Consider the following 132,500-nt stretch of genomic DNA (forward strand, 5'->3'; position numbering starts at 1 on the left):
AGATAGATAGATAGATAGATAGATAGATAGATAGATAGATAGATAGATAGATAGATAAGACATGTTGGTTGGATAGAGAGAGAGAGAGATAGATTAATGCATTAGACAGGCTGGTTGGTTGGATAGATAGATAGATAGATAGATAGATAGATAGATAGATAGATAGATAGATAGATAGAGAGATTAATACATTAGACAGGCTGGTTGGTTGGTTGGTTGGTTGGTTGGTTGGTTGGTTGGTTGGTTGGTTGGATAGATAGATAGATAGATAGATAGATAGATAGATAGATAGATAGATAGATAAGGATATATAGGTAGGGTAGGTAGTTAGGTGGATGGATTGATTGATGGATAGGTAGGTAGGATGGACAGGCAAATAGATTAGATAGGTTGGAGGGGTAGATAGATGTGGGAAGTGGGTAGGTAGGTAGATATTAGGCAGGGCCTACAAGCATCAGCCCTACTACCAGTTGCCTACTGGTGTTTATTTAGAGCACTATTTGGTATTTAGAACCCTTCTCTAATGGTCTGTGTCTCCTTTTCTGTGTCTCCTTTTCAGTGCATCCACCGAGACTTAGCCGCCAGGAATGTGCTGGTGACGGAAGACAGTGTGATGAAGATTGCTGATTTTGGCTTGGCGCGAGATATCCATCACATAGATTACTACAAGAAGACGACAAATGTGAGTGGCGAGCCCAGGAGGGAGAATTGAATTAGGAGGAACTTTGATCATCACAGGCCAGGTTGCATAAGGTTGTATCTACACTGTAGAATTAATGCACTTTGGCACCACTTGAACTGTCATGACTCAATGGTATGGAATCATGGGAGGCTTTTTAAACCTCTTTTGCCTTCTCTACCAAACTACAACTCCCAGACATCCTTAGCATGGAGAACACATGCTCTTCGAATGTGCACATGTGTTTCTTTTTGCTATAATACATGGCTTCGATCCATATCTTTGAAGGTGGCCTCTTGAGGCAGGTTTTAAAAATCACAAAATTGAACAAAGAGACTTTGGTGCCAAAGAATTAAATGTATTAATTTAATCTTAGAGGTTTCTTTCATGCATACCTGACTGGCTTCCAGCCAGCTGCAATGAAAGCACAGCATTAAAATGGATGGAAAGAGGTCTTCCTGTAATCTGATGTAATGCCTGCTCTGGAATATCAAACGTTTAAATTGATTAAAGGTTAGGGAGGGGTTCTTTAGGGGAAAAAATATATAACAAATTCTCTTAAGGATCCGATTAGTCTAGCACTAAGTGCTACTGATGTTTTGACAAATGCCCTTTACAATCAGGGCCAGCTAACAAATCCCAACAAAGGATTCCCTCAGGCAAGAAGCAGCCAGGCTTTGAAGCTGCAAGGCTTTTCATGCTAATAATTGCAACATTCACATTTGCCTCAAACAGACAAGAGTTCTTTCTCCCACCCTGGATATATGACAGATATGGCCATCTGTCGGGGGTGCTTTGAATGTGATTTCCTGCTTCTTGGCAGGGGGTTAGACTAGATGGCCCATGAGGTCTCTTCCAACTCTACTATTCTATGATTCTAAGTCCCACTTGCCTAGTTTCCAACAGACCTCACAACCTCTGAGGATGCCTGCCATAAATGTGGGCGAAACATCAGGAGAGAATGCTTCTGGAACATAGCCATGGAAAAGGCAGCTTGTAGCGCACTAAGTGCTGCTGATATTTCGACAAATGCCCTTTCCATTATGGGTTAGACAGGAAACAATCAGGGCCAGCTAACAAATCCCAACAAAGGATTCCCCCAGGCAGGAAGCAGCCAGGCTTTGAAGCTGTAAGGCTTTTCAATGCTAATGAAGGTGACCAATTGCAACATTCACACTTGCCTTAAACAGACAAGACTTCTTTCTCCCACCCTGGACATTATTCCATAAGTCCCACTTGCCTAGTTTCCAATAGACCTCACAACCTCTGAGGATGCCTGCCATAGATGTGGGCGAAACATCAGGAGAGAATGCTTCTGGAACATAGCCATGGAAAACTCACAGCAACCCAGTGATTCCGGCCATGAAAGCCTTTGACAACAGATTTCTTTTTGCTTCGCAACGGAACTAAAAAATGTGTTCAAGATTAATTCCGATGCATTCAAAACTTTTTCTTCTGATTTAATCATATAGAAAAGTATATAAGGCAGCTTTTAGCTCCAAGTGACACACTGTATATTTTAGGGGAAGCTACAAGTCCCCAAAGTCTGTAACTAGTTTGGTTTGCAAGAATCTTTGTTCCTATACATAATCTCTGTGTTGTAATGGATAAACAGAGGATAAATCAGAACATCTCTGCTAAATTCAGATATTCAAGTACCTATTTTTGCAAATTCTATTCCTTTATTGCTTGTTTGATGTATATTTCCCTTGTGTTCTTCTCTTCCTTATGACTTTGGATTGACGCTCTGGTTTTTCCCGTATTTCAGGGTCGCTTGCCGGTCAAATGGATGGCCCCTGAGGCTTTGTTTGACAGGATATATACCCATCAGAGTGACGTGTAAGTACTCCGTGTTATGATAGGGTTGTGACAAGTGCATGAAACAAGTCAATCCGTAACCACTTGAAACTCTCTCATTGGAGCCCCAATGAGACTCTGAAACTCTGAAATTGGCTGAGATAGGGACACTTTTGCTTTTGGGGTGGTTCAACATACACAAACTTTCATGCACAACATTATCAAAAATACAAAATTGCCTTCCATATGTATATAAATTTCCACGATAATTCATGATGTACGTCTATGCAAGTAGAGGTCTTCCAAAATCCAGCATCCAAAGTGCTTTTGGTCCCAAACATTTTGGATTAAAGATTTTCCACCTATGTTTTTAAATATAAGTTGGGTCAAGAAATGCCTGAAACGAATCAGTTGCAGCTCTGGGAGATATACGAGGGTTGAATGAAAAGTAATGCCTCCACCTTCATAACTCCTTAACAGATGGCAGTACTGGTATGCAGCAGGTCCTGGCTTATTCAGTAGACTCTCCTCTACAGTTCCATTTGGCAGGAAGCCTTAGCATTGAACGGTTGTGTTGTTAAAGTGCGAAGTATGGAACCCTGCACAGACGGGGAAGCCTTAGCATTGAACTGTTGTGTTGTTAAAGTGCGAAGTATGGAACCCTGCACAGACGGGGAAGCCTTAGCATTGAACTGTTGTGTTGTTAAAGTGCGAAGTATGGAACCCTGCACAGACGGGGAAGCCTTAGCATTGAACGGTTGTGTTGTTAAAGTGCGAAGTATGGAACCCTGCGCAGACGGGGAAGCCTTAGCATTGAACGGTTGTGTTGTTAAAGTGCGAAGTATGGAACCCTGCGCAGACGGGGAAGCCTTAGCATTGAACGGTTGTGTTGTTAAAGTGCGAAGTATGGAACCCTGCGCAGACGGGGAAGCCTTAGCATTGAACGGTTGTGTTGTTAAAGTGCGAAGTATGGAACCCTGCACAGACGGGGAAGCCTTAGCATTGAACGGTTGTGTTGTTAAAGTGCGAAGTATGAAACCCTGCGCAGACGGGGAAGCCTTAGCATTGAATGTTTGTGTTGTTAAAGTGCGAAGTATGGAACCCTGCGCAGACGGGGAAGCCTTAGTACTGAATAGTTGTGTTGTTAAAGTGCGAAGTATGGAACCCTGCACAGACGGGGAAGCCGTAGCATTGAACGGTTGTGTTGTTAAAGTGCGAAGTATGGAACCCTGCAGAGACAGGGAAGCCTTAGCATTGATCGGTTGTGTTGTTAAAGTGTGAAGTATGGAACCCTGTGTAGACGGTCGGTCAATGCAACTTAAGCAACGTGCAGTCATTGAATTCTTGACGGCAGAAGGTGTCACCCCAAAGGAGATTCCTCAGAGAATGCAAGCTGTTTATGGCGATTGTGTTGATGTGAGTCCTGTGCGTCGTTGGGCGAGTAAGTTTAAAGATGTTGAGGTGGGAACACCTGACTTGGGTGGCAAACCAAGAGTTGTATGTCCTGTGACAGCAACCACCGAGTTTCACAACCAAAAGGTTGACAGATTGATTCAGGACAATTGTTGTAGCACTCTGAGAGAAATTTCAAGCATAATCGGCATTTCACAAGAACGTGTGGGTCACATTATTGTTTAGCTATTGGAAGATCTGTGCACGATGAGTCCTGTGAAACGCCGGTCGCGGAAACAGAGTGTCAACAATGGCTCCAAACTACAGGAAAGGAGATTCCACCTGAACATCAGGAAGAACTTCCTCACTGTGAGAGCTGTTCGACAGTGGAACTCTCTCCCCCGGGCCGTGGTGGAGGCTCCTTCTTTGGAGGCTTTTAAGCAGAGGCTGGATGGCCATCTGTCGGGGGTGCTTTGAATGTGATTTCCTGCTTCTTGGCGGGGGGTTGGACTAGATGGCCCATATGGTCTCTTCCAGTTCTATGATTCTATGTGGAAAAGTGACTAGTGCTAGTTAAAGAGCACATTCTAACGATTATTTCTGCATTTGATTTATTAAAATATTCCCATCCAAACCGAAAGAACGAAAGGCTCTGGGCTGTGGCACAGGCTGGAGAGCAAGCCAGCTGCAACCAGCTGCAATGAATAACTCTGACTAGGAGGTCATGAGTTCGAGGCCCACTCGGAGCCTATGTTTGTCTTGTTTTTGTTCTATGTTAAAAGGCATTGAATGTTTGCCTATATGTGTAATGTGATCCGCCCTGACTCCCCTTCGGGGTGAGAAGGGCGGAATATAAATGCTGCAAATAAATAAATAAATAATGAATAAATAAATAACGAAGGTGGAGGCATTACTTTTCATTCAACCCTCATAATTGATCCAAAATAATATTCCAAGCTTAATGGTCTTCTCTGTTCAGAGCATACCCTCTACCATTGAATTATGGGCCATTTACTTCCATTGGCCACAAAGGATTAGAATGAAAGATACTTCTGTTTCTCATATGGAATATCTATAGTTTAAATCCTTTATGGTATTGGAGGGGGCAGATTTGGGGATTGGAGGAAGGTTCTTGCCCTGGTTTCGTCTTCCCGGCATCCTCTCCTCAAAGTGCCCAGCTGGGATTTCGCTGCTGTTAAGCAGCAACCTGTTAACTATTCCCACTGACTGCTCTGCTTCCGGCTCCTGCTCGGAGTGTTTCTTCCTTTATGGGCCTCTTTATCTGATTTTCCATGACGTCCTTTGTTTCTCCTCCACTTCTCTGCCTCTCCGTGCAGGTACTGACCCCCTCTTGCCCCCTGGCATCTCCAATTAAGCTTGGCAGGCCGGGTATTATTCCCACCGGTGAAATAGACCATATGCGATCCGTCTTAGCGTAATGAAATGCTAATTACCTTAAGCAGGAACCGTATTTCAAGCCCGTGTTCAGCTTGCTGGCAAGCACCGCTTCAGTGCTGCTGCAGGCTCCAACTTTATTGCCAGTCCAATTTTCTCCTTTGTGAGTTATGAGCTCGTGGTTGGAAGCATCTTTCCCTTTCGTCCTCTATAAGAACCTTTATAGAGGTGGTTATTAAAGATGGAGAAAAAGAGCTTTTCTGCAGCTATACGTGCATCTACACTGTAGAATAGAGGTTCCCAGCCTGGGGTCCTCAGATGTTTTTGGCCTTAAACTCACATAAATCCTAACAGCTGGGAGTTGTAGGCCAAAAACATCTGGGGATCCCAGGTTGAGAACCACTGCTGTAGAACTGCTGAACATGCTTCTCAGTCGTTTAGTCGTCTCCGACTCTTCGTGACCGCATGGACCAGTCCAGGCCAGAGCTCCCTGTCGGCCGTCACCGCCCCCAGTTCCTTCAAGGTCAACCCAGTCACTTCAAGGATACCGTCCATCCATCTTGCCCTTGGTCGGCCTCTCTTCCTTTTTCCTTCCATTTTCCCCAGCATCATGATCTTTTCCAAGCTTTCCTGTCTCCTCATGATGTGGTCAACTTTGCCTCTAATATCCTTCCCTCCAGTGAGCAGCCATTGGGCATTATTTCCTGGAGGATGGACTGGTTGGATCTTCTTGCCAAGGTCCAAGGCACTCTCAGGATTTTCCTCCAGCACCAGAGTTCAAAAGCGTCTCTCTTCCTTCACTCGGCCTTCCTTATGGTCCAGCTTTCGCATCCATAGGTGACTATGGCGAATACCATGGCTTTGACTATGCGGACCTTCGTTGCCAGTGTGATGTCTCTGCTCTTCACTATTTTGTCCAGGTTGGCCATTGCTCTCCTCCCAAGAAGCAAACGTCTTCTGATTTCCTGGCTGCAGTGATCTTCGCGCCTAGAAATATAAAGTCTGTCACTGCCTCCACGTTTTCTCCCTCTATTTGCCAGTTATCAATAGGTGTAGTTGCCGTGATCTTGGTTTTCTTGACATTTAAGTGCAACCCAGCTTTTGCACTTTTTTTTTCACCTTGGTGATAAGGCTCCTCAGCTCCTCCTCGCTTTCGGCCATCAGAGTGGTATCATCTGCATACCTAAGGTTGTTAATTTTCTTCCAGCAACTTTAACTCCGGTCTTGGATTCCTCAAGCCCCGCATGTCGCATGATGTGTTCTGCATACAAGTTGAATAGGGAAGATGAAAGTATGCAGCCCTGATGTCTGCACTCCTTTCCCAATCTTGAACCAGTCTGTTGTTCCATGATCTGTTCTTACTGTGGCTACTTGGTCTTTATACAGATTTCTCAGGAGATAGACAAGGTGACTTAGTACCCCTATACCACCAAGCACATGCCATAGTTTATTATGATCCACACAGTCGAAGGCTTTAGAGTAGTCAATAAAGCAGATGTTTTTTCTGAAACTCCCTGGCTCCCTCCATTATCCAACGGATATTGGCAATTTGGTCTCTTGCTCCTCTACCTTTTCTGAACCCAGCTTGGACATCTGGCAACTCTCGCTCCATGTCTTGCTGGAGTCTGCCTTGCAGGATCTTGAGCATTACCTTACTGGCAAGGGAAATAAGTGCCACTGTATGGAAGTTTGAGCATTCTTTAGCGTTTCCCTTTTTCGGTATGGGGATATAGACTAATGAATTTTAATTGCCCTGGCTCAATGCTGTGGAATCCTGGGAGTTGTAGTTTGTCAGAGAAGACTAAAGAGCTTGTAAAATACAGATCTCATAATCCCATACCATTGAGCCATGGCATGCATGAACTGGGTCAGGGTATATAGGCCACATGCCTATAGGTCCCTTGCACAAGTCCCGTGGAATCCAAAATCTGGCACAACTAGTGTTGTGAGAAGGCCCATAGAATAGAATAGAATAGAACAGAATAGAATAGAATAGAATAGAATAGAATAGAATGGCTTTATTGTCATTGTGATATTGCACAGCGAGATTAAATGCCTTCCCCAACACACACCATTAAGCCACACACCCATCCCTCCACACTCCCACCACCACCACACAGCCCCCAATGCCACATCAATGCAAAACCATGGAGTTCAAAATAGCCACAGCGCTGTCTATTTGTCCTTGTCTTTATCACCCTGTAACATCTGCCAGATAGCAATAATTCAAATAAAGAATGTCCCGATTTGAGATAGTTGTCCCTGCTATATATTTTAACATTGGGCGTGTTTGCATAGGTGGTCCTTTGGAGTTCTGCTGTGGGAGATCTTCACGTTGGGTGGATCGCCGTATCCAGGGGTTCCCGTGGAAGAACTCTTCAAGCTGTTGAAAGAGGGCCATCGAATGGACAAGCCCAGCAACTGCACCAATGAGCTGTGAGTCCATGTTCCCTTACTCCCTTGATTTGTATTCCCTGAGAAATGTGTTACCGTATATACTCGAGTATAAGCCGACCCGAATATAAGCCGAGGCACCTAATTTTACCACAAAAACTGGGAAAACATTGACTCCAGTATAAGTCGAGAGTGGTAAATTTCAGAAATAAAAATAGATACCAATAAAATTACATTAATAGAGGCATCAGTAGGTTAAATGTTTTTGAATATTTACATAAAGCTCAAATTTAAGATAAGACTGTACAACTCTGATTAAATCATTATTATCATCTTCTTCAATGTCAATGTGCTTATGTATCCTTTTAATAACAATAGAATAAAATAATGCATGTAATAATAATAATAATAACAATAAATACAGGAAAATAATACATGTAATAATAAATAGAGTAAAATAATAAATGTAATAATAATAATAATAATAATAATAATAAATAATATTATTAAATAATAATATTAAATAATAATATTAAACAGTAAAGAACTGGTGGGATCACAAACCTGCAAAAGTATTGGAAAATGAGCACGCAAAGATACTGTTGGACTTCCGAATCCAGACTGACAAAGTTCTGGAACACAACACACCAGACATCACAGTTGTGGAAAAGAAAAAGGTTTGGATCATTGATGTCGCCATCCCAGGTGACAGTCGCATTGACGAAAAACAACAAGAAAACCTCAGCCGCTATCAGGACCTCAAGATTGAACTTCAAAGACTCTGGCAGAAACCAGTGCAGGTGGTCCCGGTGGTGATGGGCACACTGGGTGCCGTCCCAAAAGATCTCAGCTGGCATTTGGAAACAATAGACATTGACAAAATTACGATCTGCCAACTGCAAAAGGCCACCCTACTGGGATCTGCGCGCATCATCTGAAAATACATCACACAGTCCTAGACACTTGGGAAGTGTTCGACTTGTGATACTGTGATATGAAATCCAGCATGTCTATCTTGTTTGCTGTGTCATAGTAAAATAATAATAAGATCAGAATGAAATAATAAATGTATTAATAATAATAAAAAATAGAGTAAAATAAATGTAATAGTAGCAACAATAATAGAGAAAAATAATAAATGTAATAATATCAATAATAATAGAGGAAAATAATAAATGTACCATATATTCTCGAGTATAAGCTGACCCAAATATAGCCAACCAGGACCCTCACCCGAGTATAAGCCGAGGGGGGCTTTTTCAGTCTTTAAAAAAGGACTGAAATAAGCTTTTACTTGAGTATATACAGTATTTCTTCACAAATTTGCATCCTGTTTGTCTGGTGCCAAAGGCAGCTTGCGTAAATTAACATATTTTAAAAACTTTAAAACCCTGCAGCTAATACTCATTTCACTTGGGAATATATCTGAATCAGAACATATATCTCAATATAACAGCCTCTCCAGCTGAAATGCCAAGCAAAGACTTTTATGTTTTCTGCTGTGTTCAGGAGAATGCAGAACTCATGAAACATCCTCTTAAGAGTTTGTCCCATAGCCTCGGGGATATAACTGTAAAGTCCCTGATCCTAAAGATGTTCCGATTTCCCACCGAGAAGCAAATTTTGCCCAGGTGTTTCCCTGAATCCTGTTTTCACCATGGTCTCCCCGCAAGATGTTTTCCCGGCCACTTTGGAGAGAGTCGGCATTGAAAACCCCGTCAAGCCCAGCCATCCGCACGGCATAACAGAACCCCTGCTGACCAGCCGATGCGGAGGATGGCAACTGGCAAGAGTTCAGCGTTACTTTCCCAGCCCTTCTGAAAGCCGTGCGTGATAATAAACCAAGACTCCTTTCCTCTGTATTTGTGTTTTTCCCAGCAGGAAAGTATCCCAAATTGACCCTGGGTAAGGCTGCTTTGCCGCTCGGTCTTTTGTCTCTGACATCTCTTCTCATGTTGTTGGAGCCAATCCTGCCAGGGGCTCTTTCTCACCCGTCACTCCATGAATGAGAAGGAGAGAAGCTGGTTCCTAAGAAACGGCTCTCACAAAGCACAGCCATAAAACCTCAACGAATTTTGTGCTTAGACTTGGGTCCCATCTCCACAATATCTCACGAGAGATATGCAAGGATTCCAACATCTGAAATCTATTTATTTTATATTCCGCCCTTCTCACCCCAAAGGGGACTCACATTGTACACATATAAGGCAAACATTCAATTCCATATTACATAGAGACAGAGACACACACAGAGGCAATTTAAACCTTCTCCAGCTTCCAGCTTCCTGAGGGTATGCTTGATTCCAGCCACAGGGGGAGCATCTGCTTCATCCACTGCGATGGCAACTTCCTCATTCCAACGGCGGCTGGATTATTTTTATGGTGTCGTAAATTAACCTCCCCACATATAAGTGGTACCTAAATTTCCTACTTGATAGATGCAACTATCTTTCGGGTTGCTTAGGTCAGCAACGAGCAGGGGCTATACAGTGTTCCCTCACTTATTGCTGGGGTTATTTATTTATTTATTTACAGTATTTATATTCCGCCCTTCTTTCTCACCCCGAAGGGGACTCAGGGCGGATCACATTGTACACATATAAGGCAAACATTCAATGCCATATAACATAGAACAGAGACAGAGACAGACGCAGAGGCAATTTAAACCTTCTCCAGCTTCCTGAGAGTATGCTTGATTCCAGCCACAAGGGGAGCATCTGCTTTATCATCCACTGCGATGGCAACATCCTCATTCCAACAGCGGCTGGATGGTTTTTATGGTGTCGTAAATTAGCCTCCCCACATAAAAGTGGTACCTAAATTTCCTACTTGATAGATGCAACTATCTTTCGGGTTGCTTAGGTCAGCAACGAGCAGGGGCTATACAGTGTTCCCTCACTTATTGCTGGGATAGGTTCCAGGACCACCCGCAATAAGTGAAAATCCGCGAAGTAGGGACACTATATTTATTTTAATATTTATACATCATTTTAGTAGTTATACACTATATTAAGTCTTTATCAACCAATCGTGTGTTGATAAATCACTTCCTTCTCTTCCTGTTGCCGCTTGGGCTCCTTTTCTCTCCCTTCGGTTTCTCCTTCCTCCCTTCCTTAGGCTGTAAATTGTATTTTTTTATGATTTATAATAGTCTTTTAGAGTTTATTGAAAAATCCGCAAAACAGCAAATCCATGAAAAGTGAACTGCGAAGTAGTGAGGGAACACTGTATTTTATTTTTAATTGTCGGGTGCTCACCCCAACCCCGGCTGGCCTCGAACTCATGACCTCTTGGTCAGAGTGATTTATTGCAGCTGGCTGCTAACCAGCCTGCGCCACAGCCCGCCCAAGTCCCAAGTTTTTCAGATAAGGGAGACAAATAATAATAATAATAATAATAATAATAATAATAATAATAATAATAATAACAACAACAACAATAATAATAATAATAAATAAACAAATAAATAAATAAATAAAAACAACAACTTTATTTTTGTATGCTGCCTCCATCTCCCCACTGGATTCAGAGCGGCTCACATGGGGACAAATCCAATCAATCACATTAACATCATAAAATCAACAGTTAACCAACAAACATTAAACAGGCCATAGCTTTAAAACATTATTAAATACACAAAATATTACCAGTCATCACAAGCCATTTAAAAAGTCCAATATAGGACATGAGTGGGCAACAATCAAAACTGATAACCTGAAATAATAACAATAATAACAATAACAATAATAATACACTTGTGGAATAATATAACGCTTGTGGAAAAGAAACTTCTAGACATTGCAGGACAAAGAGCTGGAAAAAATCACAAAATACAAGGACTTACAAATTGAGATTGGACGACTATGGCAAGAGGGAACAATGGTACCAATAGTAGTTGGTGCTCTTGGAGATATTCCCAGAAACCTCAAAAAGCACTTGAAAAGCCTTAATTTGGACAAAACACCAATCTACCTGCTGCAGAAGGCAGCACTTCTTGGAACTGGGCACATTCTAACCTCTAATATCCTAGGCCCTTGGGAAAAGCACAAAATTAGAAATAAATCCCAAACACTTGGACCTAATATGCATGTGTGCTGTGATGTTATGTACATGTTGTTATTATTATTGTTGTTATTATTATTATTTTTCTCCCATGTTGGTGTTCTGATTGCATTGGGATCAGCTTCTCATCCTGAATTTTCTCTTCCAAGATACATGATGATGCGAGACTGCTGGCATGCCGTTCCCTCCCAGAGACCCACATTTAAGCAGCTGGTAGAAGACTTAGATAGGATTGTGGCCATGACCTCAAACCAGGTAAAAGACATTAAACAAGCACATTTCAAAGAACAACATTTTCCAAATCTGTCTTTATGGTGAGCCGGTGGGCTGTAGTGAGTGCTTTCGTAGTTTTTGACTACACCAAGAGCCCAAAGTTAAAGTTCTCCATTGAATATGCAAGCCTTGAAACCCTTCATTTTGGTGCTAGCTAGATCATCTTTCTGGCTTGGTGACCAAAGATTGGCAACTGATATTGAGATCCAAGTGGTAAAGCAAGATACACATTGGAACTGAATTGTCTTTTGGTGCCTCTGTTCCATTAGGCTCCATGTGCTTTGTGCTTGAAGAGCTATTTCCCTATTATTTTTATTCTAGTTCTCTGGCACTCTTGATCTAATATATATTTTTAAGAGCATGAGTTTATTTAGTGCTCTGACTTGGTCTTGTCTACATTGAGAAGGTTATCTTGGGAATAGACACAGGGTCTATTCCCATCCCAATTTGCACTTCCAAGAATTTGCAGCACTTTATCAGTCACCTCGTGTTTACAATATTTATATGGTGCACCTTACCCAGTCTACTTTTACAATCTCTCAGTTTTAATCCATGTTTTTATTAGTTCTTGTTTTTTATTGGCTAATGTTTAATTTTTTTTATTGTGCATGTTTTTGTCTATTGCTGTGTTTTATACTGCTACTGTTTTTATTTCGGGCTTGGCCCCATGTAAGCCGCCCTGAGTCCCCTTCGGGGAGATAGAGGCGGGGTATAAAAATAAATTTTTTTTTATTATTATTATTATTATTATTATTATTATTATTATTATTATTATCTTAATATAAATCTGTCCTGGATCTGGCAGGTTCATACCAAATCTAGGGTTGATGTCTAGAGAGCCCTGAACCATATCTCCTCTGCCATGTGAGCCCACATCTCACCTCCTCCAACTCACTTCTGCTCCAAGCTCCTGGCCATTGCAGAAGCCTCCACTGGTGTCAGAATGGGATGTTTATGCAACTAGCAAGGAGAGTGTCAATCTTTCTTTCTGGCTGGTTACACAAATACTTCTGACAATGTATTGCTGAAGGCTTTCATGGCCGGGATCACAGGGTTGTTGTATGTCTTTCGGGCTGTGTGGCCATGTTTCAGAAGGTCAACGAAGGTCCTAGTGATGGCCAAGAGCTTGGATGGAGCACTTTGGTCAACAAGAAGCAGCAGCAGTGCTGATGCAAGCCAATTTGGACCAAATCTATCTGTGCAGGCTACTTAAAATAGTCTGTAATAGTCTGAAGTTACTCCAGAGAGTCATACTAGGAAATGAGTGGGTCATAACAAAGGAAATAGTGGTATTAGGGAAAAGAGAGGAAATGGGAAATAAAAGGGAAATACAAGAAGCAATAATTGAATGTGCACAAGCATAAATAGTATTAGGGCGGAAAGATAAATCAAAATGAGCAGTAAATAAATACAGTGTTCCCTCACTACTTCTCAGTTCACTTTTCGCGGATTCACTGTTTTGCGGTTTTTCAATAAACTCTAACAGACTATTATAAAAAATTACAATTTACAGCCTAAGGAAGGGAGGAAGGAGAAGCCAAAGGGAGAGAAAAGGCGTCCAAGCGGCAATGGGAGGAGGAGGCAATTTATCAACACACGATTGGTTGATAAAGACTTAAAATAGTGTATAACTACTAAAATATTGTATAAATATTAAGATAAATATAGCGTCCCTACTTCGTGGATTTTCACTTATTGCGGGTGGCCCTGGAACCTAACCCCAGAGATAAGTGAGGGAACACTGTAGTACCAATGTATGGTGGAGCAAATGGAATTTGAAATTATGAATGTGAAATTAAATGTTTTAAAAACTAATGAAAATAGAACGAGGGAAATGGAAGAAAGATGGACAAGGGTAAAGAACTATATCATGAATCAATCCACAAGAAATAAGATACAAATGTTATATAGTATATAGAATGGAAATGTATAAAGATAAAGATAGAAAGATTGTCTCAAAAAGAAATGAATATGTAAATGAAAACAATCCTCGTGTTGGTGGTGGGAATTGTAAATGTTTTGTATGGGTACGGTATGTATTTTTTGTGTTTTAAAAAATTAAAATTCATTTTTAAAAAAACCAAAAGAAAAACCCCTGACACTAACCGGAAGCCACAAAGATAGCCAGTGCTCTATGTGGATTATTCCAGGCTTTTGAGTTCATGTAGATAAGTCCTTAAGGAGCCTCGGTGACGAAGTGCGTTAAAGCACTGAGCTGGAGACCGAAAGGTCCCAGGTTCAAACCCCGGGAGCGGAATGAGCGCCCACTGTTAGCCCCAGCTTCTGCCAACCTAGCAGTTCAAAAACATGCCAATGTGAGTAGATCAATAGGTACCGCTCCGGCGGGAAGGTAATGGTGCTCCATGCAGCCATGCCAGTGGCCACATGACCTTGAAGGTGTCTACGGACAACGCCGGCTCTTCGGCTTAGAAATGGAGGTGAGCACCAGCTCCCAGAGTCGGACACGACTGGACTTAACATCAGGAGAAACCTTTACCTTTACCTTAGATAAGTCCTTAAGATCCAGCACTGTGCAAGCTCTCCCACCATATCAGAGCCTGATCATTATTTTTCCTCCCTCTAGGAATACCTGGACCTCTCCATGCCACTGGACCAGTATTCTCCCAGTTTCCCAGACACCCGCAGCTCCACCTGCTCTTCTGGAGAGGACTCTGTGTTTTCCCACGACCCCCTTCCTGATGAACCTTGCCTTCCCAAGCACCCCCCTCAGCTTGCCAATGGAGGACTCAAAAGACGCTGACGTCGCCGCTCTCGTGGGACCCTTTGCGAGCCCGCTGTGCATACACGTGTGGTGCTCATGTGTGTTAACGAGTGAACGCGGGTGCGCACGTCTGTGCACTTTCTTCCCAGCTGGACTGGTGACGGAGCCCCTCTCGAGGCAGCCGTCAGGGTCACATTAAGCTCACGTATCCAAATGCCGAGACTCCATTCCAAATAACTGAATTCGTAATGCCATCTTCTCCTTGACACTGCCATTATTGTGAGCCCCTGGAAGAAGAGTTGGTAGGGGATTTGTGCTTTCCACATTATTCATCGACCGCAGTTGAGCTGTTGTTGTATTTTGCCCTTTTTCGATAGTGTCTGGCAAGAACAACAAAAAGGAGACTTGGATACCGGCTCCTAGATAGCAATGTGCTGTTACTTCTTTGGAAAAGGATCCTGGACAAATAACATTCCTTCAAAGAGGAGTCTTTTCTTGCTCCCTGTTCTTACTTGCAAATTGAAGCAACCCAACCTCTTAACAGCTCGATAAGCTAAATAGCAGAGCTGCGGTGCCAACCCTGTGGCACCCACTTGTTACAGATCCAGCTGCAAACGGGGATGTTTTCCGGCCTCCAGCTGCATCCCTTCCCTTTGGAGTGCCTACTCATACTCTGGTACCAATCTGGAGTCCATCCCTGTGACCGTTTCCTCATTCCGGCGCTCCCACGGCGCAATCCTGTGCCTCTCTACTTGGAAGTAGAAAACACGTGTACGATCGCAGCCTCACTTTGTGCTTTGCTGACCAATCCCAGAAGCATCCCGGTCCAAAAAGCATCTCCAAAGCAGCGGGATAAAAGGAGGCAGCCAAATGGGACCAGGACTCAGAAGTTCCAAACAGACAGACAAACAAATGTCTTGTGTATATAGCTGCAAAATGTATAAATATGAATTATATATTTACATGTCTTTTAAAAGTGGTTGTTACCAGAGATAATAATATCACTTTGGCTAGTAAGTTACTAGTGGCTGGTAGGTATCATCAGTTGCTATAAAAAAAACAAATCATATATTTTGCTACTTTTTGCTGTTTTGGTTTTGTTTATTTTTTAAATTATGTTCTAAAACTTACTTCGGTTTAGGTATGTCAATAAACATTGCTGCTGCTTCAGTTGTTATACATGGTTACATTGAACCGTGTTTTTTTGTTAGCAACATGGGTGCCTTGGGGAAAGATGTCAGGAAATCATTCTCCCTCCTCAGATACCTTCTCCATTTGTCCGTGCTTTGGTCTCCTCCCTAGCCATGGAGGCATTTGTATAGCCTTTGCCTTTGAGCCCCTCAAGCTCAAAGACCTTCGACTCATCATCTTGAGGAAAGAAAGAAGTGCATTTTGTAGCTCAGATATTGAATGAAAAGTAATGCCTCCACCTTCATAACTCCTCAACCGATGGCAGTCCTGGTCTGCGGCAGGTACTGGCTTGTTCAGTAGACTCTTCTACAGTTCCATTTGGCGGAAAGCCTTAGCATTGAACGGTTGTGTTGTTAAAGTGCGAAGTATGGAACCCTGTACAGACGGTCAGTCAATGCAACTTAACGTGCAGTCACTGAATTCTTGACGGCAGAAGGTGTCACCCCAAAGGAGATTCCTCAGAGAATGCAAGCTGTTTATGGTGATTGTGTTGATGTGAGTCCTGTGCATCGTTGGGCGAGTAAGTTTAAAGATGTTGAGGTGGGAACATCTGACTTGCGTGGCAAACAAAAGAGTTGGACATCCTGTGACGGCAAGGACTCTTGCCACACCCTGGACTCTCCACAGATCTATATTCTTTCCTTTCCTTACTTAGTTTATCCATACCTCACAACCTCTGAGGATGCCTGCCATAGATGTGGGCGAAACGTCAGGAGAGAATACTTCTGGAAAATGGCCACACAGCCCGAAAGACATACAATAACCCAAAAAATTAAAGTTCAATCTTATGTTTATTATTATCTATTGTATTACTTTTAATTATGCTATGATATGCTGTTTTTATATTTTATTATATTGTATTCCTCTGGGCATGGCCCCATGTTAGCCGCCCCGAGTCCCCGCTGGGGAGATGGTGGTGGGGTATAAATAAATTATTATTATTATTATTATTATTATTATTATTATTATTATTATTATGTTGGATAAAAACATTTTTTTTTTTTACAAAAATCAGCATTTTTTAAACATATCCCCACGTCTCTCACCCAAAGCCAGCTGGAGCTGTCTTTACTTGATGCTGTTATAGAGACAAAGTGTTTGCATTTTCCACCCAATGTTTCTGGAAGTTTTTCCTTGGACCTAAACCTCCATGTTCCATCTGTTCGCCTAAGAGCAGAGGTTGGCTGTTCCACAAGAGCAGATCACAAAACTGTTAACAACTTCGGTGGCCTTGCTGTTGTGTTCTCACAAATGCTTCCTGTTGCTTCTCTTCCAAACGTACTCCACATTCATCCGGAGCCTCTTCCAAGACGAATATCACTTTGTAGAAGAGCCTGCGCTCCTCAACGTGGTGTGAATGTCCACAACGGCCAGCACCGCTCCTGGATTATTATCCATATGGGAAGCAATTAATGTCGTACATGGGGCCCCGGCTAAAGTTCTGCAGAGAGAGAATGGAGTTTCTCATGCTGCTTCGATCAGTTGGAGCCTGACCCTTGGGTTATTTCAGCAAATGTTTCAGGAAATTAGCCATGGGCTAGGGAGGCCAGATGTTTTGGCAACGCTTTGCGTGTTGCTTTTCTCTCATGAAGTGGTTGCATTCTGAGGACAGCTGGGCTCTTGTTCCATCCTGAAATGTGACCGAATGAGCACAAAACATTAACTGCATCTCTGCTAGACCCAAGGGCAGACGTTGCCCAAGGTCCCCATTTTTTGCAACCTTTTGGTTATCCAACTCATAAGGTGTGTCTACACTATAGACCAGGGGTCCCCAAACTTTTTAAACAGGGGGCCATTTCACGGTCCCTCAGACCGTTGGAGGGCCGAACTATAGTGTTTTTTTTTTAACTATGAACAAATTCCTATGCACACTGCACATATCTTATTATGAAGTAAAAAACAAAAACAAAAAAACAAACAAAAAGGGAACAAATACAGCCTCAATGTTAATAATAATAATCATCATCATCATCATAAAAAATTATAAAGAGGGTTGGAAGAGACCCCTTGGGCCATCTAGTCCAAACCCCTTTTGCTTTTGTGCACCAAAACATAATCAAAGCACCCCTGACAGATAATCACTCAATAATAATAATAATAATAATAATAATAATAATTGAAGAAAAACAACAGGAAAAACTCAGCCGCTATCAGGACCTCAAGATTGAACTTCAAAGACTCTGGCAGAAACCAGTGCAGGTGGTCCCGGTGGTGATGGGCACACTGGGTGCCGTGCCAAAAGATCTCAGCCGGCATTTGGAAACAATAGACATTGACAAAATTACGATCTGCCAACTGCAAAAGGCCACCTTACTGGGATCTGCACGCATCATCCGAAAATACATCACACAGTCCTAGACACTTGGGAAGTGTTCGACTTGTGATTTTGTGAAACGAAATCCAGCATATCTATCTTGTTTGCTGTGTCATACAACGTCGTTGTGTCAATAATAATAATAATAATAATGGGATCTGCGCACATCATCCGAAAATACATCAAACAGTCCTAGACACTTGGGAAGTGTTCGACTTGTGATTTTGTGATATGAAATCCAGCATATCTATCTTGTTTGCTGTGTCAGACTATGCCGTTGTGTCAACAACAACAACAATAATAATAAATGTTTTATTACCCACCTCTTCTGACAGCAAGAGGTAGGGTACAAAACATAAAATACATACCAAAAATACCTAGATAAAAACACACCATTATAAAAAAAGAACATAAACCAAACACAGAGTACAAATTTAACATGTAGCAGCAGTGTAAATCAAACCCCATGATTGTAAGTCAGGTTTTAACTGGTTGGAGTAAACATCCCCCGGAGGACTTCAGTGTCCTAATGGGCATGGATTGTGCAGGAGGATGATTCCTCAGCAGCAGAAGCGGGAAAGGAGCGCGTGGGGCGAGCGAGGGAGAAAGGCACTCGCCTTCCCTGCCTCCTCGCTCGCCCTGCATGCTCCTTCCTCGGTGGCAGTGGCAGCAGAAAAGGTGCACGCGGGGCGAGGGAGAAGGGAAAGGCCTTTTCCTCTTTCTCCTTGCCACACGCACCTTTCTTGGCGGAGGAGGAGGGAGCTATTTATTTATTTATTTATTTATTTATTTATTTACAACATTTATATCCCGCCCTTCTCACCCGAAGGGACTCAGGGCGGCGTACAAATTGGCAACAATCCAATGCCTGCACATAAGTAAAACAGCAATGAAAATCCAATAAAACAATTAAAACCATAGAAAAATATAAAACATATGATTAAAATCCATTCCTCCAAAATCCTCGTGCTGTAGCCGTAAATCAGTCCAGGGTCGTCTTTTATCATTTAATCTTTGAAAGCCTGGGCACATAGCCATGTTTTCAGGGCTTTTCTAAAACTCAGAAGGGTTGGGGCGTGCCGTATTTCTCTGGGGAGGGTGTTCCACAGCCGGGGAGCCACCACTGAGAAGGCCCTGTCCCTCGTCCCCACCAGCCGTGCCTGTGAGGCAGGCGGGACCGAGAGCAGGGCCTCTCCAGATGACCTTAGGGATCTTCCTGGCTCATAGGAGGAGATACGTTCTGACAAGTAGATTGGGCCAGAACCGTTTAGGGCTTTATAGGTCAAGACCAGCACTTTGAATTGGGCTCGGTAGCATATCGGCAGCCAGTGGAGCTGGCTTAACAAGGGGGTGGTATGCTCCCTGTAAGCTGCCCCAGTTATTAATCTGGCTGCCGCCCGTTGTACTAGTTGGAGCTTCCGGGCCGTCTTCAAAGGCAACCCCACGTAGAGAGCGTTGCAGTAGTCCAAACGAGCTGTAACCAGAGCGTGGACCACCGTGGCCAAGTCAGACCTCCCAAGGAACGGGCGCAGCTGACGCACAAGTCTTAGTTGTGCGAAGGCTCCCCTGGCCACCGCCAAGACCTGGGGCTCCAGGCTCAGCAATGAGTCCAGGAGGACCCCCAGACTGCGAACCTGCGTCTTCAGGGGGAGTGCGACCCCGTCCAGCACAGGCTGTAACCCTATTCCCTGTTCGGCCCTACGACTGACCAGGAGGACCTCTGTCTTGTCTACTGCAGAGACAAGAGGCTCTACTGCAGAGGCTACTGCCCTGCGGGCCAGATAAATAGCTCTGGCGGGCCGCATGTGGCCCGCGGGCCGTAGTTTGGGGACCCCTGCTATAGACTACATGCATTTTGACACCCTGTGAACTGCCATGGCACAATGCTATGGAATAATAGGAGTTATCGTTTGGTGAGGCACCAGCACTCTGACAGAGAAGACGGAAGACCTTCTAAGACTACACCTCCCAGGATCTCATAGCATTGAACCATGACCATTAAGAGTGTGTCAAACTACTGTATATACTCGAGTATAAGCCTCAGCTGCTGTAAGAAAATCGCACATCAGGACAAATGCCATTAAGGCCAAGATCGAAAAATCAGCTGATGACCCAAAATGCAGACTGTGCAAGGAAATCGACGAAACCATTGATCATATCCTCAGCTGTTATAAGAAAATCACACAGACAGACTACAAACAGAGGCACAACTATGTGGCCCAAATGATTCATTGGAATTTATGCCTCAAGTAAATAACTGGTGGGATCACAAACCTGCAAAGGTATTGGAAAATGAGCACGCAAAGATACTGTGGGACTTCCGAATCCAGACTGACAAAGTTCTGGAACACAACACACCAGACATCACAGTTGTGGAAAAGAAAAAGGTTTGGATCACTAATGTCGCCATCCCAGGTGACAGTCGCATTGACGAAAAACAACAGGAAAAACTCAGCCGCTATCAGGACCTCAAGATTGAACTTCAAAGACTCTGGCAGAAACCAGTACAGGTGGTCCCGGTGGTGATGGGCACACTGGGTGCTGTGCCAAAAGATCTCAGCCGGCATCTCGAAACAATAGACATTGACAAAATTACGATCTGCCAACTGCAAAAGGCCACCCGACTGGGATCTGCGCGCATTATCCGAAAATACATCACACAGTCCTAGACACTTGGGAAGTGTTTGACTTGTGATTTTGTGATATGAAATCCAGCATATCTATCTTGTTTGCTGTGTCATACAATATTGTTGTGTCAATAACAATAATAACTTTATTTATACCCCGCCACCATCTCCCCACGGGAACCCAGGTGGCTCACATGGGGCAAGGCCCGACCAGCATAATTTACAAAAACAACAGCATAAATACATTGCACAATATACAAAAAATAAAACACAGTAAGACACTAAAACAGGAGTTAATACAGCGGTAATAATATCAATCAACCACCAAGTACAATTCAGTCAATTTCATTGGTGGGGGGGACTGCAGTAGCAATATAAAAATAACATCATTAGTTAAAATTCCCAAATAAAAGAGACCTAATAAAATAATAAAATAAAACAAAATAAAAGGGCCCCTGGTGCCACAGTGTGTTAAAACGGTGAGCTGCTGAACTTGCAGACCAAAAGGTCACAGGTTCAAATATCAGGAGTGGAATGAGCACCCGCTGTTAGCCCCAGCTCCTGCCAACCTAGTAGGTCGAAAACATGCAAATGTGAATAGATCAATAGGTACTGCTCCGGCGGGAAGGTAACAGTGCTCCATGCAGTCATGCCAATCACATGACCTTGGAGATGTCTATGGACAACGCTGGCTCTTCGGCCTAGAAATGGAGATGAGCACCAACTGGACTTAACATCAGGGGAAAACTTTTACCTTTACTTAATAAAATTCAGAATAGAGTTATAATACATTTGCTTGTACTGGTTTGAGCATTGGACTATGACTCTACAGACCAGTTTCACTTAGGAAATCTTAGTAAAAGTAGAATGTTATTATCTTTCAACCCACAACTCTAAACTTCTCCAGGGATCCCCTAAAGATGTGAGATTTGCTCACAATCCCTAAATTGAACTGAGCTCCGGGAATGAACTGTATAAAACTCTTTAGTTTTCTCTGGGAGCCGCTTGTCAAAGCCAAGATCTCTGTTGACGTTGCCGTATCCTGCTCATGTCTGTTGTCCCGTTAGACACCAGGCGTCTGGAGGGCTGTTAAATATGCTAATTTTCAACGGCCATTATAGTCCCACTCTCTAATGCAAAATATATTCTTAAGGGATAGATAAATCCTTCAATGGAAGGTGCCAAATTGCTTTCCTATCAGCATAGCCCATCTGTCTGAATGTGTCGGTTGAACCTCCAGGGACCGAAAACAACCCAGGACTGATATCAAGTAGAGAATGCTACCTTATACATTATTCATTCCTAGAACCTGGAGTTCAGGACATTTTGAGTTCCAGGAAATGGAAATAGATGAGGCATCAATGAATTTTGTGTTTTGACTTGGGTCCTATCTCCAAGATATCTCGTTATGTATTGTTAAGGCTTTCATAACCAGAATCACTGAGTTGCTGTGAGTTTTTCAGTTCCAGTAGCATTCTCTCCTGACGTTTCGCCTGCATCTGTGGCTGTGGCATCTTTACAAATTCTGTTGGCAGTCAGGCAAGTGAAGTGTATCCAAGGAATAATGACCAGGGTGGAAGGAAAAACCCTTGTCTGTTTAAAGCAAGTGTGGATGTTGCAATTGGCAAGCTTGAATTAGCATTTCAGGAAGTTTGCAAAATCAATCAGTGAAGGTATCTGCATGGTGGTAGCCTGGCCTTTGTTGCCTGGAGGCACCCTCTGTTTGGGAGGTGTCAACTGGCCCTTGATTGTTAGCTGTCTGGAGTTCTCATGTTTCTGAATGATGTTCATTACATACCATCTTGATTCTGGGGCTTTATCTCATTATATATATGCAAACACAGGTACAGTAGAATAATAATAATAATAATAATAATAATAATAATAATAATAAGAAGAAGAAGAAGAAGAAGAAGAAGAAGAAGAAGAAGAAGAAGAAGAAGTTGATTTATATCCTGCCTCCATCTCCCCCGAAGGGGACTCGGGGCGTCTTACAGCGAAATCAAAATACAAGCAATGATAAAATATAAAACATCAAAAGACAGGAAAAAAACCAATAATAAAATATACACAATAGGTGAAAAAACACAACACAGAATTAAAAAATCAAATTAAAAACAATGAGGTTGCAATAGTGGATAAGCAAGGTGCACATTATGAGTAACCAATTCGTAATTGGTAATTTTGAAATACAGTAGAGTCTCACTTATCCAAAATAAACGGGCCGGCAGAACGTTGGATAAGCGAATATGTTGGATAAGGAGAGATTAAGGAAAAGCCTATTAAACATTAAATTAAGTTATGATTTTACAAATTAAGCACCAAAACATCATGTTTAACAACAAGTTTGACAGAAAAGGTAGTTCAATACGCAGTAATGCTATGTAGTAATTACTGTATTTATGAATTTAGCACCAAAATATCACGATGTATTGAAAACATTGATTACAAAAATGATTGGATAATCCAGAACGTTGGATAAGCAAGTGTTGGATAAGTGAGACTCTACTGTAGTTCAATACGCAGTAATGCTATGTAGTAATTCCTGTATTTACGAATTTAGCACCAAAATATCACGATGTATTGAAAACATTGACTACAAAAATGCGTTGGATAATGCAGAACGTTGGATAAGTGAGACTCTACTGTATATGCAAACATAGGTATTCCAAAATCTTAAAAAATATATCCAAAATCCAAAACATTTTTTGGTCCCAAGCATTTTAAATAGGAGAGATTCAACCTGTGCTTTGTGGATTATCCGAAAAAGGCTGTGCTTTTTGACCAGGCTGTGGCGCAGGCTGTTGAGCAACCAGCTGCAGCCAGCTGCAATGAATCACTCTGACCAGGAGGTCATGAGTTCGAGGCCAGCTCGGAGCCCCGTGTTTGTCTTGTCTTTGTTCTATGTTAAAGCGTTGAGTGTTTGCCTTATATGTGTAATGTGATCCTCCCTGAGTCCCCTTCGGGGTAAGAAGGGCAGAATATAAATACTGTAAATAAATATAAATACTGTAAATAAATGCTAGGAGATAGAGACCATTTTTTCCCCCAATCTCTGGAAACAATTGTTTTTCAAAGTGCAAATAGTTGTTTTGCAGATTGTAATCCATTTTAGGATCGTCATCTGGAAGAGCTTTTCTCTGGGCAAAGATCCATGCTTTCTTTGGGTACTTGGAAACCATGTGACAAGGACTGACTAATCCAGAGACGCATGGTGCCATGGAAGTGGCTTTTAGTACACAATGTGTCCTCTTGAGCAATCACGGCAAACAACAACACGTTTGGGCGGATGATAAATTATTCACAGGTCTCGGAGAGCTATTTAGAGCGATCTTGCGGTCCACGGGCAGCAGAGCTCCAGACAAGAGTGCAAAAAACATCTTCGAAAGACACCCCATCTCACTTACCTTCAACAAAGATTACTGTATATACTCGAGTATAAGCCTAGTTTTCCAGCCCTTTTTTTAAGACTGAAAAAGACCCCCTCGGTGAGGGTCCTGGTTGGCTTATATTTGGGTCAGTTTATACTCGAGAATATATGGTACATTTATTATTTTTCTCTATTATTATTGGTATTATTACATTTATTATTTTTCTCTATTATTGTTGCTACTATTACATTTATTTTACTGTATTTTTATTATTATTATTAATACATTTATCATTTCACTCTGATCTTATTATTATTATTACATTTATTATTTTACTCTATTATTACATGTATTATTTTCCTGTATTTATTATTATTATTATTATTATTATTACATGTATTATTTTACTCTTTTATTATTAAAAGGATACATAAGCACATTTACATTGAAGAAGATGAGAATAATGATTTGATCAGAGTTGGACAGTCTTATCTTAAATTTGAGCTTTGTGTAAATACAGTAGAGTCTCACTTATCCAAGCTAAAGGGGCTGGCAGAAGCTTGGATAAGCGAATATCTTGGATAATATTCATTTCTTTTTGAGACAATCTTTATATCTTTATCTTTATACATTTCCATTCTATATACTATATAACATTTGTATCTTATTTCTTATGGATTGATTCATGGACCCTTGTCCATCCTTCTTCCATTTCTCTCGTTCTATTTTCATTAGTGTTTAAAACATTTAATTTCACATTCATAATTTCAAATTCCATTTGCTCCACCATATATTGGTACTATAGTAAAGTCTCACTTATCCAAGCTAAACGGGCTGGCAGAAGCTTGGATAAGCGAATATCTTGGATAATAAGGAGGGATTAAGGAAAAGCCTATTAAACATCAAATGAGGTTATGGTTTTACAAATTAAGCACCAAAACATGTTATACAATAATTTTGACAGAAAAAGTAGTTCAAAACGCAGTAATGTTATGTTGTAATTACTGTATTTACGAATTTAGCACCAAAATATCACGATATATTGAAAACATTGACGATAAAAATGCCTTGGATAATCCGGAAGCCTGGATATGCGAAGCTTGGATAAGTGAGACTCTACTGTATTCAAAAACATTTAACCTACTGATGCCTCAATTAATGTAATTTTATTGGTATGTATTTTTATTTCTGAAATTTACTGTTTTTGTTTTATTATTATGTTCTTGGCATTAAATGTTGCCAACTGTTGTAAGCCACCCTGTGTCCCCCCGGGTGAGAAGGACGGGGTATAAATACTGGAAATAAATAATAAATAAATAAATTTCACTGCCATGGCTCAACGTTATATAGGATTGTGGGAGTAGTAGTTTGACAAGATCCTTAGCCTTCTCTCGCCAAGCAATAACAAGGATTCTATAGCATTGAGCCATGGCACTGCAGTAAAAGTGGTATCAAACTGCTTCATTTTCACAGTGTAGATGGATCCAAGCTCTCCTGAGCCTTGTTCCAGTCTGAATTGACCACTCTGAGCTCATTGGGGTAAACATGAGTTAGCAGGCAGAGGCAAAACTCTGCTTTTCCAGCTTCGATAAACATCCATTAAAGACTGTGCCTGTGGGCTGGGAATGCGAACCTGGAGTGCAATAGAAACCAAACAGCGAGTGGCAAAGGAAATGAAGAGGGAGATGCCTGCGCAGTTTCTGCCCACACACTGGAAATTGTGATCTTTTCAAGAATTATGAGCGGAGAAATGAGCTAAATCTCTGCAGACGCCTGTCTGGTGGCTCTGTTCTGGGAAGACGTTGCTGTATAGAAAACAAAGAACAAGGCTGGGAGGAAGCAGTCGGAAAATAAGTGCACACGTTTTGTGAAAATGCAGAAAAACACATGCAGTAAAGTACATAGCATTGAACCTTTCCTTCAGACAAGAGCCCACAGCCATTTGAGCAGCCAGTTTGCAGTGATGATGTGAATCCAATGGCTGTTTCCAACTGAAGGAAACCGAATCACTCCACTGATTCAACAGGCTTATTTTAATTGAGATCAGAAACTGAATTTAGACCAACATGGCATCTTGCAAGGATCTGAGGTTCCATCCAGCTTACTTGTTTGGCTCTCAAGTGAAATCAAACTTATTCAGACAGGAGATGAAGAGTGCACCCACAATGTAGAATTAAGGCAGTTTAGCATTATTTAAACTGCCATGGTGCAATGCTAGAGAATCATGGGAGTTGCAGTTTTGCAAGGCGTAAAGTGTTAGTATTGCACCAAACCACAAATCCCATAAATGTATAGCACGGAGCCCTGCCACGTAAAGTGGAATCAAACTGTATTGTACTTGACCTACATCCAGAGAGCACTGTTAAACTAACCAACGATGAATCTGGACCAAACTTGCCATGGATAATGCGACTTGCAGTACCTTATTTATTTGTTTACTTACAGTATTTATATTCCGCTCTTCTCACCCCGAAGGGGACTCAGGGAGGTTCACATTGTACACATACACAGCAAACATTCAATGCCATATAACATAGAACAGAGACAGAGACAGACGCAGAGGCAATTTAAATCTTCTCCAGCTTCCAGCTTCCTGAAGGAATTCTTGATTCCGGTCACAGGGGGAGCAGCTGCTTCATCATCCACTGTGTCGGCAACTTCCTCATTCCAACGGCGGCTGGATGATTTTTATGGTGTCGTAAATTAGCCTCCCCACATATAAGTGGTACCTAAATTTCTTACTTGATAGCTGCAACTATCTTTCGGGTTGCTTAGGTCAACAACGAGCAGGGGCTATTTTTTATTTTAATTGTCGGGTGCTCACCCCGACATGGGCTGGCCTCGAACTCATGACCTCTTGGTCAGAGTGATTTATTGCAGCTGGCTACTAACCAGTTGCGCCACAGCCCGGCCCTTCACTGATACTGTGACCCCACCGACAATGGACTGAGACCAAATTTGGCACAGAGAAGCCCCATGGCCAACTGAACATAATGCAGGGGTTTGGGGGAATGGACCTTGATTCTGGGAGTTGTATTTCACCTCCATGCAGAGAAACAGTGATGCCCACCAACAATGAACTGGGACCACACTTTGCGCAAAGAAGCCCCATTACCAACAGTCTGGAATTCCCCTGTTTTTGAGTGTTGTTATTTATTTACTGTCCAGATTTTAGAGGTTTTTTTTAATATGGGAAGCCAGATTTTGTTCATTTTCATGGTTTCCTCTTTTCTGTTGGAACTGTCCACATAGTGGGCTTCGCAGATTCTTTTTCTGTATGTTTGTTCTTAAGTTGATTTTTTATATGTCAGAACAGGGACATTTTTGAAGTCTAACTCCAGGCAAATATATGTATTTTGTTTGTCAGTTGCTTGAGAGTTCTGGTTAACTGAGAGTTCATTGTATTTGTAATTTCCTCACCATTGTGGAGGTCCTATGCCACCCTTAAGGTAGGTAAAGGTTTCCCCTGACATTAAGTCCAGTCATGACTGACTCTGGGGGTTTGGTGCTCATCCCCATTTCTAAGCTGAAGAGCCGGCGTTGTCCATAGACACCTCCAAGGTCATGTGGCCGGCATGACTGCATGGAGCGCCGTTACCTTCCCACCGGAGCAGTACCTATTGATCTACTCACATTTGCATGTTTTTGAACTGCTAGGTTGGCAGGAGCTGGGGCTAACAGCGGGCGTTCATTCCGCTCCCGGGATTTGAACCTGGCACCTTTTGGGCCGGGCTGTGGCACAGCTGGCTAGTAACCAGCTGCAATAAATCACTACTGACTGAGAGGTCATGAGTTCAAAGCCTGGGTCGGGTTAAGCCCCCAACCATTAAATAGCCTGGCTTGCTGTTGACCTATGCAGCCCCGAAAGACAGTTGCATCTGTCAAATAGGAAAATTTAGGTACACTTTATGCGGGAGGCTAATTTAACCAATTTACAACTCCATAAAACTGCCAGCAAAACATGAGGAAAGGAATGAGGAAGTACAGCCACTAGTGGACGGTGAAGCAACAGTTCCCCCTGTGGCCGGAATCGTGAAGCTGGAAAAATGTTAAATGCCTCTGTGTCTGTCTATACTGTATGTTATTTGTCTGTTGGCATTGAATGCTTGCCATATATGTGTTCACTGTAATCCGCCCTGAGTCCCCTTCGGGGTGTGCCACCCTTAACCCTTGCAAAAGATTGGGGCTATTTGTGGCTGGCTTGGAGAGTTCAGAGATGGACTCCCTTTCCTTTATGCATCCCATTGTTCTTATGCATCCCCACGGCCTCGTGAGGAACCAGCCGAGAGTTCGGAAGTTCAGGCCCCGCTGTTCATTTCTACTTGGCTGGAACCGTCTGGGAGGAGGAGGAGGAGGAGGAGGAGGATGCGGCCTCATGGTCCAGGCTTTGATGCTTTGGGCTGGAGCCACCGACACGGAGCAGGCAGGACCTTTTGAAGTTGCTCCGGGACAGAAAAACGTTTCATTATGCCGCCCACTAATGATCGGCTTATTCAGCAGATTGAGACCCCTTAGCATGATTCCAGCCCCCCTTCTCTATTTCGCTTTCCCTCTTTGCAAGAAAAAGTTCATTAAAGTTTTTTGAAAGCCAGTTCATAATGACGCCTATGAACTGAAATGATCCTCAACAAAATGTTTCCCTCTCAATCACATATACAGTAGTTGTTATACTCTAAAACTTTGTTTTTATGGCTGCCACAAATTATTATGAATTGGCTGGGACACAATGAGATATTCATTGAAAAACCATAGCAAAATGTGCTGCAGGACGTCCCTCTCACAAAAGCAAGGTTTTTGTAATGTGTTGTCAAGGCTTTCATGGCTAGAATCACTGGGTTGCTGTGGTGGCACAGTGTTAAAGCGTTGAGCTGCTGAACTTGCGGACAAAAAGGTCCCAGGTTCAAATTCCGGGAGCAGAATGTGCATCCGCTGTTAGCCCCAGCTCCTGCCAACCTAGCAGTTCGAAAACATGCAAATGTGAGTAGAGCAATAGGTACTGCTCCAGCGGGAAGGTAACAGCGCTCCATGCAGTCATGCCAGCCACATGACCTGGAGATGTCTATGGACAACACCGGCTCTTCAGCTTAGAAATGAAGATGAGCACCAACCCCGAGTCGGTCACGACTGGACTTAACGTCAGGTGAAACCTCTGAGGATGCCTGCCATAGATGTGGGCGAAACGTCAGGAGAGAATACTTCTGGAACATGGCCACACAGCCCAAAAGACATACAACAATCCTGTGATCCCGGCCATGAAAGCCTTCGACAACACAACCTTTACCTTTACCTTACTTGTCAAAGGCTTTCATGGCTAGAATCACTGGGTTGCTGCGAGTTTTCTGGGCTGTATGCCCATGTTCCAGAAGCATTCTCTCCTGACGTTTCACGGACATCTATGGCAGACTTCTTCGTAACCTCTGAGGATGCCTGCCATAGATGTGGGTGAAATATCAGGAGAGAATGCTTCTGGAACATGGCCATACAGCTCAGAAAACTCACAGCAACCCAAAATGTTTGCAGATTAATACATTTTTCCATGTTTCTATGATGGAACCAATTAGGAAATTTTATTTTATATATTGACCTTTTATGACTGTTTTTATCCATGTTGATGTTTTATTGTTGGTTGATTTGCTTGTTGTTTTGATTTTGTGCTGTTGTGTCAGGGCATGGCCCCATGTAATCCGCCCCGAGTCCCTCTGGGGAGATGGGGCGGGGTATAAGAATAAAGTTGTTGTTGTTGTTATTATTATTATTGGAAATGACACTTATAACCCTGGAACAAACATTGTGTTACATAGTATTATTAGTGCGGATGAAAAAAAAACATGCCAATTATGCTCTTAAAGCACAAATATTTCCAATAGAATAATGCGGCATAAAGGAGTGATGCAGAACGGGCTGATTAACTAACATAAATATTTTTATTTGCCATTTAGGTAGAACACAACCGGTTATTAATTTTGACGTATTTTTGAAAAACCAGCAACATAATCTGCCAATTCTTTAAGGAACAAGGTTTCTGAATTTCGAATATGGGCAACCTGGCTTTCAGGTAAAGGAGGCTGAGAATATTCCATTGGGATGTCTATTGCTTCTCTCTTTCATCTAGTCCTTTAAAATGAATGGTGTTTCCCACCCTGACTTCAGTGACACGTTGCAATTATCACAGAAAGGCATCTTTCTCTGTCAATCTGCCAATGACTGGCAAGCGCTGCTTCTGCAGAGAAATGCAATGCTATGCTGCCTCCTGGCGAATGGGGACAAGAATGGCCAGCAAAATTAAATATTAACAGGGTTGCTGTGCATTTCCCAGGCTGCATGGCCATGTTACAGAAGCATTCTCTCCTGACATTTTGCCTACATCTATGGCAGGCATCCTCAGAGGATGTGAGATCTGTTGGAAACTAGGCAAGTGAGGTTTGTATATCTCTAGAATGGTTAGGTTTGTATGTCTGTGGAATGTTTCCATAGTTCCCAAGCTTATCCCATTTTTGTCCCTTACCTATTTAATATTCTCGGGTGCCTTTCTTGTCCTCATTCTTCATATATGCACTTTATGGCCTAGTTATTTTTATGCGTTTTTAACATTTTTATCCAATCCATGTTTTATTCATTGGTTACTAATATGTTTTATTGATTTGTTTTACTTAATGTCTTTTATTATGTCTGTTATGCTTGGCCCCGTGTAAGCCGCCCCGAGTCCCTTCGGGGAGATGGTGGCGGGGTATAAAAATAAAATTATTATATTTTATGACACAGCAAACAAGATAGATATGCTGGATTTCGTATCACAAAATCACAAGTCGAACACTTCCCAAGTGTCTAGGACTGTGTGATGTATTTTCGGATGATGCGCGCAGATCCCAGTAGGGTGGCCTTTTGCATCTGCTCGCATCATCCGAAAATAATAATAATAATTATTATTATTATTATTATGTTGTGTACCCTTGTTTAAGTTTTGCTTATGGACTCAAGCTGCTTTTGGATTTTGGAACTATTCTTAAACTGTCTTGCTTTGAGATTTACAAGAGACATTTGATTGCTGACTTTTTGGATTATACACCTTATTTGCTTGTCCTTGCTTTTTTACTACATATCTTTTGCGTGTTTTCACAATAAACTGTTTGCCTTTACTCTGGACTCTTGTGTCATGCTCTGGCCTTAGGTGGCTTCATGTCTAGGGTGTGACAAAAGGCGTTTCAGTGCAGGTCATGCCTACAATAATAGAACCATAGAGTTGGAAGAGACTCCAAAGGGTCATCTAGTCCAACCCCACTCTGTCATACAGGAATACACAATCAAAGCCACTCTAACAAATGGCCATCAGCTTCAAAACCTCCAGAGAAGGAGTCTCTACCATACTCTAAAGCAGCACATTCCACTGCCTGACCTAAGCAGCCGATTCTGACATGCTAATAAGAAAACCAAGAGACACGACAGCACAGTATGGCTATTTATTGGACTTGCCCAGCCCAAACAGGGCTTCAGTTGCGAAGTCTGAATGTAACACACCAAATAGAAAAGCTGCCTCAGCAACAGTAGCTTATGGTTCTGCTCAAGCAAAGAAATCACATCCTCATCACACCCTTGAGCTCCAAAGAAGTCTTAGAATAGGCCAAGCCAACTGTATATCCTGCCTGGTCAGTTTGGTTAAAAAACTAGCCCTAAATAGACAGATCTACTATTTTAAAAGTTACAGCAGATTTTTAAAATGAGCCAAGCTTGGCATCACCCAGGGAAAGCGGGGAGGGGACAGTTCAAAAGGCTAACATTTTGATTCTGTTGTTCCTTTGGAAGATCTGTCAGGAGGATTGATTTCCGGGACAAAACCAAAATAATATTAAAATTGATTATTCACCATAAGATCATTGGACATCTGGTGTCTTAGTTTTGACGTTCATTGCCCAGCAAATCAGCTACATTGAGACCAGCAAAAATATGCTAAATTGACCTTTTGGACTCCATAGCTGTCATTTGCTGCTCTTAGAAGACCCTCACGGTCCCAACAGTAAAGACCTTTCAAACTCTTCCTCCTTTCCCAGAGCCATCCGCCATAGGCTAATGCAATTTCAATATGCAATTAAAGCAGGTAATATGGTTACAACTGACGTTAACTGGCTGGTCTGGATCCTTACAGCTTAATCCATCCTTTGATCAGAAAGCTATTTAAATAATGATGTGATTTTGGACTTTGCCATGGCGTTGGTCCTCTGTGCGACACATAACAAGTAACTGGAGTGACTGTTTCCCCCCCCAAAATGAGACAGAGAGAAGAAGATAGTACAGGTCTATAGGCACTGCAAAGGGAAATGCAAAGGAACACTTATGGAACTCCATAGTAATGCATTAAATAGAACCACTAATGTCACTGTGCCAACAGTTATTGGAATGTGATCATCCCACTGGTTTCATGGAGGCTACGCACCAATATTTGGAGTGCTTCTTTATATGAAAAAACATCTCCATACAAGTTAATTCTGAGGAAAGATGCCTGGGACCAGTCTGCAAATCAGCTTAAAGTCCAAGCATATTGTCTTATGTGGTTTAGGAAGTCCAACATTCATGAATGTTCCCACACAAAAGTGCTCTGTCATTACTTAGACTTTTGTTTAGAAAGAAAAGCTAAGAATAAATCACTGCTTTACTTAAAATCTTTTAGGAAATACAAATCTTAACACCTGGCAATATTGCATAAATTAAACAGTACGTCTTGGTCATAGATTATGTACATATCTACAAAAAATAAGTTACGTTACACAAAGTAAGGTAAACAGAGAGAGGTTTGCCACTAAATGCAAGGTGCTTTTCGTCTAGCTTAGATGCGAAGAAAATCATCCAGGTCACATCAAAGCAGTTTCAAAGGAAGGAGGAAAATTGCAAGCAGACAGGAGCTCAACTACGATAAATGCCCGTCTTTCGCAAGTCTAGATCAGGTCCAGACACGGAACCGTTTCCTCCCATTCTCAAGTCCATGCTAGGAGAATGGTTAGACTCCATTAGCACTGGCTTTGCTGCTTTGAGAGGCTTCTAATTTTGTCTAGAAGAAAAAGAGGAAAATAAGAGTCACAAATGGTCATCCTGTCATTCCAAGCCCCCCTTATTCAGAGTCAAGTGCAATGGGATTTCAATGGGATTTCCCCCCAAGTAAGTGCCCATTGCAGGGTTGGGAAACTCCAAGACACAACCAAATGTCTCAATGTGACACTTAACTGTAATTCAAACTCACCTCACTTCCAGGAGGCTTGACTGCTACTTCAGGGACCGGTGAGGTCTCTTTTGGCTGCAAAATAAATTCTTCAGTCTTCAGAGGAAAGAGAAGGGGGGGAACAAAGTCACTTAACAATCCACAGGCTCCTAACCATGATATGGAAAGAGAGGAAACATTACGGAACAGAAGCAATTTCTTTCCCTAGAGCAGCGGTTCCTAAACTGTGTCCCATGGGACCCTAGGGTTCTGCAAAAGCATCATAAAGGTTCAGTGAAAAATCTTAAAAATGGAATTTAAAATAATGCCGCACAAGGATGACGTAGTCCTATTGAACCCACTGCCTGCCAACAAAGAAGAGCTATTCATCCCACTTTTATGGAGCGAATTCAGCAGCCCACACATGAGCCCAATCTTTGTAGGTTGTCATCAAGAAGGAATGGAATGTCAACAGGCCCACACAAACACCTCACCTTTCTTTCCTGGACTTTAGGAGCAGAATCCAACAAGGTTTCATGGTCGGCAACACGTACTTTCTCGCTCTTGAAAGGCTAAACCAAGAATAAAAAAGTTTAGCTTACCTTGTAGAAGCAATAGTACCTTCACTCTGCTATGCTACCCAGAGACACAAAAATGAAATTTTCAAATGACACCAATGTGAGTTTACAGTGACACTCTCTGAGGATCAAGCTAAACCAACAAGAAGAACCACTGCTTGTACATTAAATGCTAGAAGATTCACATATGTGATACTCGGAACAAAGTGAGAATAGTCAGCAAAACTGACAAGACAAAGGAAGCCATAGTTCTAAAGATCTCCTGTAGCATTTCTCAAACGTTGGTCCTCCAGTTGTTTTGGACTTCAATTCCCAGAAGTGCCAGTTGAGTTTGGCCAACAGTCAGGAATTCTGGACCCTAAATCCCAAAACATCTGGAAGACCAAGGTTTGGGAAACACTGCCTGAGCTCTTTAGGACAGAAACTCCCATAACAGCTGCACTTAAGTCTTGCTGGCTACTGTTTACAGGAACTCCCAAGAAGCAATTGGGTGTTGTCAGAACCCAGTGTATCTGCGGATTCCTAATATTGTTCTTTATCAGGAATAAACGAGATCCCAAGTCTGTTCCTACTATAATAATAATAATAATAATAATAATAATAATAATAATAATAATAATAAGAAGAAGAAGAAGAAGAAGAAGAAGAACAACAACAACAACAACAACAACAACAACAACATTTTTGTACCCCGCCTCCATCTACCCAAAGGGACTTAGGGCAGCTTACATGGGGCCAAGCCTGGGTAGTCATAACAAACAGAGAATAAAAACACATCAAAATAAAAAATACAAAATTATACACAATTAGCATAGTAAATTAAAAGTGCTCACCTCAGGTGCTGGAGTCACAGAAATCGGTATGGGCTTCACCTCTGTCAAATACAAGGCACGGGAGAGCAGCAACAAAGAAGGAGGCACGTTCTCCCTAAGATGCAGGTCCAGCCACTATGTAAGTAGAGAGGAGAAGAAAGACAGTTGACTTACGATGGAATGAAGATGTTGGGAAATGGGAAAATTCCACAGGGTTGAAATGTGGGCACCCTTCCTGTTTGGAAAAGTGAGTCCATTCCTTTACAATGGTTGGTCTAATAGAGGTCAGATGACCTGCTTGACCCATTCTTGCTTTACCATCAGATCTACTTGACAAGAAGAGTCAGGTTCAAATTACTGAAACCATCCTACTGCAGCCTTACATTCCTTCTCAAAGTGACTCATTTACAACCATAACAGGCAGGAAACCTACAAAAAGGACATGGAGATGCTTTCATATCTCCCATTATTATTATATCTAAGCAACTGGTATTTAGTGCTAGAGAGATGTAGAATGGAAAATTTTCCAGTGCCACATTTCTCTGTGGAAAAATGTTCACGTATGTACAGGATTAAAGTATATTTATAACATCAACTGTTGTTGTGTGTCTTAAAGCTGCTTCCGATTTAGGGTTATCCTAAGGCAAACCTATCCTGGGTTTTTCTTGATGACATTTGTTCAAATTGTCTTTGCCTTCCTATGAGGCTGGTGGAATGTGACCTGCCCAACTCGCTCACTGGGTTGCCAAGGTTGAGTGAGGATTTTTAAAAAATTCTCAGGCAAAAAGGGATCATGAATGGAAAAAGATTAAGAAGGCCTGCCAAGAGCACTGGAAAAATTTTCAGTTCAACTTTTCCCAGAAAATTATTTGGTCCTTCTTTACCCAGAATACTGGTCAGTGGTATACTGTCCATATGGCTGTTGAAAATGCCCCCTTCCATTGATGACGGAGAAATCCCCCAAAAATGATGACATTAAATGTGGGTTCTTTGTGCTCCTCGTACACATTTGTTACTCTGCAGATGGAACGCTTCCTTCTTATGTCTTTTTTTATGGTAAATTTTTATTAATAGTAAATTTAAAGATAAAAATAAAAAAATACATGGAAAGTGGGAGAACAAGATGGGTGGAGAGAAAGAAAGAAAGATGAAGAAAAAAAAATGAAAGAACAAGGGGAAAAAAAGGTATGTGGGAGGGGTTGACTTCCATCTATTCCTTGGTGTTTGTATTGTGACTTTCTGTATTTTAGTATTTTATAGTCCAAACCGTCTTCTTCCCCTTTGTCTCTAATATTTTCTTGTTGTTCTTATTTCAAATTATAAGTTCCATTTTAAGTTGATTAAAATATTCTTTTACCGTGTCCCAGTTTGTTTGTTTTTTCGGTAGTCCTTGGTTCGGAGAGAGCCAGTAAGTTAATTTATCCATATTCATTATTTCTAAGACTTTATTTTGCCATTCTTCTCTTTTCGTTATTTCTTTTGATCTCCACTTCTTCGCATACGTTATTCTGGCTGTTATTGTCAGGTGGTTAAATAGAATCTCTTTGTCTTTATCCAGATCCAACATTCCTAGCAAGAAATATTCTGGCTCCTTTTTAATGTTAGTCTTTAATATATTTTGTATTTCTCTGTGTATACCTTTCCAAATTTTTTTAGGTTTTGGGCAGGTCCACCATGTATGAAAAAAAGTACCTACCTGTTGTTCACATTTCCTTCTTATGTCTTTACCCCATTCTCCCTCCTCCTTGACTTGCCTGGTTGAGTTGTTCCTTCAGCTGCTCCTCCGTAATGCCCAAGGACCTCATGCCTCTTGTCCTGCATGCGGCCTGGAGCTCAGACACACTCAGCCCATTGACACCTTCCCTGGAAATCATCTACACCGAGAAGAGACATGGAGTTAGCCTGGACTCAGATAACCCAGTTCAAAGCAGTTATTGTAGGATTTTCTGTCTTGATATTCTGGGTTATATGGCTGTGTGGAAGGGCCTGTAGTGCATTAAATACATAGACTTTGGATACTTGTGCATGCTATTTAAAGGAAAAATATATGATGGCCATCATTTATGTGTACAACACCATCAAGCAAAAACAATGGGTCCTGCCAGAGATGTTCAATCTAAAATATTATATTTCTTCAGTTCTAAGATGCACGTTTCCCTATATAAACATCTCTAAAATGGGGTGCATCTTAGAATCGCACGTGTATCTTATGTATTTTTGTTATCGGCGGTGGCAGCTCTGGAATTAATGTGTGTCTTACAATAGGTGGAGTCTTATACAGTAGAATCTCACTTATCCAACACTCGCTTATCCAACATTCTGGAATATCCAACGCATTTTTGTAGTCAATGTTTTCAATATACAGTAGAGTCTCACTTATCCAACATAAACGGGCCGGCAGAATGTTGGATAAGCGAATATGTTGGATAATGAGATATTAAGAAAAGGCCTATTAAACATAAAAATAGGTTATGATTTTATAAAGTACGCACCAAAACACCATGTTATACAACAAATTTGACAGAAAAAGTAGTTCATTACGCATTAATGCTATGTTGTAATTACTGTATTTACGAATTTAGCACCAAAATATCATGATATATTGAAAACATTGACTACAAAAATGTGTTGGATAATCCAGAGCGTTGGATAAGTGAGTGTTGGGTAAGTGATACTCTACTGTATCATGATATTTTGGTGCTAAATTCGTAAATACAGTAATTACTACATAGCATTACTGCATATTGAACTCCTTTTTCTGTCAAATTTGTTGTATAACATGATGTTTTGGTGTTTAATTTGTAAAATCATAAACTAATTTGATGTTGAGTAGGCTTTTCCTTAATCCCTCCTTATTATCCAACATATTTGCTTATCCAACGTTCTGCCAGCCCGTTTATGTTGGATAAGTGAGACTCTACTGTAATTATAATTGAAGAAATATATTAGAAAGAGGAACAACACAAAGAAAGAGGAATAACATTCCAACAGGAAAAGCACAGCTTGACCACTTCTGTTGTACATCAGCTGAACAGAAAGAGGAATAACTTATCATAAACATCTTCAATATTGCAATCAAAAATTGGAAAAAAATGACTGTCAGAAAGATACATGGAAAAATTGCTGGCACAAATACAGATAGAGGGATTTAACCACGTTTACTTTGCAACTTTTTTTTTTTTTTTTTTGGTTTCTCTTACTTCGTCGTCTGCTTTGATAGTCCTGAGCTTCATCAAAAGCTGGAAGCGGAGGAGGTTATTGGTGCCAATGGGTTGCAGTTCCAGCAGTTTGCAGAGGATGACCAGCTGCGGCCTCTCCAAGTGCTCCAGGGTCAGTTCGTCTTCAAAAAGCTTGGAAAATTGTACAATCTCCTGGGTGCTGGGCTGCTGGCCACTGTGTCGAACCTGTGCAAAGCAAGGGATGTGATCCCGCCTCATATCAAATCACAAGCAAGTTAAAGACATCAATCCTTATACAGCATCAAATGGCACTCCATATTTGCAGGTTTATCTTTTGTACAATTAAAAATTTACTTGTTCAAATAATACGGGCAACGTTGGGTAGCTAAGCTAGTCTTTTAAATATAACTCAAAGTCTGTTTTGTTCTTCTGAGGTTTTAATGGTATCGAGACTTTCTAACTCCTCTCCTCATTCAGTAGCTTTTCTCCTTTACCTTGCATTTTAAGCTGCTCTGCTACTGGAGAAAGGTTTACTTTGTTTAAAAGAACGTTCTCAAAAGACCTGAATATCTTGTTCCATATAATACATTAAGCACCAAACATCCACCCACAGAATGGAAATACAGTAGAGTCTCACTTATCCAAGCCTCGCTTATCCAAGCTTCTGGATTATCCAAGCCATTTTTGTAGTCAATGTTTTCCATATATTGTGATATTTTGGCGCTAAATTCCTAAATACAGTAATTACAACATAACATTCCGGCGTATTGAACTACTTTTTCTGTCAAATTTGTTGTATAACATGATGTTTTGGTGCTTAATTTGTAAAATCATAACCTAATTTGATGTTTAATAGGCTTTTCCTTAATCCCTCCTTATTATCCAAGATATTCGCTTATCCAAGCTTCTGCCAGCCCGTTTAGCTTGGATAAGTGAGACTCTACTGTAAATGGACTCAGGGAGCTTCCTCTAGGACTACTGTGCTGGTACCTTTTGAACAAAGGAAGAGAATTGCTGTGTGGCTTCTCCTGTACTGGCTTTGTTCCTTCTGGCCAACTCCGCAATGGTCTCCTGTAAGAACTTGGCTAGCTCCAGCTTGGCACTCAGTTTCTTCCTTTGCTTTTCTTCCTGTTTACAAAATAGCAATCACTCAGGGTTTCTTTCCAATCTGCATCTGCTCCATCCCCACCCAAATTCCTAAGATTGACTTGCCTTTAATACCCACCTTTTTGGATTCAGTTTCAAAGGTTGAAGGAAGCATTTCAGGGAACAGTTTCAAAAACACTGGCAAAAGGAATTCCATAAAGGGTACAATGATGAACACCAGGAAGGGGACCAGTCGGAAGAGATCAGCAGACGTTCTCATCAGCTGCAGAGATAAAGACCACAAATAATAATAATAATAATAATAATAATAATAATAATAATAATAATAATAGGTTTATTTATACCCCGCCTCCATCTCCCCCGAAGGGGACTCAGGGCGGCTCACAGATAATATCAGATAAAAACAGTGACAATAAACAATACATCAGTAAACAAAAACAAACACCAATTATAAAATTTAAACATTAACTTATGAAAATAAAAACAGACTTAATAAAACACGGAATTAAAAACAGCGAAGTTGAGTAATAGACTAGCTAAAGTGCACTTTGTTATAAGTTGTAAACTCAAGATAACAGATAAAGTGCTACAAATTCATTGTCAAAGCATGATACTGAACTTCAGCTCGATAAGGGTGCATCTACACTGCAGAATGAATGCTGTTTGATACCACTTTAACTGCAATAGCTCAATGACATAGAGTGCTAGTTCTCCATGCCTTCCCAAGTAACACAGCACTTTTTGTTGACTATAAATATATATATGAATCCAACTGGGTTGGAGAGAAGGCTTATCTTTCACAATGCGTAAGAAGCTAAGCAATCTTCTCACTTATGGGGGCCGTGAAAGGAAAAATAAATCTTGGACCTGAACAAGAGGAAGATTTTACAGCTATGAAACCACAGCCAGAGAACACCACCATCTCCGTTATCTAGTTGTAACCCAAGCAGTATCAAATAGCCTGCTTTGGGCTGGGCTGTGGCGCAGGCTGGTGAGCAGCCAGCTGCCAGCTGCAACAAATCACTCTGACCAAGAGGGCATGAGTTCGAGGCCAGCTCGGAGCCTGTGTTTGTCTTTGTCTCTGTTCTATGTTTAGGCATTGAATGTTTGCCTTATATGTATAATGTGATCCGCCTGAGTCCCCTTCGGGGTGAGAAGGGCGGAATATAAATACTGTAAATAAATTTTGGAAACAGACCAAAGAGCTACATAACTTGAATCAGCAAAGCAAGATCTGAATAGTATACTGAGAATCATTTACCTGTGTCCTGCAGCCACAAAAGAATAGGCAAAAGCTCACTGCAGCTATCCCTAGCTCTGCTTTACACCCTAAAAACCTAATATGGAGAGATAAGACCCTCTCTGGAATAAGATTTGGTAGCATGGATGCCTGTAATAGGAGATGGAGGGGAAAAAAGTCCCATTTTGATTGACACCGGGGACCAAAGGACACTGTTAGATCTCCACCTAAGTATTGCACCAGCCAACAGAACAAAGAGGTGAAAAGTGCCAACCAACTTCACCCCAAACCAACTCTATTCCCAATCTCTCCAAATAGCCTGCCTGTTCCTCATTAATAAACTAAGTAATAGGAAAATTGTGGCCTTCCTTCTTGAGAGTGCCCCAAAAGTGAATCTATTTGCTTTGTCAGTGGGTAGGAACCCACTGCCCAAGGAGGGCGAAACAGCTCAGCTGCACTTATCACTGCACTAGTCTCCCGCAAGTGTTTGATAGTCCTCACCCTTCGCCTTTCCCTCCGAGTGAGCACTTGCCCGTGTAACAGTCTCCACACCATCCTAGCAGCAACTTTGGTATCTATCCAAAGCAAGTGGAATCCATTGTAATAGTGTTTCAGTTCATCTACAATCTTCTGTCGGAGTGATTTCTTGGCAACTGCGGTGGCTTGGTCAACGGGAACCTTGGGCACCTCACTGTCCATTTTTGTAGTGCTTTGATCAGGCGGAGGCTTGTCCTGGAGTTCCTGGTGCCAGTACGAAGATGTGTGAAGCATTCGCAGAGGCTTATTCCCCAAGTGAGGCAGCCCAACGCCCGGCCGTATTCTGCAGAAAGGCTGTTGGCTTTCAAAGTCCCTGTGAGGTGTGCGATTAAGGTGGGAATCCACCAGATGGACAAATGCAACTAATGGGGATAACGGAGAACAGTTGGAGTGGACAAGGAGATGAGGTCCCCTAAAAGAGTGAAAGAAATAGACATAAATCTTTGCTATAACAAAGTAAAGGTTCATAGCATCGTAGACCCCAAGGGCCATTCAGTCCAACCCCTTTCTGCCATGGAAGAACACACAATCAAAGCACTGCCAACAGATGAACATCTAGCCTCTGCTTAAAAACCTGCAGAGAAAGATAGCCCGGCAAGCTCCAAAAATTCCAAAATCTGAAACTATCCAGGTAGGCAGCTAACACAGTGATCATTATTGTTGTTGTTGTTTTATATCCCACATTTTCTCTCTAAAACACACCCAAAGCAGTTAACCATACTAAGGTAAAGGTAAAGGTTTCCCCTGACGTTAAGTCCAGTTGTGTCCGACTCTGGGGGTTGGTGCTCATCTCCATTTCTAAGCCGAAGAGCCGGAGTCGTCCATAAACACCTCCAAGGTCATGTGGCCAATGGCATGACTGCATGGAGCGCCATTACCTTCCTGCCAGAGTGGTACCTATTGACCTACTCACATTGGCATGTTTTTGAACTGCTAGGTTGGCAGAAGCTAGAGTTAACAGCGGGCGCTCACTCCGCTCCCCGGGTTTGAACCTGGGACCTTTTGGTCTGCAAGTTCAGCAGCTCAGGGCATTAACACACTGAGCCACCGGAGGCTCCTAACCATACTAAAGACAGTACAATATACAATTTAAGTTCTAAAAAAATACAAACATTAAAACATGGAAACTATTAAAAATAAATAGTTAAAAACCTATTAACATACACAAAACTCCCTGACTTGGGTCTTAAAAATCCTTTGCCTCCTAGTAGTTTGGTGTACACAAACTTTACTTCATGCACCACATTATTAAAACATTGCATAACATTACCGTCAGGAAATGTACATAAGGTCCACGTGATATATGAAAGAATGTTAGAATTAGATTTCATCTCCAGGATCAATCACTCAATTTATTAATGCTTCAACAAATGGTCATATGCATTTACAGAAACAACATCAAACAACATCAAACAAACATCGATACAACATATCTAAGGATGTAACTTTATGCAAATACAGGTATTCCAAAAATTTTAAAGTTTGAAAACAATTGAAAAAAACAAAAAGAAAAGACACTTCTGGTCCCAATCATATCTGGAGAAGGATACTTCTCTCATGCCTCAATAGCCATTCAAATTTCTATGACCTCTGCTGACTCCCCTCCTTTAACTCAAGAGACAAAAAGGAGTCTTGTTTTTGTTGTTAAGCTGAAAATCCAAATAACTTGGAGGCAGGAAGAGCTCTTATTACTAAGTGGCTACCAAACCCAGTGGAACAGGACAGACCTGTCCTTCTCCAAAGTTCCCTACAGACAGAAGATGCCTCCAAGGCAAGAAAAAACAGTGGCTTCTAAGTATCTCTGAAACCCAGTATGTAGTTTGATATAAGCCCTTTTAGGTGTGCTGAGGAAGAGCTTTACTTCTGAACTGCTGACCTGAAGACTGCCAATTTGAATGCACAAGACGGAGTGAGCTCTCGTCTGTCAGCTCTAGCTTGCGGGGACATGAGAGAAGCCTCCCAGCAGGATGGTAAAATATCCGGGCAATGTCTCTATAGACACCAGAAGCAACTTGCAGTATGTTCTCAAGTCACTTCTGACACGATAAAAAACACATTTTAAAAGCAAGTGCTTTATTTGGCTTGGGGCTATAAAGTTGTGGTAAACCATCATGTTTCCCGAGTTATACATTCTATTTTGGACTTCCTCAGGACTGATTATAATACTCGGTTGCTGTGACTTTTCCAGGCTGTATGGCCGTGTTCCAGAAGCATTCTCTCCTGACGTTTCACCCACATCTATAGCAGAGGTTGTGAGGTCTGTTGGAAACTGGGCAAGTGGGGTTTATATATCTGTGGAATAATGTCCAGGGTGGGAGAAAGAACTCTTGTCTGTTTGAGGCAAGTTTGATTGTTGCAACAGAAATAAGAATCCACTTCTTACCTGGACCTTGCAACAGCACAGAAGAGGTTATAGCTGTAGACAGCCATGGTCACCGGGAATCAATCTGTTTTGTCTATGAGCTGACAAAGAAGGAAAGGTTGTATTTACAGCAATTGTCTTTAATGAAAGAATCTTTTTATAAAGAAATAAACACAACTTGAACAACACATACAAACAGATCTACAGACAGGTTCTGTAGGTTTGTTCTTAAGTTGAGTTTGTATGTAATCAGAATGGGTACACTTCTTAAGTGTCGCTCCAGCCAAAAATTCATATATTCATTAGCTTTGAAAAGCATAGGGAAGGGTTAATACCCCTGTGGTGTTTGCTTTGCAGTCTGTGCCCCTGTTCAGACGTTTTTACCTCACTTTCTGTCCCTGTAATAATTAGATTTTGAAATTTTCGCCTTGTGTGGAAACAAGGACTGGAAAGCTTCAGTGGAGACCCCTTTTCCTCATGATAATAACTCAAAAGGGTAGATTTCTCTCATTTACTGTTGTCTCAGCTCATTCTTAACTAGGAGTTATTTCTAAGTCAGATGTCTATAACTCAGAGACTGTGTGTGTATATATATATAAAGATAAAGGTTTTCCCCTGACATTAAGTTCAGTCATGACCGACTCTGGGGGTTGGTGCTATCTCCATTTCTAAGCCGAAGAGCCGGCATTGTCCATAGACACCTCCAAGGTCATGTGGCCGGCATGACTGCACATATAAATATATTATTATATTTATTTATACCCCACTTTATCTCTACGACACAGGAAACAAAGCAGTTTAACATAAAAACATCAACACATGACTTAAAATATACAAATATAAAAAGAGCATTAAACATAATTAGTATTAGAAACAATTCAGATTAAATCCATAAAAACATATACAGTAGAGTCTCACTTATCCAATATTCACTTATCCAACGTTCTGGATTATTCAACGCAATCTGCCTTTAAGTAGTCAATGTTTTTGTAGCCAATGTTTGCAATACATTGTGATATTTTTGCACTAAATTAGTAAATACAGTAATTACTACATAGCAGTACTGCGTATTGAACTACTTTTTCTGTCAAATTTGTTGTATAACATGATGTTTTGGTGCTTAACTTGTAAAATCATAACCTAATGCCTCCTTATTATCTGACATATTCGCTTATCCAGCATTTTGCTGGCCCGTTTATGTTGGATAAGTGAGACTCTACTGTACATATATTATTATATTTATTTATACCCCACTTTATCTCTACGGCACAGGAAGCAAAGCAGTTTAACATAAAAACATCAACATATGACTTAAAATATACAAATATAAAAAGAGCATTAAACATAGTATTAGAAACAATTCAGATTAAATCCATAAAAACATATATGTGTATACACACACACATGCATGTATGTGCGTATGTAGCGCAGTGTACCTTTCTTTACAAAAATATTCATTAGTAATAAAATTATAAATGACAATTAACATTTGGAATATACAATATATATATGTATGAAAAATATAATATCACATGAGTGTTCATTATATCCACTACAACATACACACACACACACACACACACAAGTGTATAAAATACAAAAAAAATCACATTAAAATATAAAAATACAAAATATAAAATAGGAGTTTGTTATTTCCCCCCCTGTGTATAGAGGCTTTATACTTCTGGATATACACACATATTGGAGACTGTTGATATTTTCTTACCTGCTGCCCAGGGATGGATCCCACCCCCCCTCTGCCCAGAGCGACCCCTTCCTCTCACTTCCTGGATATCCGCATTTTCCCATCAACCTCAGCGCCTAACACAGGAAGCGGCGCCGCTCTACCCGAAAAAGCCTCCGACTCTATACTTCCTCCCTTCACCTTCCCCAGCCTGTTTGAATTGAGCCAATAGGAGTGCAGAACGGGAGCTAGGGGGCGGGCTTGACTTTTAAACTAGCAAATAGAAGCCAGGAACTGGAAAAGCCCGCCTCCTTAGTAAAGTTTAATGCTTTTGTGGGTTTTGGACTACAACTCCCAGAAACCTCAGCTAGCTAGGCCAGTTAGCAGGGATTCTGGGAGATGAAGTCCAAATACTGCCTTAAAGAGGAACAGGCGAGTTAACCCTTTCAAAGGAACATGGGCTCAAACTACAGTAGTCTCTCACTTATCTAACATACGCTTATCCAACGTTCTGGATTATCCAACGCATTTTTGCAGTCAATATTTTCAATACATCGTGATATTTCTGTGCTAAATTCGTAAATACAGTAATTACTACGTAGCATTACTGCCTATTGAACTACTTTTTCTGTCAAATTTGTTGTATAACATGATGTTTTGGTACTTAATTTGTAATATCATAACCTAATTTGATGTCTAATTGGCTTCTCCTTAATCTTGCCTTATTATCCAAGATATTCGCTTATCCAAGGTTCTGCCGGCCCGTTTATGTTGGATAAGTGAGACTTTATTGTAGTTGCATCAAAGGAGGAATAGGGCTGGAATTACATTGCCGTTTTAAATCCAGATTATCTGTTTTGAACTGGTTTATATGGCAGTGTAGACTCATATAATTCAGTTTAAAACAGATTATGTGGATTATCTGCTTTGATAATCCGGATTATATGGCAGTGCAGAAGGGGCCTTAGGCTGGATCTACACTGTCACATAAACTCCATATTATCTGTTTTGAACTGGATTATATGAGTCCACACTGCTATATAAATCAGTTCAAAGCAGATAATCTGGATTTTCTATGGCAGTGTAGAAGAGGGCCTAGACAATGCCTAGAGATGGCATATCTTGTCGGATGTAAATACAGTAGAGTCTCACTTATCCAACATAAACGGGCCGGCAGAACATTGGATAAGCGAATATATTGGATAATAAGGAGAGATTAAGGAAAAGCCTATTAAACATTAAATTAGGTTATGATTTTACAAATTAAGCACCAAAACATCATGTTATACAACAAATTTGACAGAAAAAGTAGTTCAATATGCAGTAATGCTATGTAGTAATTACTGTATTTACGAATTTAGCACCAAAATATCACAATGCATTGAAAACATTGACTACAAAAATGCGTTGGATAATCCAGAACGTTGGATAAGTGAGACTCTACTGTATATGGCAGTGCAGAAGGGACCATAGGCTGGATCTACACCACCACATAAACTCCATATTATCTGTTTTGAACTGGATTATATGAGTCCACACTGCTATATAATCCAGTTCAAAGCAGATAATCTGGATTTTCTATGGCAGTGTAGAAGAGGGCCTAGACAATGCCTAGAGATGACATATTTTGTCGGATGTAAATAAATGAAATCGCAGATACAATGGTTATATTGTACTTTAAGGCATGACAACTCGATAGCATATACTTTGTGCTATGATTTAAGTGTATGAATCATTGAATCACAGAATTATTGGCATATAACTAACTGTACATTTATATTTCTTACATTTGTATGCCTGTTTCACTTAAAAAGGGAATTAAACATTTGAAACCAGCCAGCCACAATTTAACTGCTTTTAGACCCTTTGACCTGATTTCATCCAATAATGAACTTTTTTTTTAATGGCTGCCCTTTCATTACACTCAATAATGAACTTTTTTAATGGAAAACTTTTCCAGTAACAACTTAACAGTGGGAAAGTTTCTGCTATAGATTATTTTCACACTACAGTCATAGTGTGTATACTGAGAAGCATGTTCAGTGAGTGAGTTGCTGTGAGTTTTCTGGGCTGTATGGTCATGTTCCAGAAGCATTCTCTCCTGATGTTTCACCCACATCTATGGCAGGCCTCCTCAGAGGTTGTGAGGTCTGTTGGAAACTTGTCAAGTGGGGGTTTATATACCTGCAGAATGTCCTGGGTGGGAGAAAGAACTCTTGTCTGTTGTAGGCAAGTGTGAATGTTGCAACTGGCCACCTTAATAATAATAATAATAATAATAATTATTATTATTATTATTATTATTATTATTATTATGCCCCGCCCCATCTCCTCAAGGGAACTCGGGGTGGCTTACAAAGGGACCATGCCCAGACAATATAAAAATACAACAGTAAAAACAAATCCAAACATAACAATAAATACATCAAGAAAAAGCATACAACAACAACAATTTAAAAACAATTAAAACATGTTCAATGCCCTGGAGCGGTATAGTTGGTACTTCATTAGCATTGACTGTCCTGAGTTTAAATGCTAGATAAAGGAAAACTGGGCAATCCATGCAATCTCATTAGGTCCAATAACAAACACAGCAAGCACTGTGTTTGTTACTCAATCCCTTTTGGTTCAAATTAATGTAATTGTTCATCGAGATCATTGCAGTAATATCACTTAATGGGAAGCATGTGGAAGAGACCCGGTTTATTTTTATTTTAGACTGGCTTCCATATTTAAATATAATAAATCCATTTTTGAGGAGTTTGATTACATTTATGTGCCCATAAAAAGGATTGTCTCTTTTAGTTGCTTGTGTGAGTTGTTCAGAAAAGGAAACCAAGAAATGGGAAAAGATATCTATTCCACCTCTGTTGAGAAACTGGTTTCATCTTCTATCTCCTGCTCCTTTCTCTTGTCCCTTTAAGCATCACTTTTCAAACTTCACTCAATCCGCATTGCTTTATCGCTCCACATTAGGGTTGTCCATGCTTAGAATGCCAAAAATTTGATTCTCAAATGCTATGCCTGAGATCCAGGCGAGGATGCGTTGAATTGCAAATGACTTCCATGCATTTTCCCATCCAAAACGGTATTGGAACTACTGTATGCATTCTCAGTCTCTTGCCAGGATACTAAACCTCATCATAAACTGAGAAAGATGCTGAAATCAATCTTCCTTAATCCTTTTGCTCCCTGCCTTTATATAACACATAAGTAATTAAATGCCATTTATTCCCTAATTAAAGACATCTCCACCATTCACCACAGCATGCTTTAGTTTAAAGAAAATGTAAACTGATCATGCAATTAATTCCCGACTTGCCATTTTTTCAAGATCCCGTGACAACCATACATTTCTACTGCTAAGCTGCAAAAATTGGGCAGAATCTGTTTCAGGCATTTCCTTCCTTTTTTTCAAAATGGCTTATGTTCAGCATTACGGGTGTCTGTCTTGTTGACCCCAGACAACATTCAATTAGGCTGAAATCCTATGGATATTTTTCTGTAAGTAAGCAATACCAGGGAATCAGTTCCTAGCAACTCTACCTTTAAATACATGTAAAGGTATATATAGCAGGGGAAAACATCCACATACTGGTGAGGTTTGAGGGTGGTTGACGTTGACGTCCAGGAGTTATAGTTCACCCGTATTCAGAGAACACTGAACCCATCTGATGATGGATCTGGACACAACTTGGCACACAAATTCAACAGGGCCAGCTGGGAATACTGGTGTATTTTTTTTGGGGGGGGGGGGGGGTGATTGACCTTAAACTCTGAGAGTTATAGTTCACTTGTATTCTGTGAGCCTTCTGAACCCCACCAATGATGGATGTGGACCAAGCTTGGCACACAGACCCAACATGGCCAACTTCGCATACTGGCGGGGTTTGGGGGTGATTGACATTGGCACCAGGGACTTATAGTTCACTCATATTCAGAAAACACTAAACCCAGCAAGTGATGGATCTGGACCAAACTTGGCACATAGACCCAACATGGGAGTTTGGGGAGGGTTGACCCAAGATTTTTGGGAACTGTAGTTTACCCACAACGTTATGCACTTTCTAATGGGACCATTCACAAAAAACAAAAGCAAGACATAGTATAACATATGACCGCACTGATATTACAGTAGAGTCTCACTTATCCAACATAAACGGGCCGGCAGAACGTCGGATAAGCGAATAAGTTAGATAATAAGGAGGGATTAAGGAAAAAGCATATTACACATAAAATTAGGTTATGATTTTACAAATTAAGCACAAAAACATCATGTTATACAACAAATTTGACAGAAAAAGTAGTTCAATACGCAGTAATGCTATGCAGTAATTACTGTATTTACGAATTTAGCACCAAAATATCACGATGTATTGAAAACATTGACTACAAAATTGTGTTGGATAATCCAGAACGTTGGATAAGTGTGACTCTACTTTACTTAAAATCCAAATGCAATGCTCTTTTCAAATAACCTGGGCATGGCTGGGTACACAAGCTAGTATAATATGCATAAGATGTACATGTAATACAGTATATATAATATCTTTGAAGACCTCACAGATACACACATAAATATATTTAAATACAGTAGAGTCTCGCTTATCCAACGTAAACAGGCCGACAGAACGTTGGATAAGTGAATATGTTGGATAACAAGGAGAGATTAAGGAAAAGCCTATTAAACATCAAATTAGGTAATGATTTTACAAATTAAGCACCAGAACATCATGTTATACAAAAATTTGGCAGAAAAAGTAGTTCAATACGCAGTAATGCTATGTTGTAATTACTGTATTTATGAATTTAGCACCAAAATATCACGATATATTGAAAACATTGACTACAAAAATGCCTTGGATAATCCAGAATGTTGGATAAGTGAGTGTTGGATGAGTGAGACTCTACTGTGGTATATATTTATGTATACTTTATATATATACAAGCATAAGATGTACATTATATATATACATATATATATTTGAAGACCATATAACTATATGTAATCTTTTAATACTATATATATATATATATATATATATATATATATATATATGCCTAAGATATACATGATATATATATATATATATATATATATATATATATATATATACACTGTAGAGTCTCACTTATCCAAGATTCGCTTATCCAAGGTTCTGGATTATCCAATGCATTTTTATAGTCAATGTTTTCAATATATCGTGATATTCTGGTGCTAAATTCGTAAATACAGTAATTACAACATAACATTACTGCGTATTGAACTACCTTTTCTGTCAAATTTGTTGTATAACATGATGTTTTGGTGCTTCATTTGTAAAATCATAACCTAATTTGGATGTTTAATAGGCTTTTCCTTAATCCCTCCTTATTATCCAAGATATTCACTTATCCAAGGTTCTGCTGGCCCGTTTAGCTTGGATAAGTGAGACTCTTTTTAGCTTGGATAAGCGAATATGTTAGATAATAAGGAGAGATTAAGGAGAAGCCTATTAAACATAAAATTAGGTTAGTAAAGGTAAAGGTTTTCCCCTGACGTTAAGTCCAGTCGTGACTGACTCTGGGGGTTGGTGCTCATCTCCATTTCTAAGCCGAAGAGCCGGCGTTGTCTGTAGACACCTCCAAGGTAATGTGGCCGGCATGAATTAGGTTATGATTTTACAAATTAAGCACCAAAACATCATGTTATACAACAAATTTGACAGAAAAAGAAGTTCAGTATGCAGTAATGCTATGTAGTAATTACTGTATTTACGAATTTAGCACCAAAATATCACGATATATTGAAAACATTGACTACAAAAATGTGTTGGATAATCCAGAACGTTGGATAAGCGAGTGTTGGATAAGTGAGACTCTACTGTATATATGTGTATATATATATACAGTAGAGTCTCACTTATCCAACATAAACAGTCCGGCAGAACGTTGGATAAGCGAATATGTTGGATTAAGGAAAAGCCTATTAAACATCAAAGTAGGTTATGATCTTACAAATTAAGCACCAAAACATCAGGTTATACAACAAATTTGACAGAAAAAGTAGTTCAATACGCAGTAATGCTATGTAGTAATTACTGTATTTACGAATTTAGCACCAAAATATCATGATGTATTGAAAACATTGACTACAAAATGCGTTGGATAATCCAGAACGTTGAATAAGCAAGTGTTGGATAAGTGAGACTCTATATATATATCTATATATATAAAAGGGTAATGATATTTCGGCCTAGGACAAAACAACAAAACTACACATCTCAGAAACACTAAACTTGGCAGCACAACCCCTCATCCATGCCTTTACGTTCATACAACAAAAAGAAAAGAAAAATAAAGTCCTAATTAGAGGGAGAGGAATAATTGTTTTTAGCCAATTGCTGCCAGTTAGAAGGCTAAGCTCCGCCCACTTGGTCTCCTAGCAACCCACTCAGCCCAGGGGACAGGCAGAGTTAGGCCTCACTTAGGCCTCTTCCACACTGCCTATAAAATACAGATTATCTGATTTTAACTGGATTATATGGCAGTGCAGACTCAAGGCCCTTCCACACAGCTATATAACCCATTTATAATCTTATATTATCTGCTTTGCACTGGATTATCTGGACTCCAACCTGCCATATAATCCACTTCAGTGTGCATCCAGTTCTAAGTAGATAATATAAGATACCTTAGTTCACATACCACCATACTTCGCCACAGCAACGTGTGGCCGGGCACAGCTAGTATATATATATATATATATATATGCATAAGATGTACATGATAAATATGCATTCTCTCTCTCATAAATATGCATACCATCTATCTAGCATATCTACATTTTTGAAGACCTTAGCCTGCGTGCCTGGGGTTGGAAAAACCCTCCTTCTCCATCTTTCATAGGAAACTACACCTCCCGGTATGCCCCGGTGCTGACGCATGGCGGCCGACCAATCATGGGCGCGCTTCCTCCGGGGCAGCGTGCGTGCGGCGCTTTTGTGTGCGTGAGGAGAAAGCGGAGGCGGAGGCAGCGGGAAGGAGCCTGAGGGCCGAGGCCGGGACTCTCGCTGCGTGGAGCCAGCCCAGCCCAGCCGCCGGCGCCCCCTCGCTTCCTCCTCGCTGCCCCCCTCGCTCGCAGGCCTCCTTGGGACGGCGGCCGTGGCGGAAGCGAGGCCCGAAGGAGGCGGGGGCAAGGGCGGCCGTGGCGGGGAGAGCGCCGAAATTGAGGCCGGGGATCGCGCGCGGCCTACTGCGGGGCCTGGCCCGCCCCCCGCCGCCGGGCTCGGCCGGGCTTGGCGCCCCGCCTTCGCGTCGCCTGCCTCTGCTACTGCCATCAGTCCGAGACGGAGCGGGGAGTTAGAATGGAACAGACTGAAGGTGAGGGGAAGGCGCGGAGCAGGGCAGGGGGGGAGCGGGAGCAGAGGGGGCGGGGCCTGTGCGGGGAAAGGGGCGGGGCCAGCTGCAAGTGGTGCTGAAAGTCATGTCTCTGGGCAACAATTGTTATTGTAATAACAATAAATAATTTCATTTCTTATACAGCAGAGTCTCACTTATCCAACATAAACAGGCTGGCAGGACGTTGGATAAGCGAAAATGTTGGATAATAAGGAGGGATTAAGGAAAAGCCTATTAAACATCAAATTACATTATGATTTTACAAATTAAGCTCCAAAAACATCACATTTTACAACAAATTGACAGATAAGCAGTCCAAAAGACAGTAACGTTACTGTATTTATGAATTTAGCACCAAAACATCGCAATACAGTAGATTCTCACTTATCCAAGCTAAACGGGCCGGCAGAAGCTTGGATAAGCGAATATCTTGGATAATAAGGAGGGATTAAGGAAAAGCCTACTAAACATCAAATTACCTTATGATTTTACAAATTAAGCTCCAAAAATAATCACATTTTACAACAAATTGACAGAAAAGCAGTCCAAAAGACAGTAACGTTACTGTATTTATGAATTTAGCACCAAAACATCACAATACAGTAGATTCTCACTTATCCAAGCTAAACGGGCCAGCAGAAGCTTGGATAAGCGAATATCTTAGATAATAAGGAGGGATCTTTCTTTTTCTCTTTTCTTTTTTCTTCTTTATTACTATTATATTATTACTGTATTATAAAAGAAATCTTAATAAAAAGTATTTAAAAAAAGGAGGGATTAAGGAAAAGCCTATTAAACATCAAATTAGGTTATGGTTTTACAAATTAAGCACCAAAACATCATGTTATACCACAAATTTGACAGAAAATTAGTTCAATACGCAGTAATGTTATGTTGTAATTACTGTATTTACGAATTTAGCATCAAAATATCACGATATATTGAAAACATTGACTACAAAAATGGCTTGGATAATCCAGAGGCTTGGATAAGTGAGACTCTACTGTATATTGAAAAAATTGTCTTAAATTTTTTTACTACTAACAAATTGACTACAAATAAAGAAAGAATTGCATAAAGTGAACTTACAGCAGCAACATTGTTGGAAATTAAATCCATAAAAAGTTAAATCCTTGCTGTCTAGAGAAACAGCTGTGGATCAGGGCGGGAGGCAAACTGCGTTGGATAAACCAGAACGTTGGATAAGTGAATGTTGGATAAGTGAGACTCTGCTGTAGTTAAAATACACTATTTCGCCAATTAAAATGTATTTCTATAAAAGATACATAATAAATAATGAATAAATTGTATTGATTAGCCCATTGGCCATGTCACCAAACTGGACCAAACAATAAAGCTTGTTACAACCTCATACAACTCTATGTAGTAAGTTAAATGAGACACGTATAACAATACAGTAAATAGGTATAACACTGAATATATACATATAATATTAAACAATTGAAAAAAAGATGAAAAGGATGCAATATCCAACCTATTAATAGTAGCTAGATTATTTATAGCAAGAAATTGAAAAGGGAAATGTATTTACTTATTTATTGCATTTCTATACCACTTTTCTCACCCCTGGGGAGGGCGGGGGGCTCAAAGTGGTTTACAACATAGTAGATGGCAAAATTTCAATGCTTCACATAAATGTTATACAGTAGAGTTTCACTTATCCAAGATTCGCTTATCCAAGGTTCTGGATTATCCATTGCATTTTTGTAGTCAATGTTTTCAATATATCGTGATATTTTGGTGCTAAATTCGTAAATACAGTAATTAAAACATAACATTACTGCGTATTCAACTTCTTTTTCTTTCAAATTTGTTGTATAACATGGTGTTTTGGTGCTTAATTTGTAAAACCATAACCTAATTTGATGTTTAATAGGCTTTTCCTTAATCCCTCCTTATTATCCAAGATATTCGCTTATCCAAGTTTCTGCCGGCCCGTTTAGATTGGATAAGTGAGACTACTATGTGTGTGTATGTGTGTGTGTATATATATATGTGTATATATAATATCTTAATTAACATATCACTGTAAATTAAAATAATAAAAACTATAAAAGATCAGACACAGATATAAAATGTTTTGAACTTTGCACCAATCCCGAGGATGTCCTTTAGCTACTTCATTGTTGCAATCACTCCCCAAACGCTTGCTTGAAAAGCCAAGTTTTGAGTTGTTTTCTAAATGTCAGGAGGTAGGGGGCAAATCTAATTTCCCTGGGGTAGGAGTTCCACAGTCGAGGGGCCACAACCGGGAAGGCCTTTCTCTCGTCCCTGCCAATCGCACCAGTGAGAGCGGTGGAACCAAGAGCAGGGCCTCCCCAGCCAATTTTAGTGTTCCAACTGGCTCATAAAGGGAGATGTGTTCGGATAGGCAAGCTGGACCGGAACCGTTTTCGAATTTATAGGCCGAAGACAGCACTTTGAATTGTGTTCGGTAGCAGACTGGCAGCCAGTGAAGCTGACACACAATATACAAATTGGAGAGTGGTATAAGGAATGATGGAAGTTGGCAATAAATGATATGTTGACATGTAATTTAAAAGTTAAAAGAGGAAATATGGAGAAAATGATTTTGATGAAGTTTGGGGAAAATTTATAGAAAAAATGATTAAAAAAGAAGAATGGAGAATTACCTCCACAAAAGGAAATGAAATTTTGGATAGAGAATATAAAAAAGTGCCTCAGGGGAAGGGGGCACTAAGGTGAATAATAGAAATATAGACAAGTCTGCAAGAAGAGAGAGATCTTCAATGGTGTCTTGCCTAACTAATGTCAAAATATCAACTTGGAGATCGGTTTCAGTGTTCTTCTGCATACACAGTAACTGTTTCAATGCGACTTTGTAGTGCTGTGTAACTCAACTTTTTACATAGGTTGTTTCAAATATATAATCAGAACTTCCTAGTTGTTGCACAGCAAGTTCCACTGTAATGAAATAGCGGTGGCTCCACACTTGCAAAGTGCACCCTTTTATTTAGCAATAGAATAGTGGAGAAATTACAGACAAAGCAGAATTTCTGCATAAAAACAAAACCTGGGTTTCTACTATGCATCTTATTCTTAGAGACGTTTATATGAAGAGAAAAGTCCATCTTAAAATTGAAGAAATAGTGTATTATTATAATATGTTATACAGTAGAGTCTCGCTTATCCAATGTTCCATATTATCCAACACAGTCTGCCTTTTAGTAGTCAGTGTTTTTGTAGTCAATGTTTTCAATACATTGCAATGTTTTGGTGTTAAATTAATAAATACAGTAATTTCTACACAACGTTATCGTGTATTGAACAGCTTTTTCTGTCATGATGTTTTGGTGTTTAATTTGTAAAATCATAACATAATTTGATGTTTAATAGACTTTTCCTCAATCCCTTCTTATTATCCAACATTTTTGCTTATCCAACATTCTGCCAGCCTGTTTATGTTGGATAAGCGAGATTCTACTATACTATATCATTATATTTTATTATATTGTATTCTTATTCCTTTTTATTTATTTAAATCATGTTATTTCTCAACTGTTGGCACTCAAAGCAGCTTACTGCTTAAAAAGCAATGCAATTAAAAATATACAAAAGATTGAGTATCCTTTAATATCCAGTATGCTTGGGGCCGGAAGTATTTTGGATTACCTAATGGGATTTCTGGAGGATAGGATCGACGTCTCAACATGAACTTAATTTATGTTTCATATACACCTTATATACATAGCCTGAAGATTATGTTGTATTTTACATAATTTTGCACAGTAAACAAAGATTGTGTACAGTGAGCTATCAGAAGGCAAAGGCATCACCATCTCAGCCACCCATGTGGATAATTTTGGGGATATTTTGAAATTTGTGAATAAGGAATATATGCCCTGCATTAAATTAGAATTAAACTAATTTAGTTATTAAAACAATGCAGGTAGAATACAATTATAAAATGTTAAAATTATGTTAAATTCAGCTAGAACAATGTAGCACCCTCTCACCAGTTTTTGTTTTAAAAACCTGCCTAAATAAAAAGGTTTTAGCTTGGTGCCCAACGTACAAGTTGTAAATGTACCTGCAAGAGTGGCTAATCCATAATGTATTGTTGTTTTTCATTTGTTCAGTTGGTCGGGACTCACTTGTGCTACACTACATTTGCAGAACAAGTGGGCTTTTTTTGCTTTGTTTTGCAGAAATGTGGACAGGATTATCATTTCAGATGTCTCATCTTCCTCTCTTGTTTCCTGTGTAGTGCTTTGCCTCCATTTCTTCTACTCTTACCAGTCTTCCTATCTCTGTGTGTGTGTGTGTGTGCGTGCATGCTTTGAGGTGGTTTGTCAATTGTAACCCCATGAATTTTGTAGGGTTTTCTTCGTACAGGAATCCTGAGATATGTTTTTGCTAATTCCTTCCTCTGAAATGTTGCCTATAGCACCTGATACTCTTTGGCAGTCCTTCTGTGTTTGGGAAAATCTCTTCTATTTGGTCTGCTGTCCCCAATCTTATTGAGTTCCAGGAATGATAGTTCCCATGTTTTGGAAATTCTAGCCAACAATTTGGAGTGGGAAGGACTAAATGTATGTGCCTTCAAGTTGCCTTGTGGTATTTATTTCTCGTGTCAGAAGCAAACCAAGGGTACAGGTTGTAATGGATTTGCAAACACAGAGATTTTTTTAAGAAAAAAAACTTGGCACAATACTAAATGTCTTTTGCCCAGTAGCTGGCCACTTGAAGTGCCTCTGATGTTGCTCTTAGAAGGTCCTCCATTGTGCATGTAGCCTTGTAGTGATCCCATAAATTTCATTGAGTTTTCTTAGATCAGGAAATATAGTTCACTCCCATCCAACTACTAACCAGTGATAACTGGTTTCCTGTCCAGTTCAGATGAGATTTGGTGCACCAATCTAAGTTGTTTCTGGACTTGAAGGGGAAAGGAAGAACCACAGAGCTTCCTCTTTTGGTTCTGAGAAGCAAACGTTACATGCCGTCAACAAGGGCAACTTATTATTTTTTAGCCTAATAGGTAACATCTACAGGGCACTTTAGGTTGTGTATCTCTTTTATGAAATGCTTGGAACCAGAAGTGTTTTCACCAAATACCTATATTTACATTTGTATTTTATGGGATATCTTGGAGATGGAATATTAAATTAATTTATACTTCTTAAGCACTTTACCATTGCTATTGTTATTGTTTGTATTTCAAGTCATTTCTTGAACGTTTTGGTGAATATCTCCAGTGATTCCTAGCCAACATTTCCATTGACAATGCCAGCTGCTGATGGTGGCATTTATCTACCATTTCTCAGGAGGAGCAGCTTGGGAATTGATAGGGCATTACATGTGGAAGAATGTGTTCTGGACAGTAAAATGAGCTAAACGTAAAATGTTCATTTGTGTGTTAAATAATTAACTAATAAAAGCAGCATTGCACAGACTTTCATCTAACATAAAATGGTATGATTTTTTGTGTCATGAGCCACTTGAGAAACTGCAAGTCACTTCTGGTGTGAGAGAATTGGCCATCTGCAAGGACGTTGCCCAGGAGACATCTGGATGTTTGATGTTTTACCATCCTGTGGGAGTCTTCTCTCATGTCCCTGCATGGGGAGCTGGAGCTGACAGATGGGAGCTCACCCCGCTCCCCAGATTCAATCCGCCGACCTTTCGTTAGCAGTCCTGCCGGCACAAGAGGTTTAATCCATTGCACTCCAAAATTGTATGATGATACTCATAGTTGCTTAGTTCCTTTCAACATATGATAAGTAATGCTTTGTTGAGGAAATGAGCAAAACAGACATATTGAAGTAAGTGTGGATATGTTGCAAGTTAGGGAGGACACAATGTTAGGAAAACAATCAATATGATTATGAATAAATGTAAGCTAAGTGAAACAATTGCAGGAGTGATTTAGAGGTATCTCATTCCTAGGGTCATAAATTGAAGTCGACTTGAAGGTAGCTAATAACAACAGAAAAGATCTTCTATGAAGGACATTGCATTATGCTCTTAGAAATATGAAGGATTATGAAGCTCTGAGTGTCAGGGCTGAGATGGCAGTGTGTACGAAGCAACCTAAATTATTGTTTAGCGTTATGGGTGATGTGATAAGGAGGAACTCAGTTGATGTATATGGTCAAGTATTTGGAAGAGGGAGTATGGTATTGATAATGTTAGGTGCTTTTGAGTACAGTATTTTATTTTCAACATCAATGGCTTGGATAATACACAAACATTGTGGACAGGCTTGTGGACAATATAAAAGGGCTGACAGAGAAATGTACACCACTGCAGTCGTAGAAGAAGTATGTGTGGGGCTTTCTAGAAATGGCCTTAAGGTTGAACAGTATGGAAGAAACACGAAGATTTGGATTAGGGATAGCGAGTGTGTTACGTAGCATAACACGAGTTACTGTTGTGTGACATTTGGGAAGGCATAAAGAGTCATGGGACAGTGGAGTTGAGGAAGTCTTGCTCTGGACTGGTAATGAAACAGCCTTTTGTATGAATGCCTAAAATGCTTCTATGTATACATTCGCATAGATAGTCTATAAGGTCTTGGATTTGCAGTTCAAAAAATCTGCTTTTTTGCCATAGGAAAGGTGCTCTCTCTGTTTTTTTTGCTTTAAAAGGGAGGAAGGATAATTGTGGATAGACCAGATAATACTTTAATGTGATGGAGGAGGAAGAGGAGGGCCCTTTGGATTTAAAGGGCCATGTTTGCTGCCAGATACTGCAGTGCAAATCTCTTTCCTTTACCAACCCCTCCAAAAGAGAAATCAGCCCTGGTTTGAGTGGGGGAAAAATGGTGTTTCAGTTTTGTCTCCGTGCTCCTTATTCTATTTTTCACTATTATACCATTTTGAATTTTCTCATAAACCAGTTAGGAAAGAAACGACATCTTCCCTCCCTCCCTTTCCTTTCTGCAGCCAGAACTGCTAGAGGACTGCGGTGCAGAAATTAACCCTTTTCAATACAAATCTGCAGTGGGATTGTACTGAAACATATTTTTCCTCTCCATTTTCATGAAGAATTACACAGAAATAGGTAGAGGGCTGCCTCTTGTCATAAATGGCCGAACGAGCTGCAACCCTTTCCTGTGATTTCTTTAAGTAAACAAGAGATTTTCACTGCTAGGGCTGCTGACAAAAGGCACACTTGTTTGTGCACAGCTAACTGAAACTTATTTACTTGATTATGACATGGAAGAATTTCCCTCTAGGTTTTTCCTTAATGGTTTTTCTTGCCTGTATTTTTATGCAAATAGCTAGATTTGCCTATATTTTGACCGGCATTGAATTGAGCAAACGCTGTTGTTTGAATTTCACGTACAGCAGACATCAGAGATGTGAGACAAATTGCTGCTCAGGTATCTGATTAGTGGGAAGCAGGTATATTTGTGTGATGTTTTGATAACATTTAGCATTTCAGGTGTGTATTTTTTGTTTGCAGTGGAAGGCTCCATATTTCTAATACATCTTTAGCATTTTTTGGTTTATTACTTCTGGTTTTACTGTATTGACATGACTCAAACATAAACGCAAATGTCTTGTAAATAAGCCATCTTTGTATCCTTTCTCGATGATCTGTGTTGATAAATCATATGACATTTTTTCCAAAAGCATATTTTAACTAGCATATTTTTGGTTTTTACTTCATTCTTTTGCTTTTTAAATACTTTTTCAGCGGTTCTGTTTCTGCTGGTGCAAATTACAGTTTATTATTGCAATTGGCTAGAATCTGGTTAAATATAATAGCATTAACATTTCACAATGACAGTTATATTCTGCAGTGGACTAAGAAACAGCTGTGATGTTGGTACTTTTCTTTCTAGTTACTGTTTTTCTTAAGTGGGTCATAGTAAAAGATGATCGATGAATGACACTTGGACTGGATAAAGTGGCAATGCTTGGCTTCAGTGGAGAGAACAAGATACTTTAATGTTCATATAAATATTTATGGCAGGAGTAGCAGGAAAACTTATAGCGAAGTGATTTCTAGGAGTTATAATTTTTGATAAAATAGCTTTTTTAAAAACTGGAGCACAACATGTATGTACAAATGGAAATGACTCATCAGATTTAACATGATGACTGATCTGTTAAACTCTTCTGCTTTTTATGGAAAGCATAATCTCAAATATATTATGGTTCATTTGCCTGTAAGTGTTCGTAGTTCTACTGGAATAAGAAACAATAGCCGATGAATACAATAACTGTAATGGACCAACTCAGCTTTAAATTACTAGAACTGGGCTTGTGGTGCTTTTTTTCTCATATTTTGAAAGCCAGGTGATGCATTGAAAACAGTGCATTGTATTTTTCAGTACATGACTGTATGTCATTTTTTGGGCGGGTGTGTGTGTGTGTGTGTGGGATGGATCCACTATGTTTTGTAGGATAAAAGGGCTGTTTTACATGTGTATAAAAATGGCAGACAAAATGAAGGCCCTGATTCTCTTTAGGACTATGTTCTAATCGCATTAGTGATGATGAATTCCTAATATGTCCAGGCACATCTATTTGGGAAGAAGATCCCTTATTTTCCGAGAAACCTAAGTGTGATTTATTATGCTAATTACTGATTATGTCTAATCCATAAGGTTCAGTCCTTTGGAGGGTTTCCCTCAGTGTTGTTTACATACAATCTACAAGATGTTTTAAGGCTACAGGAGAACATATATAAAATAAAATGAATACAAATAGTCACAAAAGCATCACAACTAAAATAGAATACAAGAACATCTGTTAAAAATAAATTTGGCAATAATAAGTGAATTCCTAGGAAAGGCCTTTTGCTGTAAAATACGTTTTCTTGGCAGGTATGCAAGGAGACAATCTCACACAAAGAAATCCTTCCCAGAGTTTCTTCCTTTCCTGTAGCATTCACAGGGAAACCAGTCTTTTAAAAATTATTTTTTGTTTCTTAACAATCAGTGTTTTTCTTGATGAGAAAAACAAGTGCACAAGTACTTGTAACGGAGAGCTGTAGAGGCAGGAGTTGAAAGGAGGATTTGAAATCATATTCTGCCTTATCCAATTCAGCAAGTTTATCCATTTACTTTGTAAAAAACACAAAATGGATCTAAAGATGGAATTAGTTAGCAGGACTTTGTGAACAGGAAGCTATTCTAAGAAGAGGAAAGGGTTTCAGGAAGAAAAAATAAAACAGGCTGCGTAGAGGGGAGGTAGATTCATACTCAAAGAAAGGAAGTAAAGCGGTACTGAATAGTACCAGAAACACAGGGAAAATTATGTTGCAGAAGCTCCTCCTTGGCTCACCAATCAGTTCTGCCTTTTTTCAGGAAAGGGAGGAAAAGGAAAACACAACTGCAAATGCCATTCAGAACTGGAGAACAAATGGACTCCCCAAAATCTGCTCCTTAAACTGAGTATAGAAACAAATGGGAAGTTGCTATAGATTTTCTGCTGTTAGGTTCATATATACACATATATACCTCAGAATAAGGAGGCGATTTTACAAAGACACAAGCCATTTTTACCTTTGAACACTAAGGAAATCATTCATAATATGGAACTGGTAGCTCTGTAGCATCCACCTCTTGATCAGATTGGAGACTGCAGTGAAGCCCTTGAATAGCCAGCATCATGGAGTTATGCATACAACAATGTTGCTCATATTCTCCTTCAGTCTTTGGATGGCAGCCTATGTACAATTAAAAGACATGAGGGTAAATTGTATATCATACTCAAGCGTGCTCAGTGGCATGCAGATTTTGTCCCAGTGCAGTAACTTTATCTGCAAAAATGAATGACAGTAATTCACTTACACACAACAACTATATGACTATTGTGATGGTCATTCCTTGGTTTTTATTGTTTCAGGTTGAGGGTCATGTTTTAAACTCTTCTCAGGTTGCACATTCTTGACTTCATTGTAAAGAACAATACTAGGAGCTATTTATAATTGGAGTGAGCCTTTGAGTGCCATGTTACCTTTATCTATATTTTTGGGTTTAGTTTTACAGTCTTGCTAGGGTGTGTTTTGAAAACAGTGTTTATAAGTACTGCATAGAACATTGAATGTTAATGAGTAGTTTACACTTTCATACTTATCCTTCTGCCCTGTTTTTGTTAAAGTTCTAATATTGGCAAGGTTAGCTAGAAGGTGATTTCTGAATATATCAGTTGCATCTTGCACCTATGCTTACAGTTGCAGAAGCCAAGTAAAAGTAATCTTGTTTTCATCTGACATTATAAGTGAATGAAACTTGAAATAGCATTGCCTAGATGCAATGATTGGCATTTCTTTAAATTTCTGTAATAGAGTGCTGTTTCTACCTGCCTCTTATAAAGTGTGTACAATTCAAAATTCATCCCTTGCCAAATTCTAGAGGAGAGCTAACTTTTGGTCTGCCACAATTCAAGGGTAGGAAACTGATGTGGTATTGTAGTGTGAGTGTGGACTAGTGCTCCAGGAGATTAAGGTTTGAACTCTCCTTCAACCACAGAAACAACTGGGTGACCCTGAACAAAGTGCACTCTTTATCCTTAAGGGAAGGCCACGTCTAGTCCCCCCCAAAGGCTGTGATAACTTCACTTCAGTGTCTCCATAAGTCTGAGATATCTTGAAGTTACACAATGAATGAGGGATCCTGCAGTCACGTTGTAACCTATAGCCATGTGGCCTGATCAAGAAAGATTGTCACAACCTTATTTCCAGTAAAGAAATGTTCGGAGACCGAATCATGCAATAGGTAGAGGTAGTTTGACCATGTTACAAAAGCTAGGTGAAAGCCCAGGGATAAAGCGAACCTATTTGATTTTTTTCCAGTGATTATGCTTTTGTTTCTGCCATTTTTTCATAAATTAGCATACCCAATTGTTCTTTTCTTTGTCCAGATAATGATAGCAGGAATTCAGTAATATTTTGTGGACCTTTTTATTTGTTGTCCTTTTATATAAAGGCTTTGCAAGGTCTGTGTATCCCATCTATCATGTGCTGGAGTTTAGCCTAGGCAGATTAAAGTGTAAGGATGAGTGCAGCTATCTTGTTCCACAGGAAGACTAGCATCCCTATTACCACAGTTTGACCACCATATCAGCTGGATTCCTAAAACCATGAATCTATATTTGCCTTTGCTTGGCATACTGTGCAATAGTGGATCTAGAGCAGGCATGGACTTCAACTCCCACAATTGCTAACTAATTCCAGTAGGCTGTTAGGAATTGTGGAGTTGAAGTTCAAAACATCTGGAAGGCCAAAGTTTGCCTCTGCCTGATCTAGAGAGACCCACAGACATTTCCAGGGGGGAATATTTTTGGAGCATGGGTTTCCATGGCCAAGTGGGAATTTGAACCCTGGTTTGCAGAGTCATAGTTCAATACCTTAACTACTATGCTAATTATATATAGTCAGCTATACTGGATGCTAATTCAAGTATATGGTAGTATCATTCTCTATATTCTGTAACTGTCACAGAATGATTTCCTGGTGTTCATTCCTTCTCTGGGAGGTAAACACTCACGTTATCAAAGCTTCTTGTTTTGCAGTCTGTGGAAGTTTGATTTTAGGGGAGTGTTTATCCCAGCTGTGATCTGGATCAAGCAGAAAACAGAACTGAACACATCTAAATGTCACAGCCAGAAAAAGTGACATGCATAAAGGTTTCATTTCTAATCTTAGCACTTATTCCTTGGTAACTCTGAAAACCACACATTATATCAGTAAGTACTCATTGACCTTGATTTTGACACTTTGATATTTAGTTGGTTGCCTTTTAGCAAATCTCAAAATGGTTCCTCTCTTAGAATACATTTTTTTAAAAATCTTAAAAGGAAGAATGTGTATAAACACACACCCACAACACATATGCACACATGCGCATACACACACATATGCAAACAGTATAGCAAGGCCAGGGAGCACTACAGTGCAGTATAGCAGCATTAAAATCCTTTGTTAGTCGATAGACATGCAGTATAACACATCTGGATTGCTTATTGTCAGCTACAGAGCACGTCCAGATTGATTGCAAACTTAAAGCAAACTAGATTTTATCCTTGTATAGTATAGTGGTTCTGCATGAACATATTTTGTAGAGGGCAAGCTATGTGTTACCATGGCAGGATGTAAGTGTCATCCAAACAGGCCAGAGGAAGATTTTTTTTTGCACCCTGAAAAGAGCTTTCAGTTAGTTTAATTATGTAGATATTGTGATCAAAGGGGGGGGGGGGAGAGATTGATACCACCTAACAGTACAATTCTATAGTTTTATTTGTTGGTTTTGTTTCTGGGCTCTGCATGCCAACACTTTGTTTTTGGATCAACAAATAGGAAATCAATGCTGTCTGAGCTTCTTGTCTGTGCTGCAAAATGTATCTGGTTCTTATACACAGTAATCACATGAGAGAATAATCTCAAAGGAATCACAGTTGGAAGTAGAGGATGAGGCAATGGTGAATACCGTGTGGCTGAGGATACAGTTGTTACAAGGCCATACAAATAAAAACAGCTCCCAGAGCTAGTCTGTTGACACGAGATAGTCTGTTGCCTTCTAAAACAATTACAGTAAATTTATTGTAGACACATATGCATATAGGCAATTGTCAAGGGGAAATGTAAACAAAGTAGCCAAATGCAAGGAGGAATACTCTGTAGTATGTCTAGAAATGTCTGAATATTCTTCTATTTCATGGTTTTTTCAGCCCCACTGCTATCCCCCTCTATACCTGTGTGTGTGTTATATGTGTAAAATAGGTTTAAGTAAGATAGCACTTCGTAAATCTGGTGTAAAGTTGACCCTGATGCAAATAACAACAACAATCAAAGCAAATTATTTGTCACCCGTCTCTCCTCACAACTTAAGGAGGTTTACAACACATCGAAACAAAGTACATACAATAAAATACATAAAATAAACACATGGTACAAAGATTAAAATATGACCCTTTGTATTATTGAAGAGGACAGTTGTGAACAGATCCACCTCTTGTTTTTTCTGAACTTTGCCCCAAAATTTTCACTGATGGCTTTTCCTTCTGCTTCTCCTTTTTAGGCCCTATGAGAAAAAGGGAAAGCTAAGGATGCTGGAGCAGAACAATGGATTTCTCCTTCTCTTTCATGCAAGGGATCATGGGAAACACAATTCAGCAACCACCTCAACTCATTGACTCGGCTAACAACCGCCAGGAGGATGCTTTTGATGCCAGCAGCGACATCACGGAAGATGGCAGGCAGACACCCTATGAAGCAGCGCTCTCCTTGCAGCAAGGCTTTCAGTATCCCACGCCAACCACGGAGGACCTCCCACCCCTCATTAACGGATTCCCACCAATCAGCATGTACGAACCCCAAGCCAAATATCAGTCCTACAGTCAGTATCCCAATGGCTCGGCTAACGGCTTTGGCTCAGTTAGAAACTTTAGTCCACCTGAGTATTATCAAATGGAGAACTCTAACTTAAGACCGCATGAGATCCTGGAAAAGCAGTCTCCTCCCCAGCCTCCACCTCCTTCGGTATCCCAAACGGTGATCCCAAAGAAGACTGGTTCCCCAGAAATCAAATTAAAAATAACCAAAACTATTCAGAACGGCAGGGAATTGTTTGAGTCCTCTCTGTGCGGGGACCTTTTAAATGAAGTACAAGCGAGTGAGTATGCGAAGCCGAAACATGAAGGGAGGAAAGAGAAAAGGAAAAAAAGTAACAAACACGATGCCTCCCACTCAGAAGAGCGCAAATCACATAAAATTCCAAAACTAGAGCCAGAGGAACAAAATGTAAGTGTAATAAGAACATTGGCTTTTTTCCACTTTGTTTTTATTGTAGTTTACGTGTTGAAAGATAATCGGAGTAATAAGATGCTACAATCAGGATCTCACAATTTTGAATCTGCGTCTTTGAAATGAATTATCTTGGTGGATTACTGTCTCTACAAAGAAAAACAACCCAAGATTTGCTTTCACAACAAAGTATGCAAATTATCAGAGAGATTTGTCAGAAAGCTTGAAATCCTGCCACAGTTAAATTATACTGTAGGTGTGATTAATGTTCTCTGTAATTTTTATTACCGCTGGGTAAAGTGACAGCTATTAAAACTACATCATATTTTCTCTCAAAGAGAAAGTTTGATATTTTTAGAGACAGAGACTGAAAATCACATCAGATGTTTGACTAACAACTATTCCTGGCTTCTCTTTTAATTAACTTATATTTCAACTAGGTTTGTGTGTCAGAAGAAATCAGAGCGCTGTGGGCACAAGCAGTATACCAGCCATAATCTGGGATTACTTCTTTGTCTTGACAGGACTCAGATAAACTAAAATGCTAAGTTTGAATGTCACCAAGTAGGTGGAAGGTCTGTAGTTTGTTCAGTTGCTCCTGCTTGGAGTGGGAACAGTGAGTGGGTCATGTGTATGAACACACCGCCTCAGTTACAATGAATGAAGATTATCAGGACTTTGGGTTTGCTATGATCTCCGAATGGACCTCAAAAAACTAACTCTGTCTAAAGGAGGTCTCTTCTAATAGTGAGGAAAGTTTTCTGTACATATAATAAGCAAAACAGACTTTGTGTCAGAAGCGACTTGAGAACATACTGCGTCGTTTCTGGTGTGAGAGGAATGACTGTCTACAGAGACGTTGCCCAGAGGCCGCTTGGATGTGTTAGTGGGAGACTTCTCTCATGTCTCTGCAAGCTAGAGCTAACAGATGGGAGTTCACCCCATCTCATGGATTTGACCTGGCAACCTTCAGATCAGACCTAACCTTCAGGTCAGCCATTCAACCGGCACTAAGGTTTAACCCACAGCACCATCGCGGCTCATGCAATATGATGCTAATAGCAGTGATGAAGGAAAAAAGTTAAATTGTTACCCTGCAAAATCATTTAATTTTATTTCTTTTCTCCTTACTATTTGTCATACAAATAGTGATATGATCAAACAGATCTACCTTTAAATATTAAGTTTATTTGACTTCAAAACATTTCTGCAAATGTTGATGTTCCCATGTTTGACTCCTTTTTGTTTTTACTTGTTTTATAGAGACCAAATGAAAGAATTAGCAACCAATCTGAAAGACCAAGGGAAGAACCAATAGTGTTGGATGAAACTCCGGTTAGTACATGTCAGTGCTGTGGATTTCCGACTCTAGATACTTTATGAGATTGAAACGAATGTGTCTCAAAATGTGAGGATTGATTGCCAGAAATCTCACCAGTTTGTTAGGTCAAGGTTTGAAGAGGTCCTGGTGCAGACCTGATGCAGTCTTTTCTCAGAGGGGTGGAAGGAAACTGAGAGAGTTTTATATGAGTGGAATGGGTGAGAAATATACGTGTGTGCTGAAACAATCAGAGTAATTTTTTAAAAAAAGTGGCCACCTTATTGATCAAATGAATTTATTCAGTCCACATATAAGACTTCATATATTTGCATATTACTAAAGTTGTAGTTTTGAAGACAAAAGTAGACTTTGTTTTTAGGTGATCTATATAAATGTCACAATAAGCACCATCTTAGAAGAGTCTGTCTTACAGAAGATGAAATCCTTCTTTGAAATTCTGTCTGCCACCTGCAATTTCTTCAACTGTTGCCCAATTAAGTGGTTTAGTTTTTTTTAAGTAGTTTTAGTTTTTTAAAGTAGTTTAAGTAGTTTTAGTTTTTTAAGTAGTTTTAGTTTTTTTTAACGAAGGCTTTTAATTGATGTTCCTAATTGATTGGTGAAAAATTGTAGCCAAACTTAAAAGGAAATATGTAGATAACTATCAAAGCAATTTTTATTTATTTAGTCTTTTCTTCCCAAAATATAGTGAAACTGCAATCATATTGCTTGGTTGTTGTTGGTTTTTTTTTTTTTTTTTGTGGGAGCAAGTATGGCTCTCCAAGAATCCCCTATGGACTAATGTGGTCTTGCAGGTATCCACAGTTGGTTTTCCATGGTTTATCCCCCTCTCCCATAGTCTCATACATTTTATCTGTGCAGAAGGTCCAGTAGGTAATTTCCCTTGTACCTCTTTATTATTTTTGAGTAGGTACAGGAAGCCTCCCCTTCTCCCCCAACACCAGTCGTGAGCGATGTCACGTTTGAGGTGGGAGATCTTGTCTGGTCCAAAGTGGGGACATATCCATGGTGGCCCTGTATGGTTTCAAGAGACCCACAACTCGAGGTTCATACCAAAATCAACACAAGAGGTAAGACAGTATGAATTCCAAGTAAGTGTGTCAAAAACTTAAACTGTTTGACAATTTTGTTAGCATTAGACTTAAACTCAAACTTCAAAATGTATATTGAGGTATCAGTAATATTTATTTATTTTTAATTATTTGTAAACCCAGAGAGGAGCCCAACAATACCCAGATCGTGGGATCGATCCCTAGAGTCTTTCCACTAGGGCCAGTCTTATTTTTTGCCTCTTGAAGGCCAAACAAATATTATGTCCTTGAGGCCACTCTAATCTTCAGTTGCTAGTTTGTAAGCCAGAAATCATTTGTAATGTCCAGATCAATCCCCTGACCATGCAGGAAAAGCACAATCAAAGCACCCCTGATGGATGGTCATTCAGTTTTACCTGATCTCTTTCTTCAGGGAGTTACCTTATAGTATCAGTGGCCCTTCAGAGCAAAAGAAGACATTGAGCCAGTGTCATCATCATGCGCTTGGATTTATTGCAGTCTGGATTCATTCCACCCTTAGATGCATGCATGTTAAATGTATACCTCAATGCTTTATCGACTGTACAGTAGTCTCACATATCCAACATAAACGAGCTAGCAGAACATTGGATCAGCGAAAATGTTGGATAATAAGGAGGGATTAAGAAAAAAGCCTATTAAACATAAAATTACCTTATGATTTTACAAATTAAGCACCAAAAACATCATGTTTTACAACAAATGGACAGAAAAAGCAGTTCAATACACAGTAATGTTATGTAGTAATTACTGTATTTACGAATTTAGCACCAAAACATTGCAACATTTACCACAAAAACATTGACTACTAAAAGGCAGACTGCATTGGATAATACAGAACATTGGCTAAGTGAAGCTTGGATAAGTGAGACCCTACTGTATTACCAAAATGGGCTAGATTCATGATAACCTATGAGACCTTGTTGTTGGGATTGTTCAGTAACTCCTCCAGTTAAAGGATAAATGAAACAATTAAAATTCATTGTCTTGAAAGAGCGTTTGTCCCAAAATACAAAGGAGTTTTTGAGGAAAGACATTCTAAGCAGAATTTTTTATATCAATTTCAGGTGCGCGAGAATATCATGTTCAGTTCTTCAGCAACCAGCCTGAAAGGGCCTGGGTACATGAAAAGAGGGTACGGGAGTACAAAGGACGCAAACAGTATGATCAGTTAGTGGCAGAGGCTACTAAGCAAGCCAACCATTCTGAAAAACAAAAGGTGAGTGTGGTCTGAAATGGAGATGGTTGTTGCATGCCTTCAACATGTTCCCAACTTCCAGAGACCCTAAGGGAAATATATCATAATGTACCTGGGTGTCTGAATGTACACAAGAGCTGTTTGTCTACTTTTAGCCTCCCCAAACTACTTTTAAAACTAGTTTTTTAAAAAGTCATGCCCTGCTTAACCATAAGCAGTGTACTTCATTTCAGTTTTCTCAAGTGTCTTCTGTTCCTGAGTTTTTCAGCCCAAATGTTATTTGAAAATACAGTGTGGTCGTTTGCATCATTCATATTGTCCACTAACATGGGGAGCTGAGAATGGGGATTTGGGGTCTGAATTCTTTATGCCAACTGATCAGAGACAGTGGCAGAATGTTATAGATATCAACATGGAATACATTCTGAATTCTGCTGACTTTGTCTTTTAATGTTTCTGTGTTCCCCAAAGCTCTGAGAGATTCAGCATAGATATTATGGTGATATTTTCAAAACAGAAAAATGCTTTAAAATGATGGCTGTATATAATGATGACGATGATGATAATTTGTCACTAACTGGGTACTCTTTGTTGGTGGGAAAAACACAAGCAATAAGCCTATCTTCTTTCTCCCTAAGATCCGGAAACCAAGGCCGCAGAGAGAGCGGGCGCAGTGGGATATTGGCATTGCCCATGCTGAGAAAGCTTTGAAAATGAGCCGGGAGGAGAGGATAGAACAGTACACCTTCATCTATGTAGATAAAGAGCCCGAGGAAGCTTTGACAAAAACCAGGAGGACTGTTGTGCCAAAGATGGAGGCTAGAAAGAATCGGCGCTCTAAACCATCGCCTAGTCCCCAGCCAGAACCAGCCAGCGAGGCTTCGCCAGCATCCTCTCCATCCAATACTGAGGTGCGGAGGCATAGTCAGAGACGGCAATCCAGTGTGGAAGAAGAGCCGCCTCCGGTGAAAATAGCATGGAAGACTGCTGCAGCCAGGAAATCCTTACCGGCATCAATTACCATGCACCAGGGCACCTTGGACCTTCAGAAATGTAATATGTCTCCAGTTGTTAAAATTGAACAAGTTTTTGCTCTTCAGAATGCTGCTGGGAATGGAAAGTTCATTGATCAGTTTGTTTACTCGACCAAGGTAAAGACGTGTGTATTTCTCTACAGGGCATAAATGTGCAGTGAATGAAAAAGCTTTAAATTTAGTCCTAATATGCCTGCTCTTGCTCCAAGAGCACTGCTTTTGGGAGCAGAAGGTCCCCGGTTCAGTCTCTGGCATCTTCTTGTTGGATAATAAAAGCTCCTGCTTAAATGCATCTTTAAAGGGATGCTGCCTGTTCTGTTGCAGGGCCACAGCTGTTGTAGTGGTGCTGTATGGGACTTGCGGGAGTCAAAATCTAACAAAATTTAGAGGCCAACAAGTTCCCTTTTCCCTAATATAGACAAAACTAAGAGAGATGGTTTGATTCAATATAAAGACTGTTTCCTGTGTTCAGAGAAGTCAGAGAATTTGCTGCTTTGCATTCTATGACCGCTCCATGTAGGGGGGGAAATATTGTTCATGAAACTCCAGAGAGTTGACAGTGGCCAGTTGATTAAGTGTAAGGCAGTATGGCAGCTCTAAAGCAAGCTTCACTGAGCTGTGATTTGACTTATTCCCAGATAAATCTGCATAAGATTAGAGCCTTAGTCCTCCATTCTTGCTTGTGTTTTCAAATGGAATCTTTGCAAGCTGCAACGACTAACTGGTTTTTTTTTGTTTGTTTGTTTTAATTTGTAACAGGGTTTAGGAAGCAAACCAGAAATAATAATCAAGGGGCATGACAAACTTACTTCTGTCTCAAGCCAGAGAAATGAGAGAGCCTCTTCGCAGAGGTCGCCTTCTCCGGAGACATCTTCTGGGTTGGCAAGTAGGTAAAGTTTAAGACTCCTGGGTTCAGTTTCAAATAAAAAGCACAAAATGGTGCTTGTGTGTATTTTGAAATTGTTCCATCCCCAAGCATAGGTGGTAAAATCAGAATCATATGATATGGCAGAATGGAGATTTGGAGTACATTTGCCCTTCTTCAGTCTAATACTTGAAACAAATGGTAGCAGATGTTCTGACATTTAGCTAAACCTTCAGAATTAGTCTGGTTTCTTGCATACGGTCAGAGTAGAAATCTTACGTTGTCCCCTCCATTAAGGTTTGTTGGGGGTTGAAGTTTGGACATCATATATATGAAAGTTTGTTGTCCTGGCCTGTGTTTTTTCCTATGAGAAGAAATAAGCATGTGTCTTGCTCAATCCCTTTGTTGATCCATCCAGAGGAGGAAAGAGCCAGTTCTCCGGTAACAGATGGACTGATGCAAACATGAGCTGACCTTTTAGGAATGGAAGAGCTCCCTCAAACATCCTCCCACTCTGATCGAAATGTGATCATATGTTTAATGTCACAGCTTAAACATTCATCAGTGAGACACATCTGATTTTAATCTGGTGATTTAAATGAACAAAGATCAGAGGTTGAATAGGTGTTGATCATTTAATGCAAACATTGCCTAGAGCTCGCTCTGAAATGAATGGCAGCAGTTCAGCATCCAATGGTTTTATCTTGAGTTATACACTTTAGTGGTGCACCTATTAAATGGTCTGTTCCCTGTGTGACACAGTAGCACTTGGAAGTGCTTAATATTGGGAAAAGGAACCCTTTCATATCTACATATCGACAATTTTGACAGAATTTGAGTAGTGGTTGAATGTCATTTCTAAAATGCCTTGTTTTCCTGAATTCAGGATTCAGTTAAGCAGTTGTGTGCAGACTAGGGGTCATTTTTCACCGCCCTCCCCCCTTGATATCCCAAAATAATCCTTTACTCTAAAAAAATAGCAACAAGAAATGTTATGTCACTTCCCGTCACTACTTTGGAGAGAAAGTGGCAATGGGGTGAAGTTTTTGAATATGGTTGCCCATATTGTTCTTCTGCATTTGCATGCATTTGAGAGGATTTTAGTGCAACCAAAACATGCCTATAATATTAAAAAAATTAAAGATTCAGTGAGCTTTTAGGAATTCATGCAGGGAATTCCAGGGACCACAAAAGTGACAAAAAGGGTTGCACGTAGTCTTTGGGTACACCACAGTGGTGTTGATCTCTACCTTGTCCACCTTAGAAAGCATTTTCTTTTAGAGGTGAGAGTCTTCCTTCCTTCCTAGAGTCAGCCTTTCTACTCAGCATATGGCAGGGATTGCTGCTTTATGAAAAAATAGAAGAAGAAAAAAGAGTTCTCACGTACACAATTTTCCAGCTAGAAATGGAGTTCACCTTGGATCATTACTTTAATTGTGAAGGCACAGAGTGCAGAACATGAATATGTTCAGGATCCCATTACTGTGTATGTTTTGGTTGGCGGAAGGTGCGTGATTTTCAGATACTTTTTACCATCCAGTCAAAATTAAACTGTGACAGTAAGCCACTGTAGTCTTCCTATGTCATGTATTCATGTTAAAGTAAAATTATTCTCCACTTGCTTTTGTTCACTTCCGAATCTTTAAATAGCAATGATGATGCTAGGCTTTTTGGCTCCTTCTGGGTGAATTGAATGTTTGAATGACTAAAGAGATGCAGAAATAGGAAACAAGATTCAAATCCTATTTGTGTTCTTGGTGTACTTGATAGTCTGCAAAATTTAAACAAGTTCATAGTTAATCTGAAGAACAATCCCCTCAATTACTAATAGTTTGAATAGTTTAATAGTTTCCCCCTTATCTTCATATTAAAACTGGTCTTTTCCCGAACTCAGGACTCTCCCTGAAGCACTGAGATGTATTGCCTGCATCCAGACCGCCAGTTGGCACATTAAAGTCTGTGCACTCAAAAGAAGAATGTAGAGAAATCAGGACTTTGCTTTTGACTGCCATCCCTCATTGAGGAAAGAGAGAGAAACAGAGACTGACTCCTGTAATGGAAACCATTCTCTTCCCTCAGGTTCTGTAGAAAAGAAGCAACAGCGAAGATCAATACGAACTCGCTCAGAGTCTGAGAAATCCACTGAAGTTGTGCCAAAGAAGAAGATCAAAAAGGAGCAGGTTGGCTTCCTCCATGTAGAGAGTTAAAATATACTGTATTCATACTTGTTGTGGCTTTTATATGGATGCCTTTTGTTTTCATTTCTCCCCCGCAACCCACCGTCTCCCCTTTTTTCTCATTGGGTTTGCTTTTGGACTATCTACCTGAGAGTTGCCCCCCTCAGTAAAACCTTCTTGTTAACTGGTATCACTTGCAGCATCAGCCATGCTTTGAATGAATGGGAACACAGTGACACCCAAGATCCACGTCATGAAGCTGATGCCTTTTTTATTTTTGCTATTTCTGTTCTGAGCACAGTGGTTTTATGTTTCAGTGTTTTTTTTTTCCTCTGGAATTGCTATCAGCTTCCTTCTCGTCTTATCCTCAGTTTAGCTGCTGGTCTGTATCGAGGTTTTTGGTTTTGTTTGTCTCTTTCGGAACAGTTAGATGGAATGGTTTGATAACTCTTGAAAAGTGGCTCTTAGACTTGATCATTCTTTAACGGCACAAACATTAAGCAAGAGAAGTTGAAGCAATCTATATAGGGCACTCTTTTAAAAAAATATATGGATCTAGGAAAACACTGCTTTTTAAAATAGCCAGTTGCAAGTGAAGAAGATGCAAGCTGCCATGTATAAAGACTGGATTCTACATGTTCCAAGAAGAGTATTATAGTTTTTGTTTCCTATTTCTACAATCATTTAATTTGCTCTTAATTTTACATTTAAAGGGAATTTGGTTTGAGGCACAACACTTTTACAATAATTCCCCAATAGCTTTGTCAAAAACTAGATCCCGTTGGACAAGTTACGTTCTTTCAAATTAAGGCATCATTTGACACCTTTAAAAAGTATGTGGCACATAGTTTCTTGGTGGAAAGTACACCTTCACTCTTCCGCTTCACTGTTGGCCTGTTAAAGGAACTTTCAGTTTTTGCTTTTCTGGCAAAATACTTCTTCACCTGGATTCCAAAATGACGGAGTTGAACAAATTAGTCCTCAGCATGACTCTTTTTTCCCTCAGATTTTTTTAAAATCCTGATTTTTTTATCTCATTAAATTTTGAGCATTTGGAAACCGCATGCACACACACAAGTGCACATACACATATTTTTAAAATCTCTTTGCATTGTTGGAATATTCCCTTTTAAAGCTAAAGTTGTAGTAATTTATATGTTTTCAATTATCCGTAGTACAAGAGCCACTTGTCCTCTTTTCTCAAATAGTCTTGCTTGCTTTATACTATGTAGCTAATTAAAACAACATAGTATATTGTGCTGATGTTCTTCAGGAACAGCATATGGCAGGAGGCTTAATGGTCAGAGAAGCTCTGTAATGCATAAGCTTGGATATGTTCTATGTTCAGAAAGGCGTTCTGATATTTGAGAACTCTGCGCCATATTTGTTCCCAGAGGTGAGCTTTGTTTCAGTGAATTTCCAAATTAATTTTGCATCCTTTTGGGTTTTAAAAATTTATAACTGGAATTTTAACTACAAACTGAGAGTTAAAAAAATGTTAATTCTGTTGCAGTGAGTGGTAGCGCAATATAAGTGATTGTCTAGATTTTATATTTGTATTATCAATTGTATCCTCGACAAATCCTTCTATTGTATGTTTTTATCCATTGTACAATGAAATAAAATTATTTTTAAAACATTATAGAATAATCCTTCATAACTATTTACGAGACGTGTTTCTTACATGAATATGTAACCGCACTATTTTTTTTCAAATTACGATTTTTAGCTTAAAAGCAAGACATTAGCCACAAATAATAAAAAAGCTGCTTGCAACTACTAAATTCACAACTTTGGGTGTACCCTGGCAGAAAATCGCCTTCCTATATAGGATCCGAGACACTGACCACAAGTACCACGAAGTGCTTTCTCAAGGCCACCATCTTGTCAACCCAAGCACTGTGTCCGACATTGTGTTTCCAGCTGTATAGAGGCCTGCAATGCATTTTCTCTCTCATCCACCCCTCTTCTACCTTTGCAGCACTCTATACAGAGGAATAGCCAATGGCCTCCGAAGCTCAAGCGAGGCAGTAAGTTAAGTGTCACGTGGAACTTGAGCGCCCTGCTTCTCTCTCCTTTCTTTAATGATTGTGAGGCTTTTCTGTAGCCCAAGGCATAGCTCCTAGTTGCTAAACCTTTTGCCTGCTCCTCGGACCAAAGGTGAAGCCACCCTCTGTCACTTAAGGCACAAAATAGGTGTTCAAACAAAGCACAGACCTGCCTTGTCGCCTGATTCAGGAGAAGGTAGCCTCAGTGAAATCCTTTAGAGATAGAGCTGAATTTTCTAGCTGGGGGTGTGGGGGAGGGATGGTGGGATGGATCGACTACAAGAATCCCTTAATGCTATTTGCTTGCATTGAAATTCATTTCCTTTTTTAAAAACTAGGGAACAAAATATTCCATTATTAACAACTTGTTTTCCTGTCCAAATAGGTAGAAACAGCCCCACAGACAGCACTGAAGACGGGATTACAGAAAGGTGAGCTTTGCTGCTTGTAAACCAACACTCCTGGTGACTAGCCAATTAATTCTTACTCATCCCTGCTTTTCCATGTTACACAAACAAATATGAAATGATCACTTGTCTTTCTCGATTCTTTAACTCCTAATCTGAAAACTCACGGCCTTCTATACCTTTCAGTAAACATACATAGATGCAGTGTAGGAAACAGCTTGAAGGCACACAACAATAAAATCAAATAAAGGAGATAAGTAACAAAGCTGCCGTGTGGCCCACTCCACACTCCCTTGGAGATCTTTTTAGGCACATCAACTTAACATCATGTTTTAGTGTCCTGAGCACATAAAAATGGCATCCACCACTTGACTACCCTTAGATACTGTTAAAGAAGTGGGCTATAGTCCCTAATACGGAATGAGGCAGTTGTTAGCAATCTGATGCTATGCACAACCTACACCAGAAATTTGGGGAAGCTGTGTCTCAACCACTGGTCTTCTGGGCCATGTTTTGAACTGGTTTGGACAGTTCCGCCTCAGGCAATTTTTGACAGCACATAGAGCTTGAAGTTGTAGTTTTAGAAGCCATAGTCAATTTTAGGCCCATGAGAGAGGTCTTTTCTCTGTCTTTTACAACAGGGACTAAACAGGAAGTGTCAAGAAGACATTTGGGACCATGTTGTTGTTGTTGTTGTTGTTGTTGTTACAAATTTCATACTTTGATTGGCCCCTCAAGGTCTCATGGGGAGCTAGTACAGTTGCAGAACTTTTCTATAGGCCTACTTAAAGTAGTTTTATAGATTTTTGCTATTCTGCCTAGCTTCCGATCTACATTAATTGCAATGTCATGGGATAGGCAGGGAGAAGGCTGTCATTCTCATGCATATGTATCTGCATTCATACAAGCCTTACTTTCATCAATTGAAATGATGTTGTTCTTGGTCTCACGCAATGTACACATAAGTACTCTGTAAAAACTATAATGTTTGTCCAGTGCCCATTGCTTCTTGCCTCTGAGAGAGAAAAGATCATTGCAATAAATATAAAAACTCTTAGAGTTTTTATATATGTTGTGAAAACTGTTTATGCTGGTGTGCTTTATAATTTCAACATAATCGGTGCATGTATTGAAAGCAGGCTTGGAATACTTTTATTTTGGAAAATTTGGTGTTGAGAGTAAAATAAGTCATTGTGTCACTTATTCAGTGCATAGACAATATTTCTGCAGTGCCCAAAGACTGCCATTTTCAATATTTTTGTAAATGACTAGATTACGTGAAATTTTAAAAGCTTTTAATGATAGTGTGGACTTTTGTCATTGACCCTGTAACACCATTAATCTCCTTCAATGATGAATGACATATGAGAGATCATGGTGATTGATTCCAGTATGTTGTGTTAAGGTGCCAGTGAGATTTCAGATTCTTGTAAGCCTTTAAAGAAAAGGAGCCGTGCCTCAACAGATGTGGAACTGACTAGTTCGGCATACAGAGATACATCTGATTCTGATTCAAGAGGGCTGAATGACCTACAGGTAAAATGCCTCCTATTTTCCCATATGCTACAGCTTTGAAGTGTGCAAACAACAGTTCCCTTGAAATTTTTCCTGCTTGACAGGAAAATCTTGCAGAATTCTTTTTTTGGAAAGTGATGATTGGAAGGAGAGCCTAAATTAAAAGCAAAATTAATTACTGTGATGGGCAGGATTGTATGCAGACTGTGATTTTTAAAGAACGTGGGCAACTCTACATTTTTTAAATAAGCATCTTTCTAGCCCTTGTGGTTATGGAAAATATTACTGAAAAAATGTCTGATAAAGGCAAGATAAAACTCTTGGTATCAGAGGCACATTTGCCTAACACACACCTTACAGCAGGGGTCCTCAAACTGCGGCCCTCCAGCTGTTTGGGCCTCCAACTCCTAGAATTCTGGACCATTGATAAATCTGGCTTGAGCTTCTGGGAGTTGGAGGCCCAAACAGCTGGAAGGCCACAGGTTGATGATGCCTGCTTTACTGAATTGGGCTTCTCCTACTCCTAGTACTGACTATGAGCCCTTCCTCTTTGCACATCATATTGATTTTGTTTGTAATTAGAGCATGCATTCTCAAATTGGTTAATTTGAGAATGCATGCTCTAATCACAAACAAAATGAAAACCAGAATATCAGTATTTGGATTTTCTCCTTTGATCTGCAGCGTTTATATTGATCCTTACTCGTAGGTGCACTTTCAAAAATTGCTGTGATTTCCCATTTAGGGTAGCTTTGGAAAGCAGTCGGACAGTCCGTCAGCTGCGGCAGATGCAGATGCTTCTGATGTACAGTCTGTGGACTCAAGTTTATCAAGAAGAGGTTCTGGGACAAGTAAGAAAGACAGCATTTGTCAGGTAAATGGGAGATGTAAATCAGTCAAATAAGTCAAGGATGCAACTCCATCAGTGTAACTGAAAAGTTTATGGTAAACATGTATGAAAGTGAGCTGTATTATTGATTTGTCTTGACCTGACCTTAAATCATTGTCTGTCATCAGTAGTGAACTGGATGGGGACAAACAAATCGAACTTAATCATTTTAATTGTTTTAAAACTTTTTATTGATGTGTTGCATCTTTTTAATTCTGTAAATAGTTTAATTATATTGTAATGTTTACTTTTTATGTTTTTCATTGTATACTTCTACATTGTAAACTGTTTCAATCCCAATATTGGAGGATAACAATAGGAACAATAATACTTGTTGTGGTTCTTCAGATTTTGTGTTCTCTGGTTGGTTACATTTAAAACATCTGCCACGTGGTTTGTTCTCTTAAAATAGTTTCTTTCCTTTAAGATTTGCGAAAGTTCTGGCGAATCCCTCCTATCTTGTGAAGGCGAGTGCTACCGAGTCTTCCATACCGAATGCTTAGGCCTGAGCTCACAGCCTGAGGGGAAGTTCATCTGTATAGAGTGCAAAAACGGTAAATGAGCCAGTGATACCCTTCACTCAGTTGAGTGAAAGGCTGGAGGCTTTTGCTTGAAGCTTGTTCAATGCAGCTTTCATGTCCTTAACATAGTCACCAACAAATGCATTGGTTTTCCTCTCAGTCTTTTCAAAATGCACTAAAGCAGTGGTTCTCAACCTGTGGGTCTGCGGGTGTTTTGGCCTACAACTCCCAGAAATCCCAGCCAGATTACCCGCCGTTATGATTTCTGGGAGTTGAAGGCTAAAACACCCGCAGACCCACAGGTTGAGAACCACTGCACTAAAGTGTTCTGTTATCCAGTTTACCTCTTGTTCACTGTTAAGATTGTGAAGGTAAATTCCAGTCTAGCATTCCCTTTGCTGACTTACACCTTTCTGAGTCCCATCCTTTCCTTTGCAATGAGTAAGTCAGGAAGATGACATTGATGGACTTTGTTGTGTGCCTTCACAGGGGCCAGAAAAAGCTGAAATACACACAGTTGTTGCATCCCTTTTTTGTCACCTCTGTCTGAGGAATTTGAACTGTGACCTAATACACTATTCTTTTGATATTCACTTTCTCTTTGATGTTCAAAACAACCCCTTTCTTCTTTTTCTAAAGGGCAGCACACATGCTTTTCCTGCAAGCTCCCTGGTAAAGACGTGAAGCGTTGCTCTGTCAATGCCTGTGGCAAATTCTACCATGAAGCCTGTGTGCGCAAGTTCGCCACCACTGTCTTTGAGTCCCGGGGATTCCGTTGCCCACAGCACTGCTGTACTTCCTGCTCTGTAGACAAGGATATTCATAAAGCAAGCAAAGGTAAGAGAGGTCTTTCTTCCCTTTAGGGAAGTTATATAACTCTACAGAAACTCGGGCATTAAAATGAAAGCCTTGAGGTACGAAGACTCTCCATTTTCCACACTGGAATTACTGCTAGGATAGGGAAAGACAAAGGGATTCAAGTGAGGGGAATAGGATGGGCTTTTATCCTCTAAGGTTTGAATGATTTTTATCATCTAAGGTAGTGGTTCCTAATCTTTGATCATTCTAATATGTAGGACTTCAACTCCCAGAAGCCTCAACTGGCTCAGCTGACAACCAGGCATTTTGGGAACTGGGACCAAAGATTGAGAATCACTGATCTAAGATTTGAAGATACAAGGCTTGTGGGTAGGATGTCCCCAACCTCAGTGCTTTTGGGTGGCATAATGGATAATCGGAAGAGATTGTCGTGTGATACCAAACGGGGGGGAACTAAAGAGCACCGACCAGTTTGTAAAAAAATTATAGTTGGCCCTCTATGTCCACGGATTCTCTGTCCATGGATTCATTGGCCCTTCCAAGGCAGCCATAAGGTTGATGTGGCCCTTGATGAAAACGAGTTTGACACCCTTGATCTAAGGGCACCATTTAATGCTAAGATAAACCCATGCTTGAGGTTTATCTATTTATCTGTATTGTCTTGGAAAATGTGTTTTATTTGTCCTAGCACAGTATAGGGACAATAGGTTTCTAACAGATTGAAATAGTGCATTTGTATTTGGGTGGAGGAATCTTTTGCCAGGATGTGAAAGTGAATCAACATTTATTCTGATGGAACATTGTTTCTTGTGATATAGGTGCAATTTAAACCAATCTGAAGGATGGTGGTGGATAAGGGGGTGGGAGAAAACATGCAGCTCTTTTGTGTAAAAATGGATCTACTCTGGATGAGTAAGGGTGGTCAACAGCCTCTGATACTGCCAATTGCTAGACAGAAAACTAAAATCATAGTGATTGTCTGATATTCATACACAGAGATATGCTTAAATTAGTCTGAAGGTCTCCCTAAATAAATCTGTGAGACTCTTAGTCAGAGACATACATGTAGAGAACCGGCTGCTGCTATGAATTTCACTCCAAGAGCTAGAATGCCATTTAATGTTCTAACATAATTGGTTGTCTTTAATGTGTTTTGCACCTATTGAAGCTATCAATGAGTAAAACAAAAGTTTTCCCTTTGATTTCAGTTATTTTATATAGTTTACATGCTCTTTAGCACAATAGAAATTAAGGCGGTGAAGGGAGAGAGAAGATGCGTGTAGCATTAAGCAGAGTTATCTTGGCATGTTTTCTTATGTTTGATACAAACATAGAAGCAGAGCTTTCATTTAAAGTAGTGTATGTAGCAGCAATGGGTCCTGAAACATTTGCAAGGAATTCCTAGACATCATTGTAGATTGATATCTGGGTTGGGTTGTAGATTTTGAGAAGGCTAGGGGTTGTATGATCTTCACGTACATTTTGGACTTTGGTCCCAGCAGTCCCTGCCACCATGGCCACCTTGTAAGGGAGTTGGTTTTTCAGTTATAAGTTATAATCATAAACATTGAGTTGCTGTGAGTTTTTCAAAAGGCAATTTTGAAATTCAGCAGGCAAAATCTCCAAGTCTGTCTTCAGAAATAAGAGCAGAAGAGTCTCTCAAGCTTCCAAAGCAGCAACTTTCTGGACATACTGTGTTTTGAAGCTTTCCTTTGGAATAACTCCATCGTAGATGTGCCTTTGAGTTTTGTCCAGAGCATTGTGGGAGGTGTTGCAACATTAGGGAAGGGAAGCAAGAAACGTTCCTTTTTGAAAACGTGTTGCATGTAGGATTGGATATATCAACTTAACATCAAATGCTGTTCTAAACGGACTGTCATCTGGTACATTTTATATTAAACAGGTCGCATGGTGAGATGTTTGAGGTGCCCCATTGCCTATCACTCGGGAGATGGCTGTATTGCTGCGGGAAGTTTGTTTGTGTCATCCCACATTCTCATCTGTAGTAACCATTCCAAAAGGAGCAATCACTCTTCATCAGCTGTAAATGTAGGCTTTTGTTTCGTTTGTGCAAGAGGTGAGCCCTTTTTTGTTTTCCTCTGTTTATATCTTTGATGTCGAGTCGCTGATTTTATTAAGAACTGAACTGTACACGCATAAAACCCATATACTTTGAGCCCTGGGAAATTATTTTGTTCTCAGCCTTCCTCCAGGGCTATTAGAAATAGATTTAGTTCTGAACTTTCCCATAGCCTTGTAGCTGTCCATGCCTATTCTTGTGATGCCAAGTGCCCCAGGACAGCTGTTGGGATTTTGAGCATGTTATGGTATTGATTTCCTCAGACATTCCCTGGAAGCGTGAATACATTGACCTCATAGAAATGCAACCAGTGGGTCATCTTGAAGCTGGATGGGTTGAATTTTTTTGTAGTTCATGAAATAGCCCCCTTTTTGTGTATTACAAGCTAATTACTTTTATATGAAATAGTTTTCAATATGACTAACATGACTTGGAAAAATTACCCCTTCTTAAACTGGACATACTTAAGGAAGGGAATGTGTTCTCTAGTTCATTTTTACCAGTATTTCAGTAACCTCTCACCTTCCATTTTTTCCGTTTTAAAGGGAAAAAAAGATATTTAATTTGCCTTTGACTATATGAACTTAGTTATAGGATATCTGAGTAGTAAAAGATGATTATATATTGGAGTGGATTCTATTCTAATAGTGTAGTGACAAATTTCATGCAATCGTTTTTGGAAGACTGTGCAAAGGAATGGGAATAACCAGGTGCTGGGGATCCTAGTTTATATTCTATGGGTACAAGCAGTGATTTGGGGAGGCAGTATTAGGTACTGATGTTCCATAGTCATAGTTCATAGTACTTACATTTGTTGTGCCAAAATGGAAAAAACAATATGGACAAGTTTGGAGCTTAAAGAATTTGTTTAGAAGTAAATGAACAGTTTGGTATCATCCTGTTTGGTTCATTAGAGCATCAGCATTAGACATTGGTTAGGTAGAATTATTTTTGCCTGTATAAAGATATGTTATAGATTAGTGATCCCTAAATTTGGGTCTCAAGATGTTGGATTGTGGCTCCCAGAAGCTGAATTTGTACAGTAGTTAGCATTTTAGGGACCATGATTTGAGAACCAGATTTGAAAGAGAGAATGAAAACATTGGTTTCCTCTCCTGCTTGGGTGGTTATTTTATTTATAAGCAAAAAGTGCAGCTCCCACAGATCTTTGACATAAAGTACTTGCCTCTTTGAATAAATTTTATTATTTGTTCAGAATAATGACATTTGAAGGTTCAGTGGGAGGCAGTTAAGTTTTAGAGTGCCGAGCTTGAACCAAGCTGCTTGAAGCAATATGAAAGCAAATGCTTCGAATTTAATGGCGGGTGAAAATTTGGGAGACGAGGGTGGTCTAAATTCCTTTAGTGATTTCAGGGCAGTTTTAAATCTTCAAGAGTGACAACACAGACACTAGCCCATATTTGACTAGTTTGTTTACCAGAAGTTCATGGGGGGACCTTGTTGAAGGCCTTACTGAAATCCAGATATACTATATCCACAGTGTTCCCTGCATCTACCCAGCTCGTAACACTATCGAAAAAAGAGATCAGATTAGTCTGGCATGACGTGTTGGCTATTAGTGATAACTGCATTCCTTTCTAAGTGTTTACAGACCACCTCTTCCTTCCCTTGCACCCTTCCCTTCCTGCCCTGCATCTTAGTCTCGTTTGGGGTTTTTGCTAGTGCAAAAACATAGTAGAGCAATCCGGATCGTGGACCCTCACTCCAGTATAAACCAAGGGGGCCTTTTTTCAGCATTAAAATTTGCTGAAAAACTTAGTTATGTTAGACATTAAAAACCTTTAAATTGTAATAGGAGGAAAAGTTCATGTGATGCCCACTTCTTACTCGCTGCCACAAATACCTTCTTCAGGCCTGTTTGCCATATCCTATAATATTCCAAAGGATCTCCAAAACTTGTACAAGCTGCTTTTGGGAGGATGCGGACTACAGCACTTTGAAGGATCAAGGAAAATTATGGGCTCTTGACTTGTATTGAAGTGTTTTCCACTAATGCAAAGCCACTGTTGACTCCCTCCATCTCATTGCCATTCTGGTCTTGACTGGATAAATTATCCCAAAGTCCTCCCTTATGAGAGGCTGAAGAAGCAGATAGTTGTGCTATTAAATTGCTTTCGGTCTTTATTTTCAAGTCAAACAAGTTGACCTTAGGCTTGGTTGACTCGAGTTGTGTTGATTACGGACAATGCGCTGGTAGTACCCAAGATGACACATTTTTGTAGCTAGTTATTTGTCTCACTCAAATATATGAAGGGAAATAATTTGCTTATCAAAAAGCCGTGCTTGCTTATTAGATGTGCTATTAATTATCTTCTAAAGAGAAATGGAAGAAGTTCAAAGCAAATAAAAGCAGTAGGGAACAAGAGTATGGCTTTCCCCCAATAAATAATTTTCAGGAAAGATTGGCATTATGAAATTGCTTTTACGTAGGGTAGTTGCTTCTTTTGTTCTTTAATATGGATCATTGTTTTGGACCATGAACTGTAGTTCTGAAAAATAGTGAATCTTTACACTATGTTGTCGAAGGCTTTCATGGCCGGAATCACTGGGTTGCTGTGAGTTTTCTGGGCTGTATGTCCATGTTCCAGAAGCATTCTCTCCTAACGTTTCACCCAAATCTATGGCAGGCATCCTCAGAGCTTGCGAGGTTTGTTGGAAAATAGGCAAGTGGGGTTTATATATCTGGAATGTCTAGGGAGGGAGAAAGAACTCTTGTCTGTTTGAGGCAAGTGTGAATGTTGCAATTGATTGCCTTGATTAGCATTGAATAGCCTTGCAACTTCAAAGCTTGGCTGCTTCCTGCCTGGGGGAATCCTTTGTTGGGAGGTGATTAGCTGGCCCTGATTGTTTCTTATCTGGAATTCCCCTGTTTTTGAGTTTTGTTCTTTATTTACTGTCCTGATTTTAGAGGGTTTTTTAAATATTGGTAGCTGCAAGGCTATTCAATGCTAATCAAGGTGATCTGTTTTTGCTCTGTATTCTGGAAAAATCACTTTGTTCCTTTAAAACAGTTGTATTTGAGGACTGGAGACTGGTAAAAATTGAATATGAGGACCTGTGTGCTATTGGAGAAAATTCTCAGCTTGCTGAGAGACTTAGGCAAGAGTTCTGACTTCACTTTGGGGAGGATGTAATTTATAATGCTGGTTTGTTGCATGTATTTGAACATGGTATCTACCTGACACACCATCTCCCCCATCTAAATTCTTCCAGTGATGTGTTAAGAGCAGACATGTTCAAATAAACATGGCACAGCTTCAATCAGTTAGTTTCTTCCAAGGACCAAGGCTCCTTAGCCATTTTATGCACTGTGAAGTCCTCCCCGGGTGATACACGGCCTTTCTGTAGCAAATACTTTTCAAACACCCTGTATAATAGTCAGTTTGCAGTTTTAAATTCCTGATTCCTGTTGGTGGTGTTCCACATGTAGTTAAAATGGGAGCTGATAGGGAATGGGTCACACACAGATACGTTTTCGAAAGTGTAAATATTTAAAATAGAGTACCAGTAAAATCAGGTTTTGGATCCAGCTTTTTTTTCCTTTTTTCCTTTTTCACTCTTCTATAATGAGGCATGGATACCATCTTGCTCAACATAACAACCTCTCCGTAGACATAGAAACTTTTTTCTCTCACCTTTTCTTTCTCTTCATCACATCCCTTTTCTTTTTTATACTTAAACCATAAGTAAAATATGCATAAGTAGGTGTTTGATTTAGTTTTATTTTATTTTTTTCTCCTTATGGAATCATGGGTAGTTTCATTGCAACTCATTTCTTTCTGTTTGTTTCGTATAGGGCTGATAGTGCAGGATCATTCAGACCCCCTGTTCAGTTCATATGCCAATAAGTCCCACTACCTACTGAATGAATCAAATCGTGCTGAGTTGATGAAATTACCTATGATTCCTCCTTCTTCGTCAGCTTCCAAAAAGAAATGTGAGAAAGGTAACCAAAATAGCTTCTTTCTCTTTTTTAATTTTCTTTCACTTTTCCTGCTTTTGCTTTCTTTCTTTTTGTTTGCTTTAAACAATATATTAAGCTCTGTATGCTCATCTAGCACCTCCTTGTTGCGCTTCGTAAGCTTCACTCATTGCTTTTTTTGTGAGTGTATATTCATGTTGGCAAAAAATATTGCAAAAGGGCTTAAAATAATTGCTAGATGCCACTCAAGTCTTTAGTCATAGCTTGTCAGGGCTTATAGAGCTTCCTAGCTTGTGAGGAGCAACTCCCTCTTTATAGAATATGTTGTGTCTCTGTGTTGCATGTAAATATAATACCTATTAACCATGCAAAAAAGTGCAGTATCCATTTCAGACTGGTTAAGGTTCCCAGCTACCATGCTTTGGAGCCAGAATGGGGTGGTCTGTAGGTTCCAGGTAGGTGATCCTGTGATGCTAAGTGAGGACTACCAAGATCGACACCATGGTCTGTGTGATTCATGTTTCTCGGTTGCCTTAGGCTAGTCTAAGCTCTTGTTTTATGTCCTTTAATCCATTTGGAAACAAAGCTCTTTTAGTGTTCATTGCAAAGGTGAGGAAACTAGTTCCCAACTCCCCCAGTATCTGAACACCTTGTAGAGTGATGATTTAAACACCACAGATTCTCTGCCAGCAGAAAATCACACACATACACACCCAAAAAATGTCACAAGAAGAGTTATGAGGCCCCCTAGACACTCTATTCAAATTATCTTTAGTTGAAATGACATGGTGTGGGGATTTCCAAGGGCAGAAACATAGGCTTTGGCACCAACTACAGTTTCTCACCCCATTTTATTGCTGTGTTGGTATTCCTTAGACAATGTGTTGTCAAAGGCTTTCATGGCCGGGATCACAGGGTTGTTGTATGTTTTCCGGACTGTATGGCCATGTTCCAGAAGTATTCTCTCCTGACGTTTCGCCCACATCTATGGCAGGCATCGTCAGAGGATGCCTGCCATAGATGTGGGCGAAACGTCAGGAGAGAATACTTCTGGAACATGGCCATACAGCCCGGAAAACATACAACAACCCTATTCCTTAGACAGGTTTCCTTCCACATTAGTTTTAGAGGATATGGCATAACCACATGCCCGATTCCTTTGTCTGCTTCTTAATGGGAGTAACCCAAACTTTGGATTCTAGAAGTTTTGAATTTCAGTGGCTGGTGCTCAGGGATTCCAAAGTATCTGGTAAAGCTGAAGATTTCAAAGAGCTATGCTAAGGATCTGTGTTTATAGCCAGCAAATTTAGATAGCGAGAAGAGGATATAGATAGGTAGGAAGGCATGTTAACAACATGGTGATCTGATACCACTTGATAGTATTGCACAGCCTATGGCCCTCCAGGTATTTGAGACTCCAACTCCCAGAAGCCCTGGCCAGCTAGCCCAATGGTCAGGAATTCTGGGAGCTCGTCCCAAACACCTGTAGTTCTGCAGATTGAGCTCCACTGGCTTAGAGAGTCATCGCTGTTGGGTTTGATGTGTGTGGATGTGTGTGGAATTGACTGGTTCCTTGCAGATTTAAGTCTCAGAAAATTCGAAGTGGCTTTTTCCTTATTTCTTGAGATTCAGCAGACAACAAACCTGACATTTCAGAACCATTCAGAAGATAACTTTGTACTTAAATGATCACCTGAAAGTTATATTCTTTTTGGAACTGCCAAGGGTGGGGTGAGTGGCTCTGGGTTGCTGACAAAGCAAGAGAACCGACCTGCCCCCAACCCATTGCCTTCGCATCCACTTGATAGAAAGCATTAGTATTTTTTGAAGTCAGATTTGATGACAGTGAAGACTACCTGGAAAGGGAAACCCATGTATTCATTTCCTGTATTATTCATTTGTGGGAGCAAAAAAGTAGATCCACAAGATACATATAGGTTTTCATATGCATGGCATCAGTTGTAAGGACTTTTGGTGGTCTTGCCTCCCCAAGTCCCTGTCAGATGTACACTTCTGGAGACATGTCCTAATTATAATTTTAGTTCTATTCAGTTTGTGGAGGAATTATATCATCTCTGGCTATTTTAAATTCTCTAAATATGTTTAGAACTGGTGTCCTTACTAGACTAGACGGATTGTTTACTGTGTTGCTTTGGTTTTGTGAGTCTCCATCACTTGAGACAAAACAATTATTTTGAGCCCTCTTTTCTGCTTAGCTTCAGCAAATCTTACTAATGCATCATAAGAGCCAAATTTTCCTTGCTTAGCATTGAAGAATTTATGTGGTCCTATCTGTTGGGTTTTTGTTTTGTTTTGTTTTTTGCTTTTGTTTTCACATCTTTTGGCGTTTTACCATGTTTGGGCATTGTTTCAATGACGGGGGCTGTATTTCCTCTGCAGTCATGTTTATCCTTTTAAGAATTAATTGTGGGATTTTAAAATGAAAGGGAAATCCAACCATTCAGCCTTCGTTGCACTTCATGGCAGAGGAAATATAGTAATGATGTTGTTGGTGTTTTAAATGATTTTTTAAAATTCTGTTACAATCATTGAAATTACAGTTTTCAAAGTCTATAGGTAGACCAGATTTTCTGATGGCTTTTTTTAAAAAAAATAATCCAAATTTCTTTGGGATTAAAAGGGATTTAAGTAAGGGCTAGTTAGAAAATTTTGAGCAATTTTCCATGCAGGAGTTAAATGCTCTGACCTTTTACATGTAATGTTGCTAAGAGGTTGCTATAAAGTGATAGTCCTTACACCGAACTACAATTAATTTTTCATCAAATAAATATTTAACAACAGTGAAATTCCTGTCTTGATTCAAAAGGCAGATGCTTGATGCAGATGTAATGTTCCTCATCTCTTAACTCCACTTGCACACTTTTGGAAATGTTCTATCATTAGCAATAAAAACATTAAAATGTGACTTGTGAAGAAAATATTGCATGTATGGAGGTGTCCAAATGACTATAACCTGGTCTGTGTTTGAGAGATGGGGAACTGTTGCATCTGCATAGACCACTAAGGGTGTTAAACAGCTGGCAAATATTTGGAACTATTTTTCTGTTCCCTGATGTTTGAAGCAGGAAAAAATTGATCAACCTATAGGCTGCTTTTGTACACAAACTGGCTGCTAAGGGATCTGGTCATAGCAACACAGGTTCAAAACACATTTATGACACCTGAGAGAGGAACAATCTTAAAACAATTTTTATTGCCATTTTTTGGAAAGCAGGCCCAATTTACCAATTTGACAATGTGATCCAAAACCCTCAACTCTATTAACATCATTACCTGACTTGGGTTTTGTGTTTGATTAATCTTGTACATTCCCAGTGGTTGTGTTTTGATCCCACATTGTGACTCTGACTAGATCCTTTGCACCGTTTGTACTGAATAAAATGGTAAACCTGCAGATATTTCAGTTTTTAAAAAAGCAGAGCTGGAGAAACATGTCTTCCACCTGTAACTATAAAGTGAGCCATGTTGTTTGTTTAAAGGTGGGAAACTGTTGTGCTGCGAATCCTGCCCTGCATCCTTCCACCCGGAATGTCTTCACATAGAGATGCCAAATGGCTCCTGGAATTGCAATGACTGTAAAGCTGGCAAGAAGCTGCGATACAAGCAGATTGTGTGGGTCAAGCTTGGAAATTACAGGCAAGTGAAGACAGAGAAAAAAAAAGTTTGTGATTGCACTGGGTATTGCCATTGGCATTAGAGAACAAGTCTTCCATGGATAGAAGAGCCCTTTCTACGGGAGTCCAGTAAAACTGCCATTGAAGGGTAGAGGGCATTTTCACTGGTTTTCCTGTCCCGCAACCTCTTCTTTTTTACTGTTTTCTGAGAGCCTGCCTTCTCTCTGAAGGGGATGCAGAGAGAGACACGGAAAGAATAGCTTTACCCCTTTTGGGGCTAATGGGGACATCCCATGCGCAAAACTCAGTTGAAAGTAAATAGTCAGTTCTCCACATTCACTACTGTTAGGGGTGGAGGATCCCTGAGAAAATGGGGGGAAAACGTGAAATAAAAATGCTGTTTGTTTTTTTTTAAACTTCTGAGATATCTCTGTAGTTTCTCTAGCACAACATTATGGTCGACATATCATAAACAATAAATAGCCAGATTTATTAGTAAAAGCTCTTCTGGTATCTGCTAAATTCTATTGTAAATAAGGCTGAATTATAGCCTTCTATTTTTGTTTTCAGAGGTTCGTTGTACTTGGCTCCTTTGAGTAGCTTACTTGATAGGTCCCTCAAAACGAACGGAACTTAAAATTTGAATGAGTTACCTTTGTTTCACAAATTGGTGTTTATAAATTTCTGCTCACCTCGCCGGTATGTCTCCTTCTTTTTAGGTGGTGGCCAGCTGAGATCTGCAACCCCAGGTCTGTTCCTCTCAACATCCAGGGCCTCAAGCATGATATCGGGGACTTCCCAGTATTTTTCTTTGGTTCACATGACTACTATTGGGTACATCAGGGCAGAGTCTTTCCTTATGTTGAAGGAGACAAAAGCTTTGCAGAAGGGCAAACTAACATTAACAAGACCTTCAAGAAAGGTAACAATTGAACACAATTTCTGGTGGTTTCATGACAAAAACTCTACATTTTCTGTGTCTGCAATTAAATGTTTCCATGCCTAAAATATTCTCCATATTTTCCATGTTAACAACATCTTTCAAGTAGCAGTCTAGTATAATTCATGGTGAAATGCCACCACATTTAATTTATGAGATTATTATCTCAGTTCTTTAAAAATGTGCTCCTGGTTATCAGACTGTATTTTTTAATAATTTGACTACAGAAGAGGTAGGTGTAAGGTCCCATCTTTGGTAAATGCATTCCTTTTACACATTTCAGGAATAAAATGTCTTCCTTTTAAACTCATTTGTATTAGCACAGTTGTATATACATCAATTTATTATGAAATAATAGATGAAATCTCTAAGGTTTCTTTAAGTGGCTAACACTCCAGGTGTGAGATTGCTTAGAATTGTTTTGTTGTCGCTCACCGAATTTTATCTATATGTCAAGTGATTTTTCAAATTCTAGCCTTAACTCCTTCATGTGTTTTTGGATTCGTTTAAAACAGCACTTGAAGAAGCAGCAAAACGCTTCCAGGAACTCAAAGCACAAAGAGAAAGCAAAGAAGCACTTGAGATTGAGCGGAATTCCAGAAAGCCACCGCCCTATAAACATATTAAAGTGAGTTTTTCTCTCTATTATTATTATTATTATTATTATTATTATTATTATTATTATTATCATCATCATCATCATTATCTTTATATCCTGCCTTTCTCCCCATGGAGACGCAAGGCGGCTAACATCTATCCACACTAAACAGTTTAAAAAGAGCAAGACAAAAGTTAAAAAAACAATTAAAGCATAACAATGTGGTAAAAACACAATTGAAATACAGAAATTAAAATTCTCTATCTCCGTTTTCATGCTGGAGTTGTGTGCCCTTAGTACTGAGCTGACCCTGAAAAAAATGACCACAAGAAAACTATAATTTCAAGTCATCTGAAAGGTGATCTTTTCAACTAAGAGTTGAGGGAAGCTGTAGGTTGATGATGCCCCTGAGAACTAATGCTATGCTTTTTTATATATACAGTAGAGTCTCACTTATCCAAGCCTCGCTTATCCAAGCCTCTGGATTATCCAAGCCATTTTTGTAGTCAATGTTTGCAATATATCGTGATATTTTGGTGCTAAATTCGTAAATACAGTAATTACAACATAACATGACTGTGTATTGAACTCCTTTTTCTGTCAAATTTGTTGTATAACATGATGTTTTGGTGCTTAATTTGTAAAATCATAACCTAATTTGATGTTTAATAGGCTTTTCCTTAATCCCTCCTTATTATCCAAGATATTCGCTTATCCAAGCTTCTGCCGGCCCGTTTAGCTTGGATAAGTGAGACTCTACTGTAGTAGGAAATACAAGTTTTTAATTACTTCTATATTCTCTCTTCCATAGTCCAATAAAGTAGTAGGGAAGGTTCAGATTCAAGTTGCAGACTTATCGGAAATCCCTCGGTGCAACTGTAAGCCGTCGGATGAGAACCCCTGCGGGCTGGAGTCCGAATGCCTCAACCGGATGCTCCAATACGAGTGCCACCCTCAGGTTTGCCCCGCAGGAGAGGGTTGCCAGAACCAGTGTTTTACCAAAAGACTCTATCCAGAGGCAGAAATTATAAAGACGGACCGACGCGGCTGGGGTCTTAGGACAAAGCGGAATATTAAAAAGGTACCATTTCAGATGAAATCTTGGAACTCCTGCATCGGATCTGAACCAATGGCTACTTCCCCCCCCCCCCCCCCCTGTTTTATGTTTCATTAAGGAGCACAACTATAGATTTTGAGAAAACAGGTGAAAACGAAGACTCCTTCAGAACACAAAGCACTCTTATGGATCTGCTAATTTTTGTACACTTGCCCCTCCATATTTTTCTGGAATTGATTACTTACAGATTTGATTAAAAAGTTCTCTAGGAATCTCTGTGTCCTGCCAGTGCAATTCTGTGGTCAGCATCCAGCGACCATTGATTGTAGAGTTGTACTGAAGGAGCTAGAAATTCCCAGAGAGATGTTCTCTCTTTATGAAAAAAATTCATTTTTCACTTTCACAAGTTTCTGTATCCATACTCCCTGCAAATCTGGAGGGTTAACTACTGTTTTTCAGGGTTGAAAACAGTGTCCATTGAAGCCATGCTGAAAGCAGCATTTTTCTATGTCATTTACAGTTTTTAGACATAGATTCTCGTGAATTCTTGTGTTCAGCTTTTCTTTCAATTGAATGTTTTTAAACAATCAGCAAGAAGCATAATACTAACTCAAGCTCTCACATGTGTTGATTTTCAGCATTTGTATTAAATAAAATTGTGTTAGAACAATTACAGGGGTTATCATTTAATCTAGAGTTAAGCAGCAAGCATAATTTTCTTTGTCCAGTTTCTTTCACCATCAGGAGTTGGAAGGAACCAAATATTATTATTATTAGTGTTAAAATTGGAAGAAACTGTAACTCTGTTAATTTCTTCTGCAGCCTAGTGCCTTTAGATACTCTCCAAATTTCTGTGGCCCCATTTGATTCATTTGGCAAGATACCAAACTGATTAGTAATCTGTATACTCACAACCTTAAATTACAAAAACACAGCACATTTATCCCTTTTACATTGATACTTAGGAGGACAGTGCAAATCTGGAATTGATTACTCACAGATTTGATTAAAAAGTTCTCTAGGAATCTCTATATCCTGCCTTTATGATACAGCTCACTACAGAGATTTTTGTGAGTCCCAAGTCTCCAGTGTTCAAATCTAAATCTCATTTTACCTCTTCGTGTTGACTGTCTTTTTACAACAACTTGTATCTTTGGAAGCTTATAATAATGTTACCATGTCATTGTTTTTTTCTGTTTCTTTCAGGGTGAATTTGTCAATGAGTATGTGGGTGAATTGATTGACGAGGAAGAATGTCGGTTGCGGATCAAACGGGCCCATGAGAACAGCGTGACAAATTTTTATATGTTAACTGTTACAAAGGTAAACTGAAAGCAATCTTGTATCTGTATATGTCGGTGCGGATGCTTGTACAAGCGCAATAAGCAGTGTGTTTTAGTTTTCTCACCAATATTTAATTTTCCTATCTTAATTTTGGATTGTTGTTTGAAAATTCATTCTAATTTTAAGAATATTTGCAATCTTAACATTTGATTCATGTTAAATTCAGAATGACTGTCTCATGGTAGATGAAGAGGGCTTCATCTTCTGTCAGTTTGCAGAGCAAATCCCTTCTGTAAATACTGACCCAAATAGTTTTCTCCTTAAACTCTGTTTGCAGACAAAATGAGCATGATCTGCAATTAATTTATATTGTAAATACATGGTGAAAGAGCCATGCTGTAACAGTTTGCATATTGGACTGTGACTTCCAGAATTTAAGAGTTTGAACCCCCACTTGGCCACGGAAACCCACTGGCTGACCTTGGGCAAATCACACTCTCTCAGCCTCAGAGGAAGGCAATGGCAAACCCTTGTCTGAACAAACCTTTAAAAAAAACCCATTATGATAATGTCTCCATGCATCAGAAATGCCTTCAAGGCACATAACAACAACAACTTGGTGGAATTGATATAATTAAGCTTAAACTAAGCATGAAATCTGTCAGGTACTGTAACACTAGACTCTGTTTTGCTGTAGTAAGGTAAAAGATTGCCACTCTGTAAGATCAGTGCTTCAGTTCTATATTTCTCTTTGGTTGTATTGAAGGACCGCATAATAGATGCTGGCCCAAAGGGGAATTACTCTCGCTTTATGAACCACAGCTGCCACCCCAACTGTGAAACCCAGAAGTGGACGGTGAATGGGGATGTCCGAGTTGGGCTTTTTGCTGTGTGTGATATTCCTGCAGGTAAAAGTGTTTCCTGCATTTTTCTCTCTTCCTTTTCAAATTTAGACTTTGCTGTCAGCCTTCCTTGCTGCCCTATACTTGACCTTGACAAGCAAGGGAGTAGTCATGAACTTTGAGTGTTTTTTATATGGATCCAGCCTGTTCAAAATTTGACCTTGGTTGTTGCACCAGACATGGGAGATGCCTCCTACAAGGATGGTAAAACATCCAGGTGTCCCCTGGGCAATGGCCTTGCAGATGGCCAATTCTCGCAAACGAGAAGCGACTTTCAGTTTCTCAAGTCGCTCCTGACACACACACACACAAACAGACAGTTCTGAAGTATAAAAGCAAACATACTTGCAAACATTTCCCAGGCACCTGTTGTGTAAACAATGTCTTTTCAACTTCCAGGGATGGAGTTAACATTTAACTATAATCTGGATTGCCTGGGGAATGGCAGGACTGAATGCCATTGTGGAGCAGATAACTGCAGTGGATTCCTAGGAGTGCGGCCAAAGGTTAGTTATGGGACCTTCTGGGAATCGATCAGCAGGTGGGATGTAATGTTACATCTGAATCCACAGACAGTACAATATGTATCCAGTGAAGCTTACTGCTGTCGTGATCCCTCCCTATTATGTCTTCTTGTAATCTCTTACATGGATGCAACTAAACACAATGTCTGACTGACGCAATTTGGATAATGTGCTGCTTCTGACTACTGGGTGCTTGTATCTTCAGTGCTTGTCTTTGAAAAGCAGTTGGACTGCTGCTCCTATCAGCCCCTGGCAGCACAGTATGAGAATTGCAGTAGAAAAGTATCTGGAGCAGGGACGTCAAACTCATTTTCATCAAGGGGAATCCATAGAGACAGACGGCCAACTATAGTTTTGTTTTTGTTTTTTACATAGTGGTTGGTTCTCTTCAGTTTTTACCCAGTTTGTGTCCCTAGATGTTACTGAACGACAAACCCCATCATTTTTGATGATCTGCCATGTGGGCTGGAGATAGGAATTGCAGCCCAACAACACCTGTGGCTCAGAGGCTGGGGAAATATTAGAGTCGAATATGCTATCCATAAGCCTTGTATCTAAATTCAAATCCCACTCTCCTGACAAAACAGAAACAGAACAAACTGCAGCCTTCCAGATGTTACTGTATCCCAACTCTCATCAGCTGTAGTCATGATGTCTAATTATGAGGAATATAGGAGTTGTAGTTCAGCATCTGGAGGAGAGTCACATACAATGATACGAATAATTGATTTTGACGCATGTGATCTGGAGAATCATGTATCCTCCACTCCTGCTTTCGATACAGAAAGAAGAATGAGGGATTGTTGTTAGCTCTTCTTTTCTTTTGTAGAGCATTTCTAATTTTGTACTTTACCCTTCCCCTCAACTAGACGGCATGTGCAACTGCAAACGAAGAGAAGGCGAAAAATGCAAAATTGAAGCAGAAGAAGAGGAAGATAAAGACAGAGCAGAAGCAGATGCATGAGGACAACTGTTTCCAGTGTGGAGATGGGGGTGAATTGGTCATGTGTGACAAAAAAGACTGTCCCAAAGCGTACCACCTCCTCTGCCTTAACCTGACGCAGCCACCATTCGGTAGGTGCAAGAGGCCATCATTAACTAGTTATTCTTCACAATGTACTTACTAGAAGATGATTTTAAGCATTTAGTTATACCTGGGTTAGATGTACCACTGGGCTGAGGGTTGGGCACAGAAAGAAATGGCCGTCTTTTTGTGTGTTTTTTAATTGTCAAAAATTAATTTAAAATATTGGGGGGGGGGAATGGGAGGCAAGGGTAAACTATTACAGTAGAGTCTCACTTATCCAACATAAACAGGCCGGCAGAACATTGGATAAGCGAATATGTTAGATAATAAGGAGGGATTAAGGAAAAGCCTATTAAACATCAAATTAGGTTATGATTTTACAAATTAAGCACCAAAACATCATGTTATACAACAAATTTGACAGAAAAAGTGTTCAATACGCAGTAATGCTATGTAGTAATTACTGTATTTACGAATTTAGCACCAAAATATCACAATGTATTGAAAACATTGACTACAAAAATGCATTGGATAAACCAGAACATTGGATAAGTGAGACTCTACTGCAGGGGTCCTCAAACTTTTAAAGCAGAGGGCCGGTCCACAATCCTTCCGACTGTTGAGGGGCCAAATTATCATTTGGGGAAAAAAACCCAAACAAATTCCTATGCACACTGCACATAATCTTATTTGCAGTGCAAAACAATGACAATAACAATGAAAGAACAATACAATATTTAAAAATGAAAATAATTTTAACCAACATAAACCTATCAGGATTTCAATAGGAAGTTTGGGTCTGCTTCTGGCCAATGAGATAGTCAGGTTAATTAGGATTGTTGTTGTTGTGTGTCTTCAAGTCATTTCAGACTTTGGGCGAGCTTAAGTTCAAAATTATTTATTTATTCATTTACTACATTTATTTACTACATTTATATCCCACCCTAATCACCCCGAAGGGAACTCAGAGCAGCTGTATGTACATACAGTATATTATATTATTAGCATAGCACAATATTAGCATTATATATTACTATATTGAACTATATCACTATACTGTAATATATGTAATATATAATATATAATTGATATTATATGGTATTATTATTAGTATTGTATAAAATGATAATGTTATTATCAATATCATATGTATAGACAATATATTATATTATTAAAAGGGATATAAAATATTATATTATAAATGAGGGCGGGGGCCAGGTAAATGACCTTGGAGGGCCGCATCCGGCCCCCGGGCCTTAGTTTGGGGACCCCTGCTCTACTGTATTTGTTGGTTTGGATGGAAGAACAAGCCACCAACTGAATTGGAATCTATGAGATGAAGGGAGAAAGGCAGAAGGCTAAGTATGTTTGGGCCATCAGTTGGCAAGATGTTTGCATCATAACGGCTGAGTTAATTTACCTTTCTGTTTCTGTGTTTGCTGTCGTCAGGAAAATGGGAGTGTCCGTGGCACCAGTGTGAGATCTGTGGCAACCCGGCCACTTCATTCTGCGAGTTCTGCCCTCACGCTTATTGCAAAGAGCATGAAAAGGGAGCCCTCGTGGCCTCGGCCTTGGAGGGCCGCCCATGCTGCTCCGAACACAACCCTAAGGCCCCTGTGGCGCCAGAATACTGGTGCAAGATCAAGCGCCGGTTGGAACAACAGAATCCCGAGGAAGAGGCGAAGGAATGAACTGGTTTTCCCAAGGCTCCCCCCAAAATGAAACACCCCACTCACTCGGTGGCTAATCATTGTGAATTGAGATAATAATGTGCCATGGGACCCTCAGACTTTGTGTCTTTAGGACTGCCTCCATATAGCGCAAGCAGGGACCGTATGGCCTGGCATGGCAGTCAGAAGCCTGTGGCATCAAAGGTGATCAGATCCGTTATCCCGCAACCATGTCCTTTTGGGCTCTCGAAGAAGCGTCTTGCAATGTTTATGGTTAGAAGAAGATATCTTTTTCTGACATTGGGTGGGGAGGGGGGAAGACATCAAGTTTCAAGTATGTTCTTTCAGTGTAGGAACCAAACATTGCAAAAATATTTATTTATTTAATTTGTAATGGACATTTTGAGAGTTTCTGGTCCTATTGCAGTCAGTGTGTTTATAAGGAATAGCAGCGCCACCAGCTTGTATCTTATCTGTGTATCTATACGCCCCACCCCCAATACTCCACCCTTCAAAACGGTTTAGTTTTGGAACTAAAAAAGCTGCTCTGCTCACTGTTTGTGGGAGGTGAATGGAAAGTATATTTTGGCAATTGACGGTGAGATGCTTTCATTCCGGGAACTTTTCTGAGACAGGAAAATTATGTATGTAACTTTATTTTCCAGAGCATGAATGATGATATCAGTGTCCAAGGCTCTCCCACAGGAAACTAGACATGGCCCCCTTACCTTTGAAGCGCACTCTTTTTGACACTACATTTCCAGAAACTTCAAAAAAGCACTCTCTGCAGGGAACGTCTGATGTGCAATGTTCGGGACCCCAACTTTCTTTCAGGAGAGTCTCCTTTCAGTAGGCTATGTCCACAATACTCCTCTAATGATCGTGTGAAAAAAGACATAAGGCAGCATGAGGTTGCCTTAGGTTTTGCTCCGTGTCCAGTTCATTTATGCATATGTCACTTTTCTGTGGAATTTTAGGGTGATGAAGCAGACAGGTTTAGAAAAGATGACTTTTCTTGTTTGCTGCCAAACTCTTGACTTCACAGTTTGTGCTTTCAAGCTCTTCCCATCGCTGGGATCTAATTGATTCTTACTCTGGGGATCATGTACAGAGCAGGATTTGTAATTTTCCCACCAATATAAGACCTGATTATGATTTACCTCTACAATTTTAGAGGCAAAAATTGGCACATTCGTACATGATTCAGTAGCCTTGTTTCCCTGCTCCGTGTTTCTTTTTTCAGAAGCCTCAGGGTGCTGGGTGTTTAGAGTTTTCATTCTGGGGCTCTGTCACTGGTGTATTGTTCACTTTGGTCAAATGGGATCTCTCCATTGAATAAGGATGGTCAGTCCTTGAAAATAATGTTTGCGTATTTCAGTAACTCTCTTGTTAGTAGCTCTTCCCAATGCAACAACACAGCACTGAAATGCTAAAATCCTCAGACACATTCTCCTAGTAAATACTCTTAATCTTTCCTGAATATTTTTTCCCTTTTTTATGATGACCCATAGCTAATAATTCATGTTATTATCAGGCATAGATTTGCCAGTACTGGAAAACAGCTAGCAGGCCGGTATCTTCTTAAGGTTCTTTGATTTCCTTGCTTGGGTTTTCCAATAAGGCTCTTTTTTCTACCTGTTTTAATACTTTGTAATCTAAGGGAAAAGAAAGCACAGCTTCTTTTTACCCTATTTCTTTATATGTTTAAACATAATGACACCACGTTTCTTTGAATCCCCATAAGAGTCTTTTGACCCTTATGGGATTCGGTCGCTCTTGAATATTTTGTAGTTTTGTTGCATTTTCCTGTCAATATTTGTTCGCCGGTTGAACGGTACTGAGCCCGAAAGGAAGATGCAAAGGATTTGATAGCAAAGGGGTGGGTGAGTATAAAACACTACATTTTTGTGTATATTAAAACCTAGACTTTAGTTTGCTGATTGTATTGTTTGTCAGATTTTCTTGCTCACTTTTATTTTAAAATATATAAATATATTTGTTTTTCCCCAGTCTAACATTTCAAGTTTATAGAGATGTTCTTCAAATGGAGTTTTGCAAATGCTACACGTATTGCGCTTATTTCATACACTACTGTCACTTAGAATCATAGAATTGGAAGAGTCCTCTTCTGCCATCTAGTCCAAACTCCTGCCAAGAAGCAGAAAAATTGCATTTAACGCACCCCCAACAGATGGCAATGCCTCTGTTTGAAAGCCTCCAAAGAAGGAGCTTCCACCACACTCCGGGGCAGAGAGTTCCACTGCTGAACAGCTCTCCCAGTTAGGAAGTCCTTCCTAATGTTCAGGTGGAATCTCCTTTTCTGTAGTTTGGAGCCATTGTTCCACATCCTGTTCTCCAGCTTTCAACAAACTTGCCACCTCCCATCACATGACTTCCCATCACATATTTATACTTAATAGATATGAATGGCCAAACAGTTCCCAAATCCTCTGATAATGTATTTAAGAGGGCAAATAGTTCCGAAAACTTGACTTTGTTAGACAACAAACACCAATTATAAAGTGTTGATGGTATTTTGAAATGTAGCTACTGAATCAACTGTGGACAGAACTGGCTGTACTCATGAAAACACCCCGTATCTTAGGATACCCCATGTTATTTTAGAACCTTATAAAGCATCTCCCCAGTTTTCCATACCTTTCAGTCCTAGCCTTTTCATACACTTTAGAAGAATAAAAGGGAACCTGTTGTACTTAAGTGTAAGGCCCTGCGGCTCTATGGGAGTGATATTCAGAAGCATCATGGTTGCTTACATGTCAGTTGTGTACAGGGATTGTGTACAGTGTAGAATTGACTACTGTTCGGTTCACAAAAGACCTCAATTCCCATTAAGGCAAATAGCAACTTAATCCTATCCTTTGGATAAATGGGCACTCCATTGCCACGTCACTTTACAATATATATGACTATTTCCTCCACTAAAATGTACAAAGTGGAAGGCAAGGTGGTATTATTAGTGATATCATCGTCATTATAATTATTGATCATTATTATCATGCTAAGACATTGTAGTTCCCTAGGCCAAACATGATGGTTTTTAAAATTGCATTAATAATCCTTGATTTCAACTGATAGGTTTTAAAAAGTATCAGGGAGGGATATTTTTTTCCTGTTTGAAATGCAGAGCTTTAGTAATCAAGGTGACATATATATATACACACACACTAATCATGGAGGAAAGAGAACAAGCAATGGCACTGTGTTTTTTTCAGATGTGCCATGATCTCCCCTCCCTCCTGCTTATGGTTTAGGTGACTTGTCTCTTTCAAATAGACAATTGCTAAAGTAATGACGGAGATGAAGTTGAAGCTCTATGTGTGTGAAGACTAGCTTTCTTAGAACATGGTGCTGCCTTGAGTCCCTATATTGGGATAAAATTAAAATAAATAATATTAATTTGTCTACAGGCAGGGAATGTTGCAGCTGCTTGGCAGATAACATCCTCCTTTCTCCTCTGCTACTCCTCTTAAGATAAGGCCTAAGATTGTCTTCAGTGAAGAAACATTTAGCAAATTTAATACAGCTCTAGACATATTTAGTGTAAGTCTCCAACAAATGTTGCAGTCCTCCGTACTCTAAGGAATGAGCTCTACTTAGGCCAGAAGTATTTATTTTTAAGTAAACAGGAGGAATTTAGTGCAACTTGCTTTTAGTGCTGGCATAGGCTTTGTGTACAACCAGTTAGAGCTTGTTTTACCCCCTAGAGAGCATGCAGCTTAACTGGGGTCTACAAAACTACTGCATCTTGCTTTTCCTGTTACCTTTCCCATCAAGAAAATGTTTTTAGTTTAGGATTGCTACCTTCAGAACACTGGTGTTCAAAGGTTGTGCTGTGTGGACCCATGTCAGTCCACAAGCTATTGGCTATTGATATGCAGAGAGTTCCCAGTAGAAAAAATAACAAATGTTGACCAATGGATACAAATATGGTATTAATAGCTGGCACGTTTAAGGGGGAAACATAGAATCATAGAGTTGGAAGAGACCTCGTGAGCCATCCAGTCCAACCCCCTGCCAAGAAGCAGGAAAATCGCATTCAAACCAGTCCTCAAAATCAGAGAGCATAAGAAGAACATCACAGAAGTATTTTGGTTGTATTGCTATTTTGCCATTCACTAGAGCAGACCTTTCAAAACATTTCATGTTGGTGATGCACCTTGTAGCCATGCATCGCTTCGCAACACAGCCATTTAGTTTTACTGGCAAACCAGAGGTTAGACCAACCCCTTTAAAGAGATTCGGATGCCAACATAAACTGTAATAACGAAATGTATGGGGACACGACAAATCTAATGAAAACCTTTCATTAATGTTTTTTAAAGTATATGATATATTGGTTATTTCACATTTATGTTCGCATGACACATGTGCATGCTGCAGCTGACACACAAATGTGTAGCGACACACAGTTTGGAAAGCTCTGCACTTAGACTGCTTTATAGAAGCATAGTCTCTTAGAGATGGAAAGGACTACAAGGGCAATCCAATCTGATCCCTTGCCATGCAGAAATATGTAACTTAATCACTCCTGAAAAATACCTCTCGAATCTTGAAGACCTCCAAAATTGGGTAGTCTCTTTCCCTCAAAGGCAGTCTGTTCTGCTATTGGACAATTCTTGCTGCCAGTAAATTCTTCCCCAATTTCACATGTCATTTAAATCTATTGGTTCATGATCAAAAAATACATTTACTCTGTCTTATATATGGCATCACTTCAGAAGTTTAAAGATAGTTTTCATGTCCCCCCTCACATTGTCATTTTGGTGACACAGGAGCATGATCAGGTTATATCAAAGTACTGTGACAACTGAAATGATTTACTTCTATCTCCAAAAAAGATTAGAGAGTAATAAAGGCCAGTTTTGAAACTTTAGATTTGTTCACTAGGTATCTCCTGTGGGAAGAGAGATCAAACTGCTTCTGCTACATGTTTCTATAACTGCACATTTCTTGTGAAATATATTTTTCACAGCATGTCAAAAGAGTGGAGACTCTAGAAACCCTGATGGCGTTGGTGATCCCTACAAATGATCTTTAACCTAGTTTGGTCAAGTCTTGGGGAGAAAGCATAACTCAACTCTTGGGCTAGTTGCATGGACAACCAACCACATGTGTTGCTGTCTTTGCATTGCTTCTTCGTTCATCATGGTTCGGGCTGTATTTCATGAAGATATGAATGTGCTACTTATTGCTCTAGAGGTTTGCAGCAAGAGAAAATAGGTTCTGTAAAGATAACATATGTACCATGGGGTTGTTATTGTACATCCAAGAGAGGTGCGCACTCCATACATTATGTTTGAGCAGCTCTTAAAAGTCTACTTAAAATGCAGTGTGAGTAGAACTAAATTTAAAATCTTGTATTAAGATGAAGTAAAGCATTGGGGGCTGTTGTGCTTGGACTCTTCTAACATGTACAGGTGGCTTTGCTATCATGTAATTATTAGTATGTCATTGGCAACAACCTTCTAACCCAATAGGTGACTGTATATACTGCGACGTTATGGGTGAGGTTGGAAGGGGGAGAATGTCTGCCGCTGGTACGAATTATGTCACTTTAACATTGGAATCTCTGCCTCATTGAATTCAGGGTTTATATGTACTTGAAGCCGTTTCCATTCTTACTTTTACAGCTTGTGTTTTATTTATATGTTTTATATCGCTTTGTGAAAATTCCCTTGTACTTTGCCATGATTTCCATTTCCATTGCCCAGCTTGGATGCAAGGTGGACTGAAAGGACATGGAAAATGTGTTTTATGTCTGTGTATGGCTTTGCTACGCTATTTTTTAAAAAGAGCAGCGTTATAACTTCTCAAGATATTTTGCTTTCCCTTCGTTCTCCTCCCTTACACCGTTCAGGAAGAATATATATGTATGTATATATCTACCCTTCTCGAACTTCTGGTAGCTTTAGGGGTGGCGTTGACCAACTCAACATCCTATTCCGTCCTATTGAGGGATATAAACTGTGCTGCAGATATAATGGGCTGAGCCAAGTTACTTCGGGGTTTTGGGCAAGAAGAGATGGAGCAAATTTTGAGGAAGCCTAGGATTACAATCAGCCAAAAATTCATTCTGTAAGGTTGGTTTAGAAACCTTCATTTCAAAGGAAAATGCCTGAAAGCACTTCTTGGCAGATTGTGTTCCTACATTTGCAGTCATATGTAACTATTTCAAGGTAAATAAAGGTAAAATAAGCTACCACTTTGCCAAACCTGTTCCCGAAGTCACTGCTTCCAGAAGTAGTATTCGAGTCAGGCACTTAATATTATTCTGTTTCTATTGACTTGGAGAAATTAGATCATTATATTAAATCCCATTCGGAACAACAAGCCCCAGCCATCTCTACAAATTATGTCTCTGCCCAAACTGGGCGAAAACTTCCAATTTGCCTAATATTCCTCCATCTTGATCCGTATCTAGTAAAGTGTCATTTCCCTGCCGTCTTAAAGCAGGTAACATTGTGTTGCCATTGAAAACCAAGGTGGTAAAAATAGCTATGATGACTGTAACAAGACTGTATTTTTTATTGTTGATAAGGATATGTGCTTATTCTGGGGTTGCTATTGAAGGGAAAAAAGAAAATCCATTTGTACCCACACATGTGATAATTGCACAAAGGACACACTGATACCAACAATTTGTCTCCATTCCTGTGTACTCTTTATCTGTAACAATGACTTTGTAGAATCGTTCTTTCTGTAGACCTTGTTACGACGTACCAAACTTTGTAGATTCTGTGAAAAATGTTATTTTAACAAATATCACCAGAGTCTTTAATAGCGGAATCGTGAATATTCACTTTCGAAAACCCCCAATTATCTTAGGAGTTTCTCAAAGGCAAAGAGAAGCTCTGGACACTAATAAATAGTGTTAATTTTCCCGGGGGTGTTCCATGGGGACATTACTGTATTATGACTTGATGTTGCTGCGTAGACTTTTGAGACCTAACAACATTTTTGGAGGGTTTTGTTGTTATAGCCTATGTTCTCTTGCATAGTGTGAAATCTACAAAGCTTGGTTTAACCTGTACATAGATAGCTCATTGTTTACTAGTCATAGTGTATCTAGAAATTGCTTGTAATATTTTAGCTTCTTCTTGAATGTGAGTGACGGTAGGAACATATAATTTTTGTACATTATATTTACTGAGATGTTGCCTTTTTATTTTACAAATACTTTGGGATTCAGATGTGTTTTTGCTTCTGTGAGAAATTAATTTGGAAAGGTTTTTAAAATGACATTCCACTGATTTAAATCTTTGCTTGAGGTTGACTTCAATAAATTGTTCTGAATGTTCCAGTTAAGTAGGTGACTCTTGTTTTCTTTTTCCTCTTGCTCATTGCAAAAAAATCGGGATAGAAATAAATTAAAACTCTGAATGTGTAAAGATTGTAGGTGTGGACAGTAGAAGTGTGCGCGGTACCCTCCACCTTAACTATTCTTGCACAAATACTTAAGTAAAACATGTTATCAACTTAGCAACATCTCCATGGTTCTCCCCTCCTTCAACAATTCCAATGAAGTGAAAGTTATGCCGGTGGTGCCTATTCTCTTGATCCTCAAATGTACCTTCTCTAGTAGATCGGAACATACAGAGCTGAGTAATTGTTCATGCTTTAAGCTTAAATCTCATGTTGCACAATGATGCATTTTTATTTTGGAAATGCTACCTGTAAGTTCGTTACATTTATAATTTATAGAAGAGCTTTCCGAACATTTCATGTTGGTGACTCACTTTTCAGACATGCATCATCTCGCGACACAGTCATTCAGTTTTACTAGTAAACCGAAGGTTAAACCATCACCTTAGAAAAAATACACAGACATCAATTCTAATAACGAAATGTATGCGGACATAACAGATCTCATTAAGACCTTTTATTTACAGTTTTTAAAAACATGATCTGTAAGATAATAACAGGAGCCCCAGTGGCGAAGTGTGTTAAAGCGCTTAGCTGCTGAACTTGCAGACCGAAAGGTCCCAGGTTCAAACCCTGGGAGTGGAGTGAGCACCCGCTGTTAGCTCCAGCTCCTGCCAACCTAGCAGTTCGAAACCATGCCAAAGTGAGTAGATCAATAGGTACCGTTCCAGCAGGAAGGTAATGGCGCTCCATGCAGTCATGCCAGCCACATTACCTTGGAGGTGTCTACGGACAACGCCGGCTCTTGGGCTTAGAAATGGAGATGAGCACCAACCCCCAGAGTCAGACATGACTGGACTTAATGTAAGGGGAAACCTTTACCTTTAAGATAATAACATACATTTCCCAGAGTTTTGTCATTTCTCATTACAATTGTTCAACACACCTACCCATTGCAGCCAACACACGTTTTGCGACACATCATTTGGAAAGCTCTGGACTATAGTATATATTTCTTTGATAAAGACTGACTGAGTAATGCTGTTTTAAGACATTCACATACATAGCTGTCCCTTTTTAATCTGTTTTTCACGCTGCTGCTTTTTTCTTCCTTGTGTCGCCACATCAGCATTGTCCTCCTCCACTTGTGAAGACAGCTCAGCATCAGCAGACTCTTTAGGTGCGAAAGAGCTAACAAGAGTGTGGTTCACACTTCCAGACACTTGAGTCATTCCCTGAAGTGAACAAGCAACAAATATTAAGCTTAGTATGAGTTCAGCATCCCTTATCCAGAAACCCGAAATATTTAAAAAACCATAACTGTCCACATGGGACACCTTTGCTTTCTGGTAATTCGATGTTTACAAACTCTGATTTATGCACAAAATTATTGTGTGTATAAAATTACTTTCAGGCTATGTCAGTAAGGCAGTGGTTCCCAACCTTTTCTTTGACCAAGGACGACTTTGACTAGGGACCACTCTCCCAACATTAGTACCAAAAGCATTACAAATCAGTTTTTGGTCAACTTTCGATTCAGTTTGGTTATCTGGGGTGCTGACTCAGAAAACTGCATTGAATAGACCACATCAGCTTTAGTTTCTTATACAGAACATATGCCATCCATTAGTCGTCATCTGCTTGCCCATGGAAAACCAGATTTAATAATCTAGAGCTGGTGTGGTCTATCCAAAGCAATTTTCTGAATCAGCACCCCAAATAACCCCAGGAACAGACCAAAAAACGAAAACACCAAGAATTTTTTTTTTTTTGGTTGGGCTGTGTTATTATCCGTAGTAATGGTGAGGCCACAGACCATATATTAGTTCTTAAGGACCACTGGTGGTCCATGGACCACAGATTGGAACCCACTGGTGTAAGGTATCTATGAGACATAAATAGAGTTTGTGTTTAATCAATGCAAATGTGCAATTTCCTGAATTTCCTTAATAAATTCAAGCCAAGGGAATATAGTTGATAGCAGCTTCATTTGGACATAATGATAAACAAAAATGTATAAGAAATCTAGCTTATTACATACAAGCTGCCTGCTGGTGCATATGGCATGCTTATTACAGGAACAAAAAACAAATCACAGAATTTTGTTTTATTTTTAAAAATAATATGTAGTTGAACTACTGCAGTAGTCCCACTCCCCTCAATGAGCCAAAGAACGAATTTGCGACTTATCAGATGTTTACTTTCTGGGCAAGAAAACAAGAACAGAGATTTTTGCTATGTGATAAGCAAGCTACAGAGTGGAAATCTGTGATTTCTTATGTCTCTTCCCCGAGTTTACTTTACACCTGAATATATCTAATATGGTTTCTTTCCTACAAACCAGTTTCAGCTTAAATCGGCCTTTCCCATTTGCTGCATTTAGGGGCACAGGGTGCCATGAAAGTGAAACGCATGAAAAAAGACTGCTTTAAAGAAAATAAAAGAACATTTTTTTTAGGTTCTCCACCATGATTCTTCGGTCAAGCTGTGTGAGAGAGCTGTTCAGCAGTGGAACTCTCTGCCTCAGAGTGTGGTGGAGGCTCTTTTTTTGGAGGCTTTTAAACAAAGACTGGATGGCCATCTATTAGGGGTGCTTTGAATGTGATTTTCCTGCTTCTTGGTAGAAGTTTCTTCTAACTTTATGATTCTATGAGAGGCAAGTAACATAGAAAGATAGCCACAGGGCGAGACAAGAGTCAACTTGGGTTGCAGCAAAGTGCCAGAAGAACCCAACATGGGATTTGCAGCACCTTATTACCCAACATTCGTTCATTCGTTGGCCTTCACCTTTTCCAAAAAGGTTTATTAACTTGTTAACCAATGACTTCAAAGTGTCCCGTTGTGTTTACTTTGGAGATTCCTAAAGTGACAGAGTTTGACCTGTAGGTGTCACCCGCGGTCAAGAAGCAGTTGAGAAACTTGTCAACATTCATTCCCATCCAAACCGTGACAAATGTTTGATACTATTCTGTTGTATTAACTTCTGTTTTATTATCTTAGTGTGTTTTAACCTGTGCATTTTGTGCTAATGTATTTGTGTTTTTACTTTTGTAACATTGTGAGCCGCCCTGAATCCCCGTGGGGAGATGGTGGCGGGGTATAAATAAAGTATTATTATTTTATTAGGACACAGCAAACAAGATAGATATGCTGGATTCTGTTTCACAAAATCACAAGTCAAACACTTCCCAAGTGCGATGTATTTTCGGATGATGCGTGCAGATCCCAGTAGGGTGGCCTTTTGCAGTTGGCAGATCGTAATTTTGTCAATGTCTGTTGTTTCCAAATGCTGGCTGAGATCTTTTGGCACAGCACCCAGTGTGCCCATCACCACCGGGACCATCTGTACTAGTTTCTGCCAGAGTCTTTGAAGTTCAATCTTGAGGTCCTGATAGTGGCTGAGTTTTTCCTGTTGTTTTTCGTCAATGCGACTGTCACCTGGGATGGCAACATCAATGATCCAAACCTTTTTCTTTTCCACAACTGTGATGTCTGGTGTGTTGTGTTCCAGAACTTTGTCAGTCTGGATTCGGAAGTCCCACAGTATCTTTGCGTGCTCATTTTCCAATACTTTTGCAGGTTTGTGACTCCACCAGTTCTTTGCTGCTGGGAGGTGGTACTTGAGGCATAAGTTCCAATGAATCATTTGGGCCACATAGTTGTGCCTCTGTTTGTAGTCTATCTGTGCGATTTTTTTACAGCAGCTGAGGATATGATCAATGGTTTCGTCAGCTTCCTTGCACAGACTGCATTTTGGGTCATCCGCTGATTTTTCGATCTTGGCCTTATTATTATCTTGGTATTATTATTATGATCTTGGTATTATTATTATTATTACTTAATGAACAGTGCATCTCATTCCTTGGGCAACCGCTGTTCATCTCAGCCTCTGACTCTCTGACCAGCAGGTCCCATTCTAGTTACAAACTCATTATCCTTTTAAGAATTGCAAAAGAGACACACAAAGATGAGTTGGCAGGTGGGATTTTTCCTGCCACCCAGATGTAATAAAGGGAAGAGGCGTAACTTGTTCTGGATAGGCACCTCCGAAATTGCTATATAGAAAACCTCTGATGCAGAACTTCCTGCTATTTAAAGGGGTTTTCTTTGATACACGGCAGCAGCGAGCAATGTGTGGTCTTCACACGTTGGCAACAAAGAGTGGGTGAAAGTCACTGAAGGAGATGAACATCTGTGCGAAGGATGAAATTTAACTTACGATCAACCCATTCACTGACTGTAAAGTGAAGAACAGCAAAAAAAAAAAAAAACCCATGATTTTAGCTGACAAAGGTGCTTGACATACGAAACATGGATAGACTGACCTTTTTATTGGCAAAAAACAAAGGAGAACCAATTAAAAAAAAACAAATTGGAATAGAATAGTAGAAGACCCAAAAGGGATAGAGAAGAAAAAAAAGGAAAAATAGACGACAAAGGAGAAGAAAAGAATAATATGATGAGAAGGAAAGACGACTTCAACAGAAAGGAAGAGGGAAAGAGAAGAAATGGAGAAAAAGTCTAAGGAAAATTTAAAGAGAGAAAGAAAAGACGAAACACCTCGAAGAAACTGCTGTGAAGTCATTTTTAATACCTATCTTTTTTTTTCTTCTCTTTCTTCTTTTTTTCTTCTTCCTTTCTATTTTTTTTCCTTTTCTACTCTCTTCTCCTTTTCTTTCATATCTATATATATAAAAGGGTAATGAAATTTCGGCCTAGGACAAAACAACAAAGCTACACAGCCCAGAAACACTAAACTTGGCAGCACAACCCCTCATCCATGCCTCTACGTTCATACAACAAAAAGAAAACAAAAATAAAGTTCTAATTAGAGGGAGAGGAATAATTGTTTTTATCCAATTGCTGCCAGATAGAAGGCTAAGCTCTGCCCACTTGGTCTCCTAGCAACCCACTCAGCCCAGGGGACAGGCAGAGTTAGGCCTCACTTAGGCCTCTTCCACACTGCCTATAAAATACAGATTACCAGATTTGAACTGGATTATATGGCAGTGTAGACTCAAGGCCCTTCCACACAGCTATGTAACCCATTTAGAATCTTATATTATCTGCTTTGAAATATCACAATGAATTTAAAACACTGACAACAAAAACATTGACTACTAAAAGGCAGACTGCGTTGGATAATCCAGAACATTGGATAAACTAATGTTGGATAAGTGAGATTTTACTCTACAGGGGAAAACCTTTACCCTTTACCTTCACTACCACCAATTCCTCAATACTTTTATTTCCCATACCACCATACTTCGCCACAGCAACGCGTGGCCGGGCATAGCTAGTGTATGTGTGTGTGTATGTGTATGTGTGTGTGTGTGTGTGTGTGTGTGTGTGTGTATATATATACACACACACACACACACACACACACATACATATACATATATTCTCTTTTTCCCAATTTGGGATTTTTCTCTTTCTTTTTAAATATTTTGTTAAAACTAATAAAGATTATTTTATTTAAAAAAAACATGGTTTTGTTTAACCTGAGAGAACACCACTCTAGGATCAAATGGGTGAATAATGAAATCCTCCAAAGCCAAAGCCACCCATTGCATATTGTACTCTTCCATGGAGAGTGTTAGTGTTTCTGCCAATAAGCCACAAATAAACGTTGCTGGAAGAATCCCAAATGCAGACAGAGGTATTATCTCCGGGTCTTCTTGCAATGATACTGTGGTCCACTTCTTTCACAAAGAGTGAGTCTAGAGGAGCTTTTAGTTCAGGAATGGGCAAACTTTGGCCCTCCGGGTGTTTTGGACTGCAACTCCCACGATTCCTAACAGCCAGTAGGTCTCAAAGATAGGTCAGACCCAAAGCATATAGGGCTTTATAGGTGATAACCTGCACTTTGAATTGAGTCTGGAAACTTGTCGGCAACTGTTTTAATAGGGGAACCGTATCCGGTGGCGCAGCGTGTTAAAGCGCTGAGCTGCTGAGCTTGCAGACTGAAAGGTCGCAGGTTCAAATCGGGGGAGCAGAGTGAGCACCCGCTATTAGCCCCAACTTTTGCCAACCTAGCAGTTCAAAAACATGCAAATATAAGTAGATCAATAGGTACTGCTCCGGCGGGAAGGTAACGGCACTCCATGCAGTCATGCTGGCCACATGACCTTGTAGGTGTCTACGGACAACGGCGGCTCTTCGGCTTAGAAATGTAATGAGCACCAACCCCCAGAGTCGGACACGACTGGACTTAACGTCAGGGGAAAACTTTACCTTTAGTATGCCCAGATATAGGCTTCAGGCTGATTACATTTTATGTTTTGTCCATTAGGCATCTCTATGCCCTCGCTGTGATAACATTTGTTCTGATGTCTTGCTCCTGGGCTGCAAGGATCAGGCCTTCTGTCTCCTTCTTCAGGGTCCCATTCGTGAGCCAGAGCCCAGTCTTCTCCTTATCAGCTTTTCCTTCAATTTTGTCAAGGAACTTTCCATGCAATGTCTTGTTGTGTAAGCTGTCAACTCTAGTTTGTAGTGCGGTTTTCTTGTACTGGTTTTTTGTCTGCTGTGCTTTGAGGAGTTTCTGATTTTTGACTTCAATCAAAGCAGGTTCTTCACTTTGCTTTCCATATTCTGCCAGGGCATGTTCTTCTTCTTTGACTGCTTGTTTGACTTGTAAGAGTCCTCTGCCCCCTGATCTTCTAGGCCAGGGGTCCCCAAACTAAGGCCCGGGGGCCACATGCGGCTCATCGAAGCCATTTATCCGGCCCCCTCCCTCCTCCTCCGCCTTTCCTGCCCCCTCCCTCACCTGTTGTGTGCCTTCTAAAGCTTTGCTTGTTTATAATGGTATTTTAATTATTATTTAATCAATAATTTACTAAGGGATGCTTTGCCAGTGCTTTTGGTGCACAAAGGCAAAAGAGGGTTGGACTAAATGGCCCAAGGGGTCTTTCCAATCCTCTTCATTATTATCATTATTATTATTATTATTATTATTATTATTATTATTATTATTATTGACACAACGATGTTGTATGACACAGCAAACAAGAAAGACATGCTGGATTTCGTTTCACAATACCACAAGTCGAACACTTCCCAAGTGTCTAGGACTGTGTGATGTATTTTCGGATGATGCGTGCAGATCCCAGCAGGGTGGCCTTTTGCAGCTGGCAGATCGTAATTTTGTCAATGTCTATTGTTTCCAAATGCCAGCTGAGATCTTTTGGCACGGCACCCAGTGTGCCCATCACCACCGGGACCACCTGCACTGGTTTCTGCCAGAGTCTTTGAAGTTCAATCTTGAGGTCCTGATAGCGGCTATTATTATTATTATTATTATTGGCACAAAGTATAACAGCAAATGAGATATATAAATATGCTGGATTTGAACACTTCCCTGGCGTTTAGGACTGTGTGATGGATAATGATGATGATGATTATGATGATGATTATTAACAACACTGAGGCTGGGTGGCCATCTGTTAGGGGTGCTTTGCTTGTGCTTTTGGAGCACAAAGGTAGAAGGGGGTTGGACAAGATGGCCCAAGGTATCTCTTCCAACCTTCCAATATGATTATGATTAACATTGAGACTGTATTTCTCCCCGTTTGGTTTTTTTTTTTACTTCAAAGTAAGAGATGTGCCGTGTGCATAGGAATTTGTTTATGGGTGTGTTTTTTTCAACTATAGTCCAGCCCTCCAACAGCCTAAGGGACCATGAACTGGCCCCCCTGTTTAAAAAGTTTGGGGACCCCTGTTCTAGGCAGATATAGCCAGTCAACATCACTGCATTATTATTATTATTATTATTATTATTATTATTATTATTATTATGACACAGCAAACAAGATAGATGTGCTGGATTTCGTATCACAAAATCACAAGTCGAACACTTCCCAAGTGTCTAGGACTGTGTGATGTATTCGGATGATGCGCGCAGATCCCAGCAGGGTGGTCTTTTGCAGTTGGCAGATCGTAATTTTGTCAATGTCTATTGTTTCCAAATGCCGGCTGAGATCTTTTGGCACGGCACCCAGTGTGCCCATCACCACCGGGACCACCTGTACTGGTTTCTGCCAGAGTCTTTGAAGTTCAATCTTGAGGTCCTGATAGCGGCTGAGTTTTTCATTATTATTATTATCATTATTATTATTATTATTATTATTATTACAGGACGATGCAGCTTCCTTGCACAGTCTGCATTTTGAGTCATATTATTATCATCATCATCATTATTATTATTACAGGACGATGCAGCTTCCTTGCACAGTCTGCATTTTGAGTCATATCATCATCATCATCATTATTATTATTATTACAGGACGATGCAGCTTCCTTGCACAGTCTGTATTTTGAGTCATATCATCATCATCATCATCATCATCATCATTATTACAGGACGATGCAGCTTCCTTGCATTTTGGGTATTATTATTATTATTATTATTATTATTATTACAGGACGATGCAGCTTCCTTACACAGTCTGCATTTTGAGTCATATTATCATTATCATTATTATTATTATTATTATTATTATTATTACAGGACGATGCAGCTTCCTTGCACAGTCTGCATTTTGAGTCATATTATCATCATCATCATCATCATTATTATTATTATTACAGGACAATGCAGCTTCCTTGCACAGTCTGTATTTTGATTCATATTATCATCATCATCATCATCATCATCATTATTACAGGACGATGCAACTTCCTTGCATTTTGGGTACTATTATTATTATTATTATTAATTATTATTATTATTATTATTATTATTATTATTACAGGATGGTGCAGATCTTTTGCTCTTTGACAGACACACCTTACTCGCACCAGCATTCTGAGCCCAGACCCCAATCCTTGTGGGATGCACCCAAAGTCGGATGAGTTGAGTTTATTTTTGGGGGGAGAATTCCCATTTCCCCTTCGGTGCATCTCCTTCCTCCTCCTCCTTCCTTTCCATTGCCACGCAAACCTTTGGCTTCTCCCTGCAGTGGATTCTTGCTGAAACTTCTCCTCTCCTCCCCCATCTGTGTTTTTATTTTTCCTGAAAAGCTTCCAGGCTGTGAGTGTGTGTGTGAGAGAGAGAGAGAGAGAGAGCTCTTCCCTGTCCTAAAATGCCCTCCTCGCCTTCCCTTTCTCCCTAAGAGTTTCCACGCCAAGGGAAAAGGAAGCGGGTCCCGCACTTTGTCGGGGGTCCAAGAAGGAACTTTGCAAGGGGAGCCAAAGCAGCCTCGCTTTCTTCCTGTCTCGCCCCCCTCCCCAGCTCGGAAAAGGGGCCGAGCCTTGAGAGCGGAGCCCGGCCCTGCCCTGCATGAGAAGGAGGGAGGGAGGGAGCGAAAAAGGCAAAGGAAAGAGAGAGAGAAGGAAGGAGGGAGGGAGGGAGGGAGGAAAGGAGGGAGGGAAGGGGAGGAAGGAGGGGGGGAAGCCCTCCCATCTCTTCCCACTTCTCTCTCTTTCCTTCCCCCCCTCCTCTCCCCTTTCCCACTCCTGATTCTTCCCTTTCTTTCTTTCTTTCTTTTTTTGCAATTCCTCCTCTTGTATGTGTGTGCTTCCCGGGACCTGCCAGCATGCCTGCCTCCCGCAGGGGCTTCCTCGTCCTCTTCTCCTGCCTCGTCCTGGGACAAGCCTTGGATTTTACCGACTACACTGATGTCTTGGAAGAAGAGGAAGAGCCCGAGCCCATTGACTACAAGGATCCTTGCAAAGCTGGTAAGACGAGGCTCTCTCGTGGGAGAATGGCCTCTTGGGTCTCCTTACCTGTCCCTGAAAACTCCTCTTTGGCTGTGATGATATCAGGACAAGGGTGATGATGATAAAGGGTCTTTTGTGTCTCAACCTGGGTCAAGCCCATTGCTTAGCTGGCATCTGGCGGACAAAAGAAAGACAGGAAAGTTGCTGTGAGTTTTCCGGGCTGTATGGCTATTTTCCAGAAGCATTCTCTCCTGACATTTCATGCACGTCTATCTGAGGCCATTTGCTTAGCTGGCATCTGGCAGACAAAAGAAAGACAGGAAAGTTGCTGTGAGTTTTCCGGGCTGTATGGCTATTTTCCAGAAGCATTCTCTCCTGACATTTCACACAAATCTATGGCAGGCATCCTCAGAAGTTGATCCCTCAACCTCCGAGGCCATTTGCTTAGCTGGCATCTGACAGACAAAAGAAAGACAGGAAAGTTGCTGTGAGTTTTCCGGGCTGTATGGCTATTTTCCAGAGGCATTCTCTCCTGACATTTCACACAAATCTATGGCAGGCATCCTCAGAAATTGATCCCTCAACCTCTGAGGCCCATTGCTTAGCTGGCATCTGGCAAACAAAAGAAAGACAGGAAAGTTGTTGTGAGTTTTCCGGGCTGTATGGCTATTTTCCAGAAGCATTCTCTCCTGACATTTCACACAAATCTATGGCAGGCATCCTCAGAAGTTGACCCCTCAACCTCCGAAGCCATTTGCTTAGCTGGCATCTAGCAGACAAAAGAATGACAGGAAAGTTGCTGTGAGTTTTCCAGGCTGTATGGCTATTTTCCCGAAGCATTCTCTCCTGACGTTTCATGCACGTCTATCTGAGGCCATTTGCTTAGCTGGCATCTGGCAGACAAAATAAAGACAGGAAAGTTGCTGTGAGTTTTCCAGGCTGTACGGCTATTTTCCAGAAGCATTCTCTCCTGACATTTCATGCACGTCTATCTGAGGCCATTTGCTTAGCTGGCATCTGGCAGACAAAAGAAAGACAGGAAAGTTGCTGTGAGTTTTCCAAGCTCTGTGCCTATTTTCCAGAAGCATTCTCTCCTGACGTTTCGCCCACATCTATGGCAGGCATCCTCAGAGGTTGTGAGGCATGGATAAACTAGGCAAGGAAAGGAAAAAAATATATACCTGATGTTTCATGCACATGTATCTGAGGCCATTTCCTTAGCTGGCAGAAAGACAGGAAAGTTGTTGTGAGTTTTCCGGGCTGTATGGCTATTTTCCAGAAGCATTCTCTCCTGACATTTCACACAAATCTATGGCAGGCATCCTCAGAAGTTGACCCCTCAACCTCCGAGGCCATTTGCTTAGCTGGCATCTGACAGACAAAAGAAAGACAGGAAAGTTGCTGTGAGTTTTCCAAGCTCTATGGCTATTTTCCAGAAGCATTCTCTCCTGACGTTTCACACAAATCTATGGCAGGCATCCTCAGAAATTGATCCCTCAACCTCTGAGGCCCATTGCTTAGCTGGCATCTGACAGACAAAAGAAAGACAGGAAAGTTGCTGTGAGTTTTCCAAGCTCTATGGCTATTTTCCAGAAGCATTCTCTCCTGACGTTTCACACAAATCTGTGGCAGGCATCCTCAGAAGTTGACCCCTCAACCTCTGAGGCCCATTGCTTAGCTGGCATCTGACAGACAAAAGAAAGACAGGAAAGTTGCTGTGAGTTTTCCGGGCTGTATGGCTATTTTCCAGAAGCATTCTCTCCTGACATTTCACACAAATCTATGGCAGGCATCCTCAGAAGTTGACCCCTCAACCTCCGAAGCCATTTGCTTAGCTGGCATCTAGCAGACAAAAGAATGACAGGAAAGTTGCTGTGAGTTTTCCAGGCTGTATGGCTATTTTCCCGAAGCATTCTCTCCTGACGTTTCATGCACGTCTATCTGAGGCCATTTGCTTAGCTGGCATCTGGCAGACAAAATAAAGACAGGAAAGTTGCTGTGAGTTTTCCAGGCTGTACGGCTATTTTCCAGAAGCATTCTCTCCTGACATTTCATGCACGTCTATCTGAGGCCATTTGCTTAGCTGGCATCTGGCAGACAAAAGAAAGACAGGAAAGTTGCTGTGAGTTTTCCAAGCTCTGTGCCTATTTTCCAGAAGCATTCTCTCCTGACGTTTCGCCCACATCTATGGCAGGCATCCTCAGAGGTTGTGAGGCATGGATAAACTAGGCAAGGAAAGGAAAAAAATATATACCTGATGTTTCATGCACATGTATCTGAGGCCATTTCCTTAGCTGGCAGAAAGACAGGAAAGTTGTTGTGAGTTTTCCGGGCTGTATGGCTATTTTCCAGAAGCATTCTCTCCTGACATTTCACACAAATCTATGGCAGGCATCCTCAGAAGTTGACCCCTCAACCTCCGAGGCCATTTGCTTAGCTGGCATCTGACAGACAAAAGAAAGACAGGAAAGTTGCTGTGAGTTTTCCAAGCTCTATGGCTATTTTCCAGAAGCATTCTCTCCTGACGTTTCACACAAATCTATGGCAGGCATCCTCAGAAATTGATCCCTCAACCTCTGAGGCCCATTGCTTAGCTGGCATCTGACAGACAAAAGAAAGACAGGAAAGTTGCTGTGAGTTTTCCAAGCTCTATGGCTATTTTCCAGAAGCATTCTCTCCTGACGTTTCACACAAATCTGTGGCAGGCATCCTCAGAAGTTGACCCCTCAACCTCTGAGGCCCATTGCTTAGCTGGCATCTGACAGACAAAAGAAAGACAGGAAAGTTGCTGTGAGTTTTCCGAGCTGTATGGCTTTTTTCCAGAAGCATTCTCTCCTGACGTTTCATGCACATCTATCTGAGGCCATTTGCTTAGCTGGCAGAAAGACAGGAAAGTTGCTGTGAGTTTTCTGGGCTGTATGGCTATTTTCCGGAAGCATTCTCTCCTGATGTTTCGTGCACATCTATCTGAGGCCCATTGCTTAGCTTGGCATCTGGCAGACAAAAGAAAGAGGAAAGTTGTTGTGAGTTTTCCAGGCTGTATGGCTATTTTCCAGAAGCATTCTCTCCTGATGTCTCACACAAATCTATGGCAGGCATCTTCAGAAGTTGACTGCTATAGATATGGGCGAAACATCAGGAGAGAATGCTTCTGGAACATAGCCATACAGCCCAGAAAACTCACTGCAACCCAATGATTCAGCCTTCGACAACACAAGAGAGGAAAGTTTGTGGGTTGCGGTGACTTTTCCGAACTGTCATATTCCAGAAGCATTCTCTCCTGACGTTTCGTCCACATCCATAGCAGGCATCCTCAGAGGTTGTGAGGTTTGTTGGAAACAAAGCAAATGAGGTTGATATATCTCTGGAAGGTCCAGAGTGGGAGAAAGAACTCATGTTTGTTGGAGGCAAGTGTGAATGTCGCAACTGGCCATCATGATTAGCATTGGAAATAATTGCTTCGAAGCCTGGCTGCTTCCTGCCTGGGGAGACGGATTCTTTGTTAGGAGGAAACCACGAAAATGAGCAAAACCTGGCTGCTAGTATTTAAAAAAACTCTAAAACAGTAAATAAAGAACAACACTCATAAACAGGAAAACTCACAGCAACCCAGTGACTCTGGCCATGAAAGCCTTCAACAACACAGAGGAAAGTTTCCAACCCGCACACAAACCTACAAACGTTAGCACACCCTATCTCTCCAAACCTTCTTAAGCCACTCTTTCAAAAGTTCAAACCCAACAAGAAAAGCCTCCTTGTGTTCTTTGTCCGAACAAAAGTTTACAGCTTTGAGAAGTGAGGCTTTGTGACTTTTTCCCCAAACAAACCAGAAACCACCACCGCCCCCTTCAAGCTCTTCTTCCAAGGAAATTCAGCTCAGCATTAATGTGTTTTTCTCCCCCTCTTTTTCCCTCTAACAATGACTTGTGTGACAGGGGCTCTTTGTGCCGCGAGGATATGGCAACGGAAAGAGACCCTTTTGCCGGGATGTTTGTGGGTCGCAGGGAAGTAAACAGAGACAGAGACCAGGATGGAGGCTAGGGCTGGGCCGGCACTGTTTGTCCTCCTCTTTGGGGGACAGAATTCCCTGCTTAACAGACAGTTTGAGCGGAAAACTGTCAAAGCAGAGGGCCACTTTGGCAGAGGAATTGGCTAGGGAAACGTATTGGATGACTTAGGCCCAGGAGGGACTCCAACGTGGTCCATCCAGTCCTCAGAACTGGTTCTTTCCAACTCTTAATAGCAGGGGTCCCCAAACTAAGGCCCGGGGGCCGGATGCGGCCCATCAAAGCCATTTATCCGGCCCCCACGGCACAAGGGCAGAAGGGGGTTGGGCTAAATGACCTAAGGGGTCTCTTCTTCTCTTACAACCATTATTATTATTATTATTATTATTATTATTATTATTATTATTATTATTATTATTATTAACATTGAGGCTGGGTGGCCATCTGTCAGGGGTGCTTTGCTTGTGCTTTCGGTGTACAAAGGCAGAAGGGGATTGGACTCTATGGCCCAAAGGGTCTCTTCCAACACTCTTTTTTGTTGCTGTTGTTGTTGTTGTTGTTGTTGTTGTTGTTGTTGTTGCTTGGTGGCCAACTATAGTCCGGCCCTCCAATGGTCCAAAGGATCGTGAACTGGCCCCCTGTTTAAAAAGTTTGGGGACCCCTGCTTAATAGCAATGGAACCAGGTTGCTGTGAGTTTATGGCCATGTTTGAGAAGCATTCTCTCCTGACGTTTCGCCTGCATCTGTGGCAGGCCTCCTCAGAGGTTGTGAGGTATGTTCGAAACTATGCAAGTGGGGTTTATTTATTTATTATTATTTATTACAATATTTATATCCTGCCTTTCTCACCCAGTAGGGGACTCTGCACGGCTTACAATAAAACACATATATAAAATTGTACGATACATTGTGAATCAATTAAAAAGTTATTAAATTACATCAGATATTCATAAAAACACTTTTAAAATACGGATGGGTTTATATATCCAAGTTGGGAGCAAGTGTGAATGTTTCAATTGGCCACCTTGATTAGCATTGAATAGCCTTTCAATTTCAGGTTTTGGCTGCTTGTGGGGATCCCTTGTTGAGAGGTGTTAGCTGGCCCTGATTGATTCATGTCTGGATTTCCCCTGTTTTTTAATTTTTGTATAGAATGTAATCAGGTCTTTTCAAGCCTGGTTGTTTGGCTTGGTACTTTGATATGGCCTAAGGGCTAATAGTAGGAGCCCGGTGGTGAAGTGTGTTAAAGCACTGAACTGCTGAACTTGCAGACCGAAAGGTCCCAGGTTCAAATCCCGGGAGCGGAGTGAACGCCCGCTGTTAGCTCCAGCTTCTGCCAACCTAGCAGTTCGAAAACATGCCAATGTGAATAGATCACTAGTTACCGCTCCGGCGGGAAGGTAACAGCGTTCCATGCAGTCATGCCGGCCACATGACCTTGGAGGTGTCTAAGGACAACGCCAGCTCTTCGGCTTAGAAATGGAGAGGAGCACCAACCCCCAGAGTCAGACATGATTGGACTTAACCTTTACCTTAAGAGCTAATCAATAAAATGTTCTTCTTGGTCACCAATATACAGTAGAGTCTCACTTATCCAACATAAATGGGCCGGCACAACATTGGATAAGTGAATATGTTGGATAATAAGGAGAGATTAAGAAAAAGCCTATTAAATATCAAAATAGGTTATGATTTTACAAATTAAGCACCAAAACATTATGTTATACAACAAATTTGACAAAAAAGTGGTTCATTACACATTAATGTTATGTACTAATTACTGTATTTATGAATTTAGCACCAAAATATCACAATGTGTTGAAAACATTGACTACAAAAATGCGTTGGATAATCCAGAACATTGGATAAGTGAGTGTTGGATAAGTGAGACTCTACTGTATATAAAATTGTACGATACATTGTGAATCAATTAAAAAGTTATTAAATTACATCAGATATTCATAAAAACACAGAAAATACTTATAAAATCCTCTGGATGACTGCTGACCCATCCACTTTCAAATTCAACCAGAAGATTGAAGCCACTGTGAAGTGAGTAAAATTAAGAAAGATTCTTACTTTGACAGTCAAAAACCCCTCTGCGGGATTAGAATAGAAGACTTGTGCTTGGATTGAAAAAAGGGGAGAAAGGGATTTGACGCAAAAGAGGAGTTTAGAACACCCGAGGTCCCTTGGCCGGGGTTTCTGCCAGAGTCTTTGAAGTTCAATCTTGAGGTCCTGATAGCGGCTGAGTTATTCCTGTTGTTTTTCGTCAATGCGACTGTCCCCTGGGATGGCAACATCAATGATCCAAACCTTTTTCTTTTCCACAACTGTGATGTCTGGTGTGTTGTGTTCCAGAACTTTGTCAGTCTGGATTCGGAAGTCCCACAGTATCTTTGCATGTTCATTTTCCAAGACTTTTGCAGGTTTGTGATCCCACCAGTTCTTTGCTGCTGGGAGGTGGTACTTGAGGCATAAGTTCCAATGAATCATTTGGGCCACATAGTTGTGCCTCTGTTTGTAGTCTGTCTGTGCAATTTTCTTACAGCAGTTGCGGATATGATCAATGGTTTCATCGGCTTCCTCGCACAGTCTGCATTTTGGGTCATCAGCTGATTTCTCGATCTTGGCCTTGATTGCCTTTGTCCTGATGTCTTGCTCCTGGGCTGCAAGGATCAGGCCTTCTGTCTCCTTCTTCTGGGTCCCATTCGTGAGCCAGAGCCAGGTCTTCTCCTTATCAGCTTTTCCTTCAATTTTGTCAAGGAACTTTCCATGCAGTGTTTTGTTGTGCCAGCTGTCAGCTCTAGTTTGTAGTGCGGTTTTCTTGTACTGGTTTTTTTTGTCTGCTGTGTGTTGAGGAGTTTCTGATTTTTGACTTCACTCAAAGCAGGTTCTTCACTTTGCTTGACATATTCTGCCAGGGCATGTTCTTCTTTCACTGCTTGTTTTACTTGTAAGAGTCCTTTGCCCCCTGATCTTCTAGGCAGATATAGCCGGTCAACATCACTGCGAGGGTGCAGTGAGTGATGAATGGTCATGAGTTTTCTTGTTTTTCTGTCCAAATTGTCCAGTTCCATCTGTGTCCAGTTTATGATGCCAGCAGTATATCTTATGACAGGTATGGCCCAGGTGTTTATGGCCTTGACGGTGTTGCCTCCATTGAGCTTACTTTTGAGAATTTTTCTAACCCTTTGTGTGTATTCTTTACTGACCACAGTTTTCACATGTTCATGCTTGATGTTGTCCAGCTGTAATATGCCCAGATATTTATAGGCCTCTGGCTGGTGACACTTTATTGTTTGGCCATTAGGCATATTTATGCCCTCACTTTCAATGATTTTTCCTTTCTTCAATGCCACTGTCGAACATTTGTCCAAACCAAACTCCATGCTGATATCAGTGCTAAAAATTCGGACAGTGTTAGTCAGAGACTGGATTTCAGTTTCCATTTTCCCATATAGCTTCAGGTCATCCATGTACATCAGATGTGAAATTTTGTGTGAGATGTATTATTATTATTATTATTATTATTATTATTATTATTATTATTATTATTATTATTATGAGTAGTGTTAGCTGGCCCTAATTGATTCATATCTGGATTTCCCATTTTTGAGTGTTATATTTTGTTTACTATCCTGATTTTAGAGGGTTTTTTTTAATACCAGGAGCCAGATTTTGTTCATTTTCATGGTTTCCTCCTTTCTGGGTGCAATTCGATCAAAGTTGAGCTCTACTGAGCACCATTTGTGATCCTGCTGCCAATTTGACCATTGACTGTTGACAGGGACAGCTTGGCTGCCGGTGAGGCAAGGAAAGTCTCAAAGGTTTTCAGTTTCCTTCCTCTCCCAGTGACATTCAGACAAACAGCTGGAGAGTTTGGAGCAGGCGGAGAACATCTGTCGTACTCCATTTTTGTCGTTGCCGATTGTACACGTCAAGTAGAGAGCCGGGGATTGAGAGCCACTACTTCAAGCATGCTCTACAGTCCAAATAGCACCATTAATGCAGAATCTCCCCATTGCCAGCCACCAATCAGTCTTCTATTCATCCAAGGGTTGCACTGTTTCTTTAAAAATACCACTTAAAGTATTTGAATGACAATTTAATCCATCACATGACAGCTTGGCGCACTGGTTCTATCCGTAGCCAAACGGAATTTGGCAGGGCAGAACTACAATAAAACATTAAAAATATCAGCGTTCATCTGATTATATTGGCAGAGGTAACATCAATGATTATTAATAGCACTAGTCTAGCTTGCTTCAAGCTGCTCTTAGCAGGCCATGCAAAGACTTTCTTGGGCCTCTCCCATTTCTTTAGCTTGGTAGTTTTTACAAAGACTTTTAGCTTTTAAAATTTAATTCCTGCTGGAATTACTGTATATACTCAAGTATAAGCCTAGTTTTCCAGCCTTTTTTTTTAAGACTGAAAAAGCCCCCCTCGGCATATACTCGGGTGAGGGTCCTGGTTGGCTTATCTTTGTGTCAGCTTATACTCGAGAATATATGGTACATTTATTATTTTTCTCTATTATTGTTGCCACTATTACATTTATTATTATTATTATTATTATTATTATTATTATTATTATTATTATTATTTTATGACACAGCAAACAAGATAGATATGCTGGATTTCGTATCACAAAATCACAAGTCGAACACTTCCCAAGTGTCTAGGGCTGTGTGATGTATTTTCGGATGATGCGTGCAGCTCCCAGTCGGGTGACCTTTTGCAGTTGGCAGATCGTGATTTTGTCAATGCCTATTGTTTCCAAATGCCGGCTGAGATCTTTTGGCACAGCACCCAATGTGCCGATCACCACCGGGACCACCTGCACTGGTTTTTGCCAGAGTCTTTGAAGTTCAGTCTTGAGGTCCTGATAGCGGCAGAGTTTTTCCTGTTGTTTTTCGTCAATGCGACTGTCACTTGGGATGGCAACATCTATTATTATTATTATTATTATTATTATTATTATTATTATTATTATTTGCCTCTATTATTATTGGTATTATTACATTTATTATTTTTCTCTATTACTGTTGCTACTACAGTAGAGTCTCACTTATCCAAGCTAAACGGGCTGGCAGAAGCTTGGATAAGCAAATATCTTGGATAATAAGGAGGGATTAAGGAAAAGCCTACTAAACATCAAATTAGGTTATGATTTTACAAATTAAGCACCAAAACATCATGTTATACAACAAATTTGATGGAAAAAGTCATTCAATACGCAGTAATGCTATGTAGTAATTACTGTATTTATGAATTTAGCACCAAAATATCACAATGTATTGAAAACATTGACTACAAAAATGGCTTGGATGATCCAGAAGCTTGGATAAGCGAGGCTTGGATAAGTGAGACTCTACTGTATTACACTTAATTTACTCTATTTTTATTATTATTAATACATTTATTATTTCACTCTGATCTTATTATTACTATATTTATTATTTTACTATATTTATTACTACATATATTATTTTCCTATATTTTTATTATTATTATTATTATTACATGTATTATTTTACTCTATTATTATTAAAAGGATACATAAGCACATTTAGGGTATAAATAATTGAAATAAATAAATAAATAAATAAATTTACATTGAAGAAGATGACAATAATGACTTAATCAGCATTGGACAATCTTATCTTAAATTAGAGCTTTATGTAAATATTCAAAAACATTTAACCTACTGATGCCTCGATTTTATTGGTATCTATTTTTATTTCTGAAATTTACCGCTCTCGGCTTATACTGTTTTCCCAGTTTTTTTGTGGTAAAATTAGGTGCCTCGGCTTATATTTGGGTCGGCTTATACTCGAGTATATACGTATATTTTCCTACATACAGTTCCCTACAATGATAGAGGTTGCTGTGAGATTTCCGGGCTCACAACCTCTGAGGATGCCTGCCATAGATGTGGGCAAAACATCAGAAGAGAATGCTTCTGGAACATGGCTATACAGCCCAGAAAACTCACAGCAACCCAGTGATTCCGGCCATGAAAGCCTTTGACAGCACACAGAAGCTAAATAATTCTACACTGATTTCATTTTTCGGATATCATTCCTTGGAAGCTCATCTCCTTCTTCCAACAGAGTCATCCGTCATTGATGTAAACGATGTCAACGTGGCGCTTTTCCTGGGTGACCCTAATTGCAGGACAGGTTGCCAACTTTCAGGGCAGGGATGATTCCTTCTGTAGTCATAATGTTAGGTGAGGCTTTTCAAAAGCACGAGGTTCACCTTAACTTGAGTTGACATCAGGCTTACATTTTTATAACTCTGGTGTTTGTTGTTGAGAGCCTCCAAATGATTTCCATCATATGGTGACTCTATGGCTTGATTGCTAAGTAAAAATAAAACTGAAATACTTTTTCAGACCTCACAACCTCTGAGGATGCCTGCCATAGATGTGGGCGAAAGGTCAGGAGAGAATGCTTCTGGAACATGGCCATACAGCCCGGAAAACTCACAGCAACCCTGTTATTCCGGCCATGAAAGCCTTCGAAAATACATTTTCCACTGGAAACCTTAGCAGCTTTTTTTAAAGCCCTGGGATTCAGATATATGGATATGCGGATATGCGGATCTCTGCAAAAGTTCCGTTTTTTGTCCTGGCCAGAAAAACTGTGTCTTCCAGACGTTTCATGAAGTATCTGCCACACAAACAAACCTCATGGGTTAGGACCACTTCTGCCCAAGTTAGCACTATACAATGAAACAGGAACACACACTTTCAAACCAGGAACAGAACTTTGTCATTATTGACACTTTTTAAAGCTTGGCTGTCTGGCCATCTGTCCAGACAGTGTTGTTTGTGTATTTGTAGTAGGAACAATGGGGTGTTGTTCCTGGGTTGTATATGGCTGTTCCTATTAGTGTCCTGCATGACCTTGGCTCTCAATACAGTAGAGTCTCACTTATCCAACACTCGCTTATCCAACGTTCTGGATTATCCAACGCATTTTTGTAGACAATGTTTTCAATACATCATGATATTTTGGTACTAAATTCGTAAATACAGTAATTACTACATAGCATCACCATGTATTGAACTACTTTTTCTGTCAAATTTGTTGTATAACATGATATTTTGGTGCTTAATTTGTAAAATCATAACCTAATTTGATGTTTAATAGGCTTTTCTTTAATCCCTCCTTATTATCCAACATATTTGCTTATCCAACGTTCTGCTGGCCCATTTACGTTGGATAAGCAAGACTCTACTGTATTTACATTCCTCTCTAGCACAGCCAGTAGTAAATTTTTGCAAGTTACTAAACTGTACCCATGTTGTCAGCATACACCCAGTGAGAAACTGAAATATATAACCCAGCAACATCATCCTGTTGTTCCCTGTCACAAGTTCACCACAAAACCCGTCTGCACAGATGGCCATACAACAAGGTCTGACTAATTACAGTAATGATGACACTCTGTTCCTGGTTTGAAATTGTCTGTTCCTGTTTCATCGTATACTATTTAATGTGAAAGTATTTGTTGCACCCCAGGAACTTCATTTTTTCTGCCACAAACTTGATTAAACAGGTGAAGGATGAAGTTCCTCTTCCTAGGAAAAGTTTTTGCCTTCTTCTCAAGTGTCACCTTCTTTTTAGGAACTGACCGATCAGGAACAAATATCTAGCCCAGATAAAATATTCCGTGATTTCCAATTGTTGGGACATACAGACATGCGAAGTTCTGAATATTTGGTCAAAACCCGGGATATTCCTGCACCTGGAAATTTCGTGGTTTTTTGCCTTTTGTAGTGATTGCTTCTGGGTTTACAGGGAATGGTTGCGGGAGCTCCTGGGTTAAAGGTACTGTCTAGACCGGCCCATTATCTTGTATTGGGCCTTATCTCTGTTTTAACACCAGGAAACCCTCTCTCACAATACTGCAATTTGTACAATGCATGCAAAAATCTTTAAAAGGGCCACAGTGATGTATTTGGGTTTTGCAGCTTCAGAGTTGCCATAGATTTGTTCTCATTTATTCTCAGCACAGAAGCGCTGCTGTGCCCAAAGGTCTCCTTTTATATCCATGACTCCCTAAAAGCCTTTGCTTTGAACTTGAGAATGAAGATCCTAAATCATTTGCTTGATCTTTCCTACCCATCAGCATGGCATGGGTTTCCCTGGGCTTCCAGATTCCCAGATTCCCAGAGCAGCTGTCTAGCTTTGCTCTCCCCACCCAACGTTTGCTGGGCGGTTCCCGTGGTGGCAGTTTCTCCAGAAGGACAACCCAACTTGAGATCCAACTGTTAGCAATGCCTTAGCAATACCACAATCTGGCCTTGCCCTTTCCGTAGGAGGACTGGGAGAGGCAGGAAAGCGGGGTTGCCTTGGGTCAGCAAAACTTGCAGTGGCTGTCAAAATAAACCTCCTCGTTGCTGGGGATGAGCCAAAGCAGTTGCCATAGCAGCCCATAGACCATGATGAGCCAGCAAGGGCCCCCATATGAACCCACTCCTGATGCAGTAGAGAATGGCTGGAATTTGCTCAAAAGCTCGAAAGTAACTCAACCAGAGGTTTCTCTGCCACAGTGGTTGCATGAGAAGATGCAACTGATCTCAATTCTTCAATAGTACCTATAAAATGCACATGTTTGGCTTCTTTGCTCATTGTCGCTGTGGGCATGCATGCTCTGAAATGTGTGCTTCATCCGTAAATGGGATTTCATACAGTGGTATCATAGGACCAAAGGCTTTCATGGCCACAATCACTGTGTTGCTGTGAGTTTTCCAAGCTGTATAGCCATGTTCCAGAAGCATTCTGTATATGTATATATGTATACAGTCTCACTTATCCAACATAAACGGGCCATCAGAACGTTGGATAAGTGAATCTGTTGGATAATAAGGAGGGATTAAGGATAAGCCTATTAAACATCAAATTAGGTTATGATTTTACAAATGAAGCACCAAAACATCATGTTATACAACAAATTTTACAGAAAAAGTAGTTCAATACGCAGTAATGCTATGTAGTAATTACTGTATTTATGAATTTAGCACCAAAATATCACGATATATTGAAAACATTGACTACAAAAATGCGTTGGATAATCCAGAACGTTGGATAAGTGAGACTCTACTGTATTAGGGGCCCCTGGTGGTGGCGCAGTGTGTTAAAGCGCTGAGCTGCTGAATTTGCAGACCGAAAGGTCCCAGGTTCAAATCCCGGGAACAGAATGAGCGCCCGCTGTTAGCCCCAGCTCCTGCCAACCTAGCAGTTCGAAAACATGCCAATGTGAGTAGATCAATAGGTACCACTCCGGCGGGAAGGTAAGGGCGCTCCATGCAGTCATGCCAGCCACATGACCTTCGAGGTGTCTATGGACAATGCCGGCTCTTCGGCTTAGAAATGGAGATGAGCACCAACCCCCAGAGTCAGACATGACTGGACTTAACGTCAGGGGAAAATCTTTACCTTTACCTATATGTACACACATACGTATACATATGTACCTATATACATATATATAATATAATTTACAATAATATATAATATTATAATATATTGTATATGCATATAATATTAATAATATTATTTTGTAATACAATATAATACTAATAATACAATATAATAATGTTAATTATATACTATATATTACATGTAGAATCATAGAATCATAGAATAGTAGAGTTGGAAGAGACCTCATGGGCCATCCAGTCCAACCGCCCGCTAAGAAGCAGGAAATCGCATTCAAAGCACCCCCGACAGATGGCCATCCAGCCTCTGCTTAAAAGCCTCCAAAGAAGGAGCCTCCACCACAGTCCGGGGCAGAGAGTTCTACTGCCGAACAGCCCTTCTCACAGTGAGGAAGTTCTTCCTGATGTTCAGGTGGAATCTCCTTTCCTGTAGTTTGAAGCCATTGTTCCGCGTCCTAGTCTGCAGGGCAGCAGAAAACAATCTTGCTCCCTCCTCCCTATGGCTTCCCCTCACATATTTGTACATGGCTATCATGTCTCCTCTCAGCCTTCTCTTCTGCAGGCTAAACATGCCCAGCTCTTTAAGCCGCTCCTCATAGGGCTTGTTCTCCAGACCCTTAATCATTTTAGTTGCCCTCCTCTGGACACTTTCCAGCTTGTCAACATCTCCCTTCAACTGTGGTGCCCAGAATTGGACACAGTGTGATTCCAGGTGTGGTCTGACCAAGGCAGAATAGAGGGGAGCAGGACTTCCCTGGATCTAGACGCTATTCCCCTGTTGATGCAGGCCAGAATCCCATTGGCTTTTTTAGCTGCTGCATCACATTGTTGGCTCATGTTTAACTTGTTGTCCACGAGGACTCCAAGGTCTTTTTCGCACACACTGCTGTCAAACCAGGCATTGTCCCCCATTCTGTATCTTTGATTTCCATTTTTTCTGCCGAAATGAAGTATCTTGCATTTGTCCCTGTTGAACTTCATTTTGTTAGTTTCGGCCCATCTCTCTAGTCTTGTCAAGATCGTTTTGAATTCTGCTCCTGTCTTCTGGAGTGTTAGCTATCCCTCCCAATATTATAATATATTGATATAGTAAAAGGTAAAGGTAAAGGTTTCCCCTGACGTTAAGTCCAGTCATGTCCAACTCTGGGGGTTGGTGTTCATTTCCATTTCTAAGCCGAAGAGCCTGCGTTGTCCATAGACACCGCCAAGGTCATGTGGCCGGCATGACTGCATGGAATGCTGTTGATATAGTACAATATAGTAATTTATTGCCAGTATTGTGCTATGCTAATAATATAATATTGTATGTAAATTTAATTTGTAAGCCGCTCTGAGTCCCCTATCTCTCCTAATACATATGGGTGAAACGTCAGGAGAGAATGCTTCTGTAACATGGCCACATAGCCCGGAAAACTCACATCAACCCAAAGAGAGAGGACTATCTAAGGTTCCAATGAAGAATTGGAAATGCTCCACCATTTCCAAAGTATAATAAAGGTAAAGGTTTTCCCCTGACATTAAGTCCAGTCGTGACCGACTCAGGAGGTTGGTGCTCATCTCCATTTCTAAGCCGAAGAGCCGGCGTTGTCCATAGACACCTCCAAGGTCATGTGGCCATAGGCATGACTGCATGGAGCACTGTTACCTTCCTGTAATGTCATTACCTATTGATCTACTCACATTTGCATGTATTCGAACTGCTAGGTTGGCAGAAGCTGGAGCTAACAGCAGGTGCTCAGTCCGCTCCTCGGATTCAAACCTGCGACCTTTTGGCCTGCAAGTTCAGCAGCTCAGTGCTTTAACACACTGCGCCACCGTATTCTACTATTATTTGTTGTTGTTGTTGTTGTTGTTGTTGTTGTTGTTGTTGTGCCTTCAAGTCATTTCTGAATTATGGTGACCTTATCATGGGGTATGCTTGGAAGAGTTTGTTGAGAGTAAGTTTGAGGCTGAAAGAATGTGATTTTACCAAGGTTTCCAAACAATAATATTTGCAACTTGTACATTTGTACCTTTCAGAGGTTCTGGGACCTGGTTTTGTTGTTTGTCTGTTTATTTGATTATCTGGACAAGTTCATCCCTTGGTTCTTTATGTGAATATGATGAGCATTTCCTGGATGAAGCAGGATGCCCACAACATGAAGGATAAAACATAATACCATGACATTTCTTATGGCTGCCCCACAAAACCCAGATATTCCCTTTCGCAGTGGCTTTTCACAGAAAAGCAGCCTCAGATTAAATGCTTTCAACAGACTCACTTGATTCAGTTTTAAGAGATTATGTCCACAGCCCAACACAGGATTAAGTGTGCTTAAGACCAACAAAATCAATGTGCTTAATCAGGTTTAATTCTGTTCTGGACGGAGGCCGATGTGTGTAGGCTTTAATACGTCTGCGTGGATTACCTTTACATTTCATTTGAAACAAAGAAACAAGACCGTTTGATTCTCCTTTCAATGAAACATTCAGCATTGACGATTAAACATGTAAATCAATTTGAGCCATACCAAACAGAAAAATATAGCATAGTAGAATGGCAATAATTTAATAAGTCTACAATGTTTCCTATAAGACTAGCTTGGGTACCCAGCATTGCCCAGGTTATTTGAAAATACAGTAGAGTCTCACTTATCCAACACTCGCTTATCCAACGTTCTGGATTATCCAACGCATTTTTGTAGTCAATGTTTTCTATATATCGTGATATTTTGGTGCTAAATTCATAAATACAGTAATTACTACATAGCATTACTGCATATTGAACTACTTTTTCTGCCAAATTTGTTGTCTAACATGATGTTTTGGTGCTTCATTTGTAAAATCATAACCTAATTTGATGTTTAATAGGCTTTTCCTTAATGCCTCCTTATTATCCAACATATTCGCTTATCCAACATTCTGCCGGCCCGTTTATGTTGGATACGTGGGACTCTACTGTATAAATGTTTTAATTGTACAAAATGCATAAGGTTGTGGGTGAACTACAACTCACATTAGGCCAGGTTAACCCAGAGACACTCCATCACTACTTATAGTTTGTTATGTTGGGCAAGTTTGCTCTAGATGCATCATCGGTGGGGTTCACTATGCTCTCTGGATGTAGGGTAAACTACAACTCCCACTGTGATGAGTTAGTCCCCTCAAAACCCTCCAGTAGGTTGAGTTAGTCGTGGGGTTTCTGTGTGCCAAGTTTGGTCCAAGTCCATCATCGGTGAAAATCACAGTTTCTCTGGTTGTGGGTGAACTACAACTCCCAGAAAGGAAGGTCAGTTCCCCCAAACTCCTCCAGTAATCAAATTTTGGCATATCAGGTACATGTGCCAACTTTGGCCCAGATCCATCAGTATTTGGGTTCACAGTGCTCTCTGGTGAACTACAACTCCCCCAAATCAAAGTGAATATCCCCCAAAGACCTCTAGTATTTTTTGCTGGTCGTGGAGGTTCTGTGTGCCAAGTTTGGTCCAATTCCATCTTTGGTGGAGTTCAGAGTTCTCACCGATTGCAGGTGAACTATACATCCCAGTACCTACAACTCCAAAATGTCCAGGCCAATTCCCTTCAAAACCCACCAGTATTCAAATTTGGACATATCGAGTATGCATGCCAAGTTTGGTCCAGATCCATCATTGTTTGGGTTCATAGCCCCCACCCTTTTAGCCTTTAGGAAAGATTTAAAAACATGGCTCTTCCGGTGTGCTTTCGGAGAGTAACTGTTCCTTTGTTACTCCCCCCAACATTTATCCTCCAGACTGTTTCACTATCTGATGTCCCTGTCCCCCGATGTTTTTATTCTTATCCCTTTCTCACCCCGAGGTTTTAACTTAGTGTTCATGCGGCCCGCCCTTGTTATATTGCTTTCTTGACTTTGTGTTGTACTGTATATTATTCTTTATTGTATTGTTTAATTGTATTATGATATGTTGTTTATACATTTTGTTATATTGTATTGTCCTGGGCATGGCCCCATGTAAGCCGCCCCGAGTCCCCGTTGGGGAGATGGTGGCGGGGTATAAATAAAGTTTTATTATTATTATTATTATTATTATTATTATTATTGACACAACGACATTGTATGACACAGCAAACAAGATAGATATGCTGGATTTCGTTTCACAAAATCACAAGTCGAACACTTCCCAAGTGTCTAGGACTGTGTGATGTATTTTCGGATGATGCGTGCAGATCCCAGTAAGGTGGCCTTTTGCAGTTGGCAGATCGTAATTTTGTCAATGTCTATTGTTTCCAAATGCCGGCTGAGATCTTTTGGCACGGCACCCAGTGTGCCCATCACCACCGGGACCACCTGCACTGGTTTCTGCCAGAGTCTTTGAAGTTCAATCTTGAGGTCCTGATAGCGGCTGAGGTTTTCCTGTTGTTTTTCTTCAATGCGACTGTCACCTGGGATGGCAACATCAATGATCCAAACCT

The 132,500-nt window shown here is 40.2% G+C and overlaps 4 protein-coding genes and 1 long non-coding RNA gene across 20 annotated transcripts in view; 4 read left to right on the forward strand and 1 right to left on the reverse strand.

Moving 5' to 3' along the window:
- LOC134293551 (uncharacterized) overlaps positions 1-126 on the forward strand; it is a 5,805-nt gene extending 5,679 nt beyond the window's left edge. Inside the window, exon 2 of one of the 3 annotated variants that reach the window (XR_010000504.1) lies at positions 27-126. This is a non-coding gene — a long non-coding RNA (uncharacterized LOC134293551). The remainder of the gene's footprint in view (positions 1-26) is intronic. The other 2 variants (XR_010000505.1, XR_010000506.1) reach the window with 2 other exon arrangements.
- The window catches only part of fgfr1 (fibroblast growth factor receptor 1), a 124,214-nt gene extending 108,321 nt beyond the window's left edge, over positions 1-15,893 (forward strand). For all 7 annotated transcript variants that reach the window (XM_062961456.1, XM_062961458.1, XM_062961459.1 and 4 more), the window contains 5 exons: positions 560-682; positions 2,448-2,518; positions 7,562-7,699; positions 11,869-11,974; positions 14,577-15,893. In XM_062961456.1, the coding sequence (XP_062817526.1) occupies positions 560-682; positions 2,448-2,518; positions 7,562-7,699; positions 11,869-11,974; positions 14,577-14,753 (615 nt within the window). In that variant the 3' untranslated portion in view covers positions 14,754-15,893. The remainder of the gene's footprint in view (positions 1-559; positions 683-2,447; positions 2,519-7,561; positions 7,700-11,868; positions 11,975-14,576) is intronic.
- Positions 15,894-31,659: 15,766 nt separating this feature from the next.
- Positions 31,660-51,838, reverse strand: letm2 (leucine zipper and EF-hand containing transmembrane protein 2). Of its 4 annotated transcripts, none has more exons than XR_010000472.1 (11): positions 44,946-45,118; positions 43,241-43,320; positions 40,822-41,269; positions 39,199-39,342; positions 38,964-39,101; positions 37,995-38,198; positions 36,549-36,668; positions 34,816-34,929; positions 33,899-33,976; positions 33,447-33,574; positions 31,660-33,257 (listed from the first exon to the last, which is right to left on the reverse strand). XR_010000472.1 is itself a non-coding variant. In XM_008119825.3 (11 exons), exons 2-11 carry the CDS (start codon positions 43,285-43,287, stop codon positions 33,207-33,209), a joined length of 1,419 nt encoding a protein of 472 aa, XP_008118032.1. In that variant the 5' UTR covers positions 43,288-43,320; positions 51,708-51,838; the 3' UTR covers positions 31,660-33,206. The 4 variants fall into 4 exon arrangements, 3 of the variants coding, with proteins under 3 accessions (XP_008118032.1, XP_008118033.1, XP_003226888.1); XM_008119825.3 differs by lacking the exon at positions 44,946-45,118 and adding an exon at positions 51,708-51,838 and having other exon boundaries at positions 33,447-33,521; XM_008119826.3 differs by having other exon boundaries at positions 33,447-33,500; positions 44,946-45,119.
- A 288-nt stretch (positions 51,839-52,126) lies between these two features.
- On the forward strand, positions 52,127-104,891 carry nsd3 (nuclear receptor binding SET domain protein 3). 3 transcript variants are annotated; one of them, XM_062961353.1, is made up of 24 exons: positions 52,127-52,265; positions 65,299-66,020; positions 67,287-67,358; positions 68,273-68,432; positions 69,500-69,651; positions 70,269-70,781; positions 71,424-71,550; positions 73,609-73,709; positions 76,140-76,185; positions 77,567-77,697; positions 78,422-78,550; positions 78,993-79,119; positions 79,726-79,923; positions 81,809-81,982; positions 85,803-85,952; positions 89,429-89,585; positions 90,283-90,485; positions 91,019-91,131; positions 91,913-92,182; positions 93,365-93,481; positions 94,209-94,350; positions 94,744-94,850; positions 95,738-95,942; positions 97,345-104,891. In XM_062961353.1, the coding sequence occupies exons 2-24, from the start codon at positions 65,343-65,345 to the stop codon at positions 97,584-97,586; spliced, it is 4,314 nt and encodes a 1,437-aa protein (XP_062817423.1). In that variant the 5' UTR covers positions 52,127-52,265; positions 65,299-65,342; the 3' UTR covers positions 97,587-104,891. The 3 variants fall into 3 exon arrangements, with proteins under 3 accessions (XP_062817423.1, XP_062817424.1, XP_062817425.1); XM_062961354.1 differs by having other exon boundaries at positions 85,929-85,952; XM_062961355.1 differs by lacking the exon at positions 85,803-85,952.
- A 9,412-nt stretch (positions 104,892-114,303) lies between these two features.
- Positions 114,304-132,500, forward strand: part of bmp1 (bone morphogenetic protein 1) — a 158,308-nt gene continuing 140,111 nt past the window's right edge. Inside the window, exon 1 of one of the 3 annotated variants that reach the window (XM_062961039.1) lies at positions 114,304-114,626. In XM_062961039.1, the coding sequence (XP_062817109.1) occupies positions 114,485-114,626 (142 nt within the window). In that variant the 5' untranslated portion in view covers positions 114,304-114,484. The remainder of the gene's footprint in view (positions 114,627-132,500) is intronic. The other 2 variants (XM_062961037.1, XM_062961038.1) reach the window with 2 other exon arrangements.

The sequence above is a fragment of the Anolis carolinensis genome, unplaced genomic scaffold (assembly GCF_035594765.1).
Source record: "Anolis carolinensis isolate JA03-04 unplaced genomic scaffold, rAnoCar3.1.pri scaffold_8, whole genome shotgun sequence".
Classification (NCBI taxonomy): Eukaryota; Metazoa; Chordata; class Lepidosauria; order Squamata; family Dactyloidae; genus Anolis; species Anolis carolinensis.

What these genes read in the sequence shown, in the direction of transcription:
- letm2 (XM_008119825.3), bottom strand. Translation starts at nt 43,287, where the DNA reads ATGGCTGTCTACAGCTATAACCTCTTCTGTGCTGTTGCAAGGTCCAG. An exon ending in TTGAAACTGAATCCAAAAAG is followed by an intron (nt 39,102 to 39,198) that starts GTGGGTATTAAA and finishes TTTTGTAAACAG; the next exon opens with GAAGAAAAGCAAAGGAAGAA. An exon ending in TCAAGCCTCCTGGAAGTGAG is followed by an intron (nt 33,258 to 33,446) that starts GTGAGTTTGAAT and finishes TTTTTCTTCTAG; the next exon opens with ACAAAATTAGAAGCCTCTCA.
- nsd3 (XM_062961353.1), top strand. Translation starts at nt 65,343, where the DNA reads ATGGATTTCTCCTTCTCTTTCATGCAAGGGATCATGGGAAACACAATT. An exon ending in CTGTATAGAGTGCAAAAACG is followed by an intron (nt 79,120 to 79,725) that starts GTAAATGAGCCA and finishes CTTTTTCTAAAG; the next exon opens with GGCAGCACACATGCTTTTCC. An exon ending in CAAAGCGGAATATTAAAAAG is followed by an intron (nt 92,183 to 93,364) that starts GTACCATTTCAG and finishes TGTTTCTTTCAG; the next exon opens with GGTGAATTTGTCAATGAGTA.